The 144,179-nt window shown below is 34.7% G+C and overlaps 1 protein-coding gene across 3 annotated transcripts; it reads right to left on the bottom strand.

Annotated features, from left to right (window-relative positions):
* Positions 1-34,286: 34,286 nt before the first annotated feature.
* TRIQK (triple QxxK/R motif containing) lies at positions 34,287-120,500 on the bottom strand. Of its 3 annotated transcripts, XM_047783617.1 has the most exons (6): positions 120,367-120,500; positions 100,894-101,048; positions 66,772-66,829; positions 64,009-64,090; positions 42,031-42,116; positions 34,287-37,067 (listed from the first exon to the last, which is right to left on the bottom strand). In XM_047783617.1, the coding sequence occupies exons 4-6, from the start codon at positions 64,067-64,069 to the stop codon at positions 36,954-36,956; spliced, it is 261 nt and encodes an 86-aa protein (XP_047639573.1). In that variant the 5' UTR covers positions 64,070-64,090; positions 66,772-66,829; positions 100,894-101,048; positions 120,367-120,500; the 3' UTR covers positions 34,287-36,953. The 3 variants fall into 3 exon arrangements, with proteins under 3 accessions (XP_047639573.1, XP_047639570.1, XP_047639574.1); XM_047783614.1 differs by lacking the exon at positions 66,772-66,829; XM_047783618.1 differs by lacking the exon at positions 66,772-66,829 and having other exon boundaries at positions 64,009-64,087.
* Positions 120,501-144,179: the final 23,679 nt, after the last annotated feature.

Here is a 144,179-nt window from a genome sequence, read left to right as displayed (position 1 = left end):
AAAGCGATCACAAGTCTGTCAGTTTCTGAAACATCCTAATGAAGTCAAACTGTAACTTGTAGAGACACACTAGTTAGTTATGCTACTGGAACATCACCTGTTTTGCTTCCATAACAGAGCCAGTTCTGCCAGCTTCCATGCAGCCCCATGGCCTTTTATTGCAAATACCTGCATCTCTTTGCCTGCAGGCTTTCCCTGACCATGGGAGCACTCTCATATCATGGACAGGGCAGGTTGGAAGTACTGGGGTAACAATGATGGGGAGCAGTTGGAGAATGATACCCCCACTTTTTCAACCCTCAGATGGGGTAGCCCTGAGTGGTGCTCTGTGCTGTATTCCAGTTGTCCTTAGGAGGACTGGTCCCAGCTGCCCACAATGGTTCATGAACATCCTGTGTGGGCTGTAGTCTCTTTCCTGTCTCCTTGTTCATTCTAACAGAGCTCCCAATGGTTACCACCAAATAAACTGATTAACCAGTTTTGCTCAAATCCTTGTTTCAGAGTTTACTGCTGGGAAAGCCAACCAGTGAAAAATAGGAATTATGTGTATGTCGCTACTGTTTTCTTTCTCTTTTGGGTTTTTGTTTTGTTTTGTTTTGCTTTGCTTTGCTTTTTTGGCCATACCTGTGGCATATGGAAGTTCCTGGGCCAGGGACTGAATCCAAGCCAGAGCTGTGACCTATGCCACAAGCTGTGGCAATGCTGGATCCTAACCCACTGTGCCCAGCCAGGGATTGAATTGTCAATGCCACGGAGACAAGCCAGATCATTAACCCATTGTACCACAGCAGGAACTCTGATAACTGTTTTCTGATTGTAAAAATAATACTTGCCAACCAAAGGCAATTTGGAAAACATGAGTTACAAAGAAAAGCCAAGAACTGTCAGAACATGAATGTAGCAGATATTATTAAAATTGTTACTTTTTTAATGTATATAAATCCATATAAAGTATTTGAGTTGTTTTAACCATCCAAGTTTGTATCCTTACACTATCACAAAGATGTATGGCCTAGAAACAGAAAATTTGCTTTCCTAGTCTCAATTTTCTTATTGGTAAAATGTGCACACATGAGCAAAGACACACCCCTGAAACAGGATTGTTAAAAAGACTAAATGTAATAAAACAGGTCAAAATGGTTTTGTAAAGCAGGTGACTTAAATCCGCCATTACTGTTGTGCTCCATTTTAGGAATTTTCAGTGAAATAGACGGTCTACCTATTCTTCTCTCAACCTCCTTGGTAATCTTTTCTCAGACCCAAACTTTCTAATAGTTATATAAATATACAGGTCAGGAGTTCCCATTGTGACTAGCAGTATGAACCCAACTAGTATCCATGAGGATGTGGGTTTGATCCCTGGGCTTGCTCAGTGAGTGAAGGATCTGGTATTGCCATGAGCTGTAGTGTAGGGCACAGATGCACCTCGGATCCCACATTGCTGTGGCTGTTATATAGACTGTCTGCTGCAGCTTCAATTTGACCCCTAGCCTCGGAACCTTCATATACTGCAGGTTCAGCCGTATATATGCATCAGTGTTTCTCAAAATGGGGTTGAGAAATCATTAAGCATCAGAATTACCTAGGGAGCTTATGCAAGAGGGAAATTCCTAGAGTCTACTAAGTCAGTCTTTGAAGAAAGGCCCAGGAATATGCATTTCAATAAAGAATGAGAAGTGATTATTTAGGTGAAGCTAATAAAAATGTCATGGGAGGCCTGAGTCAGTGCTGTGGACTTTCCCCTTTGTAGGAGTCAAACACACTGGTGAGCAGACATGCACAGAGACTTGTACTCTGAAGATCCTGGCTATTGAGTGTCTGGGATTTGAGGTCAAAAAGACTTGAGAAGGTCTTACTCCTAGATCTTGAGAAGGTTACTTGGTTACCTTGAGCTTCAGTTTCTTCCCATGTAAAATATGGGTAATAATGTAACTGCCTCAGAGGGCTCGGAGGTTATTAAAGGTAATAATAATGCAGGTAAACTACAAAGCATAGCACCTGTCACAGAGGAAGTGCCCAGTGAATGAGTGCCATCTTCACAAGTTATCTGCTCCCAGGAAAGCACAAGAAGTACACAACTGATAAAACATTTTCTGAAAACTTCTGACAACTAAGCTGTGGAAGGATTGGTTCCTCAGTGGGACAATATAACTAGAAGATAATCTTTGACTTAAAATTGAGGTGCCATAAAATTAACTACCCAGCTGGGCCATTTTTGTCCAGAACAAATGATAGAACCAATTGAAAACCTAGAAAATAGCTGAATACTGGGAATCTGTCCAGGCAAATAAGTAGTTTTACCTTGCTTCTCATCCAACCCCTGTACTGAAAACAGCCTGTCCTTGGGATGGAAAATCCCCAATATTGCACAGAGATTGTCATTTTTTTTGGCTGTTACCTAAACTACCTAAATGTCCATCAACAGATGAATGTATTAAGAAGATGTGGTACATATACATGATGGAATACTACTCAGCCATTAAAAAACAATGAATAATGCCATTTACACCAACATGGATGCAACTAGAGATTCTCATACTAAATGAAGTACATTAGAAAGAGAAAGACAGGTAACGTATGATACCACTCATACATGGAATATAAAACATGGCACAAATGACCTATCTGCAAAATAGAAATGGACTTACAGACATACAGAACAGACTTGTGGTTGCCGTGGGGGAGGAGGGAGGGAGTGGGATAGACAGCGAATTTGGGATTGGCAGATGCAAACTATTACATTTAGAATGGATAAGCAATGAGTCATACTGTATAGCACAGGAAACTATACCCAATCTCTTGGGATTGAAAATGAGGGAAATTAGTATCAGAAAAATAATGTATATATATATATATGTGTGTGTGTGTGTGTGGTGTGTGTGTGTGTGTATATATATATATATATATATATATATATATATATATATAATTGGATCACTATGTTGTACGGCAGGAATTGGCAGCTATACTTTAATAAAATACATGCATACATAAAAATGTGATCCCTACATTCCAATTGTGAAATCAATCAGGACTAACACTATGCTTTCCAATTTCAGATAAAATAATTTCATTGATTAGCAGACTGTATTTCCCAGGAGGAGTTATTTTTAGGTTTGTCTCCTATGTATAACAAATAATGTAACAGACAAAATTATAAAACTCATTTGTCAGCAGGTCATAATTTAATTTCTGTGACAGGAGGGCAAGGTATGATGCAGTGGAGAACCATAGATGAAAATCTAGGATAGATAGCTAGATTATGCATGTTCTCATCCTGATGCCATCACTAGCTGGCTGTGTGATCACAGGGAAACTATAAACTCTGTTGTGTCACACAATTCCATCAGCTGCAAGATGAGAAACATGCCACCTGCCCTAAGTCCCTCAAAGATTAGTAATAAGATTGAATGAGATATCAGAGTAAGCGCTTTGAAAAAGTATGACAAAGGAGCCCTTATTTTTCAGTAAAGGATGGAGCCTTACTTCAACAGAAAGCACCCATATCTCCTTTTAAGCAACCAAATAGGATTGGAAGAGGCAAAGTATAATTATAAGAGAGTGCAAAGGATCTGGTCTCATGGGCCTCATCTTCTTTGCCCTCCTATTGTTGTGGCAGATGATTAATCATCAGGTTCTTGACTTCCCTCTTTGCTGACTGGCCACCCTAGGGTCATAGCTACTTTTCAAATCCATCTTTGGGCTTTGCAGCTATGCAGGGCAAATAGCCTTTCCTAGCGTTAGGGCATGCCAAAGCTGAACCCAGAACCCCCATTAGCCTAATTGACAGCATGACTTTCCCCTGAGGAGAAGAGTGATAATCTAGCTATTTATCTTGTCTGTGGGTTTATCACCACTGTGCTCAGGCAGAGATGTTTAAATATAAAAATGAGGTAAGGCACATTCTTGCCAGACTATATGCCATTAAAGCCAGATTGGGGGGTCAGGAGCATGAAAGGGGAGCATCTGGGATTGTGGTCCTCTCTGCTGCTGCTTAATGTCTCAAGTGGCCTTGGAGTAAGGGGCTGCTTATGAGGGCACTAAAGGACATCCCTTTGTAATTGGGAGCAGGCTGGAGCTGCGTGGCCACTGCTACCCACAGAGCAGCTGCCTGCAAGCAGCTAGACTGCTGCTTTTCTGCGAGGCAGGAGAGGCCCATTAGAAACATGGAGGGGCGGTTTAATTCTGCAACAAGATGTGTACAAATGTATGCCTCCTATTGAAACCCATGCAACAGCTTCCAAAGTTAATTAAAAGCTAATTTTCTAATGAGGTGGCAACACTGGCAACAACATGCTATCAGTATGAGAGCTGTAGCCAGCAGCCAGTGAGGGAACAGGCAACCTCCCTCTTACAGGATGGAGCATCCTACCTGTACCCATTAATTAGCCTCCAGCTGTATTGCTTTAATACTAGACACTGGGTATAGACTGTCATAAAAATCATAAATTTCTTTGGCATTGGCAAGATAATGTTGATACTTATTTTAGAGTAGGACTCTTTCCAACAGTAATATCACAGCAATGAAATCCATTCCTGGAAAATATTAAATCTAGGGGGCAGTGCCATAGACACTCTGTTATGTCAAGAGACATGGGAACTTTAATCCTTTGGGCAATTGTTAATTTTAAGCCAGACTTGCAATTAGCCTTAATAAATAGAGAGAAAGTGCCTTAAATTAACTGCACTTATGTTGGTTTTGCCTCTTGTTTTGATTTCAAACACATAGCAGAGCAAGATGACTTGTGGTCATTATCTTAATGATATGGGTCTCCTGGCCATAATCAGAATGTGCCAGACACCTGTGGCCATTTCTTGGCATTCTTCACAGGGATTGTATAATGATGTCAAGCAAATAGATGCTGAGAGCGACAACAAAAAAAACTAAATAAACTCCAGGATGTTGCATATTTAAGATGTAGTTTGTTGGTTAAATTCTATCAATAAATAATTTGAATACATAATTAGGGTCTCTAAGATAATCTAAGAAATTGAATAAAAGTTTATGATATATTCATTTAATGATAAGCAAGAGGTACAACATCCTGCTTCAGACTTAATGCTTCTGCATGAAGCTTCGTGCTGTCAGTTCTTGTAGGAGAGTAGTATTTTATTATCTGTTCATCCTCTTGAAAAATAGTATAACGTATCTCCAGGTAACTAGTTTTTGTGTACACACTTCTTTCTCTTATTCCTGGACTCATTTTCTCTCTCTCTCATAGTCTCTCTTTTAGCTTCTGTCTCATTTTCTCATCCCTTATTCTCTATGTCTTATATTTTCATTGTTTCTCTTACTCTCGCTCTCTTATATTCTTAGCAGATGGTATGTCCTTAGTAATTTTTTTTTAATTTAGAAATGAAATCATCACCAGGCAAGTCAAATATTGTATGCTTTATTGATTCTTTCAATAAATATTGATTTACTGAACTATGGCTATCACTATGTGCCAAGTACTGCTCTGAACCAGTGCTAAGGTACCACAAGTAACAAAACCAATGGCATTTCTGCTGTTGGGAAGCTGACATTCTCATCTAATTCTGACTGAAAAGCAAACACACAATCAGTGAAATAGATTTTAATCACATTTAGCCCATGGAAATATTACAGCTTAAACATATTAAATACCTTGATTAATGTTATATATCAAACCTTGTGTTTTTATATTATACACACTGTCTTAGTTGAATCAATAATACAAAATAGCTGTAGTAGAAAACGCAGGATGTAAGTAAAGTAAAGCCTATGAAGACGGTCATCAAAATCTTTAAAGATACATATGAATCCATGGTGTGACCCTAGAATAGTTAAAATTAAGTTATTTAAGAAGGACAAGTTACAACTGACACCACAGAGATATGGAAGATCATGAGATTACCTCAAACAACTACATACCAATAAAATGGACAACCTATAAAAAATGATCAATTGCTAGAAATGTACAATCTTCTAAGACTTATTCAGGAATAAATAGAAAATATGAACAGACTGATTACCAAAAATGAAATTGAATCAGTAATTTAAAAACTTCTAACGAAAATCTTGGATCAGACAGTTTTGCAGGGAAATTCTACAAAATATTTAGAGAATAGTTAATATCTATCCTTCTTATACTACACCAAAATATTGAGGAGGAAGGAACACTTCCTAATTTATCCTACAAGGTGAATATCACTCTGATACCAAATTCAGGCAAAGATATCACACACACACACACACAAATTAAAGGCCAACATCACTGCTGAACATGGATGAAAAAATCATTAGAAAATCATTAGAAAACTGAATTCAAAAATACTTTAAAAGAATAATACACCATAATTAAGTGGTATTTATCCCAGGGAAACAAGGATGATCCAATATCTGCAAATCAATCAATGAGATACACCACATTAAAATTTTGAAGAATAGAAATAGAAATGATTATCTCAATATATGTGAATAAAGCTTTTAACAAAATTCAACATCTGTGTATGACAAAAAGCCTCAACTAAGTGGGTATAGATGGAATATATCTCAAAATAATAAAGGCCATATATGACAACTTCACAGCTAACATCATACTCAATGGTGAGAAGCTGAAATCATTTCCTCTAAGATCAAGTATAAGACAAGGATGTCCACTCTTGCCACTTTTATTTATCACATCACTGGAAGTCCCAAGAATAGCAATCAGACAAAAAGAAAGAAAGGAAATAATTCCAAATTGGAAAATAAGAATTAAATACTTCACTCTTTGCAGATGACTTGATACTTTATATAGAAAAAAATCCTAAAGATACTTCCAAAAAACTATTAGAACTCTTCAATGAATTCAGGAAATGTTGCAGAATACAAAATTTATAGACATAAATTGTTGCATTTCTATACAGTAGCAGCACACTATTAGCTACATGTAAAAAAGGATCCAACTGGACTATACTTTCTCACATCATAAACAAAAATAAACTCAAAATGGATTAAAGACTCAAATGTAAGACTTGAAACCTTATGACTCCTAAAAGAAAGCATAGGTAGTATGCTCTTTGACATCTGCCTTCGTTGATGGGTCTATTTCCTCAGGCCAGGGAAATAAAGGCAAAACAAAACAAATGGGACTATATCAGACTAAAAGCTTTTGCACAGCAAAGAAAACTACCAACAAAACCAAAAGACCACCTATTGAATATGAAAAGATGTATGCAAATGATACATCTAATGCAGGGTTAACATTAAATTATACAAAGAATATGTATAACTCAATATGAAACAACTTGATTAAAAAATGGGTAGAAGACTTGAATAGATATTTTTCCCAAAGACATACAGATAGCCAACAGACACATGAAAAGATGCTCAACAGCCCAATCATTAGGGAAATATACTCAAAAACACTATAAGATATATGGAAGTTGTTAAGAGAGTGAATCTTGAGTTCTCATCACTAGAAAAACATTTTTGCTTTTTCTTTAATTTTATATCTGTATGAGATGATGTATATCCACTTAACTCGTGATAATCATTTCATGAAAATCAGCATGCTGTACACCTTAAATTTTTACAGTGCTGTATGTCAATTATATCTGAAAAAAATGAAAAGAGAAAAACATAGTAAAATTGTAATTGTGGGGGCAGAGAAAGATGGTGGAGGAGTAAGAGATCGCACACAACTTCTCCCACAAACACATCAAAAAAACACATTTACATGTAAAACTACTCACGCAGAACATCAATAGAATGCTGGCGGAAGAACTTAAACCTCCAAAAAGGGCAAGAAACTCTTTACATAACTGGGTAGAACAAATGAAAAGAGAGAGAGAGAAAAAAGCAATCAGGATGGGACTAACATTCCCTAAAGGGAGCTGTGAAGGAGAAAAGGAACCCACCTCCTGGGAAGCCACCTAACTGATGAAAGATTGGCTGAGTCAGCAGGACCTCAAAGTCACCGAGAAAAGCATAGCAACTGGACTGAGAACAGCAAAGCAGAGTGAGAGCCTCAGGACCTCAAAGTCACCAAGGAACTCAGCAGCGGGACTGAGAACAGCAAAGAAGAGTGAGAGCTACACAGACCATCTGAACCACTGGCCTGGACACCACAGCCTGAGACACTCAGGTGGGGGCTGGACACCGAAACTCAGGCTCTGGAGGTCAGTCCTGGGGAGAAAACTGGGGATGACATGAGGGGCTAAGGAGCAGTGTGCCACGGGCTAAGGAGGGGAACTCCATGGCAGAGGGAAACTGGGAGAAGATCTGGACTTGAAGGAGAGTCAAGGCACAATTGTTGGGGAGGAGAGAAGAGAAGGGGCAAGCCACCACTGGAAATTCCCTGCACCAGAGTATGTGCATGCCATCAGGTTTAGAAGATGGGGCTGCTCTGCAAAGGCTGCAGATGGCAAGAAGCCTTTGCTCATTTAGGGGGAATTAGGCAGTTGTTGTGCAGGCTTCCGGTGACCAGGCACCTATTGTGTGGGCTAAGGGCATAAGGGGGCTAAGTGTGATGTGATGCCTCTTGCACGATCTACAGGTGGCAGGGACAGACTGCGGTGGTCATCTCAGAGGCCAGAGGGAGGTGTGGCTTTCCAACACTGGGAGCCTGTAGTGGCCTCAACCATTGAACCCAGTCACCTCAGGGGTTGGCAAAAAAGAAAAAAAAGAGGGCATTGCAACCAAGCACCATACACTGTTGCTCTCAGTCCTATGGAAACACACCCACCCTGCAGCTGCTGCTGCCAAATGCTCTGGGCAGCACCCAAACACTTGGTCACAGTCCCTTCCCAAGATCCTACAACTAGGAGCAACTGGTTCAGCACCTCCTGTATGGGCTAAGTGGGACAGGGTGCTTCTTGGGTGGTCTGCAGGCAGTTATCCCTGATTCTAGAGGTGGGCATGGCCCATTTCCATTGGAGATACCTGAACAAAAATCACTTGCAGCACCATTAACCTAAAGGGCACCACAGAGGAGGGCATTGTGACCAAACACTACCTGTTGGTCTCTTGAACCCCTGAGAACATACCTTCCCTGATGCAGCCACTGCCAAATGTTCCAGGCAGTACCCACATGCCTGATCTCTGTCACTTCCCAGGATCCTGTAACTAGGAGCAGCCTGTAGAGCACCTCCTATATGGGCTAAGTGAGACAGGTTGCATCATGCATGGTCTAGAGGTGGTGGGGCAAACTACCACACTTATCACTGACTCTAGAGATGGTCATGGCCTGCTCCCACCAGGGCTCCCTGAACAGGCACCACCTGTGGTTCTAATCATCTCAGAGGAGGGCACTGTAATCCAACATAAATGTTGTTGCTCTCATGCCCCTGGGAACACACACACGCCCTGCTGCCAAATGATCTGGTCACCTTGAAGATCTACCTAGAGCTTATCGCCACTTCCCAGCGCCCTGCAACTACAAGTGGCCTGAACCACCTCCTGCAGTCCTTGCTGCTATTAAGAGCCCAATGACCAGGCACTGACTTCTGGCCCTACCCATTGCCTCCTTCTCCCTGAAGAAACACTGAGCATCCTGGGAATAACAGCCTGCTCACACTGAAGAAAGAGACAGCAAATAATCAAACTCTCACACCAAAAATAAAGAGTAACCCCAACAAAAATACAAAGGGGGATTCTTGCATAGAAGTGGCCTTACAAGGCTACAGTTTGGCTTCCCCAAACTCACAAAAAAAGAAAAACTCAAGCAAGATGAAGAAGCTCAGAAATCTTTCCCAGTTAAACCAACAGGAGAATTCACCTAAAGCAGGCAGCAATGAAACAGACCTCTGCAGCCTGACAGACAATGAGTTCAAGAGGAGGTATTGAAAATGCTGAAGGAATTAAGAGAGGATATGAACACTATGCAGATTCCTTTAGAAAGGAACTAGAAAATATAAGGTGGAGCCAGGAAAAACTAGAAAATTCATTTGCAGAGATACAAACTGAGCTTAAGGCAATAAAGACCAGAATGAATAATGCAGAGGAACAAATTAGTGACATGGGAGATAGAATAAAGGAAATCACCCAATCAGGACAGTGGACAGAAAACCAAACGAAAAAACATGAAAGCAATATAAGACACCTATGGGATAATATAAAGTGGGCCAATCTACACATAATAGGAATTCCAGAAGGAAAAGAAAAAGTGGATTGAAAATATATTTGAAGAAATTACGGCTGAAAACTTTCCAAATCTAAGGCATACTGATGTTGAGATACAGGAAACACAGAGGGCCCCAAACAAGCTGAACCCAAACAGCCCACACCAAGACACACTGGAATAAAAAATGGCAAAAGTTAAAGATAAAGAGAGGATTCTAAAGGCAGCAAGAGAAAAGCAAAGTGTTAATTATAAGGGAACCCCCACAAGGCTATCAGCTGATTTCTCTACAGAAACGCTACAGGCCAGAAGGGAGTGGCAAGATATATTTAAAGTTCTGAAGGAAGACATTTGCAGCCTGGATTGTGCTATCTATCAAGAATATCATTTAAAATAGAAGGGGAAATAAAGAATTTCTCCCACAAACAGAAGCTAAAAGAGTACAGCATTACTAAACCCATTCTAAAAGAAATAATGAAAGGGCTTCTCTAAATTACACCGAGAAAAAAAGAAAAATTAGGATGGAGGAAACCACAACTGGAAAGTAATCTCTTAAATAAGCCAGCATACAGATGTAAACATGAAGATGTTAAAAAAACAAAGACAAGAAATCGAAATCATATAATGTGGGGAAGGAAGACAAGAAAATACAGATTCTTTTTTTTTATTATTATTTTAATGATGTGTTTGAGCCTATATGACTATCAGGCAAAAGCAAGCAGATCGAAGGGGGTTAACGTACTTAAAAAACAGGGCAACCACAAATGAAAACCAAATATGACAGTCACAAAAACTGACAAGGACTCAAGCATAAAATAAACGGAAACCATCCAACCCAAAGAAGAAAAGAAGAAAAGAGAAACATTGAATCAACTGGAAAACAAGGTTTAAACTGGCAATAAATACTTATCTATCAATAATCACCTTCAATGTCAATGGACTGAAGGCTCCAATCAAAAGACACAGAGTGGCAGATTGGATAAAAAAGCAAAACCCCTCAATCTGCTGTCTACAAGAAACTCACCTTAGGGCAAAGGACACATATAGGTTGAAAGTGAGGAGATGGGAAAAGATATTTCATGCCAAAGGACAAGACAGGAAAGCAGGAGTTGCAATACTCATATCAGACAAAATAGACTTTAAAACGAAGGCCATTAACAAAGACAAAGAAGGACACTACTTAATGGTTAAAGGATCCATTCAAGAAGAGGATATTACAATTGCCAATATATATGCCCCTAATATAGGAGCACCCAGATACCTCCAACAAATACGAACAGATATAAAAGGAGAAATTGATGGGAAAACAATCATAGTAGGAGATTTTAACACCCCACTCACATCAACAGACAGATCCTCTACATAGAAAATCAATAAGGCAACAGAGATCCTAAAGGACACAATAGAAAAGTTAGAGTTAATCGACATTTTCAGGACATTACATCCAAAAAAGTCAGAGTATACATTCTTCTCAAGTGCACATGGAACATTCTCAAGAATTGACCACATACTGGGACGCAAAGCTAACTTCAACAAATTTAAGTGTATAGAAATTAATTCAAGTATCTTCTCTGACCACAATGGCATGAAACTAGAAATCAACCACAGGAAAAGAAATGAGAAAAACCTTACTACATGGAGACTAAACAACATGCTACTAAAAGTCCAGTGTGTTAAAGAGGAAATCAAGAAGGAAATTAAAAAAATACCTTGAGACAAATGATAATGAAGACACAACCACTCATAATTTGTGGAATGCCACAAATGCAGTGCTCAGAGGGAAATTCATAGTGATACAGGCCTTCCTCAAAGAAGGAGAAAAATCTCAAAATGACAACTTAACCCATCATCTAAATGAATTAGAAAAAGAAGAACAAACAAAACCTAAAGTCAAGAGAAGGAAGGAAATCATAAAGATCAGAGAGGAAATCAATAAAATACAGATTAAAAAAAAAAACAATAGAAAAAGTTGATAAAACCAAGAGCTGGTTCTTTGAGAAGGCAAAGATTACTGACAAACCTCTAGCTAGACTTACCATGAAGAGGAGAGGAAAAAAAACCCAATTAACAAAATAAGAAATGAAAAAGGAGAATTCACAATGGATACTACAGAAATACAAAAAAAACCATGAGAGAGAATACTATGAACAATGATATGCCCACATATTTGATAACCTAGAAGAAATGCACAACTTTCTAGAGACTTACAGCCTGCCAAAACTGAATCAAGAAGAAATTGTTCAACTGATCAGACTGATCAGTAGAAATGAAATTGAATATGTCATAAAAAACACTCTCTACAAACAAAAGTCCAGGACCAGAGGGCTTCACAGGCGAATTCTACCAAATATACAAAGAGGAACGTATATGCATCCTTCTTCAACTTTGTCAAAAGGTTGAAGAAGAAGGAACACTCTCAAACACAGTCTATGATGCCACCATCACCCTAATTCTAAATGAGACAAAGATACCATCAAAAAAGAAAACTATAGGTCAATATCTTTGATGAATATAGAAGCAAATATTCTCAATAAAATTTTAGCCACCCGAATCCAACATCATATCACAAAGATCGTACATGAAGACCAGATGGGATTCAATCCAGGTACACAAGGATGGTTCATCTTATCCAAATCCATCAACGTCATACACCACACTAACCAAGGAAAAGTCAAAAATCACATGATCATCTCAATAGATGTAGAAAAAGCATTTGTCAAAATCCAACATCCGTTCATGATCAAAACTCTTACCAAAATGGGTATAGAGGGAACATACCTGAACATAATCAAAGCCATTTATGACAAACCCACAGCAAATATAATCCTCAATGGGGAAAAACTGAAAGCTTTCCCACTAAATCTGGAACAAGACAAGGATGTCAACTCTCTCCACTGTTATGCAACATAATAATGGAAGTCCTAGTCACAGCAATCAGACAAACAATAGAAATAAAAAGCATCCAAATAGGAAGAGAAGAGGTAAAACAGTCACTGTATGCAGATGACATGATACTATATATAGAAGACCCTAAGGACACAACCCAAAAACTGCTTGAACAGATCAACAAATTGAGCAAAGTAGCAGGATGTAAGATGAACATTCAGAAATCAGTTGCATTTCTGGATACTAACAATGAAATATTAGAAAAGGAATACAAAAACACAATACCTTTCAAAATTGCACCCCCAAAATCAAATACCTCAGAATACACCTGACCAAGGAGGCAAAGGACCAATATGCCCAGAGGTATAACACATTAATCAAGGAAATTAAAGAGGATGTAAAGAAAGGAAAGATAGTCCATGTTCATGGATTGCAAAAATTAATATTGTAAAACTGGCCATACTACCCAAAGCAATCTACAGATTCAATGCAATCCCTATCAAATTACCCAGGAAATTTTTCACCCAAAGCAATCTACAGATTCAATGCAATCCCTATCAAATTACCCAGGAAATTTTTCACAGAACTAGAACAAACAATCCAAAGATGTATGTGGAACAACAAAAGACCCAAAATTGCCAAAGCAATCCTGAGGAAAAAAGATCAAGCAGGAGGCATAACTCTCCCAGACTTCAAAAAATATTACAAAGCCACAGTCATCAAGACAGTGTGGTACTGGTACCAAAACAGACAGACTGACAAATGGAACAGAATAGAGAACCCAGAAATAAACCCTGACACCTCTGGTCAATTAAACTGTGACAAAGGAGGCAAGAACATAACATGGGAAAAAGACAGTCTTTTCAGCAAGTATTGCTGGGAAACCTGGACAGCTGCATGCAAATCAATGAAACTAGAACACACTCTCACACCATGCACAAAAATAAACTCAAAGTGGCTGAAAGACTTAAGTATAAGACAAGATACCATCAAACTCTTGGAAAAGAACATAGGCAAAACACTCTCTGACATCAACATCATGAATATTTTCTCAGGTCAGTCTTCCAAAGCAACAGAATAAGAGCAAAAATAAACCGGTGGGACCTAATCAAACTGGCAAACTTTTGCACAGCAAAGGAAACCAAAAAGAAAATAAAAAGACAACTTACAGAATGGGAGAAAAGAGTTTCAAATGATGCAACGCATAAGGGCTTAATCTCCAGAATATACAAGCAACTTATACAACTCCATAGCAAAAAAGCCAACAACCCAAAGGAAAACGGGCAAAAGATCTGAGTAGACATTTCTCCAAGGAAGGTGTACAGATGGCCAACAAGCACATGAAAAAATGCTCAACATCCCAGATGATTAGAGAAATGCAAATCAAAACTACTATGAGATACCACCTTACACCAGCCAGAATGGCCATCATTAATAAGTCCACGAATAACAAGAGCTGGAGGGGTTGTGGAGAAAAGGGAACCCTCCTGCACTGCTGGTGATAATGTAAACTAATACACCCTCTTGGAGAACAGTATGCAGGTACCTTAGAAATCTATACATAGAACTTCCATATGACCCCGCAATCCTACTCTTGGGTTAATATCCTGACAAAAGTTTCCTTGAAAAAACACATGGACCTGCATGTTCATTACAGCCCTATTCATAATAGCCAAGACATAGAAACAACCCAAATGTCTATTGACAGATGATTGGATTAGGAAGAAGTGGTATATTTACACAGTGGAATACTACTCAGCCATAAAAAGGAACAAAATAATGCCATTTGCAGCAACATGGATGGAACTAGAGACTCTCATACTGAGTGAATGAAGTAAATCAGAAAGAGAAAGACTGATACCACATGATATCACTTGTATCTGGAATCTAATATAAGGCACAAATGAATTTTTCCACAGAAAGGAAAATCATGGACTTGGAGAATAGACTTGTGGTTGCCAAGGGGGAGGGGCAGGGGGTGGGGTGGTTGGGGAGCTTGGGGTTAATAGATGCAAACTATTGCCTTTGGAATGGACTAGCAGTGAGATCCTGCTGTGTAGCATGGGAACTATGTCTAGTCACTTATGATGGAGCATGATAATATGCAAAAATATAACATGAACATGTATGTGTAACTGGGTCACCATGCTGTACAGAAGAAAACAAATTTGGGGAAATAATAATTAAACAATAATAAAAATTTAAAAAATAAATAAATAAAATTGCAATTGCCTCCGTACAATTGTGATAATCCTAATGAAGATATATATGAGAAAGTCTTCAATAATGGTGGTTCTAATTAGGATTTTTTCCATTAGGGTCCATTAATGAAAGTCATTATTTTTATGAATTCCCGAACTTATATGAAATGAATGTATAGGTGAATTATTCAGGGTAGGGGGTGCCCTGAGCTTTTATCAGATTTCCAAAGTTTGCTCATTCAAATGGTCTAAATTCATCACTTTAGAAATTACACATATCCCTAAAGGGAACTTCCAATGGATTGCAATGTGAAAAGGTATACTGAAGAAGAAAAAAAAATACAAAAAATAGCAGAAACTTTAAAGAATACCATCAGGAAGTCTCGGCATCTAAATGAATTGAAGTGAGAAAGCTGTTTAGGACAAGTACAAAAAAAAAAAATAGTTTCACTTATATTCCAAAGAAGAACGGAAGCTCCAGGTTTTCCCATTGCTCAGATCCTATAATGCAGTACTGGCAGATGACAGGTAAAGAACAGCTCTGTTAAGGGATGATGCCTTTCACCTTGGTTGTCAAGGAAGAATAAACTTCAGATAGGAAAACTGGGGCAAACGCTGGCAAGAGGAAATGGAAGGCTGAAGTCCATAAGAAGACTGGAATAATGTATCTCAATTACATTTGTTTCTTAGCTTTCAAATATCATTTATTTAGAACTTTAAGGAAACTTAGCTCATCAGTCTAATTTGGATATCTTTTTAAATTTTTATTTTTTTTTTTTAGTTTTACTTATGTATAATTAATTTACAAGGCTGTGATAATTTCTGTTGTACAAAAAAGCAACCCGGTTATACATATACATGTATCCATTCTCTCTCAGATTCTTTTCCCACGAAGGTTATCACAGACTACTATTTAGTTTTCTGTGCTGTACTGCAGGTCCCTGATGGCCAATATATTGTTCCATATACTTCAGTGTGCATATGCCAATCCCAAACCCACAGTCAGTCCCTTTTACCCCCACCCCCAACTGTCTGCTTTGGTAACCATAAGTTTTTCAAAGTCTGTGAGACTCTTTCTGTTCTATAAATAAGTTCATCTGTATCCACTTTTTTTTTAATTCCACATATAGGTGATATCATATGATGTTTGTCTTTCACTGTCTGACTAACTTCACTTGGTATGATAGTTTCTAGGTCCATCCATGTTGCTGCAAATGGCATTATTTCAGTCTTTTTAATGACTGAGTGATATTCCATTTATATATGTACCTTGTCTTCTTTATTGATTCCTCTCTTGATGGACACAGGTTGCTTCCATGTCTTGGCTATTGTAAATAGTGCTTCAGTGAACACTGGGGTGCATGTATATTTTCTAATTATGGTTTTCTCTGCATAGATGCACAGGAGTGGGAATGCTAGATCGTATGGTAGTTCTAATTTTAGTTTTTAAATGAAGCTCCACAGTGGTTGCACCAATGCACATTCCCAGCAACAGTTAAAGAGCCCTCCTTTTCGTCCACACCCTCTCCAGCATTTATTATTTGTAGACTGTTTTTTTTTTGTCATTTTTGTCTTTTCTAGGGCTGCACCTTTGGCATATGGAGGTCCCCTGGCCAGGGATCTAATTGGAGTTGTAGTTGCTGGCCTATGCCAGAGCCACAGCAATGCCAGATCTGAGCTACATCTGTGACCTACACCACAGTTCATGGCAACACTGGATCATTAACCCACTGAGCGAGGCCAGGGATCGAACCTGCAACCTCATGGTTCCTAGTCATTAATCACTGCGCCATGATGGGAACTCCATATTTTTTTTTTGTCTTTTATTTGTAGACTTTTTGATGATGGGCATTCTGGCTGTTATAAGGTGGTACCTCATAGTAGTTTTGATTTGCATTTCTCTAAGAATTAGTGATGTTGAACATGTTTTCATGGGTTTGTTTGTTTTTTTTTTTTGGCCATCTGTATGCCTTGTCTATTTAGATTTTTTGCCCATTTTTTTATTGGGTTGTTTGTTTTGATACTGAACTGCAGGAGGTGTTTGTATATTTTGGAGATTAACCCCTTGTCAGTTGCTTCATTTGCAAATATTTTCTCCCATTGCATGGGTTGTCTCTTTGTTTTGTTTATGGTTTCCTTAACTATGCAAAACCATTTAAGTTTAATTAGGTCCTATTTATTTATTTATTTATTTATTTTTACTGTCATTACTCTAGCAGGTGGATCTGAGAAGATGTTGCTGCTGTTTATGTCAGAGAGTGTTCAGCCTATGAACATTCTTAGGGAAAATCCTCTAAGAGTTTTATAGTATCCAGCATTATATTTAGGTCTTTAATCTATTTTTAGCAAATGCATGATACTGGAGTTGCATTTGCAATTAAGAGACCAGCAACTTAAAAACAATATTTTACATATCAAAACCTTTTACATATCAAAAACCTGCAATAGGTACACTCATGCATAAGAAAAAGCAATACATACAGAAGTGTAAAGATTTCCATCAAGCCACAATAAAAAAAAGGGAGAGAAGAAGAGAAGGATGGAAGAAAAAAGATCCAGAAAAACAAATCCAAAACAATCAACAAAGTGTAAGAACTTACATATCAATAATAACCTTAAATGTAAATGGAATAAGTGCTCTAACCCAAAGACATAGACTAGCTGAATGGATACAAAAACAAGGCCCATATATAGGCTGTCTACAAGAGACCCACTTCAGCTCTAAGGACACATACAAATTGAAAGTGAGAGGATGGAAGAAAATATTCCATGCAAATGGAAATCAAAAGAAAACCAGAGTAGCTATACTCATATCAGACAAAATAGATTTAAAATAAAAGATATTACAAGCAACAAAGAAGGTAGTTACATAATGATCAAAGGATCGATCCAAGAAGATACAATTGTAAGTATATAAGCACTCAGCATAGGAGCACCCCAATATATAAGGCAACTGCTAGCAGCCTTAAAATTAGAGATCTATAATAACACAATAATAAGCAGGCACTTTAATACCCCACTTACAGCAATGGACAGATCATCCAGACAGAAAATCAACAAGGAAAGACAGGCCTTAAATGATACATTAGACCAGACAGACTTAATGGTTATTATTTTTTTAAAGTTTTGTAGCTGCACCTGTGTCATATGGAAGTTCCCAGGCCAAGGATCAGATATGAGTTGTATTTGCAACCTATTGTGCAGCTGTGGCACTTCTGGTTCCTTTAATGCACTATACCCAGCTGGGGATTGAATCCACACCTCAACATCAACCCAAGCTGCTGCAGTCAGATTCTTAACACACAGTGCCACAGTGGGAATTCCTAATTTAGATTTCTTTATGGAATCATGAAGATTTGAAATTTTGGAAGACTGGAGGTGGGCAAACTCAGCTCAGCTGTTCCAAAGCAGGCCAGAGAACTTGGCTCCAGACAGGAGTCTAAAATGTTTTGTTTAAAAACATATTCTGGTTGCACTTAAAATGAAGCCAGTATTGTGCAATAAGAACCTATCTTAGGTTCATTTTTTTAAGGTAGTGTTTCCAAAACAACATACTGCATTTATGGAAATGCAATAAACATACTGCATACCAGAGTGTGTTTAATAAGTTCCCTATCTGGGAACATTTGGTTTTTCCTAGGGCAAAGTACAACATGACCTTACAGGTATTAAATATGAAAATTGGCAAACTCAATAGGAGTGGTATTGTCTATATGTCTAAAGAGATTTAGAAACTAAATAAACATGGTTAAAAAAACTGGTTCTGAAAATAGACATTTTCATTTTGGAAATTTAGATCCATTATTTCTAGACTATGACATTGAAAAAAAATCCCTTCATTTTCTATACCTCAGTTTCAACGTAAAATGGTGGTAACAATATGATTTACCTTCTGGGGTTCCAAAAGAATTGAAGAAAATAATGTACATAAAGTGCTTACCAGGGGCCTACACTATTCAGTAAATGGTAGCTTTTGTTGCTACTATTATTACTAGCTAATAAAATGTAGTGGTTTTGGTAGTTGTAAGCCCAAAAAATGTTTAAGGAAAAGGGGCCAATATATTGACATGATAAATTTAAAAACTGTTAAAGAAATTATCATATGAGGAATATTAGTAATAAGTGTAATAAGCCCTAATCTTCTCACATGTTAATGTAATGCTCCATTAAATTGTTATTAATAATCATTAATGTTAATTTTATTTCAGAGTGAGCTCTGCCAAGGTACTCAGTGAACTGTGAAATCATAAAAATAAATGCCTAAAACATTGTAAAAACGTGAAATAACAGTATTGATGTACACATAAATGGTTCATTGAAAGTAGCTGAGGAAAAGATAACCACTATAATTTGCAAATTTGTAAACATGTTTCTATAATTTTGTGTCCAGTTATTCAGAACTCTGAAAAAGACATTTACTTCTTAGTGAATCTATGCCATGATCATCATGCACCGAGATGCTTTGTCAAGTAAATATTTTCAACAAGACAGGAATTAGTTTTCTCACTTCAGAGTGCACTAGGCAATTCAGGAAGTTGCTAGCTAAATGGCCTTTTCCTAGTGACCTATAACTATGTCATTGTAATATTAGGATATTATCATTTATTTATTCTTCATGCAGCCCACTTATTGAGTTTCAGCTATCCAAGATCAATGTAGGAAAAGGATGGATTAGATATGTGGCCAGTCCTGGGGGGTGGGGGGTGTGACAGGATGCTAATGCTTGATGGTCTATGTAAGTGTCTTGTTAAAGGCACAGATGAAGTGCTCTGGGGAAGAAGGGACAAGACTTTTTCAGTTGAGTCTTCAAGTACTGGTAGTACAGATCTGATAGTGAGTTGGTGGCAAAAGTAGGGAAAAGAATCTAGAAGGTAGAGTTAGTGTGACCAAAGAGCAGAGAAAGAGAACATGGACATTCATTGGGAATTGCTGAGTTTAATTCAATTTAATTAGATCGGAACAAGAGACTCATGTACAATAAAGACACTGGTGTGCTGAGAGGACAAAAGATTGAACTCTGAGGAACACTGAAACTTAAGGACCAGAGAGAGAACAAAGAAGCCTTAAAGAATCAGGAGAAGTGAAAAAGTAGGATACAATGCGGTATGAGAGAAGCCACCAGTAGAAAAGATGTCAAATGCCACAGATTGGCAAATAAAGAGCTGAAATGTCCACTGATGTGAACAGTTAGTGGTTATTAGCAATCCCAACAGAAGCAGATGTGGCGGAAAAGTAAGAACTTAAGTTAAAGGTGAGGAATGAAAGAGGGGTGAGTAGGAGAGTTAGCAAATGCAGATGAACCTTAAGAGAGATGGCTTTGATGATACATGGTTATGAAGAGAAGACAGAAAGGGCAATATTAAGGGCCTGAAAGAAGATACCCCCAGTAAGGAAGGAGCAGACAAGGTGTGAGTGAGCGCACAGAGGTGATGCGGGCAGGATGCAAAGCCAAGCCTGGTCCCTTGGCTGGAAGGGAGGGAAGAGGAACAGTGTAGAAGGGCAAAGTTTGTACAGAAAGATGTGCCACAAATAGGAAGCAGAGATCATTAGAGGCGGAAGAGAAATGAGAAAGCAGATGATGAGCCCTCTGAATGAGCTAGCTCAAACTGAGATCCCTTTGAGTGAATGAGCTCAAACAGAGATCCCTTTGAGTCTTTGTAAATGAGTGGATCTCTACTGTGAAGCTTGAATATCTTAAGACATTCAGAATGTTCGCTGTTCATTTACTGGGCCACCTTTCAGTTTATGTGCACATATTACATGAAGTTATTAATAAAAGTTAGAATATTTATAATACCTCATAATGAAATTGGAGGGATGATAAAACTTGTTTTCACTACTCAGAAATACAGAGTTTATCCTGCAGTATAGTACTTAGTGATACAATTACAAGATGTTGCATCTTTATCTTTTACAAATATTCAAAATTTGTTGACCTTTTCTTTACTGAAGCACTTTCTTCCCTCAGATGACAGGGGGCCATGCACAATTGGTTTTCCCCCTACCTTCCTACCCGCTTTTCTCCACCTTCCTCCCCGGAGCCCTCCCATCTTACTGATTTCTTAACATTGACATACCTAAAGATTTTTCCAAGGACCTCTTCTCTTCTTTATTGTTACTTATTCCCTAGAAGATCTCTTCCAATTTTATGACTTAAAATGTCACCCTATATGACCACCAAGTTTGTATTTCTAGCCTAGATTTTTCTCCGAAAACTTGAGTCTTAGTTATTCAACTACCTATTCAACATCTCCACTTTAATCATTCCACAGAGGTTTTTTTTGGAACACTTATTGTGTGCTAGCTACTAGCTTTAGCACTTGAAATACATTATGACCAAGCAAAAATCTCTACCCTTATGGATCTTACACTACAGAGGAGAGAGGACGAAAATTGACAAACTGAACAATAACTAAGTAAAATATGCACAATGTTCAAAAGTAGTAAGTCTTAAGCAGTGATGAAATAAGATAGGGTAAGTGGCCTAGGAGTGCTGGTGCAAGCAGAAGCATCAAGTTGCAAATATAAGTAGAATAGTTAAGACAGACCTCATTGAGAAGGTGTCCTTTGAGCAAAGATTAGAAACAGGTGAAAGGGTGAGTCATTACAGATGGATACACGGCAGCTGTGCAAAGGCCCTGAGGTTGAGGCATGTCTGGTCAAATCAACAACAGTCTGAATTGTGGCTCTGGTAGAGCAAGTGAGCTGAATGGGACACTCATTTTCCCCCTTACCTTCTTTTTCTCCATAGCACTTGTCAGCTGGCATATTATATTTATATGTTTGCATGTATTTTTTTATTTTATATGTCTACTCACCTATTCCTCCAGAATGAGCTCTCTGTGGACAAAGATTTTATTTTTGGTTTACTGCTCTGTTTCCACTTGCTTAAAAGTGCCTTGCTTCTAGTAGAAATGCAGGAAATATCTGTTGAGTGAATAAATAAGAATATGGCACTGTGGTAGGCTTGTATCTGCCTACATTCATGTATCTTTTGATTAAAGATAGCAAACATTGGGCTATTATTGTAGTCACAGGCTATTGAAGCCTGGGATCAAATCAATTACATATTTTTTAAATGATATGAAAGGATAAAGTCTAGAAGGCTAAGAGTAAATAATAAATCTATTAATATTATTAAGCAATATTTGTGGATATGATTATATGAAGAAACAAAATATATTTTTTTCTTGTTCATTTTTTTGTATTTTTTCTATAATTATTTTTCTCTGTATATATCCTAAACCTGTGACATTTGCTGAATTGACTTGAACTTTTGAAATAGAGAGAAGAGGTCAGTGTATATTAAAGCCTTGCTTTAGGATCTTATTAGAATTTTTGGTTCAACAGACTATAATTGTGGTATACCTCCACAAGCCACAATTTAATGAAACTGGAGCTTCATTTCTAGGACCAAAGAGGTTTGAGAAACCTGGAGCTAGATGATTCTGTTTTGTTTCATTAAATGTTCTCACTGTCTGTGTGGAAATAAATGTGACTTGTCCCTGACAGATGATAAAAGGCAGCAGACATCATTAGTGTCCATCACATGACTCCTGATACCTACTGGAGAGAGGGCTTCTGTTTGCTCATGATCAGAGGTAAAATCTTTCTACAGATTGATTTGAAATTACTTAATGTCAGCGTTCAGATCTAGCCATGAAGCTAAGAGTGGCTTCCTATTCCAACCTTAAAAACCTTCTTGTGAGGTTTTAAATCATTTCAGCTCTGTATTTCAGGATGTTTCAAGGGGCAACCATGCTCACAAAGGAAGAGGGCTCTGCGGAATGCTTTATTAGAATTTCAAAAAAGTGTCATCTCTTGAACTGCTCATTACTGGAACAACCTGATGCCAAGCAATTTATGATTATTAAAACATATAATTTGCATTTAAATTAAATGAATTAATAAATAGCAGAGACTACAATAATGTGTTATATTTTCTTATTGTTTGATGCTTTAATTTTTCCACATGCTAATATACAGAACAAAATTTATGGGTTTTCATTTGTTTTTTACAGGGAAATTATTGAGAAAAATAAGAATTGGAGAAATGACTTAGTCTCTATTATTTCCAGTTTTTTCATGAGAACATGTTCTCAGATTGGTGTTCCTCTTAAAACATGCCTTCTTTTTAAGAAATCAGACTACATTTTAATTGTTTGTGAAGATATTTCTCAACATTTATTTATGGAAGAAATTTTTAAGATATATAAATAACCCAACTATTTTGCTTACAATTTCTTACATAGAAGATTTTTTTATATTAATAAATGATAGTCTTAATAACCAGTAACTAATATGTATGAGAAACTATTCTGCATATGTTATTATACCAAGTACTATTGTGAGTATCAAAACTACAAGATCTCTCCCCTCAGAGTATGGAGTCCAATTAGAAATATACAAGCTGAAGATACAAATACATTTTAAAATTCAAATATAATAAAACCTATAGAAAACAAATCCAAGGTGACTTTATGCATTTAACCTAAAAAAGGATGAATTTCAAAATTCTATTTCCAAGGAAATTGTGGGAGTGGAGATAAGGATACCCTCCTGAACCTGAATCTCTCAAGTCCTCCACCCAATAATAATAGCCAAAAGAGAGGGCATATGCAATCACAAATGGCTCAAGCATTTAGCCTTACTAAGAAGTAGGAAATATCAAAATCAGATTTCCTATAAATAGAGATAAAAACACCACATTCCAACAGACATCCTTAAACTACCATAAGCCTATGCATGTCAAAACTAGGAAAGGGGAGCACAAAAGCCACCTACCCAACCTGTCTTGAAACATGGACTAAGGAGTCTAACCCATGCACAAGTCAGAGGTGTGCACAAAAGTAGGAAAGTGGAAGTTTAATGGGCACCATTAAAAAGTGGAGGATACAAATAAGTCATAGACCCCAGAAAAGGGAAATACAACACTAATGGCAAAATTTGAGGTCTGGTATTTGGCACTTCATAGTACTAGCTATACGAAAAAGTTTTGAAAATGAGTGATATTGAAAAAGTCAGAACCTTCAAAAAGCACTGCTTCCTAGAGAGAATGAAAAAAGTAGAGAAAAGATTATGCTGTTAAGGATGTAGCAGAAATGAGAAAGAGGGTAAGGGAAAAATTTAAGATCCTTCAAAATGAAAGAGAAACAAGGCATGCCAAGCCTTTGTGTTTCCCCTACCACTGAGAGCATTCATTAAAAAAACTGGTTTCGTTAGGCTGTTATAAGGAAAGACTCCTAGACTAGAGACTCAATCCTCAAAATGACTAGGAATAGGAAAAAAAATCAAGCCAACTACATACGAAATTAATGAAAGAAAAGAGCAGAAAATTCAAATCAAAATACTTCAGCTGATGAAATGCTCCCTACCAAAAACCAATAACATAAACAAAAAAAACTGAAAATCACAAACGAGAAGACTATTCTAACACAATTTTTAACTGAATTAAAAATCCTCAACAAGCATCTGGAAATTAGTTGTAGATATGTAGATAGAAACATAAAGGTAAATGTAGATACAGATATAAACTAGAAATAGAAAATTAAAACTAGATCATAGTAGGAAAAAAAAAACAGGTAGTAATATGGTAAGAGTTGATTGACCTCAGCAAAGAAACTGAAAGAAAAATCCTGGGAGTTCCTGTCGTGGCGCAGTGGTTAACGAATCCGACTAGGAACCATGAGGTTGTGGGTTCGATCCCTGCCCTTGCTCAGTGGGTTAAGGATCCGGCGTTGCCGTGAGCTGTGGTGTAGGTCGCAGATGCTGTGGCTCTGGCGTAGGCTGGCAACTACAGCTCCAATTAGACCCCTAGCCTGGGAGCCTCCCATATGCCGTGGGGGCAGCCCAAGAAATGGCAAAAAAAAGACAAAAAAAAAGAAAAGAAAAGAAAAGAAAAATGCAGTCCATCTCAGAAACAAAGAATGAAGTACCCAAGGTATCAAGGTATAATAGTTCTGATGAAATTTACTAAGAGACTTTGAAGAAAATCAGGAAAACAAACAAATGGATAAAAATGACATACAGTAGTCAATAAAAGGGTTTAAGAGAAAATGGTTAGATGGAAGACATGCAAGAGAGTTCAAAATACATGTAATTGAAGTCTCTGAAGAAAGACAAAACATACTATAACTGATATGTAAAACTATAATCAAGGAAAACTTCTCAGACCTAAGAAAAAACTATTTTTACATACTCAAAGGGCCCACTCTGTGCCTAGAAAACTCAGTAGTTAACTCTGGGACATGTCCTAGAAAAACAATTAGAATTTAAGGACAAAGAAAAATATTTAGGGTATACAGCAAAAAGTTCCAGTTACTTACGGGTAGGGGCAAGGCTTGGGAAAGGCTGGCATCAATGTTTTCAAGGGCAATAAATAAGACAAAGCAATAGTAGAGCAACATTTTGAAGAAGTTTAAGGGAAAAAAATTGCAAACCAATATTCTATAATCAGTCAAATATTCCTCAAGTGTCAAGGCAATAGAAAAAAACACTTTAAAGCTTCACGAATCCAGGGAATACTTTTCTCATGAGCCTTTCCTTAATTGGATAAGCCTAATTCAACTAGGAGAAAATATGGAAAATGTTGGCAAAAGAACTGGTGAAGAGCATTACATAGATTTAATTTTAGGGTTAAATTTAAGAGTTAAATACCTAAAAGAAGGCATGAATAGAAGAATATGCTCTAGGAAAGTAGAAAGAAAACAACCAGAAACAGAAGAAGGGAAAGACAAAGGAGAGAGCAGAATAAGCTTATTGCATGTTTTATAGGTAAGAGATGAAAGTTAAGGATATCTATTTACAGGTGACAGAATAGTGCAGTTGGAAAAGTTTAAAGAATCAATTGCAAAACTAAATTAAGCAATATCTAGGAATGAAAATTTGTAAATGAAATATTTTTAAATACTCTTCACAATGGCAAAAAATCGAAATATCCAGACAATACTAAATGTCAGTAAGCTAGGTAGTAGTTACACAGGTATTTATTTTATTACCATTCTTTCAACGACATACAAATACATACAGATGCTTTTTAAAAAAGGATGAGTTATTTCAGATTTAAAAATACAGAGAGATGGAGTTCCTATTGTGAACTGATACTAGTCAGTGAAAACAGATCTGACTAGTATCCATGAGGATGTGAGTTCGATCCCTGGCCTTGCTGCCGGGGACCTGGTATTGCTGTGAGCTGTGGTGTAGGCCACAGATGCGGCTCAGATCCTGAGTTGCTGTAGCTGTGGCATAGGACAGCAGCTATAGCTCCAATTCGACCCCTAGCCTGGGAACTCCCATGTGCCATGGATGCAGCCATAAAAAGCAAAAGAAAGGAAAAAAAAAAAGAAAAGAAAGAAAGAAAGAGAGAGAAAATAGGGATCAGTTGTGATCATTGCATCCATGAAAAAGAATCTATAAATTAATGTTTCAAAAAGCTAAGACATATCTTTGCCTAAGGCTGGTTATTTAGCTACCTATGTATAAAAATTTTCTGGCTGTACAGAAATATCTTTTGTTAATAAAAAATTAAAATGCAGAGGGCCACACTATTTAAAGAAAAACATTTTCCATTTTAGCATTATCTTAGAGTGCATGCAAGCTTTTTTGAAAAAAAAATGCTAGCTTATTTATCTGATAACATTGACATCTTAAAACTTCTATTCTTTTGAGAAAAGAAATAAAACAATATTGCAAGAACACAGGGATTTGTACAGCAGGTGGGGCAAGTTCAGACATCTCTTATCTTTACCTATGACCTCCCCACCCCAGAGTCTCCAATCCCCACCCTGCATCAGTTAGCATAGGATTTGAGTCCACAGTTAGTATAGGATTAGGAGTACTTGGACTTATGAAAATCTTTCTTATAAAAGACTTGAAGTAACTTGAAAGAAAATCTCATTCCACTCTTCCCAAATTCCACTTTATGCTCATCGAAATTGTGATTTTCATAGTCCGAGGGTAGTGGTTCTCAATGGTGCAATGGGAGTGGTTCAGATCTCAGGGGACATTTGGTGATATCTGGAGATATTTTTGTTTGTAGTAACTATTGGTTCAAAATCTGGGGAGCTTCTGGAGTGAAATCTGAAACTGGTCTCCACATAAGGAGGGCAAGAAGGGACTAAAGAAAGAGGCCGACTACCCCAGATTCATAGGTGGCAAGTTTCATAAGGGAACTTACATACGAAGCTTGCCTTGGGCAGCTGAGAGGTGAGATCTCTGCACCTGTCACCAGAATCTTACCATTCATATAGAGGCCTTAACAGGGTTCAATAATGTATATATGGTCCAGATTTCCATAACACATTGTCCGCTCAAGGCTGTGTCCTTGAAAAGGGTTCCCACTGGGGAAACTGTGGGCAGATTTTATATTCCAGAAACAGGGGAAGGGACAAGGAGGCTCCCATTGGCCTACACAAACTCATCTTCCTGATGACCTTCAACAGTAACTGGGGCAGAAGGAGAGCTCCTGGCATTTAGTTGCATACTAGCATCTACATACGTGGTTAAACATCCTCCTATGCCCAGGACAGCACCCCACAACAGAATCATCTGGCCCCAAATCTCAATAGTGTCAATGTTGAGAAACCCTGTTCTGAGAATGCGGTATAGTGCTTATGCATTCAAAATATTTACTGTGGCAAATACTATGGGTCTAGAGCAGTGCTTGGCATTTGAGATAAAGCGAAGAAACATGGCTTTCCTTCCTGTTGGACCTCAAAGTCCAGCTGGAGAATTATATAAATGAATAATTGTCATGGAATACATTCTTTCAATGACAGAAAACAATCACCTAAACTAGCCTTGGGTTGAAGAACTTGAGGGATTGAAAGGGGGAAGTCCAGGACAATCTTAAAGGACATCTACGTAGGCATTTTTCAGATTAAATATAAAGAGATGTTTTTAGGCAGAGGAAGGAAAGAAGGTGACAAGAAGCATAAAGGACGTTAACAAACAACCTTCCCACTCACTCCACCACATACACTGTATTCCAGCTACTCCTGGAACATGCTGGAACAGGCCAAGCACTAATATACCTTTGTAGGCTTTTATTGGTTTTCTCTCACCTTAGAATACCCTTTCACTCTCTTTTTCTGTTTGGTGAAACCATCACCATCTCTCAAGAACACATGTCAGGAGAGCAAGAGTATTGTTTTTCTTTTTAATGTTCACGGATATGTTGCAATCAGAAAAACAGTTCTGGCATGTTGCACATGTTTGATTAGTTGTTTTTTGAATGAACAAATGAAAAAACCCAAATATCAGTTATTTTCTGAAGGATTCTTCAATTTCTGACCACAAAAACAAACAAAAATGTCTTTTCTCATAATTCTTACATTGTATATGGATGGGGAATTGTCAAAGATGACTTATTCTACCGAATAGGTGCTTAATGTTTATTAACTGAATGAAAAATATAAAAACATAATGGAAAAAAGTAGACAGATCTGCCAGGTGTCTAGACTCATGATGTAGCTCAGTAAAACATTTCCCTTCTAGTTTTTCTTGAAGAACAGAGACTGAAAAATTCACTCAATATAAAGAAGTAAAAATCCATTACAATCTAATACAGAAAGATACTCTTTAAATCCCGATTATTTTTCCTACACACACATACAGACACATACATGTAAAACACACAGACATATATATTCAAACAAAACTGATTTGTATCACATGTAATACTTTACAATTGCTTTTTCATCTCTCCATGTCAGTTAAGTAGAAATATTTACTATTTTAATGAATCTATCACATTTTATTTTATAGATGTAATATGACTCATTTTAAAAAGATGCAGGAGTTCCCGGAGTGGCTCAGCAGTTAACGAACCTGACTAACATAGACGTGGGTTCAATCCCTGGCCTTGCTCAGTGGGTTAAGGATCTGGCATTGCTGTGAGCTGTGGTGTAGGTAGCAGATGTGGCTCAGATCCTGCGTTGTTGTGGCTGTGGTGTAGGCCGGTGGCTACAGCTCCACTGGACCCCTAGTCTGGGAACCTCCATATGCTGCAGGTGCAGCCCTAAAAAGACAAAAATGGAAAAAAAAAAAAAGGCTCAGATTGGACATTTACATTGCTTTTTTTTGATGTTATGAAGAAGGCTGTGGTTAACTTCTTTGGGTATTTTTTGCACACTACAGGCATTATTATCTTGAGATAAATTTCTAAAGTATATATTAAATTAAAGATTTTAATGTACACTGCAGAAAGTGTGTGAGATTATCATTCCTCCAAGCAGTATATGAAAGAGGGTGTTTCCTCACATCCTTAATTAATACTGGGTAATGGGTTGCATGTTAGGTTTTAATTTAATGTGTTATAATCCAACATCCCTTTATGGTTTCTGACTCATGAATCAATGCCTAGAAATAATTTCCCTACTAAAAGTTTCTAAAAATGTCTACAATTTCTTCTAATATTTTTTATGGTTTCATTTTTTTATAGAGAAATCAAATTCTACCAGAAATTAATCTTAAGTCATGGTATAGGCATGTTTTAACTTCCAAATGGTTACTCAGTTCTTTCCATACATTGAATAAATAATCTTTCCATCTTTATGACTTATAGGATATAGTAAATGGATATAGTAAATATATTTGAATATATTTCTGGACATTGTACTTTTTCTATCGGCTTGTCTACTCCTCCTTGACAAGAGTATTGAATGTGCTATAACTTTATAATACACTTTAATAGATGATGATTAAGGTTCTCTTTTCTATTTCCAGATTAGAAGAAAATTTATATTTGTACAATACTGAATGATCTCATTCAGGGAAACGGTCACTTTTTTATTAAAGCTTTATTATGTTACACTGTAAAGTTCTTTATTCCAGTGAAGACTGTTCAGATTTCTTGCTTTTTTAATAGGTAATTCAGAGTTTTGATTACAGTTGTAAAATACGTTTTTATGTTATCATACTTGTCTAATTGTTGTAGTTATTTTAAATTTAGATAAAGCTATTGATTTTCAGTTATTTTTCTAAAAGAGCTTGTTATATAAATCTCATTCAAGGAGTTCCCAGTGTGGCTTACTGTGGTTAAGGACCTAATGTAGTCTTCATGAGGATGTGGATTCAATCTCTGGCCTCACTCGGTGGGTTAAGGATCCAGCTTTGCCACAAGCTGTGCAGAAGGTCACAGAAGGAGCTGGGATCTGGTGGTTCCGTGGCTGTGGTGCAGGCTGCAGCTGCAGCTCAGATTTAACTTCTAGCCTGGGAATTTCCATATGCTGCAAGTGTGGCCATAAAAGAAAAAAAAATCTTACTTGATATTTTCTTAGTTTTCTAGTCAATCATAGAATATGCAAATATTAGATTTTTTTCCCCCATATTTACTACTCATTCTTTTATTTTAAAAATCTGTACTGGCTATCACTTTCAGAATAACTTAATATAAAACTTTCATGGGTTTAATAATATAAAGAATAATAATGAATTCTCATTTCATTACTGAAAAGAATGAGGACTACAATGGATTGAATCACATCCCATATATAAAATCTATGCTTTTATAACGATAATAAAAGAAACAACAGGAACAGCAATACCACATCTTCATTGGTCACAATGAGAAAGTACTAACCCATTACTTTGAAATTTGGATTTCAAGTATTTACTCTTCCTTTCTTGTTATGTGCTGTTTAAGCTAACCAAATATAGTTGATGAAATTATTTTTAATAATTCCACTTAATATAAGCTAAAAGAATGATAGAAAATCACCACTTTGCAATGCCTAATGAGATAATGAATCCCAGGAAACAATTATGAATAGATGCTAAAAGCCTTAGGTAAAATGTTGATATGAAATCTTATTTTAGAGGGAATTGGGTTACAAGCACATAAACCGACTGACATGTTTCAGCATCACCATCAGTGAGACAACCAGATATCATGTGTCTCATTAAGTGTTATGAAATACTCTTGCCTTGAAAACAAACAAATGAGAACAGCAAGAAGGTCTGGATCTAATCTAACTTAAAACCTAACTCCTAGCTTACAGAAAATAGGAAAAAATAGAGAAATAAAGTGAATAACAAAATGAAAAAGCCAAGCCTAGAATGCTGAATACCCCATATGATAAAGAACTTGGTTTCTTTAATAATCAATAGCATGAAGGAAAAAGACGTTTATTACAGAACACAGTTGACCCCTGAACAATATAAGTTTGAACTGCATGGGTCCAGTTATATATGGGGATATTTTTCAATAGTAAATACTACAGGTTCTACACAATCTGTGGTTGGTTGAATCTGCAAATGTAGAGAAACCACGAATCTCTGGAAGGCTGACAATGAGTGGCACACAGATTAACCTCTGTATTGTTCAAAGGTCAATTGTAAAAAAAAAAAATTAAGAGACATGCAACCAAATACAGTACAGATCTTGATTATAAACCTATTTTAAATAGACATTTTGAAGACAAGGACACTTGAGTACTGTGTTGGTATTAATTTATAATAAGAAATAACTCTTTAATTCCATTAGCTGTAATAGTACTCTTTAGTAATGCAAAAAAAAAAAAACCTAACAAATAACAAACACACACCAAAATTCTTGTCAGGGATGCATACTGAGATTTTTACAGGTAAAACATCAGCATTTTTGAGTTTTGCTTAAAAATACCTCAGGTTACAGAAATGGGTGAAGTATATAAGAGTGGCAAAATATTGGCACTTGTTTAAACTAGGTGAAGGGTAGATTGAGGTTCATTGCACTATTCTTTCCAGTTGTATGCAATGCGTGTGGTTAGTAATGTATAAGAAAGCAAGCTAGTGAGAGGAAGAGATAGTAGAAAAAAAGGTGAGGATCAATGATGATTCTAAGAGTAGGTAGAGGCAGTTAATATAGGTAAGCATATACTTAAAGTACAAGTAAGGTTCATACAAACAGGGAACGTGCAAGAGTTTTGAGAATTTAGAAATGAGGTAATAGGAGAGATGGTAAAGAGTGAGAGAAGTGAGCAAGAACACTCAAATAAGATGCCTACAAGGGCACTTGCCACCTAGATCACAGATGTTTAGGAACTAGCAGAATAAATATGTTTTTATGTCTGGGCTATTTCTCTTTGGTGCACCAACTTCTCCCACACTGCTGTTTTATGTAAAGCATCCTAATGAGGTCTGAGACTATGACCTCCATCTCATGGTCATTATAGCAAGAGCTATATTTGGCCATGTTTATTTATAAAACAGTCTTTACCAAAAACTGCTGCAATTTAAGAGACTTTAAAAAATGTCTTTAACCTCACTTTATAAATAGCAAAACAGGAAAAAAAAATCTCTGAATTGTGTGATGTACAGAGAAGGCAATCCACTGAAGACCTGCCTTGTCACATTCAATAGAGCAACTGCAGAAGCAATTTGTTACAAGCAGATGGATAGTTGAACACTGAAAAGGATGATAAACTAGAACAAAATTAGATATTGAAATCAATTTCTTTTAGGCTTACGATGAAACTTCAGATTTACACAAACAATTGTATTTGAAGAAGTCAGAAAAAAAATGCCATACCAAGATGGGTGCCCGTGAAAACAGAACTTTACACATGCTATAGCCTTTATAGCCGCCATGTACTTGGTTGGTCCAAATATTTATAGTTCATTGTTATGACTGCCAAAACTGGCAACCACAAGGATTGTTGTCTCAATTAGGACAGTAAACAGATTGTCTCTTTTTTTAATGAAAAAATCTAAAATGTAATGCTTCACAGTTTAACATGTTTATTCATCTAAACGAGCTAAAAAATAATGGTGCGACATCTGTTCGAGAGGCATTGGTACCTCAAATTTTGGCTGCCTCCCCACCAATTTGGTTGTTGTTTTAAAAAATGAAGAATAGGAGGGGGTACTGTCATCAAAAAAAAATCTTCTGGCATGTAAAGTATCTTATTTTTCTTGAAATAAGTATCTCATGTCTGTTGCTAGGGATAAAAAAAATGTTTAACAAGGAGGCACAATGCTGAATACGACAGCCGTTCAATTGTTTTAAATGCATTTACTGACCCACTATGGATATTTCCACAGTAGTACAGTTCTTTAAATGACTCTCCAAATTCCCGCTATACTTTTCTGTGGAGTTAAAACCTATACAAAAGAGTAAAGCATTTCTGTAGGCACTGAATTCATCTGTTACAGTTTTGTTTTTGTTTTTGTTTTTTTAACTGTGAGTTGCAGTGATTTTAAGTATGTTGTCAATGGAGCAAAATCTAGCAAATATTCTATCCACGCTGCACTGGAGGAATTCTAATAAAAGAAGGCAGTGCCGCTAAGGGGAGAGTGTAAGAATCTCCCCAGAGAAGACCCAGGTAAGTACAAAGAAACCTAATTGTTCATAAAGAGCAAAAAAAAAACTTAGTCTACAGCTCAACAACCTTATGTTATGAATAAGTACATTAAATTTTAAAATTTAAGTTTCATTTTCAGAAGTTTATCTAAAGCATAACTTGATCTACTGAATTATCAATGACTATATCATTTTAGAATCTGGAAAATAAAGCACTTTAGTGTTCATTATATAAGCACTATAATGAAACTTAGTTTTAGTTTCAATGGCAGTGAAGATGTAGACTAAGCTGAATGTAAAACAGAGTAAGATTTTTAATAATACTAAGAGCAAAACAGTATATTTGATTTCCTCAAAAAGAGCAATGTTTCTGTTATAAAGCAAATTTAACACTAGTTGTCTTGATCTCAAAGAGAACCACAATGAAATCTATCTATGTCTCAATACAACCAGACCATAAATACTAAATGCTGAATTAATCAATATTGTGATTTTTTTAAGTTTTATTTATTAAATGCAAACAATTTTTGATCATCTACTACATGCAAAAACTATGCCAGACTCTGAGAGAACTAAAAGGCATTAATTAAAATTTTAACATGCATTTATTAAATATGTGCAGATCACTACACTACAGGAATTGCAGAAATGAATAGTCTCAGGAGCTTGCAAGCATAGGTTGGGATGGGAATATTTCTCCTGCCTTATGAAAATTGAAAATATTAGAAAATCTTCAAGTATTTAGCCCCTTAAAATATCAACAAACCTCATACTGGCACTAAGACAGGGTTTTAGCACATTTGTTCTAAAAGAAATTATAGATGAGGTTATATTTTTATAACATCTCCACTCAAATGAATTTATATATTCTTTATTTTGCATGCAGGATAAAACCAGCAACGCTTCAGGCTTCATTCACAGTGTTTCATAGGCTCTATGTTAAGTCCAGCTGCATTAGTTGAAATTTATTCTGCAGAGAGTATGTTAACATTCTAACATATGACAAATTCTAACATACTGAAAGGTCATTATAATTTTTCTGTTTTTGTCTTCCGAATTACTCTGAGCAGTGAATTATTGCAGGGGGGAAACCCATGCCCAAAATTTGTCTGGTGCCAGTCTCAGATTTATGCCAAATACCACGCAGTATTCAAAAGTGTAGTCCTCTGAAACTGTAGGCCGGATATCACCTCCTCGTCTTCAAAGTTTCAATCCAGACTTCAACCTGGGATTTCTCTACAGAGGAGTGGCTGCTTCCCAGTTAATGTGAGTTTGAAAAATTTGCATTTCACAAAAACAGTGTTCTGTAAATATACATTGTTTCACTTTACCTTCTATTTATTAATATCAGAGTTCAGCTTTTAGGATTTATCATCAATCAATCAATCATATAAACGTATTAGCCATAGGCTCAGAGTATTGATAAAACTAAGTAGTCAAACTTGCTTAATAATTATACTATGCTTAGGCAAACATTCATTACTATCAGAAATAACATTTTTTTTTTTCTCCAAAAGAATACCTCAAGGGAGGAACAGGATAGTAAAGTTTTTTTTTTTTTTTTCTTCCTAGAGTAATGAATTTTTGACATTTCCAAGAGTATAATCATCTATTTTAAATACTGTAAATCCTGTTATATCTCACTTGGATAGGTATCTAAAAAACAATTATTACATTCCCTTGCATTTAAATTACCACTGAAATTGGAAATAATCTTTATTTAATATAACTGTATTTAACACCAGATGGGAGGGGAAATAACTAAATGAAAATTGTTCACGTAAATGTGATAGGAGTGGGGAAAGCAGTATTTCTTGACATGTGGCCTGTCACTCAGGAAAGAAAAGACCCATCATATCCAAAATGCCAGCTTGGATATTCCCTTGCCACCCACTTCACGAACAGACATACCACATGGCATTAAATGCTGCAACCTTTCCTAAAAATGCCACTTGGATTGGTCCACTGTGGTGAGTGTGTAGGAACTCTTGGTCTGTCTCTTAAGTTTGCAATTTTTTAGGGGAAGAATCCAGTAAGTAGCACTAGCTAAATTTTGCCCTCAGATATTTGGCATAAATGATCTGTGAGGATACTGGAACTTTTGGCTGTTTTCACACTGATGAAATAAATTATGCTACCTGAAAAAATTCTACAGAACATAGAGCTACACAGCCACATTCAATTTTCTGCAAAAGTACTTATCAAAACTTTCTTCTGTTGGTGAGTATGGAAACAATCTTAACATTTTATTTACTATTTGTAATTATAATGTATTAACCATAAAACACTATATGCACATGTTTCAAACTATTCATTTTCTGTACAGATTTAAATAAGATAGTAACTGTCAACCCTGCTGTGGACACATATTTTTCCATTTTCTAAGCTTATGTATTCATGCACTGTAAAAATATTTAAAAATTCCATTACTGGTAGAAAATATTGACTACATTGGTCTTTATACTCCAACAAATGTAAAACACCATGAAAAGTTATATAAACAGAAAACTACATATATGAGTGATATAAGACATCTATTTTCTTATATCACTTACTGTTCACGAAAGAGTTCTAATTGACTTAATTCTCCAGAGACAAAATATAATTTTATAAAACAAGTTTGTATTGTTCAGATATAAGAGACAACCCAAGAAAATGATTCTGAGTAGGTTGGACTTCTGCTATTACTGTTGTGTGAAAAAGACTGCACAAGTAGACGACAGATTGTTACATAGCTTCCTAACAAGAGGGGCAAACTGATACTGCAAGCAGCCAGAACGGCATAATTAAAATAGAATTCCAAGTTTATATTAATATAGTAATAAGTTAATTAAAATCAAGATCAACTGAACTTTCTATTTACACCAGTTCAGACAGCCCAAGAGGAAAGGAACTCTATTTTAGAGACATATGTGACTCTTTGAGCTTCTGTCATCCAGGTGCCATTTCTGATGGAGCACATGTGCACTGAACAGTTGGCAAAGGAGGAAAAAGATTACTGTAGATGTATGTGCAGATAGTTTCTCTAATGATATAAAATACGTCTGGAAGGAAAGCAGGGCTTCTTTGTAAAATGAAAAATTTCCCATGACTTTCCTTTCCTTCTTAGGCTCTGAATGTGACTAGAGAATGTTTCTGTAAATGAGGATATATACTTTTACTTATGATGTATATGGAACAAAAATAGATTTAAAATCTCTTATGGAGTTATACACATAAATTGGCTAAGACATTCAAAGAATTTAGGATCTGTTTTCCATTTTATCTAAATGCACCGTGAAAAGGTTACCTGTCAAAGTAGAAAGATTTATAAAAGTATCCGGTAGCACACATTACACTACATTGCTAGGTAAAGTTCTTTTCTTGATATCCTATGCAACTATCTAAAAAGATATTTTCTGCAAACTGAAAATACCAGCAGAAAGAATTCAAGACGTTGCTGTCTCAGTACTTCAGAAAGTATTGGTCCCAAGAGGTGCTTTTATAAAATTATTTCCTTCTCATGCATTCATTGCTGCTTAACTAATCTTCATCTGGTTCCAGATCAGGGTCAGCATCTGCAGACAGTCTGAGATAAAAGAAGGCATAGAAAGCCAGTAGGAGGGCCAATATAGCTGCAAGTACAAGGCCAACTTCCTGCAGAAGAAAAGCAGATTTGAAATTCATGAAATGAGATTGATTAATGTTATCAGATTCATGAGATAAACAAACTCACAGTCTAGAATGAATAATCACATTCTTTTTAATACTTTCTCTCATTAAGCAAAGAAACTTACTTTATACTTGACCATAACCATTATAATGGCAAGTATACTGGCGGGTGATTCATATCTATTATTATCTTTATTTAATTTCCTTGTATTTTTCTAATAATTAAATTAACATTTATAGGTTTAATATATATTTTCATAGTTTGGACATCAAAATGTTGGATGCAAGCGATGTTCAATGTAGTTTGTGCCTACACAGTTTATATTTCTCTGTTTGAGTATGTTTAACTTTATTTCTTATTTCTTATTAATTACAGCATCTGGACACAGTTCAAAGAAAAAAATCACTTTTTCTAGTGGGAAGAAACTATATAACCAGTTAGTAGATTATGTCTGTAAACATCTTTATTAAATATTCTTTTGTTAAAACTCTTGTTTTTAAATTCTAAATTCTATTGTTTACATTATGGCAGAACAAAACAGAGTACTCTTAGGTCATGAAGTATGATATAGTATTAATTATCACAGCTATGAAGGATGGTCCAGGATACTTCATTTGGTGATTCGATGTGGATTACACTAATCAATCATGTTGAAGTAATAGCCACATATAGAATGGAAAAAAATACATTATATTTCAAAAACTTTTTATATACATACATACAATGAAGGAACTTCCTCAATATTAACGTATCATTTTGCTAAACAGAAAAAAGAATAGTGCCAGTACAGTTTCCTAACAGGCCTAAATATTCCTTTCTAATTCTCCTTTTATAGCACACCTCTTCCTGATGTGATTTTATGGAGAAGCAATTTATTTGCATTTACACAAGGGTAGTTGACATTTCATAAGAATGCAAAATTAATAATTCAACATATGCTACCTAATAAACTTTAAAAAATTAAAATGAATTTGGTTTATAATCAACATGTAATTTTTGCCCAAATGTTGAAAGTAAAAATGGACAGTACATATGCATTTAGCTTTATAATTTCATTTTTTAGATTTCCAAACTATGAAAATAAATATTAATAAGAACCATGGGGTTGAAATGCTTAGTGTCATCTATTTTTGTAAGATCTGATTTCTCAATCTACTATATCAATATAATGTCAAATTAAAGTGAATTTTTCTCTGTTGCAGTTGAAACACTTTGGCATCTCAAAAGGGCATGGCAGCATCAGACAGGTTTCATTTATTTTCTTGTATCCACAGCTGTGGTCCCAGACCCATCTGGTTACACAGCTACTAATTTTAAGAGGATGTAATAAACAAGTGACACACAACTGCAAACTCCATCTGTTCTGTATAGTGGACAACAAAACTATTCAACAGCAGTCACCATTCACATCTTAACGTAAGAATAAAGTTTTTACTCTTGAGGGAGGCTATGATTCTCATCTCATTGATAATCATCTCTAATTGCTGCTTTTCAACTCCTCTTATCCTTCCAAACAATTCTGTATCATCTTCATTGTACATTTTCAGAATATCCAGAGGCATGAAAAAGGGGTTTAAGGATAGGAAGCAGAGAGCATTCATAGAATATGACATCAGAGGATCCATTAATTCAATTAAGTCTAATCAATATACTGTGGTGTGGGGTTGGGACCTAAGAAGGTACAGCAAATTATTTTTTTTTCAAAATGTCCCTATTCTGTTAAGGAGAAGAATATTGTAAAGGCTGCATGTTTGGGGGTAAATTTTAAAAATAATTCAGGATGGCGGTCATACTAATCATAACTTAGAGACTTACAGGTATTTACAACTCTCCCTGTCCTTGGCCATTTTTAGTTTCGGATGAGAAATAACAAAAAGAACAAAAATAATGCTTCCAGCTGGCTCATCCCAAGGGGTTGTCAGCAGGATCTGGTTGACATCTGAATATTTTATCTTTTGTAACAGATAAATCAAATTTTTGATCTTTATCTTTTATTATAAATTATACTTTTTAAATAAAAACAAACTAATTAACAAATACAAATTATCTTTTTCCTTCTAAATACTAAGAAATACAGGCATTTACACTCTAAAAATTGTTTTAGTGATGTTGCAATTCTTGAAAAATAATCTTCGAATTGAACAGCAACCAAATAGCAAGTATTAGTTGTGCAAATATTTTTTAGGTGGTACTCATTTCATTACTGGGTCATAAATTATGACATGTTTATATTGGTAAGAGACAGGAAATAAAAACAGCTTCTCAATAGAAATTCATTCTACATTTGAAGCAATCATATTCATGTCTTATTCTGAATCATTACTGTTCCCTGAAATCATTTTCTATCACTAAACATACATTTATAAAAACGTGCTAGAAGTCCCTGAGGGTAAAAGCCCTGTTGTATGATTTTTTTATAACTCATGATTTCTCAGTCAGTACTGTTGATTTTATATGGTAATGAAATCTGGAAGTGATTTCTTGTATAAATTCCTCCAAGACAACTATGTCTTATCTGTCATTTTATAACATTGTAAAACTCACAGCAATTTCTAAATAAATAACGGAGGACTAAGTCAGATTTATATAATCTATGTACAAGGTATATTAAAACTATGTAATGCTTTGAAAACTTTCAGCAATAATGTCCATAATACTATCTTCATAGCAAAACTAAGAACATTTAGTAATACGTAATATACTCATATGATGCAGACTTAGATGAAGTAGGAGATCTTCAGGCCAATAACAAGCATCCAGGGAAAGTCTTATGTATGTAAACCAATAATAGCTAACTCAAAGAAATATTTTCTCAATTAGCAAACAAGTCATAAAGGACTTTATATGCTAGGTTCAATGTTAAATGTTTTTGTTGTATTATTTCACTCTCCTGACCATACTGTGAGGTAAGTGGCATAAAATCCATTTTATAAATGTGCCAGCTTAGACTCAGGTAGATCATGGTAACAGTAAGAGGAAAGAGGTATGTCATTTTAGGCCTGTTTCTTTTGTGTTCAGTTTTATTATTGCTGTTATTTTTCTATTATATGCAGCTGTTCAGATTTTCTACAGATTTAAATTATTTTAAGAGCAGAGCTATGATTCTGAAAAATAAGTAGTAAAGTGATAAAATATTATAACATTATGGTCATCCTGTATTAACTAGATAAGAGTCAAATGTAGTTGATGTTCATTAGTTCTTTGTTGCTTCTCTGACATTATCAATATGGGTAAAATCACTCACTGGGGAAATTAAATAGCATTAAATGGCAATTGCTGAAAGAAACTTTGTTATTTAAAATATTCTATGCTAAAATGACAAGGCAATCAAAGTTTGACAGGGCAAACTAATTAGTATGCCAGATTTGAAATGTAAAACACTTACTTGGTTCTAACTCTAAAAAGTTTCATATCATTTTAATGGGCTCTTCACATAAAATTTAAGCAAGGTAAACAATGTTAAGATTTTTGTTTTTCATGGGTTTACAAATCAAAATGATATGATCAATTATTAAAAAGGAGCTGTGTTTTGCTGGCAGAAACTTTTTGGCACATACTTTAAATTGTAAATGAAATCTAAGAAAGATATTTTTCTCATAAAAGAGAAACCAATTCTACACTGTTTTTAAAAAGACATTAGATAATTGCAATGTAAGGTAGACTTATACTAGGAATATAAATATTTCCACAACTGAAAACAATAGCAAAAATTAAAAGAGCAAATGAAAAAGAGGATGCATACAAGAAAGTGGTATATAACAATAAATGCATGGCTGCATTATTTTTCAAATTCTAATTTATATAGCTGCTCATTCTATTGTGCCACAAGTGGAGTGTGCTACCTCAATATTTTTGTAACAAAACCATACAAAACAAAAGCAAAGCATTGTATTGTGAAAGATAAAAGTAAGTGACACACTGCTTTCCTGGAAGATGACAGACAATGCTCTCATTACAAGAGACAATCATCAGGTAACTAATTGCAAAATGAAAAACTAAGCCTTGGTTTTAGAAAGTTCGTGTCATGGAAATAATTTTGAAGATGAATGAAATTTCATATGAAATTAGAAGAAAACTTCAAAAGATTAATCATCTCTCTTTTAAACAAAAAGGCAATTCGCTTTTTTTTTCATTAAAATCTGACACACAGCATTAACTGAGGAGATTGTGTTATGAAAACATACCGCATCACACGGCAAAGCTTGATCAAAATCAGCAATCAAGAGTAAAAAGAAGGCAGTGTTTCGTGATCATAATAGCAAATTCTGGAAGACAACCAAATATATCATCTGGCAGTTCAACAGCTGTTACAGCTTGGTAGTAATACCTTGGCATTTGCTATAAGCTATAACTTAGAAAAATTGATTTTTCATCTGCCAGATAAGAACCAAAATCTCCTTTTAACATTTTAATATTTAAATAAAATATACATACTAGTCGCTTTAATTTTACTCATTTGACAGTACAGCCATCAAATTAATTTTTCTATTTATAGTTTAATTTGGCTCTAAATACTTGGCAAAGAGTTGACATGGGTAATAATGGAAATGTAGTTTTGCTGAACTTCTTGTGCTAACACATTGGATTAATATCTGCTAACATCGTTCTCAGTTGCTTTTATCCCTCTTAAGCAGTCAAAACACTGGTTTACTAAAAGAACAAGTTTGGGAGCATCATTAGAATTTCATCATAGAGCATACTGACAACAAAAATAATAAATGAGTAAAATTACATAATTAATGATCTAAGTGTATACAATTATAATGAGAACTTAACCATAAAATAAAACTTATTGCAAGTGAGAGAAGCTTTTGATCCAGGCCACAAATCTAAAACTTAGATTTTAAATTATCATAGAACATTTAAAATTCAACTTTTATGCAATCCAGTTTTAGAAAATGAAATGGCATGCATATATCAAATTTTAAATTTATTAAATGAAGGTACCTTTATGCCTATTGCTGTTTTCTTTGCTTCTGCTTTTAATTTGGTTGCTCGTAAAATAGGTTTGGTTTTTTTATAATCCTGTTTACCTAGAAAGACATAATTTCAGACAATGAGCTATAACTCAAGTTTAACAGCCATCTGAAATGTCAAAGGGCCTTTAAATAGAGTAAAACTGGGACACAAAGTTGAAAAGTACTTCCCAGCTATGGAAATCATAAATTTGTCACCCTAAGGTCAACTTTTCATCCTCTCTTACCTTTTCAGGAAGAAGATTTGACAGACATCTTGATTTGCTGTCAGTGAATACCACAAAAAGATAAAGATATTCTTTTAGAGAATAAGACGTTTAAAGTAAAGAGTAAATCTTTAGAAGCATTTGGAAACAAATGAGGTATTAAAGGAATATACATAAGATCCCATTAAGTAGGTAAAGTTAACTTGGTCTTCATAATTGAAGAATGACAGTTCACTAGAAATGTATTTTATTATGGATATATTATATATTCAATAATCACTTTGAGAAATATCTTCAAGTTTTCTCTAAGTAAGAAACTAAAGAAAGATCTGTAAATAATTAACTTTCAGCTGCTGAATTCATTAGAAAAAATATTTAACTTTGGTTTGCCCTCAATAGAGGACTGAATAAATATGGCTAGATAAATGATGTAGGATAGCTATATCTAGATATTAGTTTCAATCTTCTCTGCAACACAACAACCAAAACCGAACAAAACTGAGTTAGTGTCACCAAATTTGCATTTTTGTGTGGTACCATCTAGTAACCCCACTAATGAGTGAAAAAAGAGCTATTTCACAGCCTGTGAGGAAAATTGATTTAACAATAACAACAACAAAAGCCTAGAAAAATGTACTTTTTTGTTGACTAAACTCTTAGCTAGGAATTGAGTCAAATGAGTCTCAAGTATGAATAAGGATATATATATATATATATATATATATATATATATATATATATATGACATTGTGTATATACAAGTATATCCTTCTGTGTGGGGGTTAACATTTGACTGTATCATCTCTTTCGCTATTTTATATACTCCTATTTGGCCGGGTTATTTTCATCTTATTCCTTTTCTTTCAATGATCAGTTACTTTCCAAGACTTACCCTGTATTTTCTTTATCTAAATAATACAACTTATAACTTTAAATTCCACGTCTTCCTCACACTGAAGTAAATCTGAAAGCAGTTTATCTAAATTACATAATCAAAATTTAATGTGCAATATATTTCTTAATGTGTTTGCTAATGATTCAAAAGTACCTTTAGAATTCCATACAGATTTTTAGAATTAGAAATGGCAGGGAGACGTGAGTCAAATATATGGGAGTAATGAAGAAATGTTATATTTGTTTGGCTAAATAACTGCTTTTTTTTTTTTTTAAAGGAGTGTATGCCATTTCATTAACAGCAATACTGTAGCAGTCATTCTGGATCTATGAACATGCAAAAGCTTAATAAATATTATTTGATGATGGGGTTTAATGATCCAGAAATGAACCAATTGTAAAAATATATAGCAAAAGATCTAAATTTAAATTAAGAATGAACAAAATACAGAAAACTATTACTCTGACCCATTTTAAATTAGCAACATTTAATTTTGCTGAAAAAACCCTGACAAGTGTTCACTCTGATTTCACATCTCAACAGTCAAACTATTCATGTCATTAATCCTGCTGAGATATAAACAGTTCAGAACAATGAAACTGGTGACACATCAAATGTCTCCACTCAGGGCTACAAAGCAAATTTCTAATGAAAATCTAAAAATAAGGAGTTCCCGTCGTGGCACAGTGGTTAACGAATCCGACTAGGAACCATGAGGTTGCGGGTTCGGTCCCTGGCCTTGCTCAGTGGGTTAACGATCTGGCGTTGCCGTGAGCTGTGGTGTAGGTTGCAGACGCGGCTCGGATCACGCGTTGCTGTGGCTCTGGCGTAGGCCAGTGGCTACAGCTCCGATTTGACCCCTAGCCTGGGAACCTCCATATGCTGTGGGAGCGGCCCAAGAAATAGCAGCAACAACAACAACAACAACAACAACAACAGACAAAAAATAAATAAATAAATAAATAAATAAATAAATAAATAAATTATGGTTTTGAGGCCAAGAAGTAATTTCTTTTTCTTTTTTATTAGAGATGATTTACAGTGTTATGTCAGTTTCTCCTGTACAGCATGGTGACCCAGTCATACATATATATACATTATTGCTCTCATACTATTTTCTATCATGTTCTATCCCAAGAGATAGGATGTAGTTCCCTGTGATATACAGTAGGACTTCACTGCTAATCCATTCTAAATGTAATAGTGTGCAAAAAGTCATTTCTTATGTTATCTTATTTATGCCCTAAAATAAACTCTGGGTGCAATGGGGACAAAATAAACAAAAAAGGATTCTCTTAACTCATCTACTTGTTTCTTCTTCTTCTATTCCCAGGCAAGGGGTTGAACTGGAGCTGTAGCTGCTGGCATACACCACAGCCACAGCAATGCCAGATCCAAGCCATGTCTGTGACCTACACCACACTCACGGCAATGCCAGATCCTTAACCCACTGAGCGAGGCCTGCATCCTCATGGATATTAGTCAGGTTCATTAACACTGAGTCACAATGGGAACTCCTTAACTCATCTGCTTTTCATGGACATATGCAATATTCTGGATGATGTGTCTGTCATAAAACAGATTCAAATATACCTCAAAGAGTCAATATTAAAGTGAGATTTTTATCACTCTACTTCACTTGCCATTGGCTAATAATGTGTTCTATTTCAACTCCTATAAGCTCTTAGAGAATAATACTTCTAGATTTATATTAAGGTTGATATGAAATTTGAAGTAGTATTTATAATAAATAGTTGTTTTTTTTTTAAATTACTGTACACCTGGTGCTTCTCCAAATAGTGCATCTGTCATTAATTTAGCATTCTCCTTGCTGACTATGAGATCCAAAAGTATATATTGCAAAATGTGGTTTCAGTCTAGTAAGTAAAAACGTTTACGGGGCATCTGTTAAGTTCTTTATAAGTAAAACCAGATCTTTCCATTATACCTAAAGAGATTTTTAATATTTTAATTTTTTATGACTTCAAGAAAAATACCTATGACCACATGATTATAAAAAATATAAAATAAGAATCTCCTTACTTCTGGGTACTTATACCTAGGAAAAATACATTTATATAATCTAGAATTTATATGTAGATAGCTTCTTAAATAAAATTAGAACTGATTTTGTCTGTATCAATAATGCGATAACCAAGGTAGCTATTTAGAAATTGCTTATTATATTTTATATGAGAAATTCACCCAGATAATTCAAGCCTATAAAGCCAATATGAGGCCTCAAGCATCTAGTTTCTAGTTCTAGTTTCTAGTTAATCATATTTCTATATTTTCATTTCTTATGATAATTTAAGTAACAAAAATTTTCCCCCTACCTCCACAATTTCTGATGGACTGATTTATGCTTCTTCCCTGTAATATAATCCTATTATATTACTTTGTTATATTTTATTTTAAAATTATCACACAGTGAAGTCAACTTTTTTTACTTTTGGCTTACAGTTCTATGAATTTTAATGCTTATGTATGGATTCACATAATTACTACTATAATCAGCATACAGAAAAGTTATATCATTCCAAAAACTCTCTGGCACTATCCTTCTATACACACCCTTCCTCCCAGCCATAACTCCTGGCAACTGCTGATCTATTGTCCATTTCAATAGCTTTGTCTTTTCAATAATATGGCAATATGTGGCAAGGGTTTCTTTATTCAGCATTAAGGCCTTTAAATTTCACCCAATTTATATGTATCAGCAGTTCATTCTTCTCTACTGATTAGTATTCCATTATAGGAAGGTATGAGAGCTTGTTTATCTATTTGTTCACTGAAGCACATTTGGGTTATGTCCAGTGTTTAGTAGGTATGACAAAGAATACTATAAAAACAGGTATATAGATTTTTATGTGAACATAAGTTTTCATTTGTCTATGGTAGGATTGCTGAGTCATATGGTAAGTATATATTTAACTTTGTAAGACACTGACAACCATTTTCTGGAGTGACTATATCATTTTGTATTCCCATCAGTGATGAACAGGAGTTCTGGCAGCTTTATACCATCACTAGCATTTGGTATTGTTTCATGAGATTATCTAATTTTTTGGTGTACAATTGTTAAAAGTATTTCCTTATCCATTTTATATGTGTTAAGGTTAATAGAAGCGTACCTTGTCTCACTATTTGTATTAGTAATTTGTTCTTTATTTTTTTGTTAGATAGTTTAACTAAAGATTTTTCAATATTGTTGATCTTTCAAAATAAGAAACTTTGTGTTTTGTTGATTTTTTCCTACTGTTTTTCTTTTTTTGAGTTTTTTTTTTAATTTCCATTCTAATTTTTATTATTTTCTCCTTCAGGTTGCTTTGAATTTAGTTTGTTCTTCTTTTTCTAATTTGTTTAGATGGAAAATTAGGTTATTGATTTGAAATTATTCTTCTTTATTAATGTAATCATTAACAAGTATAAATTAAGTACTGCTTTATCAGCGTCTCATAAATCAGCAAGAAGAAAAATGTTATATACAAAAACACATGCAGGGAGTTCCTGTTGTGGTGCAGTGGTTAACGAATCTGACTAGGAATTATGAGGTTGCAGGTTCGATCCCTGGCCTTGCTCAGTGGGTTAAAGATCTGGTGTTGCCGTGAGCTGTGGTGTAGGTTGCAGACACGTCTTGGATCCCGTGTTGCTGTGGCTCTGGTGTAGGCCGGCAGCTGCAGCTCCACTTCAACCCCTAGCCTGGGAACCTCCATATGCAGCAGGAGTGGCCCTAGAAAAGGCAAAAAGACAAAAAAAAATGCAGATATTTATCTATGCAGTTGCTTTTTCTGTGTTAACTTACTTTTTCTGTTTGAGAATTCCAGTTACTGCCTTGTTTACATTCATTTCAGTATGAAGTAATTTCTTTATTGTCTCTTGTAGGGCAGGTGTGTTATTGACAAATTACCTGGTTTTGTTTATCCAGTACATCTCAATATCTCCCTTTTTTGAAGGGTAGTTTTCTGGCTATAGAATGCTTGGTCGACAGCCTTTTGCTTTCAGCATATAATATGTAATGAATTACTTTTTACTTGCTGCTCTCAAGATACACTTTTATGTTTGACTATGCTGTGACCATGGTTGGTTTTCTTTGAGTTTATCCTACTCAGAATTTTGTGAAGGTCTAGTACATACAAATTATACTTTTTCATCATACTAGAGAAAGTTTTAGACATTACCTTTTCAAGCATTCTTTCTTTCAAAGGGAATGCATATTCCTGGAGAAATTTCAGGAATATTTATCAAAAACTAAATATGCTGATTATTTTCAAAACCTATTTATTTCCTCACTGTGGCTAGTTGGTCTCGAAGACTAACAGAGTACTATTAAACTTGTGGTAGATCTTATAACTGTACTTATTGTAGCAGAATATAAATGTTCTTTACACATGGTCACAATCAGTTAATCTATCCAGTGCATTTTATCCTTAAACTCTGATCACAGATACTGCAAGAGACGACCTGCCTTTACTGGAAGGGATAGCAGTACACTTACAGACCTGCTTGTAAACTAAATCAACTCTCCATCTAGTGCTACAATCTAATTCCCAGAGACTAACTACCTCACCAACCTACAATATATCACAGCAACAGTATAGGACATAAGCCCTGGAGAAGACATAAAAATTACCTGAGATGCCTTATATGTATAAGATGGAGAAGAATGACACTGTTAAAATACAGGAGCTTGTCAACTAAATCTGATTCAGTGAAATCTACTGATTAAAAGCATGTTAAGATTATCTCCAAGAAGAAAAGATCAACTTGCAACACTTCACACTTTATCTACCATTAAGAAGGGAACACAGGTACAACTTCTTACAAAATTAGCATTATTTGATAATGTCACATATTCATGCCTATGATCCAGTATTTTTCTACTGGGTATATAAGGTAGAGATACTCTTTCTTATGCATGTGAGCCAAAGAAGAGACTTGTCTAAAAATATAGAATTCTCATAATAGAATTCAGAGGAAAATAAAACTTAGAATCATAATTGTCAAAACCAAGAGAATAGATAGAAAAATACTGATATAGTCATACAATAGCATACTGTAAAACATAGAAAATGAATGAGCTATATCAATATTCATCAATAAAGGAGTTCCCGTCGTGGCACAGCAGAAATGAATCCTGCTAGGAACCATGAGGTTGCGGGTTTGATCCCTGGGCTTACTCAGTGGGTTAAGGATCTGGCATTGCCATGAGCTGTGGTGTAGGTGGCTGACACGGCTCAGATCTGGCGTTTCTGTGGCTGTGGCGTAGGCTGGTGGCTACAACTCCGATTTGACCCCTAGCCTGGGAACCTCCAAATGCTGTGGGTGTGACCTTAAAAATTCATCAATAAGAATAAAACTTGAAAATATGATGTTCATTAAGAGCAAGTTACATAATAATATAGAATGATTTTATTTATATAAAGTTCAAAAATTTTTTTAAAATATATTGTTAGACACATATCTAGGTGGAAATTTCATACATGGAATTAATACAAAATCAAGATAGTGGTTATTTCTCAGAGGTACAAAAGCTTTTTACAATTGGGAAGAGGCATAAAGGGGTATCTAATGTACTGATATATGTCTAGCATTTAACCTACATTATGGATATATGCCTGTTCATGTTTGTTAGTGTTTTTTTTAAATATACATGCAGATTTTATATATGTAGGGAATCTGAAAAGCTGTTAGGACATGGGACAGTAAACAATTTTCCAGCAGATTGCTGTGCAAACTACTCTACATCTTAGAACTTATGACATGGCATAGACAATGGAGTCTAAAGTGCTTTTGGCTAACTAGGAAATAGAAACCAGCTTTTCACAGGTCCCAATTAAAAAGAAGCAGCAGTCTCTAGGGTTTTGGAACAATGTCATACATCCTTCAACAGGCAACAGCTGCTAAGAAACAACTCCTGGATTGCTACCAAGATGTGATGAAGACCAATTACCTGGTCATGACTCAGAGAATAGTCATGAATTGGAGGTTATCTAATTCAACAAATAATAAAATGCGTATACCCTTTTGGTAGTTAAAAAAATGTATGTGAATGGTTCTTCATAATATGCTTCACTAGCTGTAAGTAAACTGCTTCTTTGGAGAGGGCCTTAAAACATAATTCATAAGGGTAATCTTCTCAGTGGCTGAAGTTTAAGTAGTACATTTTGTTGTGCACTTTACCTGGAAAGAGAAATAACCTAAGAAAATACACAATGTTATTTTTCCTAAATTGGAAGCTGAGCCTGCAACCTAGTCAGTTTGGTTTCTTCATGTCTATGAACAAACAGGTAAAAGGGTACTCACAGTGTTGTCTGGGGTAACTGATAGTGGTTATCGAGGATAAAATCATTTGTTAACACATAGTGAAAGCCAAAAGGAATATAGAAAGATGTAGGAGTTCCCGTCGTGGCGCAATGGTTAACGAATCCGACTAGGAACCATGAGGTTGCGGGTTCAGTCCCTGCCCTTGCTCAGTGGGTTAACGATCTGGCGTTGCCGTGAGCTGTGGTGTAGGTTGCAGATGCGGCTCGGATCCCACGTTGCTGTGGCTCTGGCGTAGGCCAGTGGCTACAGCTCCGACTCGACGCCTAGCCTGGGAACCTCCATATGCCGTGGGAGCGGCCCAAAGAAATAGCAAAAAGACCAAAAAAAAGATGTAAAGGAACTCCTGGGGTAATCCCATGTGCTACCATGACCAATGGTAGAAGTTAATGAAATTTCAACAGTCAACTGTAATCTAGTGATGATTTAAGTATATAGCAGGATGTGTAGAGGTCATACATAAAAACAGGTGACCCCTGAATAATTCAGGGTTTGGGACATTGACCATCTGCACAGTCAAAACTCCATGTATAACTTTATAGTCAGTCCTCTGTATCCCCAGTTCCACATCCATGAATTTAGCCAATCTAGAATCATGTAGTACTCAAGTATACATTTATTGGAAAAAATATACATAAAAATGGATCTGAGGAGTTCAAAACTGATGTTGTTCAAGGGTCAATTATATTTCAACATTTTATTTATATATGGGACTTGAGTGTCTGAGAATTTTGGTATCCATGGAGGTCCTGGAACCTATCTTCCATGAATACCAAGGGCTGACTGTATGACTCTGTAACAAGAAGAATCACTTAGAACCTTTAGGAACGAAGATTTGGTTACCCACTAAAGGTAAAGGGGTCACGAAACTGAGATGCTGGCTAAGGAAAAGAAGATCTAGATCAAATATTGGAGATGAGAGGTCATAAATTGTAATTACTATGACCAGCTAGAACACTAACAATGATAACTGAACCTATAATTCTTTGCTCGCCCCTACAGTGTACTGCCCATACCCTTTACACAACCAATACGTCTGTAAAATCAGAATTATAAAAATTTAAATATTTCTTTCTCATCCTTTAGGCTGGATCACAATAGGAAAAAAAAAAAGAGAAGAAGAAAGTAAAAGACTAAATATCACTCCAGATCCTAAACTTAGTGAGTAACTGTCCGTGATGGTTGGAAAATATCTGGGTAGTTGCTGAGGATCTTTTTAGATACTCTTCAGGATTATTTTCATGATAAAGGAAAGAAACCCAATGTGAAATAAGAAGAAAATGAGAGTGAGGAAGAGAGAGCTTGATTGATTATTGATTGATTCCAGGATATAATAGAGGAAGGTGTTTATTTTTTGTCTCACTCTAAATTTATGTCTACTTCCTGCCCTGATTCACACTCTTAAAATTAAGAGCAGAGTTCCCGTCATGGTGCAATGGTTAACGAATCCGACTAGGAACCATGAGGTTGCAGGTTCGATCCCTGGCCTTGCTCAGTGGGTTAAGGATCGGGCTTGCCGTGAGCTGGGGTGTAGGTTGCAGATGCGGCTTGGATCCCGCCTTGCTGTGGCTCTGGCGTAGGCCAGTGGCTACAGCTCTGATTAGACCCCTAGCCTGGGAACCTCCATATGCTGCGGGAAGCAGCCCTAAAAAAGACAAAAAGACAAAAAAAAAATTAAAAAAATATAAATAAAACTAAGAGCAAAGTGGAATGGATATTTTTCCTTGGGATCACTTTTTTAATCATTCTTATGCCCCAAAAGATTAACTATCAACTAGAAAACTAATATATGTCTGGTTCCCAATTTCAGCAGCTTTATCAAAACAAACTAGTCTGTCTCTATTTCTCTTGTTAAATATAAACTGAAGAGTTCCCGACATGGTGCAGTGGAAACGAATCCGACTAGGAATCATGAGGTTATGGGTTCGATCCCTGGCCTTGCTCACTGGGTTAAGGATCTGGCGTTGCTGTGGCTCTGTTGTAGGCAACAGCTCTGATGAGACCTCTAGCCTTGGAATCCCCATATGCCGCGGGTGCAGCCCTCAAAAGACAAAAGATAAAAAATAAATAAATAAAAAGCAAATTAAAAAAATGTATATATAAATTGAAAACATACTTGAAAACTTACTGTACCTAGTCAACAGAATTTTCCTGCTTCAAGTCTTAAACAGAGACTGTAAGTATCAACTAAAAACAAAATAATAACTAAAAGAAAACATTGAGGCAAAAGAATTTTTGAATTATGCCAAAATATTTGATAGCAAAGATGATACCATACGTGTCCATAATTTTTATTTTTATCTACTTTGCAATCTGTGGTGTTTGCCTTTTAAAGATAATACTTTAAAAAGCCATTTTTATATATAATTTCTAATCAGTAGATATTATGTGTGTTAAAACTTCCTTTCTTATTCAGTATAATTAAAATATACTTAACTTTAACACGGGCACTGTTTCTATAAAGACAGACAAGTAGATATAAGAACATATATTTAATAAAAATCATAAATATTTTGGTACCTCAATATTATCATTTACCATTCTTCGTGTTCCATTAATTTAGGATAGAATAATTTATATATTCTTATTTAATTCAATATAAAAACCTACATTTATGCCATGAATTATTTTATATTTAAAGTGATAGTTACTTTTAGCTATGCCACAGTTTTACTGTCTTTTCCTTAGTTTAATGAAATAATAGATTACTTAACTGCTTTTGGCTTTTTGTTTTTCAATTCCTTAGCTTTGCCCAGAAACAAGACTGCATCTTTGCCCTTTGTTGTTACTGCTGCCTAAGCTCATTATCATGTGAATATCTGGTTATTGTTTTATAAATGTTCGTTTTTCAGAAGCTCACTGTTTTTTTTTTTTCTTTTGCAACAGTAGACGTTACACTAGCCACGCTCATTATCATCATGTGGCAGTACTGCTCTTCCTCTGCCTTTGCTGCTTTAAAAATTAATGCACTGTTATTTTCTGAATACTGCATAAGCTGCTTATGAGTACATTATGCTATCAAGCAAGCACATGCAGAAAAGCTTCCTAAACTGTTATTCTTTCAATGAAAATACAGCTGGTTCTGCTTCAAAGGCACATCTTTTCACCTGCAAATGGACTTGCTCCTATACTTATTCCTCAATTCATTGTCTTTTATTTGTGTCTGGAAATCTTTAATTGCCTTTAATTAGAAAAAAGGAAATTCACTGCTTTAATCTTGCAAATACATTCAATCATAATTCTGTCTGGGATGAATACCAAGTTCTATTCACTCTCTGATCTCTATAACAAAGATATATAATTTATTGTCCATTTATATAGACCACACCAATTAAGATACAATAGAAAAGCAAAGAGATAAGAGTCAAAATATTTGAAAAGAAAAATTTGCAATCTAAATTTAATTACTTGAATTATTGGAAGATGAGTTACTTACAGCATGCCAAAAATACTGACAAATAATAAAATTTCCTAATCAACAATAAAGACTTTTATATTTCCTTCAACATTTGTAAAACTAATTTCTCATCAACAGCTTCAAATCCCTCCCTTCCTCAAAGAGCAAAACACTATTTGGAATCTTCCTTTTTTTGTCTTACCAAAATTACATACAAAAGAACAATAAAATTTGTCACATAAAGTAATTTTCCAATGACTATATGAGCACAATTTTTAGTTACTGTATTACAAACTACAAAGAACTGTAGAAAACTCTTTGCAAAGACAAGAATCAATAGTCTTTCCTATGGAACTCTACAGCAAGCTGCAGTAGCTTTATTAGTAAATAAATGTGTACATTTTGATAGCTGCAAGGTGAATAAAATCACAAATAGCATGATTACAGGCAAAATATAATTAGTATGTTAATTAAGTTGATGAAAAGAAAATTATTACAAAACATGAAACAAAATGAAAAATACAGATATAATGGATTTTCATCAACATAGCACACTTTTATACTTAGCCAGCTACTCAAGATACTGCCACAAAGTTACTTAAAGAAAAAAGGAAATATAATCTACAAACTTAAAATTTGAAAAGGTTCTTTTCCTTAAATTACTGAGAGATATCTGGGTTAAAGAGAGGAAGCTGGTAAATTAATCCTCAAAAACAAAAATCTCATGCAAACTTTTAAAATTATGTTATAGAGGCAACACAAACAATGATAATTTTTCAATGACTGGACAGAATAACTTGATATTAATCATACTTGCAAAGGACACACCATCATTTAACAGCACATTAAGTACTAAGACACAACTACTTTACTCTGGGTTGTTACGAAGATAATGCAAGGTTCTCATGAGATATAAATTAACTTCCCAGAAAAATGTATTAAAAATGCTAACCAACCAACAACTTATACATGGAGGTGTTGGCGAGCAAAATTTGTCACCCCCAAATGTCTCATATTGTTTGGAGCTGAAAACCATTAAGGCGCAAAAAGACTCAGGAAGAAACTTTGACCTTCTCTTGTCTAAAATATTTAGATAGAGGTCTAGTTCCAAGAATATAGCTATCACCAGAGATATCTGCAAAGAATATATGGGCCAGGTGTGGTGGGTGAAACTTAGCAGGGTCTAGAGATCAGAGTGAGCTCTACCCCATTATCTCTTCATAGTCTAGTAAACATCTGTTTACCAAACATTAGCTCTTCCATCTTCATGTGAATTGCCTTCATTTCCTTTGAAATTCCAAACCACTACCCCCAGGAGTTTTCCTTTATCAGTTGAATATGGTATTTAAGGTGAGAGTTTCAGCTGCTTGGGGAGTTACTTTTCCCTGGGTCTCTCTCACTTATACATGTTATTAAACTTTTGTTTGATTTTCCCCTGTTAATCTATCTCATGACAATTTAATTTTTAGACTAGCCAGAAGAACTTTAGAAAGGGAAAGGAAAGTTTCTTCCTCCCCAACAGAGGGAAATGTAGTTAAGCAAAAGATATTATAAAATATATCAATCTTGAGTTTGTACTCCAAAAAGAAAAAAAATCAACAAACATTTTTTTTAAAGTAGCTGTGGATGTGCCAAGCATCCTTGTGGATACAGATGTAAAATTAAAGGAAAATGACAAAAAAAATCATACTCTAGAAAAGTTAAATAACAGCATATTTCAATAAGTTTTCAAGTAAAAGATATTGCTAATTATTTCAAGAGAGACAATAAAACATTAAAGACTAATATAAATAAAATAGGTTAAACAAACAGTATATAGAATTTTAATTGCCGGAGAATTAGGAACATTATTCTATTGATTATTTTAATAAATAATTATTAAGTACATTCTATCATTAGGGATTAATTAGCATTAGAGATGCAAAAATAGAATTAGATAGAGCTTCTGCCTGCAAAAATGTTTAAATCCTAGTAGGTATAAATAAAAATATAAATATTTAAAGCAAGGTAGCGGTCACCTTGCTGTACACTAGAAAACTGGTAGAATACTATAAACCAGCTATAATGGAAAAAATAAAAATCATTAAAATAAAAAAATAAATTAATTAAATAAAAATAAAACAAGGTAAAAAGAAAGTGGTATGTGCAATTAGCAAAGTTAAATATTAAAAGGACTTAAAATTCTGAAAACATGGTAGACCAGGCTGAGGTAGACCCTTCTCTGATATAAGTACACAGAAATAGTACAAAAAAATATATAAAACTGTTAATATTAGATGTATACATATCACATATATACATATATGCATCTATTTATAATAAAATATAGAAATAGAGGAAATATTCAAATGCCAGAAACAAGGGAAAAACTCAAAGCAAGACAGTTAGTTCCACCTGATGTCCTGGAAGCCCTGGGTGCAGAAGTGGGTGTGATGCCTGGTTTTAGATGTCAAGAGGTTTACACATTAGATTTTTAAGGCCCAGGCATCTATAACACCACTGTGAGAAAGGAGGTGAAATTGAGATGTATGGATAAAGTTGTGATCCTCAGAGGACTGACCAAAATATACAAAGAGGACAGAAAAATAATTTGTGCTTGTTTGGAGAAATAGCAAGAAATCTTTATGCTTCCTCTGAGTTCTGGGTGTGGAGGATAGATGTGCCTCCTGTGAGAAATACAAATTTTAATACTGTTAGACCCAAAATAAGGTGTGAGGTCCAAATTGTAAGAATCCTAGGCCAAGAAATAAGTCCAGAATAATGGTCCAAAATCTATAAAATCCCTACTTGTCAACAAATAAATAAAACTTTATTCTATAAGAATATTTCATAATTCATACTGCTAAGAAAATTTTATTGCAAAACCCACAGCATTGTGTAAGTTCCAGAACCTGGGACTGAATCTGAGCCATATCTCTGGCAGGTCTGGAAGGCCAGGGATGGAACCCTTGCCTCCACAGCAACCTAAGCCCCTGCAATCAGATCCTTAATCCACTATGCCACATAAGAACTCCTAAAGTATTTTCTTAAAAGTCAGAAATTTATATCTACTATCTGAAAAGCACAACATAAGATATGAAAAATAATAACAATGGAAATCAACTATACTTTAATAAAATTTTTAAAAATGAAATAAAATTGTAATTATACTTACTAGAAAATCATCTCTACAGAAAATCAAGATAAATTACAAGTTATTATAACTAATAAGAAAATGGAGTCAGGTTGTTTAATACAAGATTAATAATTAAAATTCAGTAGCATGTTTATATGACAGCAGGAACCAATTCCAAAATATAATTTTATAAGTTCAACTCGCAATAATTACAAAAAATTATGTATCCCTTTTAACTAAAAAATACTCATTAACTTTATAAAGAAAATAATACAAATGCATTGAGTATACAAGCCATATGATCATTTCAAAAGATAAAAGTGATATGAATTTTCACATATAATGACGTAAATTCTTCACAAAGTAATCTACAAATCCAGTAGAATTCAAATTTGACTACCAATGGCTTTTTTCATGACTATATAAAGTTAATTTTAAAATTCATATGATTCTAGATATAAGTGATATCATATAGTATTGGATTGGGAACTAGGGGTTAATAAATGCAGATTATTGCCTTTGGAATAGATAAGCAATGAGGTCATGCTGTGTAGCACTGGGAACTATATCTAGTCACTTATAATAATGCGAGAAAAAAGAATCTATACATGTCTGTGTAACTGGGTCACCATGCTATACAGTAGAAAATTGACAGAACACTGTAAACCAGCTATAGTGAAAAAAAGTATTATATAAAAAATAAAATAAAATTCATATGAGAGGATAGATGACCAAGAATGGTTGAGATAAGTTTTAAAAACAGCAGTTAGAGGAAAGGATTTGTCCTGCCATTTTAAAGACTTATTATAAAGCTATAGTAACTAAATAAGTAAGGAATTTCCAAAACAAGAAGGAACTTGGATAATGGAATAAAGTAACAGAGAATTATCGTATATAAAAAGTGAAACACTCCAATGAGAGGAAAATGAATCAATAGATTGCATTCAACTTTATCACAGAACATGTTACTCAAATTTGTTCAAGAAAATATAGACCTATGAACAGATAAAGAAAAAAAAGAAAGAAAGAGGGAGTTCTCTTGCAGTGCAGGGGGTTAAGGATGGGGTGTTGTCACCACAGTGGCTTGGGTCCATAAATTGAATCCCTGACATGTGAACTTGCACATGCCATGGGCACATCCAAAATGAGAAAGAAAAGAAGAGAAGAGAAGAGAAAACAAAAGAAAACGAAAGAAAGAATATTAGTTAAAAATCTATTCCCCCTCAAAAACAAAAGGAAAATGAGCAGCAATAGATTTGCCAAAGAAATCAAAAGGTCAGTAAATATATGAATGGTTAACCTTTGAAAGTAATAATGAAACCTAACATAAGAATGAATATAGTTTCATGAGCATGAGATTGGTTAAAAAATTTAAGTTTACGAAATAACAAAGAGATGTGAGAGACATAGAGAAATGGACACCTTTTACATTGCTTGTGTGACTATAAAATAGTAGATCAACTTTAGACAGTAATTTATCAGCATTTAGTAAAAGAGAAAATGCACGTTTTCTATTGTATAGCACTAGAAATCTAGTATTTTCCCAAAATGAAAGAAAAGGAATTAAACGGGTAATATTTTGAGGAAACGATGGAAAATAATTTTCAAGAACATGTTAAAAAAATGAATCTACAACAACAGGAAGCCTAGTAACCCCCTGTAGAATAAATGAAGCCAAATCTATAGTTAGACTCATCTTGGTGAAACTTCAGAAATCCAAAAACACAGGAGGGTTTAAAAAAAAAGGGATTGATTTTCAAAGAAACAACATTTACACTGACTTCTTTAGGAGCAAAAAGAACAGCCAAAATGCAGCAGAATGATATTTTCAAGTGTTGTTTGGACACATAATGAATTAAAAACAAAATCTGCCAAATGCAAATTCTATAATCAGAGAAAACGTATTTCTGAAATAATAGTATGTAAATATCACAAAAGAAAGAAGCTGAGAATTTGCCACAAGCAGGCATATATTCTAGGAAATTCTACAACAACGTCCACCAGGCACAAAGAAAAAGATTCTAGACAGAGAATTAGGATTAGAGGAAGTAGTAAATATGTATACAATTGTATGTGAGTTTTTACTGAAAAAGTATACGTAACAGGAGTTTTAAAAATATAGGGAGAATTAAGAAATACAAGACTCTATTTTGGCCTTTGTGTTTCTGAATTAGGAGCAGAGTTTCCTGAGATACAACAGCCATAGTGCTATTACACTGTCAATTCCTTGAGCTAAGATCTTGTGCCTTAATTATCTTTGCATCCACCAGTACCTAATATAGTTTTTGGTCCCAGGGAAGCAGTATAGTGAAGGGATTATATGGTCAGTTTCTTGGAATAGAGTCCTGGCTCTACCTCTTAGCAAATGTAGCACCTTGAGAAAATTCTCCAACCCATCTGTGCTGACCTTTCCTGATCTGTAATAAATGAAGCTAACAGAAGTTCCTATTTCATAGGGCTGCCATGAGTACAAAATAAGATGTGCTTGGCACAAGATGCCTAATAATATTTAGCTACTTTTATTATATAAGAAATAAGGATTTATAAGTAAAGTAGTTGTGATTTTTATATGATTTACTTGGCATGTATAAATATTATTTGGGCTTTTAAATTTAATAACATCTATTTATAAAACACCTTAATTGTGTCAGAAGTTTTAAATTCTATTCTTTTCCAATTTTGAAGTAATTTATGTGTAGAATAATACATATAATATTAGATAGTCTCACACCATCTATTTTTAAAACATTATTTCTGAAAAAATGATACAGCCCAAACCAATTTATTTCCCCCTAGTAGTCAGCAGTATTTCAGAATACTCAGTTTTTGTACATTGCCTTGAAAGTGAGAAGGTATTTCATCTCAGTTCATTACACATTTCAAAATCATGCTACAATATCCATGAGGATACAGGTTCAATCCCTGGCCTCGCTTCGTGGGTTAAGAATCCAGCATTGCTGTGAGCTGTGGTGTAGGTCACAGATGAGGCTTGGTCTCATGTTGCTGTGGCTGTGGTGTAGGCCAGCAGTTATAGCTCTGATTCAGCCCCTGGCCTGGGAACCTCCATAAGCTATGCATGCGGCCTAAAAAGACCAAAAAAAAGAAAGAAAAAAAAAATCATGCTACAGTAATTAACAGTGTCCATTCAATGTGAAGATTTTACATCTATAAGGTGTTTCTAGTCATAGTATCAGCCCATTTGATGCTTACCTGAGCAAAGACTATTGTAAAGAAGGCTTTTATGAAAGCCATTAATCACTGTCATTTACTATATAATTGAAAAGCCAAAACTTCCAGTGGAAGATAAATACTAAACAGTGATGCTGTTCAAAAATGGCACTGGTTTTGCCAGGTATAGTTACTGACCATATAGAAATTACATAAATTAGATTTATGTAATTTATGTACAAGGGAACACTGTACACATAAAATGCTACTCTTCTTTGTGAAAGTTTATTGGCAACCTAAATTAGCTTACTAACAACTTTAATTTTTAAAAAATACTCTAATTTTTTTCAGTTTATTTGCTATTTGCACTGCTTTTTTTTTTCTTTTTTTTTTTTTTTACTATCAATACCGAAATATTTTCCCAAGATAATTCTAGCTGCTTTATTCCCTTCTCACATTTTGGATCATATCTGGGTAACATCTACATAGACCACCATGTAAGAAAGACAGTGTTGGTGATAAATGGTCTATCACCATCAGTATGAGTTGAGGCTTGTGGTACTTTCTAATTCTGACACAGAAAATTAGACAAAAATCCTTCTTTGAGGAGTTCCTGTCATGGCTCAGTGGAAACAAATCTGACGAGGGTCCATGAGGACATGAGTTCGATCCCTAGCCTCACTCAGTGGGTTAAGGATCCGGCGTTGCCGTGAGCTGTGGTGTAGATCACAGACATGGCTCATATCCCATGTTGCTGTGGCTATAGTATAGGCCAGCAGCTACAGCTCCAATTTGATCCCTAGCCTGGGAAACCCCATTTGCCATGGGTGTGGCCCTGAAATAGACCCCAAAAAAATCCTTCTTTGAGAAAATCCTGAATTAGTTAATTATCTAACTAATATCTTTTCTTTTTTAACTCAATGAATTTTATTACAATTATGGGTGTACAATGATCATCACAACCCAATTTTATAGCATTTCCATCCCAAACCCCCAGTCCATGCCTCCACCTACAACCTGTATCCTTTGGAAACCATAAGTTTTTCAAAGTCTGTGAGTCAGTATCTGTTATGAAAAGAAGTTCATTGTGTCCTTTTTTAGATTCCACATGTAAGTGATAGCATATGATGTTGGTGTCTCACTGTCTGACTAACCTCACTTAGCATGATAATTTCTAGGTCCATCCATGCTGCTGCAAATGCCATTATTTCTTTCCTTCTAATGTCTGAGTAATATTCCACTGTGTATATGTACCACATCTTCTTTATCCACTCCTCTGTCGATGTTTAGGTTGTTTCCATGTCTTGGCTATTGTATATAGTGCTGCAATGGACATTGGAGTACATATATCTTTTCAAGTCATGGATTTCTCTGAATAGATGACCAGGAGTGGGATTACTGGATCAAATTGTAATTCTATGTTTAGTTTTCTGAGGAATCTCTATACTGTTTTCCACAGTGGTTGCACTAATTTACATTCCCACCAACAGTGTAATAGGGTTCCCTTTTCTCCACACCCTCTCCAAACATTTATTGTTTGTAGACTTTATGGTGATAGGCATTTTGTTATAAGGTGGTACCTTATAGTAGTTTTGATTTGCATTTCTTGAATAATTAATGATGTTGAACATCTTTTCATGTGTGTTTTGGCCATATATATGTGTTCTTTGGAGAACTGTCTGAATATCTTTTCTATTTAATTTTTCTCTAACTTCATAAAAACTTTATATTTTATTACTTTCAATATTATATAAAGTGAAAACTAAAGATGGCAGTGCATTATCCCTAAAAGAGAGTAAACAAAAATGTACCCTCATTATTTTAATTTTAACATATTTTGTGTAACCATGATCACTGTATATATATGTAAAGTACACCCAGGATAACTCATGTCCACGCAACACACATGTTTTCAAACTGCTCTAATGCATTTCATGGATCTCATAAGAAAATGTGAGACAAGTAGATCTTGTACCTGCTTATATTTTCATGAAAGCAAAACAGGAACATAAGCACCTTCAGAAAAAAATTAGTATAAAAAGAGGACAGAGGCTTTACAATTATGTTACTTTTTTTGTCTTATTCTTCCATGGCTCTTATAAATGTGAATACAACTAAATAAAAGGAAAGATATATAATGTTTGTAGAACAGAAGACTTCAGATTTTTAAAATGTCTATTCTCCAAAATTGATTATTAAAATTCAGTTTCAATAAAAATTTTAGCAAATGCTTTCCTTTTTTTAATAGGACAAACTTATCAATGATGATAGAAATAAGAACAGTGGTTGTATATGGTGGGGGTGGTGGGGAGGGACTGGCTAGAAGCAGATATGAGAAACAATCTGAGACGATGGGAATGTTCTATATTTTTATTGGCATATGTGCATATACAGGTATATACACTTGTCAAAATTCTAAGAATTATTTATTTAAGAGCCAGATGTGTATTGATGCCCAATATGGTTATTCTTTATTTATGTGGTTAACACATCCCATTTGATCAGACTTCAATCTAGTAAGTCAGTCCTTCTGTTTAAACACAAAAATAATATAACAACCTGAACTATTTATTACATAGCATCCTATAAGCAAGGGAAGGAAGGATATAGAAAAATCAAATATAAAAGTTTTCTTAATATAGTCAGATACACTTTTTTAATTTGCATATATCTATCATTTAGGTAAGTAAGATCTTTTCATAAGACTCTTTGATTTCATTTTTCATTGTAATAGTTGTTTACTTTGTTTTTGTTTATTTTGGGGTTTTTGCCTATTTTTATTTTTTCATTTTTTGTTAAAGTATAGTTGATATACAGTGTTGTGCCAATTTCTGCTATACATCAGTGTCACAGTCATACATTCTTTTTGTCATACTATCTTCTATCATGTTATATCACAAGAGATATATGCTGTACAGTAGGGCCTCATTGCTCATTCATTCCAAATGTAATAGCGTACATCTACAACCTCAAACTCCCAGTCGATCCTACTCCCTCCCCAGCCCGTGTCAACCATAAGTCTGTTCTCTATGTCTGCGAGTCTGTTTCTGGCTTGTAGATAGGTTCACTTGTGCCATATTTTATATTTCACATATAATCATATGATATTTCCAACTGACAAGGGCCTAATCTCCAAAATAAACAAATAATTCATACAACTCGATAACCAAAAAAAAAAAAGTAATAAAAAACAACTCAGTTGAAAAATGGGACAAAGACCTAAAAAGACATTTCTCTAAAGAAAACATATGGATAGCCAATAGGCACATGGAAAGATACCCAACATAACTAATTATTAGAGAAATGCAAATCAAAACTACTATGAGGTACCACCTGTCAGAATGGCCATCATTAACAAGTCTATAAATAACAAATGTTGGAGAGGGTGTAGAGAAAAGGGAACCCTCCTTTGCTATTGATGGAAATGCAAAATGGTACAACCACTATGGAAAATTGTATAGAGGTTCCTCAGAAAACTAAATATAGAACTACCATAGGATCCAGCAATCCCACTCCTGGTCATACATCTGGACAAAACTTTCATTTGAAAAGATGCATGCACCCCAATGTTCCCTGCAGCACTATTCATAATAGCCAAGACATGGAAACAACCTAAATGTCCATCAACAGATGAATGGATTAAGAAGATGTATATATACACAATGGAATACTACTCATCCATGAAAAAGAACAAAATAATGCCATTTGCAGCAACATGGATGGAACTAGAGACTCTCATACTAAGTGAAGTAAGAAAGAGAAAGAGAAGTATATGTTTTTGTACTTGTGTATTTATATTTTCTCTTTTATGAATTGTCTCCTTATATTTTTGCCCGTTTTACTATTGGGTTTCCAATGTTATTAATTTATAGTTGAGCTTTATTTTTCTACCTGTAAATTTTTAGTTGGTTATATATTTTAAATATTTTTAATTTTTTGCATTTCCTTTGTTTTACAAAAATATCTTTTCCTTTATGGAATGTACCTTATGTATCATATTTAGGAAATAGGTACATACTCTTTTGGTATGAATTATTTCTACCTATCTTCTGACTTGTTATATTTCTACTTATTTTCTGACTTGTTACTTATTTATCCTTTAGTTATTTAGGGGAGTTTTTAATTAATTAATTTTTATTTCAAAGTGACAGAAACAGTCACGAATGGGAAGGAACATAGCAAAAGAGAGGGTGGGGGTGGGGAAGGGGAAGTTAACATTTTTGCCTCTGAGTTCCAATTTACTACACTTTGTTCAAAGCTGTGGTTGCGGGATATCGATTCTTTAAAATTGATCTAGTATGTAGGTAGTTTTTTATAAATACTTCATGCATCCTTGAAAAGAGTAAGTCTAGTCTTGCATCTAGAGTATAGTCTAAAACAGAGAAGCTTCCTGTTATTTTCCTATGATGATGAGTGGACTTTTCCCTAGTCCACGATTTTACTAAGATAAAATTTTAATGGAGAATTTTGAGTTTATCAAATTAGTGACATAAGGAGTCAATAGTAATTAAAGATTTTACATGAATAAAAAGAAATAAGTGATAACATTAAAAATACTACCATATACAAGCAACTAGCCTTAAGGATAACTATAAAAGTATTTTTGCTTTTACCAAATAATAAAAAAAAGAACTCTGAAAAATCGCAAGTACAAAAGCGTATTTCTTCATAGGTAAAAAGACTGCACTTATTTTTGTTCCTTAAAAACTCTATGTAGCCCTTTGTTATTCATATTCTGTGTATCATATGTATTACAGAAAAGTTATTTTCTTAATATCACACATAATTGCTTATTTACTTCATCTTAATTCATAAGAATGTAGCCAAGGGAATTCATTGCTTACCAATTTGCTTTCTGTACTGATCAACAGGAAGTTTTATAGTGGAGGCATCTTTTTTACCCATCTTTGATCTCCAAAATGACTGCTGCAAAGAAAGAAAGTAATTATGATAAAGTTGTAAGAAATCAAAGGCCTATCTCTATATTTTAGGAATAATTTACTTTATAAAATTCATTTTTAAAGTAGTGTGTAAACATGCCTTTGACTTACTCCCATTAGATATCAGTAAAGAATACAAAATTCTTTCAAATAAATTATCAAGGATACAATTGCTGGCAATTAAACTTTCCAATTATTTGTCCTTGGTAATATTCATTTTTATCAAGTACTAACAATGCTCAATTAAACCCATGCTGTTACAGAGCCGAAGATGATATTTAAGGTAAGTGTTTTAACCATTTGGGTGAGTCATTCAGTTTTCCCAGATCTCTGCCATGTATACATGTTTATAAACTTTTGTTTGATTTTTCTCTTGTTAATCTGTCTTATGTCAGCTTAATTCTTAAATCAGCCAGAAGAACCTAGAGGGTAGAGGAAAATTTCTTCCTCTGCATACTACATTATATGCACTTTGATTTAATCCACATATATCTTTCAAAACTCATTATTTTTTATTGAATTTAAATATTGTAGCAGAGACTGAAACTTTCCAAAATCTATATTCTCCATTTCTTTCTGTAACCAAACTTCCTCACCTCAAATCAAACATTCAGTTGAATTCTTGTCAACAGTATATGAATGGAAGTGATGGCTACTACTTCCAGACCTGCATGTTAAAAATCTCCCTTGTTTGGAGTTCCCGTGTGGCTCAGTGGGTTAAGAATCCAACATAGTGTTGGGAGGGTGCAGGTTGGATCCTTGGCTTCACTCAGTGGGTTTAGGATCTGACATTGCTGCAAGCTGCATCATAGGTTGCAGATGAAACTTGGATCCAGCATTGCTGTGGCTGTGGTGTAGGCTAGCAGCTCCAGGTCTGATTTGATCCCCTGTTCGACCCTAGATATGCTGCAGATGTGGGCTTGAAAAAAAAAAATCTCCCTTGTTGGCTTAATTTTCAAAATATACAAAGAACTCATACAACAACAACAAAAGCCCAAACAACCCAGTTGAAAAGTCGGCAGAAAAACTAAATAGACAATTTTTAAAGAAGAAATACAAATGTTCAATAGGCACATGAAGAAATGCTCAACATTGCTAATTATTAGTGAAATGCAAATAAAAACAATGAGGTACCACCTCACACCAGTCAGAATGGCCATCATTAACAAGTCTATAAATAACAAATGCTGGAGATGGTATAAAGAAAAGGGATGCCTCTTACACTGTTGGTGGGAATGTAAATTGGTACAACCACTATGCAAAACAGTATGGAGGATTCCTAAGAAAACTAAATACAGAAATGCCATATGATTCAGCAATCCCACTCCTAGACATATATCCAGAAAAAACAAAATGAAACTATAATTCAAAAAAAAAATACACAGAGCCCTATGTTCATAGCAGAACTATCACAGTAGCAAAGAAATGGAAGCATTCTAAATGTCCATCAACAGATGAATTATTAAGAAGATGTGGTAGATATATACAATGGAATACTACTCAGCCATAAAAAAGAACAAAATACTGCCATTCGCAGCAACATGGATGCAACTAGACATGAACATCCTAAGTGAAGCATGTCAGAGAAAGACAAATACCATATGATATACTTATATATAGGATCTAAAATATGATGCAAATGAACCTATCTACAAAACAGAAACAGATTTATGGACCTAGAGAACAGACTTGTCACTGCCAAGTGGGAAGAGCTAGGGGAGGGTTGGAGTGGGAGGTTTGGGTTAGCAGATGTAAGCTATTATACACGGAGGGGATAAACAACAAGATCCTATAGTATAGCATAGAGAACTATTTTCAATGTCTATAATAAACCATAATGGAAAAGAATATTAAAAAATAGTGAATCACTTTGCTGTACAGAAGAAATTATCACATTCTAAATAAAATATGCTTTAATTAAAAAAAAAATCTCCTGTTGAATCAGTTGTTCCTTTTCCCCTTCCAATTGACATGAATGGAAATAATCCCCGGAGAAACCCTAAGAAACATAGAATCTTTGTCTGCTTGGAGTAGAGGAAGGTATTCTCTCTAACTTATTTACCATTAAATTTATTTACCATTATTTACCATTAGTACCATTCAGTACTCTACTGAAAAAGGAATGAAATTCTACTGTGATTGAATCATTTTCTGATGATGGGGTCTATATTTCTCAGAGTGGCGACTGGAAGTTGTTTCTCATTGCTTCTAGAAAGGAGCTACAATATAAAGATGAGGCCAGGCAAGAATTGGGTCAGTTCACAAGCAAAACTATCAGGGAATAGAGAGCCCAGTCATTTTGGAACAAGGGTGGAAGAGTCAACTTCTAAATGTCAAATAGCAGAAAATAAAATTTGAAAAGACTTTGAAGTACAAGTGCTCATTGGTATTTCAGTTTAAAAAAGAGAGGGGAGTTCCTGTTGTGGTTCAACAGGTTAAGAATCTGACAGTGTCTATGAGGATACAGGTTTGATCCCTGGCCTCGATCAGTGGGTTAAGGACCCGGCATTGCCACAAGCTGAGGCATAGGTCACAGATGCGGTTCAATGGTGGAGTCCCAGCAGCTACAGCTATGATCTGACCCCTAATCCGGGAACTTCCATATGCTGCAGTTTCAGTCTTTAAAAAAAAGGTGGGGAGAGCCGATCAAGAATGTTTCTCTCTCACCTGAACCTCCTGTTCCAGATCACCTGGAGGTGGCCACTATAGAAAGAGAGGCTGAGATCTAAAGTATAGAAAGAAAGCAAACATAAGAACGATGTCTAGGAGAGAAATCACAGTGTGATTACTGGCACATGGAACTAACTGGAAGTGGTAAAAATGTTACTGAAATATAAGGGAACTATATTTACAGGGAAACCAGAAACTTCGTTTAAAAAAGTCTGTGAATGAAAACCAATCCTTGAGCCTCTGCACTTAAACCAGCAGAGTTCAGCCTCCAAGGAAGGCAAACTCTGTAAATTTCTAGCATTCACTTCATTTGTGACTAGGAAGGAGAACCATCCAGAAAGCAGAGCCATGGCAAGGGAATTTCTCTAAATATACCATACTTAGGGCCTAAGCAAGAAAGTTCTATTGTGGATATAATGGGCCTTTTCAGTGGTGTCCTGCAGAGCAGGTTGCAACATCACAATGGATCTGTGACTCCCGTGTGTTTCCCATTCTTCCTTTTCTAAATTCGAGTGATTATTGAATATACAAAGAAGTAATCCTTTGCTTCACCATTATTTATTAGAGGCCTGGTGAGGCTGGGGATCAGTAGGTAAGTTTCATAGCTTATAACCCTCATGGAACCACATTCCAACTTGAGAGGGGGGGCTGTGCACTGGCTGGAGATCTTTGACTTCGTGCTGGATTCAGTAAGTAGGGAACTTTAGGGTCTACCTACTGGGGAGGCAGGAGAAAGGATATGCATGGCTATTTCAGGGCCAGAGAGGTAGAATATAGTAAACACTGTTTACTAAATTACATATTCTGCTTTTTTTTCTCCTGGTCACACTCGATTACATTTTCCAGCTTCCCTTGCTATTAGTTGTGGGCATGTGACTGAGTTTCAGCTAAGGGAATATGAATAAATTGATGTTTGCTACTTCAATATCTAACCTATAAAAACTTCCCATATGTACTCGTTTATCTGGCTGAAATGGAGATGACCTCCAGAGTGACCCTGGAAATAATGTTACGAAGACGGCTGAGCCCAGAACATCCTGGATCCTGAAACACTGCATGGAGGACAGCTATTCAGCCAATTTGTTTTCTCTTTCATACTGCTGTGAGAACAAATAATAAAGTTGTGGCATTTGAGCCTTTATATATTTTGCATCTATTTGTCACAGTAAGTAGTATAATCCTAATTGAGAAATATGTATAGATGTCTCCATATAAACTGATGCAATTATCAAACTCTAATTTTCCTAATAAGCATTATTAAAAAAATCAAATTTGAAATATAAATGCATTTAAAATATGTTCAGGTCAAACTGCATTATTTATATATATGGCCACACAGAGCAATGTTAACAGTGATCCTGCTTTATACAGTAAAAGGCATACACAAACTAATAATTTCTATTTATGTATAAAAAATTATAAATTCAGGAGTTCCCTTGTGGCACAGCAGGCTAAGGATCCGAATTGTCACTGCAACAGCTCAGATTGCTGCTGTGGCACAGGTTCAATCCCTGGCCTGCGTACTTCCTTATGTCGCATGTGTGGGGAAAAAAAAAAAAGAAAATTATAAATTCTGCTAAAAATATATTTTTATATTCATTATAAACTTCAGATTGAATATTACAGTAATATCTAGGAATGTAAGAAAGTAAGGCAAAAAGTCAAATAGTCTTCATCTCTCATAAACTATGTAGTTATTAAAATTTCAGAATTGAAACCAAGACATCCTCTAACCCTGCAATCTCACTTGTTATAATTCAGAACATTAAAAATATTCCAATAATATAAGCACCACAAATGATGTCAATAGATATATTAAAATTTATTCATATAGCAATTTAATTTGCATAGTATTTTGCATTTGTTAACTGTAGAGAGGAATCAGTTATTTTAATCTTAACTGTGTGAGGCTAGAAAAGATATCCCTACAGTTTAGGAGAAGTTAGTTTAAATGGATAAGTATATAAGATATTATTCTCTCTTCGATTTATTTTTTTACCTTTATGGAATAGCTTAAATGTTTACAAAAAGCAAGTTACTACAACTATCTACCAGAATGTTCACTTCACTACGCTTCCCCTAATTCCTTCCTGGTCATTTAAACAAACATCTGAACAGAGATGCCCAGGATTTTATTCATTCATTACCTGTAGTAAATAAAAAAAGAGACTTAGAGAATATCTTTTCACCAAATAAAGGACTTTATTTTAAAATGTACTTTAAATAAACACAAATTATACCAAAAAAAAAAAAAGCTAAAGAACCTAAAGTTTTATAGGACCTATATTCTATGAATGGCACATTTTATATGTATAATAACCTGTGAAAATAAAACCTTTAAGAGAATTTCAACCTAGGAGACACATTAAAGAGGAACTAGTTTTAAATGTTTGTCCCAATTATTTTGGTGATTGGTAATCCCTAGTCAAATTTTCAAAAATGTAAACTTTAGCCGTATTTGAGATTATTCTATTTTTTAAGCAAGATGACATTTTAACAAGTGTTGAAACAAAAAGAAAGGTCTAGAGAACGCGTGTATGCACGAATGACTCACATTTTATCCATTGCAAAAAACATAAGAAGGTGGAAAATATTTTACTTTCCTAATATATTGAGTCTATTTTAAATGACCTAAAGGGAAACCCATTCATGTGTATATTGCAAACTGTCAATGCCACAGATATCTAGAACCTCTAAAACACTCTGACTTTTCTTTGTTCTTCAAAGCCTTGCAGTAATCATCATTCATTTCTATTGCTTTGATGGTTAGATAGCAAACTCCCAAGAAATCCAGGGAGACATTAGCACATACAGCCGCAATTTCTAATAAGACAGCTATTTGCATACAAGATCAGCCACAATTTAAAATGTGTTGTGATAGATGCGAAAAGGGAATAACAGATTTATATTAGCATGTACAATACCAAGATTGTTTTCACAATTTAATTCCTTGGAGATTACATCTCATCACCTTCTTTTATAAAGAAGACTACATTCCCTGAGGAACTAACTTGCTCTGAGACCCAACTAAACTAAAATATGGATTAATAAGATAATATTTATTATTTATGAATTTTGCTGTAGGAATGATTTTGGATTAAATCATCAGAGAAGTTTTTAACATTCTTGAAACTTGATAACACATATTTGAGGAAGGAAAAAATGCTAATTTTATTTAATACCTCAATTGCATATTAAAATAATTCATAATTAATTTTTATTTGAATAAAACTGTACAATCTTTAGGACTTTTAAAATTAAAGAGAAGGCTTTTGTTTTTAATATTCTTTTTAACCTGAATTTCGCACAGCAACTTGCCACACATATTTTTAAGCATAATATGTGACCTTTAAAAAAAACAAAGGTAGGATTATATTCAATTACATTCCAACCAACTTATTTTATTGCTCATTTATACCTTTTTTATGAAATCCAGAAAGAACAAGTAAGGAAATAAGAAACCTGAAGCCTTCACATATGTCTCTGCTTCCAGAAAAAGCATTCAATCCAGACTGTGACATTTAAGTACAGATCGAAACAAAGGTTATTAAAAAAGTTCAACCCATGACCACACACACAAAAAAATAATAACCATCTCAGTTTTTAAGGCTAAAAAGATAGACATTTTTAAAAAACGCTTACTTAAGTATAAAGTTATAAATAAGCAAAAAAAGATGTTTGGTTATGGCTTGATCAGAATTGAGAACCAATTATGAAAATACAATCTTATGCTAGATGCTGGGATGAAGAAAGTAAATGAAGAAGATAAGTGTCCCTCATCTAACATTCCAGATTAATGTTTTAAAAACTCAAAGCTGATCATGTAATATACTTAAGTCATCCCAATGACAATCTTTTTCCTATATAAAGCAAAAATCCTTAGTACAAGGAACCATTAATGAGCCAAGTTTGACACGTGTTCTCTACTCATGTTCCAGTGCACTATCCAATTTGGCTTTTAGGTCCATGATTTTGACAACGTTATTTACTATGCAATTTACTTTAAATGTAACTTACATACCCCCCCATTTGTGGAATCTATATTTTAATATAGCAAGCAACATGATTCAGATCTCCAGAGAGAATTCTCCACACTTAAGGAAATGAAAAATAGGTAATTAAAAGACTACCAAAGTGCAACACAGTATCCAAATAGACAATGTATACCTTGACATAAATGTAATATTGAGATAAGCCATTACAAGGCAGAACAAATTATTACTGTATAAATCTGGAGAGCTAAACAGTGGCCTTCCTAATGTTTTCAGGGATCAAAAGTGACCACCTCATCTTTACTTTGTCAAATTAATTTCCTTTGTAGCTGCAGAAAGAGTATGTGAAAACTTGAATATACTCTTTGTAGCTGCAGAAAGAGTATGCGAAAACTTGAATATGTGAAAAGGTGACTTCTAAAATCCTGATCACTTTCCAACATTGATATAAAAATTCATAATAAAAATAACTATAGGACAGTTATTTATATGACTTGAAAAAGTCATGTTCCAAAGAAGGAATTCTCTACACTACAAAACTAAAATGAATACAGTATCAGTAAATAGTGCTGGAACTACAGTCTATCCTATAGGAGGAAAAAACTGGATCCCTATCTTTACCACACAGAAAAATAAACTGAAGATAGATGATAGACCTAAACAAAAGAGATCAACAATAAAACAATGAAGTTGCTAGGGGAAAAAAAGTTTATATTCATGACTTTGGGGTAGGCAACCATTTCTTAGAACGCAGGAAGTACACATCGTGGAAACAAACAAACAAAAAAAAGATGTACTGGACTTCATCAAGTAAAAATATAAACAGGCGAGTTGTACAAGAAGTAATACCCATAATACCTGTATCTGAAAGAAAAAAAAAAAAAAAGAACTTGCATCTGGAATGTACAAAGAACTACTCAATAATATGAAACACAGTATCTGACAAAAAAAATGGGTAAAAGACTTGAACAGAAACTTTACCAAAGATATAAAAATGAAAAAAAAAGCACATGGAAAAGTTTTAACACCATTAGTAATCAGCAAAAAGGAAATTAAAATTAGGATTGAGATATCACTATGCAGACACTAGAATGATTCAAATAAAGATTTACTCTACAAAATATTGGGAGGATATGGAGCAACTGAAACTCTGAGGATATGGTATGAGCGTAAAATCATACAATCACTTTGGAAAATTGTTTAGCAATTTCTTAACATAGTTAATTAACTACCAGCAATTCCACTCACATACTTCTTTTTTTAATTTCCCTTTATTTATTTATTTATTTATTTGTCTTTTTGCTATTTCTTGAGCCGCTCCCACAGCATATGGAGGTTCCCAGGCTAGGGGTCCAATCGGAGCTGTAGCCACCGGCCTACGCCAGAGCCGCAGCAATGCTGGATCTGAGCCGCATCTGCAACCTACACCACAGCTCACGGCAACGCCGGATCGTTAACCCACTGAGGAAGGGCAGGGACCGAACCCGCAACCTCATGGTTCCTAGTCGGATTCGTTAACCACTGCGCCACAACGGGAACTCCAACACATACATTTATTTAAGAGGGATAAATACATACGCCCACAAAAAGCTTTGTACAAGGATATTCACAGCATTTTTATTCATAATAGCCAAAAATTGGAAACAGCTCCAATGTTGATCAACAGAAAAAAATGATAAACTGTGGCTTATCCATATGATGAAATACAACCCAGCAAATAAACTATTGATAATATGCAATAATGGAAATAAATCTCAAAAATACTACGTTGAGCAGAAGAAGCAAGTGCTCCTTTGGACCTAAATGGAATGAGCATTCATCAGTTTGTTGTAGCCTTATAACATGACAATGATGGTCATTCCTGTTCCTTCTCTGGCACACACACTGAAAAATTTAATTCCTTTGGGCTAGTGAATACTCACAAGGTGAGAGAGCAGAGATGAAAAGCTTAGACAAGTCTATTACAAAATAACTAAAAGGAAGGAGAGAGACAGGACAGCAAGTAGAGAGGAACTGAGGTTGAAGGAAATTTTTTGTTTTTTGTTTTGTTTTGTTTTTTACTCTTGAGGGCATGTCTGTTTTTGAATACAAGTGAAAATTTGACATGGCCTAAATAGGAAGGGAGAGAATTCAGTGTACACTTGAAGGGATAATCATGCAGACTACCTATTTCACTTTAGCAAGAAAGAGGAAAGATGATGAGTAAAAACATGCATAATTTTTGAGGTTTAGCAGCTGAAAGTAGAGGTAGTTCTACTTGTACTATGAATTAGAAGGCAAGATTATCTCTTAAGAATGAAATAGAAGGTGAAAAGTTTGGAGATTTGAAGGTACAGAGGCTGGAATTTCTGCTGCAGAGAAATGGAGGGAAAAAGAGAATTGATGAGAAACACTAAGAGGCCACGTTAATTTGGTAACCACAAATCCATGGTAGCAGCAAACTATCTGATTGTAAATAATATATTTCTGAGTACCCAGCAGTTTATTGCTGACCTAGGGAAGGAGGGGGAGACAGGTAGATTAGGCAAAGTTTCTATTTCCCCAGACAGGCAAGATAGAAGGTCAAAAGGGCAAAGGAGATTGGGATGCTATAAAAAGTGGGTGAAATGATGGACCACAGAGTTTAAAGATAAAGAAGTGAAGACAACAAGGGTTGAAGAGTTAAGAGAACACAGATCAATTTTTGGACTTAAAGATTTGGATGAGGTCAAACAACCAAATTCTTCTTTTAATCCAGAAGAACTAAATGTTATTAATAGAAAGTGTGAGGTGACTGATGTTATTACTGAGATGGAGCAGGTTATACTGGAGGTTGACTATAAAGATAGAACAATATTATGGCAGATAGGTTAGGGAAATAGGAGACCAGGATAATACACACTTCAAACTTATGAATAGCGAGGGCACTCAGGAGGATGGGAAGAAAGAAAAAGTTAGGGAGACTGAGTGACCTGAATGTCCACATATAAGAGCAAATTAAAAGTAATAATAAATTTCTTGAGAATGGATGGGGTTCAAGAGGGATATAAAGAAAAACATAGGGAGATAGGGAGTAGCAAAAGATTAGTCCATGAAAAAACAAAAACAAATAAACCACAATAGAATAGGGTGTGTAAGTGTTAGGGGAGGACAAATGGTCAAATAGGTTCATCTTGGACACAGAATGCAGACAACAGGAACGTGCAGTATCTTGAATCAGCTTATTTCAGAACTGCATTGAGTACTGAGGCCTCTCAGGAGTCAGCTGTGGACTAGGTAAAATGAGGAGGCCATGTAGGAAGGGTCAGCTGCCTAGAACTGAGCATCTTGGTTCCAGAGGAAAAGGCTCAGGTCTTAAGAATCTACCTGGGGGAGTTCCCATCGTGGCGCAGTGGAAACGAATCCAACTAGCAACCATGAGGTTTCGGGTTTGATTCCTGGCCTCGCTCAGTGGGTTAAGTATCCAGTGTTGCCATGAGCTGTGGTATAGGATGCAGACATGGTTCGGATCTGGCATTGCTGTGGCTCTGGCGTAGGCCGGCAGCAACAGCTCCTATTAGACCTCTAGCCTGGGAACCTCCATATGCCACGGGCATGGCCCTAAGGATAAAAGACAAAAAAAAAAAAAAAAAGAATCTAGCTGAGCACATCAACTCAGCAGGAACACAACTAGACGCTCTAGGTCAGGATTTGCAAAAATGTGCTCCATCCATCACCAGCATCAGAGAGATCTGAGCTGCTCTTTAAAATAAAGATTCCTGGGCCCCACCACAGTCCCACTGAATCAGAATCTCAACAGCCAAGGTCCAGAAATATCCAGTTTTTCATTTTTTTGTTTTTGTTTTGGGCATTAATGTTTGAAAAACACTAGTGCTCTTTTTAACCAGCTCTTAGGTAATTCTTCAGTGTGAGTAACACTGCTAGAAATAGCTGTGAGGCCTGCATGAGGTCTGTGAGATCCTTCAGCCTCTTTGATGGAGGCTGAGTGGGGCAGTCTGACTGCACTGCAGAAACTTTTATTGATCAGCTGAAACCTCAGACTTTTGTGTGTATGTGTGTGTGTGCAGTGAGGTGACCAAACCAGACACTTTTTCAAAAAATGTAGTTATGTTCAAAGGCAATCTGCAAAGAACAGAGTGAGTAGAAAGGTAGTGCCATTTTGGTGTTTGACATTTTTAGAATTTCGGAACATTCTGGATGAGAATGAGGAAAAGTTAAGATGACTATGCTTTTAAACTAGAGTCATAATTAAAATACAAAGTCTCAGACCTCTTTCTGCAGAGATAATCCAGTCAGTGATGTTGGAGAGGGGCCAAGGTAGCTGCATTTTAAGCAAGCACCAGCTCCTTGACAGAATTTTCAGACTCACGTGGTTCATAGACCATACTTGGCAAAATAGAGACATGGCAATGTCACTGACAGAAATAGGTAATATAGGGGGATAAGTAGGTGTGGGGTAGGTGGTGAGGGTAGTATTACAAATCCACATTATAAAATGTTTAAAATTGCTAAAGAAAACAATGCACTTGTATATTCCTAAAACCTAATAGAACTAGTTAATCCAAACATTAAGTGTATCACAAATTCCCTGGTCTCCATCAAAAAATACCAACAAATATTTTACTTACTTTTATTTTAATGCCTTTTTAATGCACAGATTGTAGTGGCATCTGGACACATGACATACTTGAAAACAACACATTAAATTTATACTGCCCAGAATAGACAAAAAGCTGCCTTGCATGTACCATCAACAACACTCATCACTGGGGGGGGGAGGGGGAGGGGGAGTTGCACTAAATGGGTCCCATGGAATTATTTTTTTAAATTATGAACTTTGCATAGGTATCAAAGGAATAGGCACTTCAAATTTGAGAGGGAGAGGATTTCTATCTGGATTTCTACCTGGACCATGTTCTTAGACAGCAAAGTGATCATTTTGATTTACAGGTTTAATTGAGCGAAATGGGAAATGCACTTCAGTTAATTTCTCGAATTATACTTGCAAAAGGAGGTTACTTAAGCTAGGATTGGTCTGTAACTTTTAATAGTTAATAAAATGTCATGGGAAAATGATATAAATTGTACTTTCAAATAAATATGTTTTTAACATAAACTGTACTTGCCAAAGCTTCTGTAAATTACAATAACATGGTACCAAATAAATAAACCTGCAGACCCTGATTTTGCTATTACAAAGTGCTGATACAAGAAGAGATATATATCCAACCATGGAAAAAGAACAAAGACACCTACAATTCTACTATAAAACTAATAAGTCAGGCAGCATGTACACGCCATGCTAAAAGCTTAACTAACAAAGAGGAAAGAGAGGAAGCAAGGGCATGATTAGCTTCAGGGACTCTGAGGTAGAGACAAAGGTAGTTTCATGTCTTTGACCTGAACCAACACACCTTTAGACTGCTCTTCCTGATGAGACAAAGAGTAATTAAAAATAGGGTTCTAGCTCTAAAGGTCACAAACCTTGATTTTTCAACACATAATTCCTTTAAACTAGGTTAAGTTAAGGGAATTTTATGAAACCTAAGATTACTGCAATTATATCAATAATAATAAAAAAAAAACTTATTCCATCCATATGGTACCAAAAACTGGTTGCTAAAGGATGGGGGAAAACAATGAGCTCTAGAGGCAAACATCTCAGATGGCATCTACTCTTATTTATGGAATTCCTTAGTAAACAGATAAATATCTATTTTATCATAATTTCTCAATATGTATTCCTTTTTCTTGGTTCTGAAGTAATATTAGCAAATTCTTATTATTCAGAGCTTTCAATAAGTTACTTGAGACAAAAGTTTTTATATTTACCCCAAATGTTAACTGGGACCCAAATGTTAAATATGACTTGGAATTTCTAAATTATAGATTTGTACAGATGAAGTGTTCTGATTTACTCTAAATCTATAAAAGTCACTGTAACCAAGTTAGGCTTATTTCAAAGTTAAAATTTTTACTTTTTTAAATTTACACGTATATTACATTGAAGTAAACATAGAACCAAGTTCCCAAAGTGTAGGAGTTTTAGGACAATATTTTAATAATTTTGGGAAGTTCACTGAAAAGCTTTACCAAGTCTCTATATAAGCCTTGTCAACTTGTAAGAGAGGACTTGAAAATGTCATGTTTCCAATGTTACTTGTCCAAGTTTTCAAATTTTGAACATTATCATCCATAAAACCTGTTTCATGTAAAGTTTGGTGAAATAAAGAGATGATTGGAAAGCTGTTTTAGAAGAATTATAAGAGAATGGAATAAACATCTGATAAAATATCAAGAACTGGGTAAGAGACATGCTTATCTATCAGCTCCCAAGTTTCAGATGTGAAAGGGATATTCTGTCAAAAGAGATTTAGAATAGGGTGATTGTGGAGTTCCCATGTGGCTCAGTGGTTAACGAATCCAACTAGAAACCATAAGGTTGTAGGTTCAATCCCTGGTCTTGCTCAGTGAGTTAAGGATATGGCATTGCTGTCAGCTGTGGTGTAGGTTGCAGATATGGCTCTGATCCCACATTGCTGTGGCTCTGGCGTAGGCCAGCAGCTACAGCTCCAATTTGACCCCTACCCTGGGAACCTCCACATGCTGCAGGTGTGGCCGTAGAAAAGCAAAAAGACAAAAAAAAAAGAAAGAAAATAGGGTGATTGTATAATTTACCATCCAAACAAGGACACTTTTGAGAATGAAATGGGGCCTATGACACCAGGACAACAAGTAAAAACCAGGAATGACCAAGCCAAATATGAAACACATAAGGACAATTCACAACAAACTGTAGCTCAATTGGTTTCATCTTTCAGACAGTATTGCAGTATGAAGAAAATATGGCAAATCTTCTGATTTCAGGAAACATGATTATTTTAGACAAAATTTGTTGCAGATATGAGAATATCACAAGACCAGGTTGTGCCAGGAAACAAACTGTTCTTATTTGTGAAACCTCTCTGTTATATGTGGCATTACTGAGTAGAGATGGCCTTTGGTATCCCTAGGGATTAGTTCCAGGACCCCTCAAGAATACAAAAATGTTACAATGTTCAAGTCCCTTATATAAAATGGTATAGTATTTGTATATAACTTATGTACATCCTTCCATATACTTTAAGTCATTTCTAGATTATTTACAATGCCTAATACAAGTAAATGCTTGTAAATAATTGTCAGTACAAATTCAAGTCCTACTTTTTGGAACTTTCTGGAATATTTTCTTTTTTGATATTTTTGACTCATAGATATGAAAGGCTAACTCCCTTTGGTACTAAAATATGAAGCCATTGGTTTCCAAGTCAGTACTTCCTTGATTATCCTTCTTCTTCATCTTGACTTCTTCCTGACAGCCTTCATAAGTGCTCTTCCTCAGTCTGCCCATTATACACTGGTGCTTCCCATAGCTCATCCATTCCATATATGCTCTCCCAGAGATCTCTTAGATTCTCCTCAGTTCTTTTCATTATTTTTTCTTCGTTAAACATATCAACATTCATATCATAAAGGTTTCAGAAGGAGAAGAGAGAGAGAAAGGGCCAGAGAAAATATTCAAAGAGATATAGCCCGAAACTTCCCTAATGTGGGAAAGGAAACCTCAATTTGAGGAAGCAAAGAGAATCCCACACAGGATCAACCAAAAGAGAAACACAGTGAGGCACATACTAATCAAACTGACAAAAACTAAATACAAATAAAAAAATATTAAAAGCCTCAAGGGAAAAGCAAGAAATAACATACAAAGGAACCCCATAAGGATAACAGCTGATCTTTCAGCAGAGAGTTGGCAAGTTAAAAGAGAGTGGCAAGATATTTAAGGTGATGAAGGGGAGGAATCTAGAACCAAGAATACTATACCCAGCAAGGCTCTCATTCAGATTTGATGAAGAGATTAGAAGCTTTTCAGACAAGCAAAAGCTAAAAGAATTCAGTACTTCCAAACCAGCTCTACAACTACTACTAAAGGAATTTCTCTAAGCAGAAAAGGAAAAGCCACAATTACAAACAAGAAAATTTCAAATGAGGAAACTCACAGGTAAAGACAAATGTAGTATAAAGGTAGAAAATCATCCACTGACAAATATGTTATCAAAACTAGCAAGCATAAGAAGAGGAGAAGACAAATGCAGAACATTGAAAATGCATTTGAAAATAAGAGAATCACGACCCCAACCAATTCTGTAAGCACATAGATAGTCATATCCAAATATAATGGGGAACATAAACTAAAAAAAATAATAGACACACACATAAAAAGGAAAAAGCAATCCAAACACAACACTAAAGATAGTCTGACAATCACAAGAGCAGACAACAAAAGAAAGAATAAAAGAACCAAAGTAACAATTCAAAACAATTAACAAAATGGCAATAAATACATACTTATCCGTAACTACACTGAAAGTAAATGGATTAAATGTTCCAATGAAAAGACACAGACTGGCTGAGTGGATACAAAAACAAGACCCATATTTATGCTGTTTGCAAGAGACCCAATTCAGGCCTAAGGAAAAATACAAACTGAAAGGGAAGGGAAGGAAGAAGATATTACATGCAAAAGGAAATCAAAGGAAAGTAGGAGTAACAATACTCACATCAGACAAAATAGATCTTAAAGAAAATCACAAGAGACAAAGAAGGACACTACATAATGATCAAAGGATCAATCTAAGGAGATATAACAATTGTAAATATATATGCACTTAACATAGGAGCACCTCAATACATAAGGCAACTGCTGACAGCCATGAAAGGAGAAATAGACAGCAACACAATAATAGTGGGGAACTTTAACCCCCCACTGACAGCAAAGAACAGATCACCCAGACAGAAAATCAACAAGGAAACACAGGACTTAAATGACAACCTAGACCAGACAGACTTAACTGATATTTATAGAACATTCATCCCAAAGCAGTAGAATATAATTCAAGTGCACATGGACCATTCTCCAGGATATATCATGTCTTGGGCCACAGATCAAGCTTTGGTAAATTTTTAAAAAGTTAAAATTACCTCATGCATTTTCTCTGACCACAATGTTATGAGACTAGAAATCAACTACAAGGAAGAAAAAAAAAAACCAGCAAAAAACACAAACTCCTGGAAGCTACACAATATGATATTGAACAACCAATGGAATGGGTCACAGAAGAAATCAAAAAGGAAATCGAAAGATAATTAGAGACAAATAACAACAAAGACACAACAATCCTAAACCTATGGGACACAACAAAAGCAGTTCTGAAAGGGAACTTTGTAGCAGTACAATATTATCTCAGGAAAGAAGAAAAAACTCAAATAAACAATCTAACCTTACATCTAAAACAATTAGACTTCGAAGAATAGACAAAGCCCAAAATTAGTAGAAGGAAACAAATCATAAAGATCAGAGCAGTAAGAAATGAAATAGAGACAAAGAAAACAACAGAGAAGATCAATGAAACCAAAAGTTGGTTCTTTGAAAAGGTCCACAAAATTGATAAATCTTAGCCAGACTCATAAGGAAAGGGCCCAAATCAAATAATTTAGAAATGAAAAAGGAGAAATTGCAACTGACTCCACAAAAATACAACAGATCATTAAAAGACTACTATAAGCAACTATATGCCAATAAAATGGACAACCTATAAGAAATGGACAGATTCTTACAAAGGCACAACCTACAAAGACTGAACTAGGGAGAAATCAAAAATACGAAGAGACCAATCACAAATACCAAAATTGAAAATGTTATCAAAAAACTTCCAAAAAACAAAAGTCCAGGACCTGATAGCTACACAGGTAAATTCTATCAAAAATTCAGAGAAGAGTTAACACCTATTCTTCTAAAATTCTTCCAAAAATTAGCAGAGGAAGGAACACTCCCAAGAGCATTCAATGAGGCTACCATCACCCTGATACCAAAACCAGACAAGGATACCATATACAAAAAGGAATATTACAGGCCATACTTGCACTCCTTGCATGCCTCATTCCCTCAAAGGTGTATTTATATATCCCAAGGACCTATATCCCTAGCCCTGACTTCTTCAATCACACATCCAAGAATCATTCTAACCGATGGCCAGCCTGAATTTCTCATTTCTCCCTATGACTAGCTTGCTTTTACTGCTCATTTGTTTTCTAAGTAAATTCATAGTAATATCACAGAAGTAATGCTGTTTCTTCTCATTGCATGTTTTCCTCAAATGATGGTGCTAATTTTGATCATTTGATTTAGGTGATTCCTGCCTGATATCACCACTACAAATTCAGTCTTTATCCCTTTGTAATTAATTATTTGATGTGGGGGTAACTTGTAACTATTTAAACAGCCTGTTCATCATCAAATTTGCAACTACTAGTTTAGCATTTAATGATGTTTTATGCTGAATTAATTATACTCAGACAGTTGCTAAATGATGATTTTCTAATTGTATCATTTCTTCCACATTTAGTAGCTGGTATTCTACCGTGTGAGAAAGTGTTTTTTCCTCCACATTTATTTATTCATTTTTGTGTTTATAGCAGTATATACTCATAAATTGCCATTTCAATGGGTTAGAACCCATTTACATCATTTGTTTATTTTGAGGCTCAAATTGCCCTAGATTTAGCCAGTGGAAGGTCCTTCTTGTGTCCCTCTGACATATCACGATCATTTTTTAAGCACTGCCTTGTTTTCTGGCACAATAAAATATTCAAGGTTAACTTTTACTTTTTCTCCTGCCCTGGAATCTGCCATTTCTCCCAGGAGCTGAGTTTCCTTTCAGTGGGGAACTGTATTTAGAAATCAAGCTCTGGGGACAAGATATGCTTATGGATAATAGAATAATACTCTTCCCAAGTCTTCCCAGTGGACGGGGGTAGGGAATATATGTATTCATGTGAGGTCACTACTTCCAATTTCCAAACTAATGTCACACAATGCATTGAAATTTTAGCTTTTCCACATTTATATTTGTAAATTTCTTCTCTTCAGGTAAGAAACCTGTCAGATATTGTTAGAGATATAAATTTGTCATATTTAATTTTTTATATTTATTCATTTATTTTTGTCTTTTTGCTTTTTCTAGGGCCACTCCCACAGCATATGGAGGTTCCCAGGCTAGGGGTCTAACCGGAGCTGTAGCCACTGGCCTACACCAGCAACGCGGGATCCGAGCCACGTCTGCAACCCATACCACAGCTCAGGGCAACGCTGGATCCTTAACCCACTGAGCAAGGCCAGGGATCGAACCCGCAACCTCATGGTTCCTAGTCGGATTCGCTAACCACTGAACCACAACGGGAACTCCAATTTTTTATATTTAGTAATAAAAAGTTAATATCTTTTTTTAAAATATTTTTAGGGCCACACCCGAAGCATATGGAAGTTCCCAGGCTAGGTGTCAAATCAGAGTTGTAGTGGTGGCCTGCACCACAGCCACAGCAATGCCAGATCTGAGCTGCATCTGCAACCTACACCACAGCTCACAGCAATGCCAGAACTTAACCCACTGAGCTAGGCCAGGGATTGAACACACATCTTCATGGATACTAGTCGGGTTCACTAATGCTGAGTCAGGACAGGAACTCCCAATATGTAAGATTGCTTTAATTTGTAGATCACCTATGAAACAATAGACAAAGGTCCATTTGAACTAATTCTATCAAATAACCAAACTTTTGTGATATAGACCAACTTAAGATAATAGCAATATCAAATATTAAATAATCCCAGTATTTTACACTTTACAGACATCTGTCCCACTCTATAGCAAGGGAAAATGAGACTGCTCTTAAACCAAAGAGGCCTATCCCTAAAGCCTGGCATGGGGCCTATTTCCCCCAAGCACATGGCTATATATGGGAAGGGTAGATAACAGAATAAAATCAAGGCTCTTTGAAGGTAAGAGATAAATAAGGGATTTAAAACAGAAAATTAAAAGTATCATTGCCCTGTAGAGCCACATACTGCGTGTGTGTGTGTGTGATATATATATTGCATAAATCAAATTGCTAACATTCAAGATCTACATTATTAAATTATGTGTATTCATATTTATTCATCACAATCTAAGATTTAAAAATGATTATCACACTTCTTCCCACTACAAAATATATAGATATAATCACTGAACTTCCTGTATCTAGTTTAATGGCAAGCATCACTTATGCTAATTATTACTCATTTCAATGTATATTATCTATTTCAGATAATCCGGTTTCCAAATTCAACAAAAACATCCTAGGAAAAATCACTTAATTCTATCTAGAGAGTGCAAAATAACCTAGATTTGTCTTTCTTTCTTTCATTCTCTCTTTGGCTACTTCAGGAATAGTGAACTGAAAAATAAAGTTCTAGGAAGTTCTCCTGTGATGCAGTGGGTTAAGGATCAGCATTGCCACAGCTGTGCCACAGGTTGCAACTGAGGAGAGGGTTACATCCTTGGCCTGGGAACTTCCACATGCTACAGGTGTGGCAAAAAAACAAACAAAAGTAGTTTAAAAATATAGTTTTAGTTTGGCACCTGGATAGTTTCCAAGGAACATACAACATTTATCATCTGACAAAATATAAAAATTATAGGAAAATATACCAGATTAGAAGTAATAAATAGGTTAGCATGTCTTTCCAATAAAAGATTGGAGAGTCAATAAAAGTCATAGTGTTTTCTTTCTTATACGATCCTCAAATTTCCTTCAAATTTAAAAACGCAGAATACATGCGTATATATATCAGGTTAAGGGTAATTTTTTTTTCATTTTATTATAGTTGATTTACAATGTTATGTCAATTTTTTTCTATACAGAAAAGTGAGCCAGTTACACACACACATGCACGCACGCACACACATATACATATATTATTTTTCTCACATTATCCTCCATCATGTTCCATCACAGGTGATTAGATATGGTTCCCTGTGCTTTACAGTAGGATCTCACTGCTTATCCACTCCAAATGCAATAGTTTGTAACTACTAACCCCAAACTCCCAGTCCATTCCACTCCCTCCCTCTACCCCTTGGCAACCACAAGTCCTCCATGTCCACGACTTTGTTTCTTTTCTATGGAGAGGTTCATTTGTGCTGTATGTTAGGTTCCAAAATAAGTGATATCATATGGTATTTGTCTTTTTCTCTTTCTGACTTAGCTCACTTGGTATGAGAGTCTCTAGTTCCATCCATGTTGCTGCAACGGGCATTACTTGGTTCTTTTTCATGGCTGAGTAGCATTTTATTTGGGTATATGTACTACATTTTCTTAATCCATTCATCTGTTGAAAGACATTTAGGTTGTTTCCATGTCTTAGCTATTATGAATAGTGCTGCAATGAACACAGGGGTGCATGTATCTTTTTGAATGAAAGTTTTGTCCAGATGTATGACCAGGAGTGGGATTGCTGGATCATATGGTAGTTCTATATTTAATTTTTTGAGGTACCTCCACACTATTTTCCATAATGGTTTCATCCCTGGAAATGAATCCCTGTATATTAGGATAAGCCCAGTAATAACATTACATGCTTTTTAAACACTTCTTTTAAAACCAGTGAAAGATTTATTCACTGAGGTAAGCTTAATCTGAATACATAAGGAAATAAACAGCTTAAGACAACCATCAGAATGCCCTTTATGACTCCTTTGTCTAATAGTTTCATAATTGCATATAACTTTCAAAAAATAGCTTTATTAGCAAATAAATGTCAAAAGTGTAACAACTAGTTACACCCAATTTCATAGAAGTTGCAGTACATACACTCATACTGAAGTTCTATGTGATCATATCATTACAATTATTAATATAAGAATTTCTCAGACTCATAGTTTTCAAACAGATTGTTATTAAAATTTATATCTATAAATGATGATGTAAATTATATGTTATAAAACTATCAAATTATACTACTGGAGAATGCAATGAGTTTAAAAAATTGATAAAACAATGAAGAAAAAGGTTAATGGGGAGAAACAGGTTATTAGCCAATATAGCACTACCATGTAGAAATAAGTAAAAATATAGAAAAGTAGTACAATATAAAGAGTATATTTAAATGTTTCTGTAACAATAGCTTAGTAGAGACAAAGATATCCCAGATGTGAATTAAAAACACAAAAGAGAAAACCGTGAATTCCAGTTTTTAACAGGTTCTATCTCCCAACTCTTATTCCCTAATTCCTAGTCTATCAAATGTAGAATGTCTTTTATAAGGCATTTCATTATAAAAGATGTCAAAATACTGTTTGAGGAGTTCCCGCCATGGCGCAGTGGTTAACGAATCCGACTAGGAACCATGAGGTTGCAGATTCGGTCCCGGCCCTTGCTCAGTGGGTTAACGATCCGGCGTTGCCCTGAGCTGTGGTGTAGGTTGCAGACGCGGCTCGGATCCCGCGTTGCTGTGACTCTGGCATAGGCCGGTGGCTACAGCTCCGATTGGACCCCTAGCCTGGGAACCTCCATATGCCGCGGGAGCGGCCCAAGAAATAGCAACAACAACAACAACAACAAAAAAGACAAAAAGACAAAAAAAAAAAATACTGTTTGATAGCTGATATTTTAAGAGCATTTAGTGTCACAGAAATAAAGGAAAGCTACCAAATGAAAATATGGAAAATATAGATTTGAAATGAATAGTAAAAAGCAATAAAAGCCTTTTATTTCCATCAAGTTATGAACAACAGAGATTGAAAAACTTCAAATGAAAAATATCTAGAAATTATCAGAGTTCTAGTTACATAAGTTTTCATTTTGTGAAAATTTATAATCTATACTCTTGTGTTACATGCATGCTGCTGTGTATATATGTTATATTTCAACAAAAATTACAGATAATATAGGATTCAAAAAACATAATACTTAGAAAAAAGAAATTAGAATAAAGATAGAAGAAAAACTAAAAAGAAAATATTAGAAAAAGAATAGTAAAATCCCTCGAATTATAAGGAGCAATACAATAAACTAAGAGCAATAAATAAATAGAAAACAAAGATGCAAAAGAGATGAGATGATCAATATAGACAAAAGCTGACTATCTGAAAAATAATAAAATGGGACAAACTTTCAAGAAAAAAGATGCACAGTATTAGAAATGAAAAAGAGAGCATAGCTAAAGATTTAGTAGATATTAATATTCTTTAACAAGACGATACATGAAAAACTCCTGGTTAATAAATTTGAAAATTAAGATAAAATATACATTTCTTAGAAAAAAGCTTTACCAATACCAGCAAAATAAAGTTCAAATAGAATAAAGTTGAATAGAACAGTAGTCATTTTTAAAAAGTGATCGGTGTTTAAAAATCTACCCTTAAAAAATAAAATATCCACACAAAACAAAGGAAGCAAGACTAGAGTTACAGAGATAAGTTATATTAACTATTCAAGGAACAGATAATCCTTATTACAAGCTATATCATATATATAAAGTAATGAGCTATTTGTAAAAATATAAAGAGGCATAACACTTCTCAACTCATTTTATGAGGCTAACAAAACTTTGAAATTAAAATGAGGCAAGGACATTATGAGAACACAAAATCATAGGCCAATTTCAATCATGAAGAGAGATCTAAAATTCCTAAATAGTAGAAACTAAATCCAGTATGTAAAATCATAATTTTAAAATTCACCATGAATAAGCTGCTGAAATAAAAAAAAAATTGAAGGATAAGTTAATATTAGATAACACATTAATAATATTCCCTCTTAACTGTTTAAAGAAGAGAAAAAAAACTGATGTCCTCAATCAACAGACAGGAATAAAATTTACATACAAACCACTGATTCTTAGAGAGACAAAGAAAAAAACAAGGCTGGTGGAGGAAGGAAAGAAGGGAAGAAACAGGAACAGAACTTTCTCTGTTGACAAGCAGCCTTCTAAATATGTGATAGAATTCACCTGTGAAGCCATCCAGTCCTTGACTTTTGTTTGTTGGGAAGTTTTTTTTTACACTTTCATTATTTATTTATTTATTTTTTTATTTTATTTTCCCACTGTACAGCAAGGGGGTCAGGTTATCCTTACATGTATACATTACAATTACATTTTTCCCCCACCCTTTCTTCTGTTGCAACATGAGTTGGGAAGTTTTTAAATCACAGTTTCAATTTCAGTACTTGTGACTAGTCTGTTCATATTTTCTATTTTTTTCTGGTTCAGTCTTAGAAGATTATACCTTTCTAATAATTTGTCCATTTCTTTTTGGTTGTCCATTTTATTGGCATATAGGTGCTTGTAGTAGTTTCCTATGATCCTTTGTATTTCTGTGATGTCTGTTGTAACTTCTTTTTCATATCTAATTTTATTGATTTGAGCCCTCTCCCTTTTTCTCCTGATGGGTTTTTTTGTTTTGTTTTTATTTTTTTTGGTTTTTGTTTTGCTTTATTTGTTTTTATATATGAAAGTATTTACTTTGTGTTTCTAGGGGCACAACTCTTCCTGTGTTCTGGCCGGCATAGTTTTGATAAGCATTCTTCAAATTTATCTTTATTCTTTGCTTTATATTCCTCTCCTGTTCTGGCTAATCGAGAAGATTTTTTTTTAATCCTTGCTTTCAGCAATTTAATTTTGACATGTTTTCATGTCTGTTTATTTTTCTTCTGGGTTGGGTTCCTGAGTTCTTAAATCTGTGAGTTTCAAGTTTTCATCAAATTTGGAAAATTTTCTGACATGATTTCTTCAAATAATTTTCTGCCCCCCACTTTCTAGGACTTTAGCTACATATGTATTAGACCACTTTATATTGTCTAAGTCACTGAGGCTCTATTCTTTTTTTTTTTTTTTCTTTTTCTTAAACTAATCATCTTCTCTCTGAGTTCTATTTGTGGTTAATTTTATTACAATAAGTTCATGTTAACTTATCTTGTTTTTATTATTATACAGTAAAATTTTAAATTCAGAAAATATATTTTCCATCACTAGAACTTCCTTTGATTCTTTCTAATACCTTCTATTTCTCTATACTCACGTTTTCCTTCAAAACTTTAAAAATGTTTATAACAACTGATTAAAGTTCTTGTTTAGTAAGTCCACAAATCTATCATTTATGAATCTGTTTCTACTGAGTGCTTTTCTCCTGGTTATGGACCACATTTTCCTGCTCCTTGGCATGTTTAGTAATTTTTACTGGATGATAAACATTATAAAGATTACATTGGTGACTACCTGGATATCATTTCTTCCTTTGAAAATTTTGGGAGTTTGTGGGGGAGGATGGGGAGGCAGTTAATTTACAAATCTGTTTGATCAGGTTTTATTTAAATTTTTCTAGGTTGAGTCTGCACAGTCTTTACTCAGATCAGCCAGCCCTATTTCTAAGGCATTATAACTTCTGGGGTCTCCACTCAATGCCCTACTTGATCATGAGGTCATCACATTATGACTGGCCAAAGCTCTAATCTCCCCACTCTGTGTAAGCTCTCAGAATAGTTCAATTTAAAACTCCCTTCCTATGTTATGCCCTGCCATGTAGAAGTTATACACAACACATGCATGGCCTAGTACCCAATAAAGACTCAAGGGACTTACCTTTGCAGACTTCTGATATATTTTAGCTACATAGCTCTCTCCAGATCTCCACCTCATAATATACAGCCCACTCAGCTTCTGCAAACTCCAATCTCTATCAGCAAAATTCTGTGAGTTTGCTGGGCTCTGTTTGGGTTCCTCCTCTCTATACACACAATCAGGAAACTAATTCCAGGAGGAAAGCCACTGCTTACCTTGTCTCCCTTCTTTCAAGGATGACAATTATAGGCTGAATGTTGTCCCATGTTTAAAACTGTTAAAATGTATAAGTTTGTTATTGTTAGTTACTTAGTAGGCAAATTCCATCATTCCAGAAGAGGAAGCTGTCAATTCGTAACTTTATTTCCTAATCTTGGGTGTGATACATAGATGTTTATAACATTATTTTACCATATTTCATTTGATAATGAGAGATTTCATTATAAAACAGATAATATGCTTTTCATGTAAAATTGACACTGAAGGAGTTCCCGTAGTGGCACAGCGGAAATGAATCCGACTAGGAACCTTGAGGTTGTGGGTTCAAACCCTGGCCTCACTCAGTGGGTTAAAGATCTGGCATTGCCGTGAACTGTGGTGTAGATCATAGATGCGGCTTGGATATGGCATTGCTATGCCGCTGGTATAGGCCGGCAGCTGTAGCTCCAATTAGACCCCAAGCCTGGGAACATCCATATGCCATGGGTGCGGCCCTAAAAAGATTAAAAAAAAGAGACAAAAATAAATTAAATAAAATAAAAATAAAATTGATAATGAAAATTTACTTGAATTATACAGACTTAGTTTGGTTTGTTCATTCAATCAATCACAAAATTTAGATAGCTATTGCTTTCTTCATAGTTAGAATTTTTGAAAAGTAAATTAAAATATAGTCCCAGAGAATAAAATCTGAGGTAAGTTTGAAAGAAAAGAAATCTGGGACCATTTGGTGGTAGTTAATGCCATGGAACTTAAGTAAAAGATATATGAATATACCTAAATGTATGAATAATGATGGTAGTGTTACAGCTACGGAACTTACCTCAGATCTATAAAAGGAAGGATCTGAGTATAACTGGTTAGCACAACAGTTTATTTAGTATGACAGAATCACAAAATTCAAGAAACCTCAGAGATTAAGTAAATCTATTTGTTCTTAACCTTTATATCTTGGACAGTCCAACTGCCCTGTCAGAGAACTTGTGTTCAACGCTACCTTGATCCTACTAACAATGACAACAAAACAAATAATATCAAAATCTTTGTCTAAGAAGGCCAAATATATATCAATCTGAATTCTGTTGTTAGAGTTACTGTGTGAAAAGTAGACAATTGGCTTTTGCCTACACTGCTAAAAAATATTGGTCTGGTTGAAAATTCATATTTGAAAAGCAGCACATCCATAAGATCAATGCCTTTCCGTATAACTCTAGTACTCAACTAACAAGAGATATCTGAAGGAATGAAGCCTATTATTTTTCATATTAATTATACTTGCTACATTTCCCTACTTATTAAAAAAATCCTATCTAGATTTTGAAAAGACTATATAAGATGGAAGGAGACTATGTTATATAAAAATCAATCTTAACATTTTATGAGTTCTAACTGTGACCTAGGTACTATCAAAGGCATACTTACATATTATAAGGAATCTTTAAAGAAACTGGATGGATGCAATCATTACACATCATCTTATGTTAGACCTGATATATGTATTTCCCCAGATTCACTGCCTACTGGATCCTCAGTCACTTGCTTAATGAAGAACCATTACCCTCAACCAATCTTCTAATACCAATGGCTGGCTTGGCTTCCTCTGGGGGTTGAAGGTGAACTCCACTGCTATAGCCATATCTACACCTAAACCCATAGGAAGCCTGGGCCCTCTCCCACATACGAACCCCAATTAAGCCCCAAAGCCCAATCTGAGAAGTACAGGAAGAGTAACAAACCTATGAAGTGAGCTTTGATGAATGAAAAATAAGATATAGAAGATGCTGGCAGTTAAGTTTCTTTCTCTTTCTCAATCCAGCTAATTCATTCTATAGTCAGTCTGGAGTTGTCCCATGTGACTAATAAAAAGTGTACTTTTTCTCATGAAGTCGTGGCCAGCTGACTAAGTAACATATTTGTTTTTCTTCCTTATGTAAAGTTTTTCTTTTTCTTTTCTTTTTTTTTTTTTTAATGGCCTCACCTGCAGCATATGGAGGTTCCCAGGCTAGGGGTCAGCATCTTGCCTATGCCCCAGCCACAGCAACGCCAGGTCCTAGCCGCATCTGAGACCTGCTCCAGGACTCAGAGCAAAGCCGGATCCTTAACCCACTGAGTGAGGCCAGGGATCAAACCTGTGTCCTCATGGATGCTAGTCAGATTTGCTTCCACTGAACCATAGTGAGAACTCCCTAAAATATTTCTTTCTTCCATTTTTCACTCACTCTTGTCACCCTCGTACTGCACCCAAGTTTAAGCTGTGCCTCAGAGTCTATTGACTGGGGAATCTGAGATAATATAATTAATTATTCTACTTCTGCCCCCTCAGTTCCTAAATATAATATAGCTTTTTGCAATTAAGTGGGATACTCTGTGTTTTCTCAAAACAGTTTTGAATATCCAATGGAGACCCAGAATAACTTTCCCAAGGAATTCAATCACTGCTTTTAAAAAGTAGAAATCTCAATACATGGGTTCTTATGTCTCACCTGTTGTTCTAAATCCAGACAGGAAGAAAATTATGAAAATAGCAGCAGAGATGTAGGAATTAGAATACGTAAATAAAAAAAAAATGTTAAGTGGGTAAAGAAAGACTTGGCATTAAATAGAAAAATAATGAGGCAATCCTAGAGCACATGGTCAATTAAAAGTTATGCATATATGCATACTGATAAAAAATAACTATAGCAAATGTGGTTGGTATAATTCTAAGATGACATGAAATTTTTTTTTGGACATGAAATATTTTTGTCTTTGCAAATCCACCCTTGAATGTGGGTAGAATCTTGTGAAATATGATAAAATATAACTCCTATGCTTATGTTACATTAATAGCAAAGGTATTTCACATAATTAATGTTCTATATCAGTTACCTTAAAATAGGGATATTATTCAAGTGGGACTAATCTAATCACTTTAAATCTTGGTCTAGAGGTCAAAGCCAGATAAATTAGAGAAATTCAAAGTCAAAGGAATTTTATGTAGGAGAAATTCTCCAGTGATGGATGGGCTATGTGACAAGAAGTATGGGTGACATGAAGAAGGTTGGTCTGCTAAGGGGAAAATGAGGACCTCAGTCCTTCAACCACAAAAAACTAAATCTGGCGGATAACCTTAGAAATGCATTCTTTCACAGAGCCTTGAATAGCCTGGTGGGCATCAGATTTCAGGTTTATAAGAGCTGAGCAGAAACCCATTCAGGCCATGTTGGACTTCTGACTCACAAAGCTGTGAGCTAATAAATGGTTGTTGTTGTAAGACATTAAGTTTATGGTAATTTGTTATGCATCAATAGAAAACTAATACATACCTGGAAATGAATTATTTTAAATCTAGTTTATTGAGTTAAACATAGCCATATTATTACAGTAATTATTTTAAAGACAAAAAAAGTGTAAATTTTGTTAGCTCTTAACCAAACTACAACCTTATTAGGAAATTAAATTGTCATTGTACTTTAATATATGTTTTAATAGTTTCTATTTTAACTCAATTTTTATTTACTATAAAATGTCATTAGTACTCTGCAAGTGTACTCTCTTTCCCATTGGTCAATTTTAAGAGTCTTAATTAAATCCTCCTTCAGATAAGGTAACAGTTTACCTCTGAATCAGGTCCTCTAGAAGGATATTTCCGAAAAAAAAGAAGATGATTATTGTCAGTGGCTCGCTATTTTCCCCATAAACTAATAGAATAATGATGTTCAAAATGAAAGGCTGAAAGCCTGGGAAATATATAAATGCTTTCTGAATTAAAAATTCAATTATTTTAATATCATTTATAAATATATTTTATTTCACTTGTCTTTTATACACTGTCTATATTTATATGACTAAACATGACATCTTCTTCAGCCATATCACACAATAACAGAGTGGATTTTATTTCTCCCCTAGCGCTTTGTATTTGAACTTATGTGGCATTCAGATGTAGAAGGTACTGATTGGAAGAACATGCTTTCATTTTTATTTTTTCAAAAAATGTGTAAAACACATACTTTGGATTTCCTAGCTAAAGAAGTAGCAAATGGATATAGACCATCCCAGGTCACATGGTCCTTAAATGCTCACTCATCTAGGTATCCACTGAGAACATGCAGTAATAACAGCAACAGGGATAGTGAGTCACAAAGCCTTTGTTTGCAGGGTTTCCTACCTTTTGTAGAATCACTTTATTACACGGTGAGAGCCCAGAATAATAGAATGCTAGCAGCTTTCACTAAGCATTTCCTGTCAATTTGTTTATTTTGAAAATTCTATGTAAATATTTACTAAACACACATTAGGGAAACATCCACAAAAGGATAAAACAGCATTTGTACAATGAACTAATACTCTAGAGTTAAGCATTCCTTACGAAAAGATAGAGCTGATACACCAACGAAGATTTCACATATTCCTCACCTAACAATTTTAACTGATTATCATTATAAAGAATAAGGAAGATAAAAGACAGTAAAATAAACTGAATTGATAAAATCTACTAAAGTTACTAATGTTCTATGTGACTAAAGAGAGTGATTATTTTATGAATCAAAGATTGGAGTTTAAAGCGTTTATTCAGAGAACAGCTTGAAACGCTCTAGAAATAATTACATTGTTTGCTACTAGTAATGGTTGGTTTAGTAAATTTAAGCAATATGCTGGTCTTCATGACATGAAATTAGATAGTTTAATTGTGAGTGCTGATAGAAAATAAAAACTTTTAAATAAAAGTTTCAATTTTAATTATTAAAAAGGAAAAGTATATATCTGACATAATCATAATTTGCATAATATTTCATATTCAGGAAGGTAATCTCTACGTAAATAGGGAGTCTTGCTCTAATTTGACAAGCAAGCTATGTAAGTTATTGCCGCTTAAATTAATAATCACTTTATTCACAATAAATCCATATATCTGTTACCAAAATACCCATATTTATGGAAACTTCTTTACATATGGGTACATAATCAGAACATAGATAATACGTGTGTATTAATTTTAGGGTATAAAATACAACTAATTTTCAATTTAATTATGAAAGAAAGGTTTTAAATGTTTGAGAGAAAAATAGCAGTATTTATAATTGAAAATTGAAGTGAATAGAAAATTAGAAAAAAAAATACTTTCTAGAAAATAACTATCAAAAAACAGAAAAATCTTATTTCTCAGTGAAAACTATACTCACTCTGGGAAGAAAGAAAATACCTAAAATATCAAAATGGAAAGTTCAAAAATAGTTTTTTAATAATAAAGATAACTCAGTGAAAATCTACTACACTTCCTAGAATACTTTGATGATAGAAAAATGATGAGTAAATTATTTCTCAAGTGTGATGTATCTAGGAAATAGATCACTGAAACAAAAAATATAATATCATCACAGCATACAAACAGAAAATTCACATATAGAAGCAGAAAATCACAGTTTACATTGCATTCACGTTTTACATCTAACATCACTTTTTCACATTCTGAAGATTGCTCCCCCTCCCCAAATATGGAAAGGAAAACAAGCCAGGGTTTTAATATAATATTTTGTCCAACCTGGAACAGCTGTAAAAAACAAATCTTGCTGGAGATAAGCTTGGTTATAAATATCAACATTCCCTTTAAATAAGGGAGTCCAGTTTTCATACCATCTGCCTCTTTCTAAAAGGAAAAAACAAAAACAAAACATGAAAATCATAAACCAGGACATTCTCCTTCAAATAAGGCACTTAGAAATGAATGCAGTAAAAAGGCTGTGAACTATTCTGAATCCCTGCCTTCAAACTTGCCCTGTTTAGTTCAGATTAGAAAATGGGATTTTATGAAAGTAAACAACTCTTAGTCCATGAATAAACTGCATGAGGCAATTAATAAAGGAAAACATACTGTTGCCTAACTTTTTCACGTTTTGACTATAATTACAATCTCTTGGTCCAAGTTTCTACTTAATAAATCACATTCCTAACTGTATTCTTTTTAACTACAGTTATCACTTTTGTTACCTTTACTTTTTCCAAAACTTTTTTTATAGCCTGTTCCAAAGACTTTCATATTATCTCTTTCAGTACAAAAGTCTAGTTACTAAAAGAACTGAACTTTCCTTTTAATACAAATTCTATCCTCTGCAAAAATCTTCCCTATGCCTCTCTCAATACAGTAGTCTTTTCATATTTGAGTTTTGATTTTATCTTAAAACCTTCTTTCATCTTTTGCCCTTAATTATTTTTCATTCTTTGTTAATGACCTTGTGATTGAACATTATAATTTTTCACTGTACCACATCAGTCCTACTTCAATAATGAAGTTCATAAACCATATCCATTTTTTAACTCCTTAAAGCATTCACAAGAAAGAATAAATGCAAGATGGCCTACCAAGTAGAAGTTCAAAGTGGTATACTAGCGACAGCTACATAAAGGAATAGCCAGTATAGTAGTACTGAGATCACTTGAGAGGAAATAGAGGAAACACAGGACACAGAAAATGGCGCCCTCTATGTTAACAATATATGTAAAAGTTTAGTCAATTCCCTGAATTACAGTGGTAGGATTCTGAAAAGCTACTAAAACAAAAGTACCTAGGGAACCTTGACCTAATTCACTCTCAATCGTGTTTATTTTCTGCATCCCTCTTTTTCTCACACTCATACAAACACACACCTATATACTGCAAAACAAAAAGAATGACTGAATCTTTAATTATGAACATTTGCAATTATTTCAGTGCTGAGAATATAATTAAATGTTTATTTCATAGGAAAAATATGTCCTAAGACTTTTCATTTTCATTCTGTTTTAGCTATGGACCACCTAGGTCTGTAATTATAGAAAATAGAGTTTTTGTACAAATGACATTTAATTGCTTTCTTGGAATGCTGCATTTTCAGTGTGGGAGAGATTTCTTCAAAGTAATGGTCAGTAATATTTAAAATAAATAACCATATTATAGCAATCACTATTTCATCTTTTTCATGATTTGATGTGGGCACTACAAAATGATATGAACAATTTAGATGATCAGTGGTGCAGCATAAAAATTATTTTATCTTAGGCCTATCAACTATTAGTTTAAAAATGTTAAAAATCTTTTATGATATTAATTTAGTTTATTGCTTATTCTCCAACTTGCTTCCAATAGAATGTAATACCACAAGTATTTGTACATTAATCTCAAACAATTAGAATAATATGGACATAATAGACACTCAGGACATTTTCGAGGAGATATTTTCTAGAAGACTATTCTTTTAACTTCAAACATCTACATTTTATGCTTAATTACCATAATTTAAAATTTTTGAGTTTTAAAATATTACTATACGTTCTTTATCTTTATTAAAAAAAGGAGCCTGATAAAGTGTGGGTTAATGTTTCCCTACTTTAACTCATTTCTTTTCTAGTTCTGTCACTTTTTAGTTGTGTACCATGCTAAGTTCACTTTTAAAATCAGTATAGTAAGAACTCCTATCCATGCGGCTGCTGTAAACACTAAATTAAATAACTAGTCATTTAAGGTACTTAACATGGTGCTTCTCACATAGTGCGTCCTCAATAAATGTTAGTATCATTACTTCATGCTGGCTTAATCAGTTATACACTGTTGAGGCACCACACAGTCCAAATAGCTTTTCAGACAAAAAATAACCTGAACTTGATGACTTCATATTCACTTAAAAAGCCAATGAGATCCAAAGAAAAAGGAGAGTGGTTTCATAATATTTAACCTATTTATAACTTGGGTTATTATATATGCTATCTTATTGTTAATAAGTGCTGGAAACTGTGGATAAATAGTTATTACATGCTTATAGTACATGTACATAATTAGTATTCTAAAGTACTTACTTTCTAAAATAGAAGTCTTAATGAACATCAAAAGATTAAACACCAGTCCCCAGTTTTAGAACTAAGAACAGAATCTCTAATTCTTTGTCAGAAGAATCAAATTATCTTCCAGTCTATAAAAGGAATTTTCTCAGGTTAACACTTCCACCAATTCTTTGTTATTCTCTTCTTAGGAGTTAAAGAGTTGTAAATCTTTTTTGTTGTTGTTTTGGTTTTTTTTGTTTTTTTAGGGCCCCACCCACAGCATATGAAGGTTCCCAGGCTAGGGGTTAAACCTGAGCTTTAGCCAGTGGCCTACACCACAATCACAGCAACACCAGATCTCTTGTGGCAAGGTTGGATCCTTAACTCACTGAGTGTGGCCACGGATTGACCTCACATCTTCATGGATACTAGTCCAGTTCTTAGCCTGCAGAGCCACAATGGGAATTCCTAGGAGTTGTAATTCTTGATGTCATTTCTACTAAGTCTGTATGTTAAAAGTTCTCTTATATATCAACAACATGCATTGAATGTAGGTTCTTTCTATTAGAGCTTTAGTCTGACATTAGATAAAACTGGTTCAATGAATAACCAAAACTTCAATCTGAAGAAATAAATTTAGCATGCCAAATATTTTAAATGACCATGAATCTAACACAGAATGGCAAACAAGAAATAAATTTTAGAATATCCTTTAAATTATAGTACATTCTAATGTCTTCTAAAAGCCTCTAAGAAAAATATCGTAAGTACTCCAATCACTTCTCTTCTATTTTTAAAAATCAAATTTCACTATAACATTATACTATTTTATTTTAAAGTCTGTCATAAAAAATATTTTATAATAACACTGGAAAACACAATGGAATATTACCCAGCCATTAAAAAGAATGAAATACAACCATTTGCAGCAACATGGAAGGACCTAGAGATTCTCGTATTAAGAGAAGTAAGTTAGACACAGAAAGAAAAATATCATATGAGATCACATATAGGTGAAATATAAAAAAATAACACAAATGAGCTTATTTACAAAATAGAAATACACTCATGGGCTTTGAAAACAAATTATGGTTATCAAAGGGGAAACATTGGGGGAGGAATAAAATAGGAGTTTGGGATTAACATATATACACTACTCTGTATAAACTAGATAATACACAAGGACATACCATATAGTACCATATATCATATAGGGAACTCTACTTGATATTTTGTAATAACTTATATGGGAAAAGAATCTGAAAACGAATGATATACATATATATGCATAACTGATTCATTTTGCTCTACATCTGAAACTAACTCAACACTGTAAATAAATTATACTCCAATAGTAAAATAAAAATTAAATTAAAAAATAAAAGCACTAGATAACTACCTCACTAGTTTTAGAAAATTTTCCTCTGTTATGAAATGATTGGGTCTGTATTTACCATATTAACCAAAATTTGGGAGCTGGGGATAGATTATATACCACGGGCGCCTCTCATGGAAATGGCATACACAAAATTCATTTAAAGTATTTGTTTTCAGATTATTACTGAACTCTAAATAATTTAAAGAAAAAAGTAAAAGAACTTACCAAAGCAATTTTTGCAGTAAAATGTATTATCTGATTTTTTACAAGTGTACAGAACAGTGCCCAACAACCTCTCAGCCCCAAGTTGATCCCATTTCCCATTTGACTCAGTAGCCATCCCAGCTTGCAGGGCTCTCCTGAAACCTATCAACATTTTAATCAGGGCATATGAGCTTATTTCCCAAATCACAAAGAAAATACAGATCTTTAGGCATGACTCACTCACTTTGCAAACTCACTCTCACTCTCTCAGATACACCAATACACATATATATACACACACCAAATAGAAATAAATCTAAATACACACGCTCAGGCACAAACCCTGCTCGTGTCAGTATTTTGATCTCAGTGTAAGAAGTGTCCTGCTTCCTCTGTGCCCTGGAGTCCACCTCATAAACACTCTTTCTGCCTTTTTATCTTTTATTTCCCTCCTTTTCATCTCCTCTGCATTGTCTTTATCTGTGGCCTCACCAGCACTACTGCATTAGTATCATAATTGGTCTTACTCTCTCCATTTTTTCCTCCCCTCAAAGCTACCCCACACACTGCTTCTAGAATAAGGTCACTCTCTTCTCACACAAAAAGTCTAATTTGAAAAGATCCAAGTACCCCAATGTTCAGAGCAGCACCATTTCCATTTGCCAAGACAGGGAAGCAACCTAAATATCCATCAACAGAGGAATGAGTTAAAGAAGATGTGGTATACACACACATGGAATATTACTCAGTCATAAAAAGAATGAAATAATGTCATTTGCAGTAATATGGATAGACCTAGTGATTATCACACTAAACAAAGGAAATCAAAAAGAAAAAGATAAATATCATATACCACTTATATGTGCTATATAAAAAAATGATACAAAACAGAAATAGACTCACTGACATAGAAAACAAACTTATGGTTACAAAAAGGGAAAGAGAGGGTAGGAATAAACTAGGAGTTTGAGATTAACAAGTAAACACTACTATATAAAAATAGATAAACAACAAGAACATAATTACAGCACAGGGAATTATATTTGTTATAATAACCTTTAATGGAAAAGATTCTGAAAAAATATACATATATATGCACGTGTGTGCTTCAATGAAAAAAATCCACAAAAACAAAAATAACAAAAAAATAATAATCTCTTACAAATTAAATTTAATCAAGAAACTCCCCTGAAGTATGTCATCACGGTCCCCCTATTCCTTTAGGAGAGAGTTCTAATTGCACAATATGGTATAATCTAACCCCTGTTTTCTCTCTAATCTCTTTACCTGTCTTTATCCCTCATATACTACATATATCCACACACAGAGTAGCTCCATAGTCTTTTACTTACATGCAGTTTTCTGAAATGATCATACTATGTAATAGCTTACTGGTTCTGCCCATACTCTTCCCTTCTCTGAAAATGCTTTCAAATACTTCTTTCCCTAAATATCTTATACTCCTTTAAAACAGTAAAAAGATATCATGGTCATTAATTCTATTCACCTATCTTCCAATTTTCCTTTCCCTAAGGGTAGAAGTCAGTATTGCACTTCACAATCCCCCATTTTAAATAAAGCAATTTGCTTTGACTAATGAAAATCTACATGCCAGTTCACTAGCATGACAACTAGACACTCCCTCTCCCCACTTCTGCAGTGATTGTGGAAGTTCATTCAGACAAAATCTTTAATACCTGTGGTCACTGAGAGTTCCTACCAACCCATTCTGGACACACAGTCTGTGTGGGAAAGAAATATTTGTTATGTTAACACACTGAGATTTGGGCTTGTTTGTTCCTACATCATAAAATAGACTGAGCGATAGAAAGGGTTAGCTTTTTCAGTAAGACTTTCATGAGCCCAACAGTCTTATTAAATGCTGTTTCCCCAAGTGATGATAACATACTATTCGTACTGTTGTAATTATCCACCTCCCTTCAAACTGTACTTCTGAGGGCAGGAACTGTGTATTTCATTCCTACATCCTCATCAACTAGCACAGCTCATGGTAGGTCCTTAAAAAATATTTGCTAAATCAAGCATTGACTCATTCATTCATTCATTCACTCATCGAAACCCTTGCCCTCACAGAAGGAAATAATATTCTTGTGAAAAACAACAGCAATAAGCAAGACAAATAAGTACAAAATACATAGTTTATTAGATAAAATAAATGTTAATTAGTGAATACAGAGCAGAGATATTTGGATGGTGAACCATAAGACCTCATTTAATAAGTGACCTTTTAATAAAAACCCAAAGGAAAGTAAATAATTTGTCATGCAGATAACTGGGAATTCATCAGAGAAATAACAGGAAAAAAAAAAAAAAACCCTGAGATGGGAACATGCCTGGCATGTTCAAAGAACAAGGGTGACAGTATGGCTGAGCAAGTGAATAGTCGGAGATATGAGATTAGAGCAGTAACAAAGGGCAAGGTCTTGCAGAGACATGGAGGTGAGTTTCAAAGCTTTAGCTTTTATTTTGAGTGAAATGGGAGCCATGGAAGAATTCTAAGTAGGATGTGGGTTGAAGAGGACAGCAGAAGATAAGTTCACAGATATAATGAGGGCCCATTTTCTTCTACTGTATGACATATTTCCTCTTCCCACAAAATATGTGAAACATGGACATACCAATTAATCAAGGAAGATTTCAAAATAATGTTGCATAATAGATCTTAGTTTTTATGCTCTTAATTTGATCATTACTTACTATGCAGGGGCATTGATTTTAACTGATCTATAATTATCAAAATAACCTAGCAAGTATCACAGTATATCAGATATCAAGACAGACCACTTCATTAATGCTGTGACAAATCCTTGTACATAATTAATACTAAATGATTTGACAAATTAATCAGATATAGATTTATAGTTCTTCATTTATTAGAATTTGCCCAAATATTACAAAATACATCCAAGTAAAAACATTTCCCTATTGTAATTCAGCCTTCTATAAGAAACAACTATATTTTGATCTCAAGTTCATAGCCCCAAACAAACCAAAACAAGAAAAACAAAGTGAAAGAAAACAAACCACAAGTCAAAACACCTTTTGCCAAATGCTAAATCAAATAAACACACCTTGTGTTGTGTCCTTGAAGCTGCCAAGTCTGAACTCTGGAGAGCTGCCAAGGGGTAAGATGTTTCCAAAGGCAAGATCTTCACAGAGGAAGCTGTGCTCACATTCCTGGCAAATTCAATTCCAGATACAATAAACTCTTGGTTTCTTTTTCTTACTGGAATTCAAAATAGAGTATATGGAAATATTAAATTGATGATCTCCAGTTCCCTAATGTCCAGAAATCAAAATCACTACAGTGGCATTTTCCATATACGGTTCATGGTTTGTTAATTCTGTTGTATGGTTACTTTGATTAAGTTTCTATGGCCATTTATACCTGAAAAACATTGCATACTATTCCCCCCTTTACATAAGGTACACTTTTTTAAAAAGGCTCTGAGAAGTCCTGTAATAGAAAAGCCTATTTAAATTGACTCCATCTAATATGTTCCAAATTTATTTAAGTAAAGACCACCTTTCACGGTAATAAATAGTGACAGGCTTTCTGCAAATCACACTTGAAGAACAGTTCACTGTATAGTGACTACCTGAAAAGTAGTAAGAGATGTTTCCACTATATTTTAGACTTGAATATGAATGTGGAGACTGCTTTGAAATTATTTTCTGTTATTGCAATTTGTAGAGTTGGCCTATAAACATAATTGGATTTATTCAACCATAAATTGTTAAGTATATGTTACTTTCTAAACCAAATGCCCATTTTAAAAGCAACAAGAAGAAAAATCAAATAATGTATGGTTTATTCATTTTTGTTCAATGAATATTTACCATGTGTCAGACACTGAACTTATCTTTAGTTTTATACTGCAATAGCTCTCACATAGAAAAGGCTATCAAATTTAAGTGGTTCCAAATTGCTCTCTAACAGTAATAATATCAACTCAAAATTTAAGCCCAAGTATTTGAGAATACTAGTTTTATTAATTCAAATCATATTAAAAATATCTTGCAGAGGTAGCCAAGTCGGTGGAGTGGGAAGACTCTGAACTCACCTCCTACTAACAGACACTCCAAAATTATAACTACTTACTGAGCAACTGTCTATGAGCACAACATGAAGACTAGCATAAAGGATTTTCCACAACTAAACACAGAAAGAATCACAACAAAATGAATAGGAGAGGCAGAGATGAGGTACAGTCAGAATCCATATCTCTGAGTTGTCAATCCACAAATGAAAAGAATATCAAAATCTTAGAGGTCCTCCCCAAAAAATAAGGATACTGAGCCCCACATCCAGCTCCCAGCCTGGTGTCCTATACCACGAATACAAACCATTAGAATGACTGACTTTGAAAACCAACAATGCTTATGTTTAGGAGAGCTAGAGAGCAATAGAAAATTGGCACTCTGCTCTCAAAGGGCATGTGCAAAATCTCACATGCTCTTAGTCCTTGCTCAGAGGCAGTAGTTTGAGAGGACCTGTGTCAGACTCAGAGAGCCTCCCAGAGAGCCAGGAGGCAAGTGGAACTGCCCCTGGGAATAGAAAAGCTAGCAACAACAATTTCTGAGAGCTCATTCTACAGCAATAACAATGTTGTGGTCAATCCCCAGTTTGGAACCCTCCCTCAAGCCTATTAGTCTCCATAAGTGGGACAGTAACAGGCCCAAACTTCCCTTGGCCATGCGGACAGCCACCCAGAGACTTGGCCTTGTGCTCTAGAAGATTGGTACCATCCCAGTGCCCACTTGGTCAGAAAGCCATGCTAGGATCCAGCCAGGCTCACCAACAGACCAGCAGCAGTGCTATGTCCTCCAGGCTGTACAACCACCTGCATAAAAAGCTCATTCCACCTTTAAGCAGGCCTGCAGCTACCATACAACACATGACCACACAGCTGACACAGTGATAATTTCAACAAAGAGCTTGAAAATAAAAAGAACCAAATAGGGCTGAAAAATACAATAACTATCCTAATTAAAAAAAATACACTAGAAGGCATCAAGAAGAGATTAGATACAGAGGAATGGATCAACAATCTCGAGGACAATCTAGTAAAAATCACCCAAGCTTAATAGAAAAAAAGAATTTTTAAAAACAGGATAGTTTAACAGATCTCTCAGACAATGTCAAGGAAACTGACTATCATATTATAGGGATCCCAAAAGAAAAACATAGAGAAAGGAGGAGAGAACTTATTCAAAAGAAATAATAGCTGAAAATGTTCCTAACCTGGGGGAAGACATCCAAGTCCAGGGAGCACAGAGATTTCAAAACAAGATAAACACAAAGAGGTCCATGCCAAGGCACCTTATAAATAAAATGGCAAAAATTAAAGACAAAGAGAAAATATTAAAAGCAACAAGGTAAAAGCAACAAGTTATGTGTAAAGAAACTCCCATCAGGCTATCAGCTGACTTTTAGCAGAAACTCTGAAGTCCAGAAGGTAGTGGCACAATATATTTAAAATGATGAAAGAAAAAAAAAATAACCAAAATATTCTAATGGTATGGCTTTCATTCAGATTTTTTAGAGAGATCAAACGTTTTACACAGACAAGCAAAAGCTAAAATAGTTCAGGACCACCAAGATCTAATAGATATGTTATAGGGACTCCTCTAAGCAGAAAAGGCCATGACTAGAAATATGACAATTATAAAAGTAAAAATCTCACTGACAAAGGTAAACATACAATAAAGGTAGTAAGTAGATCAACCACTTATGAAACTAGTAGGAAGATTAAAAACAAAAGTAGTAAACTCATCTCTATCCAAAATAAGTAGTTAAGGGATACAAAAACAAAAGTATAATGTCCAAAACACTGAAAATGGTGGGACATGGGGGAGTACAAATATAAGGTGGTTGGAGTGCCTTCAAACTTAAGAGATCATCAACTTAAAATAATCACACACAAATATATACTACACATATACATATGTGTGTATATGTATACAAGTTGTATATCTGAACCAACATGGTAAACATAAACTAAAAACCTAAAATAGATATATGCACAAAAAAGGAGAAAGGAATCTAAGCATAACACTAAGATAACCATTAAATCAAAAGGGAATAAAGCAAAAGAAGGAAAAAAAAAAGCTATAGAAACAATCAAAAAACAATTAATAAAATGGCAAAAATTACATACTATCAATAATTACTTTAAAGATACATCTGAAATTAACACATTATAAATCAACTATACTTAAATTAAAAAAAAATAAATGAGTTTATTGGTTACCAATAAAAATAAATAAATAAATAAGACTTTAGAGTTTAATAGACTTAAAGCTCCAATCAAAAGACACAGAATAATTTTTTAAAAATTAAGATACAAATTCACATATATATTTATATATTGACTACAAGAGATTTGTTACAAATCTAAAGACACACACAGACTGAAATGAGAAAATGGAAAAAAATACTCTGAAAATTGAAAGAAAAAAGGCTGGGGTAGCAATTTGACAACAGATAAAATAGATTTTAACAACAACTGTAACAAGAGACAAATAAGACATGACATAATGATAATGGTATCAAAATAACAAGAAGATATAAAAATTGTAAACATAAATGCATGCAATATGAAGCACCTAAATAAGTAAAGCAAATATTACCTCCTATAAAGGAAGAAACTGCTAGTAATACAGTAACAATGGATGCCTTTAACACCTTACTTAAGGCAATCATCCCAATAGGGAAGCACTGGCCTTAAATGACACATTAGAACAGACAGAATTAATAGATACACATAGGAGCTCCCATTGTGATACACACACACACAGTGGAATACTATTCAACCATTGTAAAAAGGAAATCTTGCCAAAGCCAACAAAATAAGTGAAACAAATCAGATGAAGGAAAAGATCAATACTGAATGATCTCACTTATAGTGGAATCTAAAACAACAAATGAAACAAAATTAAAAGAGACTCATAGATACAGAGAACAAATGAATGGATATCAGAAGAGAGGGAGGTGAAGATGTGGGTGAAATAGGTAAAGGGGATTAAGAGATATAAGCTCCAGTTATATAATAAATAAGTCACAGAAATGTAATGTACAGCATAAGAACTACGGTCAATAATTTTGAATGGGGACAGATGATTACTAGAATTATTGTGGTGATATTTTCATAATGTATGCAAATGTCAAATCACTATATGGTATACCTAAAGCTGATATAATATGTCAACTATATTTCAATAAAAATAGCTTGCAATTTTAGGCTATTTTAAAATAATAATGATAATTCAGGTCAAGATTCACAATATGAAAGCATAGACTTTTAAAAAAATGTAACTGCAGTTCCCATAGTGGCTCAGCAGTAATGAAACCAACTAGTATGCATGAGGACACAGGTTCCATCCCCGGTCTCTCTCAGTGGATTAAGGATAGGCATTGCTGTGAGCTGTGGTGTAGGTTGCAGATGGGGCTCGGATCTGGCGTTGCTGTGGCTGTGGCAAAGGCTGGAGGCTGCAGTTCCAATTCGACTCCTAGCCTAGGAACTTACATATGCCGTGGATGTGGCCCTAAAAAGACAAAAAAAAAAAAAATAGTACTGCAAAAGAATAAAGTTGAACTCCTATTTCAAACGATACACAAAAATTAATTGAAAGTGAATCATAAACCTAGATGCAAAGGCTGAAATTATAAAACGCTTAGAAGAAAATATAGGAGTAAAACTTCATAACCTTGGGGTTGGCAACAGTTTCTTAGACACATACAAAAAAGCACAAGCAACAAAATAAAAAATAAAACCACTTTTGTGTTCCAAAATACATGATCAAAAACTGAAATGACAACCAACAGAATGGGAGAAAATATTTGCAAATCATATACACAGAATAGATGAAGAACACTTACAAAAATAAAAATACAAATAACCCAGTCTAAACTGGGCAAATGATTTGAATAGATATGTCTTGAATAAATAAATACAAATTTCCAATAAGCACATGAAAAGACATCCAACATCATTTGTCATTAGGGAAATTCAAATCAAAAACCACAATGAGTTAACACCTCATACTCACTAGGCTGGATATACCAAAAGACAGACAATAAGAAGTATTGATGATGGAGTTCCCGTCGTGGCGCAATAGTTAACGAATCCGACTAGGAACCATGAGGTTGCGGGTTTGATCCCTGGCCTCGCTCAGTGGGTTAAGGATCTGGCATTGCCATGAGCTGTGGTATAGGTCGCAGACACAGCTCAGATCCTGCGCTGCTGTGACTGTGGCGTAGGCTGGTGGTTACAGCTCCGATTAGACCCCGAGCCTGGGAATATCCATGATTAGACCCCTAGCCTGGGAATATCTGTGGGAGTGGCCCTAGAAAGGCAAAAAGACAAAAAAAAAAGGTATTGATGTTTATTTACATAGAGAAACTGGAACTTTCTTATATTGCTGGTGGGAATGAAAAACACTAGTCATTCTGGAAAACACTTTGGCAGTTTCTCAAAAAACAAAACACAGAATGACCATATGACCAAGTAATTCCACTCCTAGGTATATACACAAGAGAAATGAAAATATTTATTCATATAAAAGCATATACACAAATGTAAATAGCAGCATTATCCTTATTTGGCCAAAAAGTGAAAACAATCCATGGTGAATAAACAAAATGATTCCATATAATAAATATCATTCCAACATTAAAAGGAATAAGATACTGATACACAGTACAACACACATAAACTTTAAAAACATTATTCTAAGTAAAAACAGCCTTTCATAAAGGTCCAAATAATCCACAGTTCCTATTTGTTCTCTTTATATGAAATGTTCAGAATGAGAATATCTATAGAAAAAGAAAATAGATTAATGGTTACTTAAGGCTGGAGGTGAGAGCAGAAGATATGGGCAGTGACCAACATTGGATATTTTTGAGGTGATGAAAATATTCTAAAATTAGTGGTGATGATTGCATAACTCTGTGAATATGCTCAAACCACTGAATTATACATTTAAAAATGATAAATTTTATGAATGTTAATTATATCTCAATGAAGCTGTTTTTAAAATAAAAGAATAATAATAATATCAATCAGAAGTCCTTATTTAAAATGTTTGGGCCAGATGTGTCTTGGAGATGTATCTTGAAGAATACAGAAAGGTATTATGTCCCATACCTACCATAACTACATAACACTCCTAGAGGAATATGGGGGCAACACATCAACACTTCAGAGCAAAATCTTATCAATATTGATACAGACTGGAAAAATAAATACTACATTAAGGAACCACCTGTCATTTCAACTCTACTATGCCTCAAATTAGCTTGTGGAAAATATGGAAAAAAATTAATTTTCCAAAACTTTCAGCTTTTGAAAATGAACAGTGGGTGTTGGACCCTTATTAATGATAATGATTAACAATAGTAACAATATCAGTAGTTTCCTTTTACTGTGTTAAGCATGTCACATATATTGAAGGATTCTCAAACATTCCTACATAAGTACATTTAACCTCATCTAGGAAAGCTGGGTTTTCTAATGATTAGGTGACTTTTCCAAGTATGCACCATTAAGAAAAAAGGCAGCGATTCGAACTCAAGTCAATCTAATCACAGAGCACACTCAACGTTCCTCTATAGGAAAGAACGTATTCAGATTATTCATCTAAGATATAGACTTTACATCTGTAAAATGGAGAGAAGAAGCCTTTTACATATATCACAGAAATTACTAAAAGGATGAAATGAGATCATTTCTATGAAAATAATCTGTCAAATATAAACGTGTATGTAAATATTATCTAGGGAGTTCCCGTTGTGGCGCAGTGGTTACTGAATCTGTCTAGGAACCATGAGGTGCAGGTTCGATCCCTGGCCTTGCTCAGTGGGTTAAGAATCTGGCGTTGCCGTGAGCGTGGTGTAGGTTGCAAGACGCGGCTCGGTCCCACGTAGCTGTGGCTCTGGCATAGGCTGGTGGCTACAGCTCTGATTCGACCCCTAGCCTGGGAACCTCCATGTGCCGCAGGTGCGGTCCTAGAAAAGGCAAAAAGACAAATAAATCAATAAATAAATATTATCTGGAAAACTATTTGCATAATATATTTAAATTAAGCCCTAAAATGGTACAGTTTTTTGATATTTGGTTTTCTTCGCTTGAGGTTCCCAGGTTAGGGGTCGAATTGGAGCTACAACTGCCTGCGTATGCCACAGCCACAGCCACACCAGATCCGAGCCGCATGTGTGACCTACACCACAGCTCAGGGCAACACTAGTTCCTTAACCCACTGAGAGAGGCCAAGGATCGAAACTGCAACCTCATGGTTCCTAGTCGGATTTGTGTCTGCTGTGTCATGACAGAAACTCCATAAAATGGGATAGTTTTAATCAAATTCTATACAGGTATTCAAAATAAATGTTAATAAATGTAATAAAATAAATCATATTGGAAGACATGCTGAGGATTAATATAAACATTGTTTTTTAAATATCCTAGAAAATTTCAATACATTCAAGTGATCCATAACTGAATTTATATCATCTCAAGTTTTGATAAAGTTTATATACATATAAAAGTGGCACCAGTGTTCATATATACCACATACACATTATGTTTGGTCTTAAAGCAGGTCTATGTACCCTGGAAAAGCCAGACATTATTTTAATTTACAGGTAACTTTCTAATCTCTTGAAAATTTAAAATGATTTCAGTGTAGTTAAAAACTTGCTCACAAAAGTTTACATACCATATATATTTCTAGGATAATTAGGGGATTGTTTACACGTCCTCCTTCAAGGAAAACTTGTTATAAAAATATAACATGAATGGGGATATCCTGGCAACTTTTGTTTCATGAGGATTTAAGTCACAGCATGAAAGAGTTTTAGGTGTGTTCCCCTTGTGGCTCAGTGGTTAGCAAACCCGACTAGCATCCATAAGGATGCAGGTTTGATACCTGGCCTCTCTCAGTGGGTTAAGGATCCGGCGTTGCCATGAGCTGTGGTGTAGGTCACAGATGCAGCTTGGATCCTGTGTTGCTGAGGCTCTGGTGTAGGCCAGGGGCTACAGCTTTGATTAGACCCCCTAGTCTGGGTACAGCCCTAAAAAGACCAAAAAAAAAAAAAAGAATTTTAGGGAGTACTGTTTTGAAAAATTTAAGACTGGAGTTCTCACTTGATGCTGTGGGTTAAGAATCTGACTGGATGGCTAAGGTTGCTGCAGAGGGGCAAGTTCAAGCCCTGATCCAGCACGTGGGTTAAAGGATCCGGCATTGCCACTGCTGTGATGTAGGTCACAGCTGCAACTCAGATTCACTTCCTGGCCTGGGAACTTCCATATGCTGTGGGTGTGGCCATCAAAAAAAATTTTAAGAACTATCATTTTAAATGTTAATCTGATTGTATCTAAATAATCATGCTGCTCTCTAGTTTCAAAATCTGAAATGGATCCTCCTTCCACATGAGATGAAAATTGTTCTGCTTGACATACAATAGCCTTCTCGGACTGGACTAGTGGGTCTTTATAGCCTCAACTTCAGCCACGTTTTCCAAACTTTGTTCCAGCTACTGAATTTCTTTCATTTCCCAATCACAGGACCCTGCTGACAGCTTTGTGGCTTTACCAATCTTGATCTCTTTGTCTCCATGTTACCTTAGCCCTAGCCTAATCTACCTTGAATTTACAGGATCCTTTAAAACCTCATTTCAATGCCACTTTCTCTGTACTAAGACACCTGTGCTTGCCAAATATTTGATGATTAAATGATTAACACATAACTCATTTATTAAATGTACTACATGCTTATCTCTATGCGCACACAGAATTTTGGCATCCATTAGTAAAGTGGTCATTATTCCTTACAGTACTAAAGTATTAACTGATTTTACTCTTTGTAAATGATATTCTAAAACCTTTACATGAATTTTGTTTCATTTAAACCAAAAAGATTAAAAGAGAAAATCTAGATTATAACATATAAAGTATAATAGATTCTTGATTTTTAACCCCAGTCCACATAAGACCAAAGATATGCTAGGGCAAGTAGAACACTGAAGAGCCATAATTGAATAAATTTAGGTCTCCTGAATAGAGAAGAAAGTTTCAGTCATACACATTAAAGTTCATATAATGTTTAGGTCAGGAGATGCAACCCTTTTCTGTAAAGGGTCAGATCATTAACATTTTAGGCTCTAGAGGTCAAGAGGCAAAATCAAGTTATAACTCCCATTTTGTCACTGTGATTTGTTGTGCTGAGAAGCAATGCAAACAATGAGACCACCACATTTACATCTGTTACAATTTCTCAAAAATGATGTTTTAATGCAAAAGCTTCTATAGATAATATGTAAACAAATGAGTGTAACTGTGTCCAAAAAATCTTTATTTATAAACAATTAAAGTTGGAATTTCATATAATTTTCACTTGGAAAATATCATTGTTTTGATATTTTTCAGCCATTTAAAAACAGAAACTTTTGTTGGTTCATGGGTCCTACAAAAAGAAGTTAAATGTGGGTGGATCCCAGCTCAGTTTGCTGGGCAGTGGTTTAGGTACATTTTTTAATCTATTCATACTCTTCAATTACCAGACTTCAACTCTGGCAAAATAAATCAGAAGATCACAAAGTTTTATTTAAATCTAGATTGTTATTACTGGATTAATTTTTACATTGTATATTTTCGCATGCAGTTTTTTAAACATTTGCCATCAATTTTTAACAAGATTTAATACAATTATTTAAAGATTTAAAGCCACCTCTATATTCTAGGACTCTAAATATACCAATATATCATCCATTTTGCTTTTTATATACTATGTCTTTTGTATTTATATTGTATCAGCTCCATATAAATTATTGCATGTCTTTTTTTTCCACCAAAAGCAAAAAAAGATGTAGAGTTCCTTACATACTTACAAGTGGTTTTCTGTTGCTGTCACATGAGAAAGACGAACTGCATGAAAAAAAAAATTTTAACTCTAAAAATGTTGCTCCGTTGTCATCTGGTACTTAACACCACAGAAAAGAAGACTGAGACCAGCTTAAATTTTGTTTCCTGATGCTAATATGCTATTTCTCTCTTTCTAGATATATGAAGACTATTTCCTTTATCATTATAATTTGGCATATTTTTATAGTGTGTCTCTCTGAGTTGTCACAACTATATAAGAAAAAGTCTGCCATACATAGGTATTTTTCAGGTGAGAAAAGTTTTATTTCCTGTTATCTTTTTATTACTTTTAAAAATATGTTCTGTTCTCTTCTTTATAAACATTATCTACCTTTTTGTCTCTGCTCCAGAAACTCCAAATGTTCATATAGTGGACTTCATTCTTTTTTCTCTATATACAATCATCTTTTCATGCATTCGGTATTTTAGTTCAGATTACATTTCAAGTCTATTCTCCACACATTCAATTTTCCACATTAAAATCAATTCTGTTCTTTACTGCCTCAAATATGGACTTATGTTATTGTGGTAGACAGAGTAATATTCCCCCTCAAAAATATCCAAGTCCTAATTCCTAAAATTTGTGAATATGTTATCAAACATTGCAAAAGGAAATTTGCAGATGTGATTAAAAGAAGAACCTCCTGAATTATCCAACTGGATTACTTTATGTTAAGTTTTCCTAGCTGTGGTTTTAAGTGTACTTGACACAGAATAGTAAGAGAGATGCGGATGTTTCTGGCTTTGAAGATGGAGGAAGGTAGCCGTAAACCAAGGAATATGAGCAGCGTTCAGAAGCTGGGAAAGGTGCCAAGAGCCCCCGGAAATGAATGCATCCCTGCCAATACCTTCATTTCAGTCCAGTAAAACCTATATCAAGCTTCTGAAAAGTATAAGATCCTGAACTTTTAAGTCACAAGTTTGTGGTAGTTTGTTACAGTAGGAATATAAAACTAATATAGTTTTACTCTTTTTCGTTTCTTTGTCCTCTTTTTGCTCTACCATATTCTCGCTCTTTTTGTTTGTTTTTTGTTTGTTTGTTTAATAGTTGCACCTGTGGTATATGGAAGTTCCCAGGCCAGGGACTGAATCTGAGCTGCAGCTGTGCCCTATGCTACAGATGTGTCAATGCTGGATCCTTCAATCCACTGTGGCAGGCCAGGGATCGAACCTACAGGTCCACACAATCTAAACAGTGCTGTCAGATTCTTTACCAACTGCACCATAGTGGAACTGCCCTTATTCTCTGAATCATTGTTCTTTTCATATGGAATTCTATCCATTGAGTCCATGTATTCCTGCATGTGTTAGATGTCAAAGAATCTTCTCAAATATTCTTCCTTAAAATTCTTCTCAGATTTTCACAGGTATGCCTATGAATATTCTGCCAATTTCCTTTTCCTTGGTTTTATGGTATTTTTGTTCTGCTTTATTTATTTCAAATGCTCAATTCATCCAGAAAATTCTGGCACTGAAAGAGACCCCATAGATCATTTCTATAAAGCCCAAGCTTTTGTAAATATGTATATGTTGGAAGATGAGGGGAATGCTGAAGAGAGGAGAGGAGGGAGTTCCTCTCATGACTCAGGGGTTAATGATCCCGACCAGGATATATGAGGATGTGGTTCGATCCCTGTCCTCTCTCAGTGGGTTAAGGATCCAGCATTGCCACGAGCTGTGGTGTAGGTCGCGGACTCAGCTCGGATCCTGCGTTGCTGTGGCTGTGGTGTAGGCTGGCTCCAATTCGATTCACCCCTGCCTGGGAACTTATATATGCCATGGGTGTGGCCTTAAAAAGCAAAAAAAAAAAAAAAGGAAAGAAAGAGAGGAGAGGAGAAAAAGAATAGACTTTTATGAACAGACAAAATGCAAAATGGAATCAGGAACTGGGAGATTCTTTTTAAAATTATACCTAAAAAAAAAAATTTCATATACGCCTGTCCAGAAAGATTCAGTGCTACAGTAAATTGCTACACATATTGGGAATTCTTATAATACTCAAGCGTATTTTTCAGAAAAAAAAATGGTAGAAAACCTTAAATCTTGAAACCTTTCTATTCACAGATAAGGAACTTGATGCCACAAAACATCATAAAACCCAAAAAATGATGTATCTACTGCTAAAGCCAAGTCTAAAACTTTCAGTCTAGTGTACCTTCTACCCGGTATAGGTTATAAACTGTCATTTACAATTGGGATTTTTGTCTCAGTTATCCATATAATTTCCTATTCTACATCTTGCAATACTTGAATTTTTTAAATTCAAGTTATGTAAAAATGCTTTTTAGGTTAAATGATCATCCTTTTGTCTTGGTCAAAATTTTAAACTGCTCAATCTAATTGGTCTTTAATTTTTGCAACTATGTCATGCATAATACTACTATAGAAGAGGCAAGCTACTATATTCCTGCTGTCATTCTCCATGTTCAATGGCTTGAAAAACATGAAACTGACAAGGTCCTCTCAATTATGGATCTGTTTCTACGCTTTGATTCAACAAAACAGTTTGTTAAACTGCTGAGTACTGAGTATCTTTCTATTGTTGTTGTTTAACATTTCGAAACTAAAAAGTCATCTTTTCCTTTTCATGAAAATATATACCTATCTTACTCTATTGTTGCAAAGATACTTAACCAGTTCTACCACACAGAAAGAATTAAATGTGCAAAATATATGTGAAAATATTTAGCTCCAAGATTCTATGATTCTTTACATGTTCAGCATGTTCAGTAAGGATATGTTATATCTTAAGGAAATCAAATATGATAAACTATGTATCACCATTTTCCATTAATATCATTTTAGTCATTCTGAGAGAATACCAAAAATAACTATTGTCTAAGCAGAATTTTTTAAGACCTTCACATTTAGAGCCAAATCTATTGATAACAAAAACATGGTACATATTCAACAGATGAATGGATAAAGAAGATGTGATATATATATATATATGTATATATATATATATGTATATATATATATATATATATGTATACACACATACACACACACACAGTGGAATATTAGCCATAAAAAGAATGAAATCTTTCCATTTGCAACAGCATGAATGGGCTTAGAAGGTATTATGCTTAGTGAAATAAGTCATAAGAATACTGTATATTATCACTTATATGTGGAATTAAAAAATAAAACAAATGAATGAATATAACAAAATAGAAACAGATTCACAACAGTGAATAAGCCAGTGGTTACCAGTGGGGAAATAGAAGAGGGGAGGGGCAAGATGGGGATAGGAGATTATGTGGTACAAACTTTACACAACAGAAGGAATATAGCTAATATTCTACAATAACTTTAAATGGAGTATAATCATTATGCTGTACAACTAAAACTAATATAATATTGCAAATCAACTACACTTCAATTTAAAAAATAAATGGGAGTTCCCATTCTGGCTCAGCGGAAACAAACTTGACTAGTGCCTATAAGGATGAAAGTTCAATCCCTAGCCTCTCTCAGTGGGTTAAGGATCCATCGTTGCTGCAAACTGTGGTGCAGGTTGTAGACACAGCTTGGATCCCATGTTGCTGTGGCTGTGGCATAGGCCAGCAGCTGCAGCTCCAAGTCAACCCCTAGCCTGGGAACTTAAAAAATAATAATAAAAAAAAGTACAAATAAAGAGAAGAGAGTACAAATATAGTACATATGAACAAAGACTGAGGGAAATCTGTCCTAGTCCCTAGTCCCATGTTTCTACATATAGGAACTTCCAATAGAATAGTCTGCAGATGATCTTGGCATTAGAGTAAGGGAAGGAAATTTTTCATGAAGTTGGCGGACCTCTACGTCATACAGTATTTAGCACCTTTAAACTTCAGGGTTCTAAAAGCAAGCAGCTTTCCAAAACTAGACTAAGATACCAGGAAAAAAGAAAATTACAGGCCAATTTCACTGATGAACATTGATGCAAAAATCCTCAACGAAATACCAGCAAACCACATCCAACAACACATTAAAAGGATTGTACATCATGATCAAGTGGGATTCATCCCAGGGGTGCAAGGATTCTTCAATATCTGCAAATCAATCAGTGTGATACACCACATTAACAAACTGAACAATAAAAACCATATGATCCTCTCAATAGACGCAGAAAAAGCCTTTGACAAAATCCAATACCCATTTCTGATAAAAACCCTTCAGAAAGTGGGCATAGAGGAAAACTACCTCCACATCATAAAGGCCATATATGACAAACCCACAGCTAACATCATTCTCAATGGTGAAAAGCTGAAAGAATTCCTGCCAAGATCAGGAACAAGACAAGGATGTCCACTCTCACCACTACTCTTCAACATAGTTGTGGCAGTCCTAACCACAGTAATCAGAGAGGTAAAAGAAATAAAAGGAATCAAAATTGGAAAGGAAGAAGTAAGACTATATTTGCAGATGACATAATACTATACCTAGAGAATCCTAAAGACTCTACCAGATAATTGTTAGGGCTCATCCATGAATTTGGCAAAGTCACAGGATACAAAGCTAATACACAGAAATCGACAGCATTTCTATACACTAACAATGAAATATCAGAAAGAAAAATTAGGGAAGCAATCCCATTTACCATCGCATCCGAAAGAATAAAATACCTAGGAGTAAACCTACCTAAAGAGACAAAAGACCTGTACTCTGAAAACTATAAGACACTGATGAAAGAAATCAAAGATGACAAAATAGATGGAAAGATATACCATGCTCGTGGATTGGAAGAGTTAATATTATCAAAATGACCATATTACCTAAGGCAATCCACAGATTCAAGGCAATCCCTATAAAATTACCATGAACATTTTTCACAGAACTTGAACAAAATATTTTAAAGTTTGTTTGGAAGCACAAAAGACCCAGACTAGCCAAAGACATCCTGAAAAAGAAAAATGGAGCTGGAGGAATCAGGCTCCCGGACTTCAGACTATACCACAAAGCAACAATCATCAAAACCGTATGGTACTGGCACAAAGACAGAAATAGAGATCAGTGGAACAGGATAGAAAGCCTAGAATTAAACCCACCCACCTACAGCCAACTAATCTATCACAAAGGAAGCACGAATATACAATGGAGACAAGGCAGCCTGTTCAATAAATGCTGCTGGGAAAACTGGACAGCCACATGGAAAAGAATGAAATGACAACACTCCCTAACACCATACACAAAAAATAAACTCCAAATGGATTAAAGACCTAGATATAAGACCAGACACTATCAAACTCTTAGAGGAAAACATAGGCCAAGCACTCTCTGACATAAAAAACAGCAACATCTTCTCAGATCCACCTCTTAAAGACAATAAAAACAAAAATAAACAAATGGGACCTAATCAAACTTAAATGTTTCTGCACAGCAAAAGAAACCCTAAACGAAACAAAAAGACAACCCATAGAATGGGAGAAGATCTTTGCAAATGAATCAACTGACAAGGGATTCATCTCCAAAATTTATAAACACCTTCTACAGTTCCATACCAAAAAACCAAACAATCCCATCCAAAAATGGGCAGAAGATCTAAACAGACAGTTCTCCAAAGAAGACATACAGGTGGCCAAAAAACACATGAAAAGATGGTCAACATCACTCATTCTTAGAGAAATACACATCAAAACCACTCTGAGGTACCACCTTATACCAGCCAGAATGGCCATCATCCAAAAGTCTACAAACAAGAAGTGCTGGCGAGGCTGTGGAAAAAAAGGAACCCTAGCACACTGTTGGTGGGATTGTAAATTGGTGCAACCACTGTGGAAAACAGTATGGTGATGCCTCAGAAAACTAAAACTAGAAGTACCATTTCATCCAGCAACCCCACTCCTGGGCATCTATCCAGAGAAAACCACGACTCTCAAAGACACATGTACTCCAGTGTTCATTGCAGCATTCTTTTCAATAGCCAAGACATGGAAGCAACCTAAATGTCCATCGACAGAGGAGTGGATCCAAAAGATGTGGTACATATACACAATGGAATATTACTCAGCCATTAAAAGGAATGAAATACTGTCATTTTTAGCAACATGGATGGACCTAGAAATTATCATGCTAAGTGAAGTCATCCATACAATGAGACTCCAATATCAAATGCTTTCACTGACGTATGGAATCTGAAAAAAGGACAGACTGAACTTTGCAGAACAGATGCTGAGTCACAGACATTGAAAAACTTTTGGTCTCCAGAGGAGACAGTTTGGGGGGTGGGGGGATGTGCTTGAGTTGTGGGATGGAAATCCTATGAAATTGGATTGTGATGATCATTATACAACTACAGATGTGATAAATTCATTGAGTAATAAAAAAATAAAATAGAAGCAAGCAGCTTTTAATGACATTGTAATAATTTAAGAATACCCCTACATATTTAAAATAGCCCACCATTTGATAGATTTGAGGCATTACCCAGGCTGAAAAACCCATGCACTAGATTAGCAGTCCTGGCCTCAGATCCGACTCTGTATTCACAGCTTCTCAACAGGGGAGTTATTTGATGCATAGCTGAAATCCAATGGTCCATTTTATTCCAATAGGTAGAAATAACCTATTATAAACCTGTAAACATTAGAGGTTTGCCTTCTTTTACTTCCCTCTTTGCCCTGAATCATGCAGACCAGCAGTACTTGTATCCACTCTGCAAACTGACATTTTCTTTCACTGGACTAGGTTCTGTGAAAGGGAAGTACTAATAGTCATTTTCTGGTGTCTTGCCCAAAGAACAATGTCCAATCAGTTCTGTAGCAACAAAGCTGATAGTGCAAACTCCACCTGTGTGATTACAAAGTTTAGAGAAGAAAAGAGGTAGTATTTTTTGAGCCCCTAAAACTCTAAATCCATTAGAATTCTCTTTCTAATCAATTTGTCTTTATTCTAGTTTCTTCACTAGAAGTACAATGAGTTAAAAAAAGATCAAATACCAAACAACACTTTGAATAAAATTCTAAGTGCTAAGAAACAACAGGTGCTCCTAAATACATTTAGGTTTATTACAAAAGTATTATATTTTTCACTTTTCAATATATTCTCTATCCAGTGATAATATCTACTATAGATGCTCACTTTTATTGACAAAGCTAGATAAATACAGATTAGCAAATAAAAGAACTCTATTTACAGCCTTCCTTTTTTTTTCTTTTCCTTTTTCTTTCTTTTTTTTTTTTGGCTTTTTGGCTTTTTGTCTCTTTAGGGCTGCACCCGCAGCATATGGAAGTTCCCAGGCTAGGGGTCTAATCAGAGCTGTAGCCACCGGCCTACGCCACAGCCACAGCAACATAGGATCCGAGCCCCGTCTGCGACCTACACCACAGTTCAAGGCAACGCCGGAGCCTTAACCCACTGAGCGAGGCCAAGGATTGAACCTGCAATCTCACGGTTCCTAGTCAGATTCGTGTCTGCCGTGCCACAACAGGAACTCCCAGCCTCCCATTTTTAATACAGAAATCAAGAGAAGAGCCAAAGTGGAACCAAACACAATATTTTTTTTGGCCATGGGAAATTAAAATGATATAAAAGGTCATCCACTTAAGTAAAGAAAAGAGTTCTAGGAGTAGGTAATGATATTTCAGTGGCACATACTAAAAGTAATCAGCTTTTCTTTGTCCCAAATGGACTTTAATAGAAGAGAAGGTTTATGTACTTAATGTTTACCTCAAAAATGCAATTTAATATTTTTCCCAAAATATTTGACAATTTCTCTTTTTGTTTGCTTAAATATAAAATATTATTTCAGATAATGATCAAAGGGTGTCTGAAATAAAATACAGTTTACATGGTTTTGACAAATGGCAACAATTATTGAGCATTAAAAAATACTAACAAAAAAAAAAAAAAAGGCATGGGAATTGACTAAAGACCCTAACCTAAGGGAAACTATGGTAAGGTGCACTATGGAAAAAAGGAAAGAGACCCAACTTTGCTCCCAGCCAAGTATTTTGGATATAAATTACTCAGTCACTCTTTAGAGGCCAGGTAGGAGGGTAATTTCCTTAAAGCTCAAGAAGCTGATCAAAAACAGATGTTCTTTACCCAGGGTCCACTTATGCTTCTAATTTTTCCCTTAGAAAAAGGGGAGAGTCATTAGCTTCCCTTGGCTTCTCAAAGTGGTATATGACACCAAAAAGATCATTCATGGTTGAATTAGAAGGTAATCTTTCCCAATTCTTTCAGTTCTTTTAGGCTATGTTTATATTTGAAAAACTAGTGATACCAAAAAAGAAATATCATGCAAGACTTCTCAGGTACTACCTAACCAAAGACAGAATCAACAAGAGATCATATAGACAAAAAGAAACTGTAATCTGTAACAGTTTACATCTCTGTAGATCATTACTTTAATAACACTTTTCCAATCAATTATTCCTCCTTACTGTTTTTTTAAACAAAGGATATCTAAGTATCTCCACTTTACAGATGAGAAAACAGTTATGAGGGCTATTGCCCACGGAGAAGTATTTCCTAACTCTGCCAGATGCTGACTCCTAGGCTAATCTTCTTCCCAGTGACAACAAGCAGGACAAGATTCCTTCTCGGGAGATTTACACAGTGAACCTAGCAGAAGGAAGTAAAAGCAGACATTTAGCTCCTTTTTGTTTTTTTCCTCTGGAATGTTTGTTCTGCTGAATCATTTGGGGCTAAAAGATCCGGGCAAAGAAGAGATTTGAAAGGGCTATCTGTGGTTACTATCTCATAGTTAATCATTAAATGTGAGCCAGCGAAGCAAAAGAGGGCTTTATAGGCCTAGTACCATCCCTCTCCACAACAGGGACTGAAAGGGAAATCACAATTTAGTACCTGCACAATAATGAACTGCCTCAACTTCCTGAGAAGCTCATTGATTGGGCTCAGACAAGCAGCAGCTATTAAAAAGAATTCCAGGTGGAAGAAATCAGATCTCCTATCCCCCTTTTCCTAATCATCCATGTGGACACCAACATCCTGTTGGTTCAGGGATTCACCAAGCTCTTTTCCTAAAGACACATCCCAACCCCCACACTCCTGGCAATAAAGCCACCTCATGCTGCTTGAAGCCCTTCTCTGCACATGTTTTGGTCTGCAGATACTTGTTCATTTTAGAAGCGGAGGCAGAGGAAAGTGTTGAGAGGAGTTATCTGGTAGAGGGAAGGCCTGAGAGCTAAAGACGCAAAGAGCAGCTCAGTGAAATTAGCAGATGCGAATTAACTGACAGCACTAGGCAGCCAACCTCTAGCCTAGAGGAAGGCCTCGGGAGTGGGTGGGACTAAGGTTTCTAGGGCCCAGCAGACCGCGACAGACACGCTGGCAGGGCGGGAATCGAGCGTGTCTTAGCAACCGCAGCAGCCACTCCCACCCACTGCCTGTATCCCGAGCCCGCCGTCCCCAGCCCCACCAAAAAATTCCTGCTCTTCGGGATGGGGTCCTTAAGTAATTACCGTACCTAGGGGTTTACCATGTACCGGGTTACTCCTCTTCCAGAATCCCCCCCTCCACCAAGCCCGCCCAAGTGCCGCTCCCAGAGGCGGATCGAATGTATCCTAAAACACATTGGGGCCCACTAAGGAAGTGCGCCCGCTTTCGGTTCCGGACCCCGATCTTCCCTGGCAGGACCTCCCCAGTCCCCTCGCCGGACACACACACCTCAGCTCAGCCAACGCAAGGGCCAACAAACTACGAGTCCACCTGGAAATGTTGCGATCGACGGTCCTGTCACTCAGAGGAAAGGGGCGGGAGGAGCCTGCTGCACACCCCTACTCCCAGAGGGCGGTATGGAAAAAGAGGCGGGGCTCGACGGAGAGAGGCTGGACCAGCTTTAACTTGCGCTCCGATTGGTCGGTCTCTCTGCGCGGGTCCTGGAAGGAAAAGCGAGGGCTCTGTGGCATTCCTTCCTTTTGACGAGATTGCCAAGCTTTGATACCTGTCTCACTAAATGACTGCAGTAACTGAAAATAAGGACTGCAGCTTACTTTATAAATATAAAATACAGAAATACGTGATTTTGATTACTGATCTTATCTCACCTGATGGACATACACACACACACGCACTTCCTATCCACACTCTCTTGGGAGCATCCCTAGATAGAGGGATAAACCCTCTCTGAAAACAATGTTGTTTGCAAATTCAAGCTTTTAACAGACTGATCAGTTTAGTAAAGGTGATTCCTGAAGCCTGACCAACAACTAAGTTTTGGAGGTTTGTCCAGGTATTCAGTTTTCACACCTAAAAAATGGGAATGAAATATTGTTATTAGTTATTATTTGGAAAGCATTTGACAATTAAATGATTTATACCTTATATAAACCTCACAACACCCAATGAGAGATATTGTCTTCAGCCTATAAAAGAGGAAACTGGGGATGAGAATTATATTGATTTGGTCGTTCTGCAGTCATTATTTTTATACTGTGGTTAAATGAATTTAAATTTCTTAAAAAATATATGCGACTTCCAATTTATTTTTTTCTGTGCTGATATGTAAGCCACTTTCCTCTAGGCCAGGCCGTCATATCTTTAAAAACAAACACACAAACAAATGAAAACCTTGAGAAAGGAAACAGCATACAAAAAAAGAGGAAACAAGTATTATAGACTTAACTAGAAGGGTCTCTGAAATCTTCCAAGGTATCAGGGCCTGGAATTGAGTCTAAAATGTAATTTTATTTCTGTCCTTCTAAATCTTTTGTTGGACTCCAGTTTCTCTTCCAGAAATAAAGGTAGTGTTAAATGAGATTATCTTAATACTCTTAACCAGAATTGCATGAGTAGCTTTAAAATAATAAAAATCCTTTTACTTTATTCCAATAGAGTACCAATAGTTAGTATATTATACAATAGAGTGTTTAATTCTATATTATAGCAGAAGTGTTTATCTTGTCAGATATAGTAGTAGGAAACGAAATTTTTAAAACTAAAACAATGCCTCTGGACAAGTGCTTTGAGATTCAATGAAAATGGCCACTATACTATGACGAAATTATTAGAATTAAAAAAACACATCCCAACTGCAAATCATTTTATCCTCTTCTCCTGGTGAATTTCCAAGTTCTGAAAGTTTGCTGGCTATGAATTCCTCAGTACAAAAATGTTGATTTGTGGAGTTCCCGTCATGGTTCAGTGGTTAATGAACCCAACTAATATCCATGAGAGCGTGGGTTTGATCCCTGGCCTCGCTCAGTGGGTTAAGGATCTGGCGTTGCCTTGAGCTGTCGTGTAGATTACAGATGTGGCTCTGATCCCACATTGCTGTAGCTGTGGTATAGGCTGGCTGCTACAGCTCCAATTTGACCTCTAGCCTGGGAACCTCCATATGCCTTGGATGCAGCCATCAAAAGACAAAAAAAAAAAGTCGATTTGTATGACTCATGATTCCCATTGTTTCTTTAATCTTTTAAAAATATTTGGTTTCACACTAAAAAGAATGTTATCTGATTATATATTAATAAGTACATTATATAAATAAATACTGTAATATTTAAATAAAAATGGTGAATTATTTACTTGAATCCATTTTCAATTGCATATCATGTAAGTATAGCAAATGTGTTAGTTTGAATATTCTCATATATATGAGCTTATACATTTAAATAAATGTATTGTATCCATGTAAATGTGTAATCATTGAAATAAACACAGCTGTATATTCCCCATAAGTAGAGTTCCAGATGTTTGGACCATATATATTCAAGTTTCTGGAACTCTACACCTTGGTGTCTATTTAAACATCTAGTGGAAAACAGTGTGCTACGTATACATAGGAATAAATTTTCAAACTGTATCAACAGTGAGGTAATAAATTTAGAATAGTGAGTAAGGAGTCTGCCAATGAACTTTTTATCTTGAACATATTCTTATGAGAGATCTTGTCCTTGCAAATTGTCAGCAAGTGGTTTACTGATCTATAAAGTAGGCACTAGCCAAATTACCCTGCATGAATATACTACTGCAAGTGTCTTGCAAGCAGCTTTCAAAATAATTAAAGTCCAAAAACTGTTTCAAATTAAACTTTAATAGTCTCCACTTTCGGTGTAGGACATTATCATGTTTTCCATGTCTCAATTATTTATTTTTCAGTTCATGATTCTACACCAATATTTGGAACACATATAATCTAAAATTCCCTCATAGGCATAAATATATATTAGAAGAAATTATGACAAATATACTAACCAAATACCAAATAAAATACATATAGGGACAATGAGCAAGAAATAAATGGCTTCACAGAAAATTAAAACTTCCAAAAAATGTTATGTATATGCTTATTCTTTATCATATAATGACAGATTTTTCATTTAGTTAAATTTATGGTAAAAGAAATGTAAACTAGAATCTAATAATTGCATGTGCTAACATCTTTGGTCTAGATGAATGTGCATATAGATTGAAATTTGAAAGAATCATTTTGGATCAATTTGCAGGTTCTATAATATTGTCAAAATGTATTAAATTCATTGACTACATTAAATTAAGAAATATAACATCAAATTACTTAATCTTGTTCAGCTGTCTTAAAGTTTGCCTTAAATTTTAAAAGTTGGATTATCCAAATTTACTTTCTCAGTTGCTGGAACTGGCTGCCTGGAATTAGTCAAACACATATATCACTATTCCCATGGGAACAGTCAGGAGGAGATTTGGGTGAATTTCATTTAAAAATTTTAAGAAATGATTTTTCATGTAAGTTTGTTTAAGAAATGACTATGATCTCCAAAGTCTATACTTGAAAGTCTTAGTTTTAATCTATCGTACTCTATTTAAATCACTTAATAAAACCTGGGAAATAGATGGGATTTCTTAAAGAAAACTTTCCTTTTCAAAACTCAGAACATTAATAAACTTTAAAAATATTTTGTCAATTTGTATAATATTTGAAATTACAGTTATTAGCCATATGTAGAATGTAGAAAGTAGTCTATGAAAATAACTGACCTACATTATTAAATACATATTTCAATTTTTGTTTGCTTTTTGAATAGTAAAATGCAGTATCATCTCTGAAATTTAGAAAAAAGACCTCAAAATATTCTTCAGATGATACAATAACATATGCAATTATTTTGTAAACACAGAAAAATGTGGGTCACATATTTCAAATATTTTGAGGATTTAATTTCAAACGTACAGTTGCCAGATATTTCTTTAACGGGCAAATGACATATACATAAAAAGCACACTTGCAGCCAGTTAAAAATATTCACATTTACTTTTTTTCTCACTTTATTGAGCATTTAACCCAATATACCAATGACATACTTCATGAACATTTCTGAAATCTGGATGCAGCTTATAATTCACTGATAGATTTTCTCCTTAGTGATACAGATAATAATATGCAGCCCTTGTGTATTACTGCCCCAGTTTCTCCAACTCCAGTATTCCAGAGTCCCCTTACTATGCTTCAGTTATTTCTTTGTTCATAGTCACTCACCACTTTTTAGTGTAATTTATACATAATTTACTTATTTACTATGTGAATTGTTTATTATCTTTCTTCACCTCGGAATGTAAGTTGCTTGAGGGTAGAGATCCATTTTGTCAGTTTTATTAATTGCTCCCTAGTGCCTGAATCAGTGCCTAGCTTCTAATAGGCACTCAACCAATTCTTTAATTAAATTAAGTGTTGTGCATCGCTATAATTGATTTAATTTCTTAATCTAGTCTAACGCATAAATATGCCACAATTCCTGCATCTATTGTCCTATGATAGTGCTTTGAGACTGATTCTAGGTGTGTTCAATAATGAATAGTTTTATATGAGTTTCCTGGTGTACATTTGCAAGAGTTTCTCTTTGATTTGTAATCTGGAGTAAAACCACAAATTTGTAGAATGCATGAACATTCTAAATAAAAATATAATACCAAATTGTTTTTCCAAGGTATTGTATTTTGCCCTCCTGACAGAAATATTTCTGCAATTTAAATGTTTTCCTTTTCAGAAAACCAAATTTTGGCTTTGTTAATTTTCTCTAAAATTTATTTACTATTTCATTGATTTCTGCTTTGTTATTTCTTTTTTTCTACTTAATTTTCTTATTTTTCTATGTCCTTATGGGTGTAAACTTTAAAAATTAAGTTAAACTTTTATTCATTAATAATACAAACATTTAAAACCAGAAAATTATCTCTAACAAGCATTTTAGTAATACCCCATAAATTTTGATATGTTGTGTTAATATAAGTCATTTGGAAGTTAGAATTTTTTTTTTCATACACCTGTGACATATGGAAGGTCCTGGTCCAGGGATCAAATCTGAGCTGCAGCTGTGACCTACACCATAGCTGTGGCAATGCAGGATCCTTAACCCACAGCACTGGGCTGGGAGTCAAACTTGTGCCTCAGCAGCAACCCTAGCCACTGCAGAGACAATGCCAGATCCTTAACCTGCTCTGCCACAGTAGGAACTCTCTAGAAATATTTTTAAATTTCCCTTTCTGTGAGTTTTTCTTTTATCACCGTTATTTGTTTAGAATTCTGTTGTTTAGTTTTCAAGTATTTGAGTAAATATCTCATAAATACGTTGTTACTGACTTTTAATTTCACTACATTTTGTTAAAGAAAATACCTATAAGATTTCCAACTTTTGAACATTACTAATACTTATTTTACAGCCTAGCATATGGTTTATTTCAGTGATTACTCTTAGTGTACTTAAAAAAGAATATGGGAGTTCCAACTGTGGCTCAGCAGGTTAAGAACCTGATGTGGTATCTGTGAGTATGTGGGTTGAATCCCTGGCCTTGCTCAGTGAGTTAAGGATCCAGCGTTGCTGCAAACTGTGTTATTGGTTGCAGATGTGGCTGGGATCTGGCATTGCTGTGGCTGTGGTGTAGGTTGGAAGCTGCAGCTCTGATTCGACCCTAACCTGGGAACTTCCATATGCCACAAGTGTAACTGTAAAAAAAAAAAAAAAAAAAAAAAAAAAGAATGTGTTTTCTGCAATTGTTGGAGGTAGTTTTCTATAATTCTAGGATTAATAGTATGTATCCTTAAATGATTGCTAAGATTCGTCAATATTATATCCATTAATATTGTGTATTTAACAGTGATTTCCCCTATTCCCCTTTCTTCTTCCTTCACACTACCCTCAGTTTTCTCCCCAGCTCCAGCGTTTGAGAGCTGGAGCTCACAGTTTCACATTTCACACATAATACCTCACACTGCCCATTCAGAAAAGACACTTCACAAATGTGAGAAACTTGTAACAATGTAATTCTATTTATTGGCTGGCTCCCTCAAACCACCTTTTGTCTTATTGTCAGAAATGTTTCTTTTAAATGAATTATAAAACTTCAACTTTAAATGTAATTACTTTTGACTTAGCTTTTTTGTTTTTGTTTTTTTTTGCCTTTTCTTGGGCTGCTCCCACAGCATATGGAGGTTTCTAGGCTAGGGGTCGAATCTGAACTGTAGCCACCGGCCTACGCCAGAGCCACAGCAATGCAGGATCCAAGCCGCGTCTTCGAGCCACACCACAGCTCAAGGCAACGCCGGATCCTTAACCCACTGAGCAAGGGCAGGATGGAACCTGCAACCTTATGGTTCCCAGTCAGATTCATTAACCACTGCGCCACGACGGGAACTCCCCGACTTAACTTTTTTTAAGGAAATTAAGGAATTATCTTTTTATATTTATTCATAAATGTATCATCAGTTCTGGTACATTTTGTTCTTCCTAACATTTTCAATGGCAACAATTTCCTTCATATTACAAAATCAGCAACACCAAGTATGTCGATGTTACTTCCTCTCAGCTTTCATTTGTCTTCCTTTCCTCCGGTTGTTGCCTTTTTTTTTTTTTTTTTTTCCCCTTTTCTTTTTGGCCATACTCTGGATCAATTCAACTGTCTTCTTGCCTCTATGTTTCTGATGTGGGCTTTGCCATTGCTTATTTAACTACTTCTCTGCTGCAGACATTTTTTTTCCAACCTCCAGTGGCTTTCAAGATGTTATCTTTGGTTTTCAGTAGTGTGACTGTCACATATCTAGGTGTGTAAGTGTGCTTCTCTTTGTATTTTTCCTACTTTGATTTTATTGAACTTCTTGGATTTATAAGCCAACACTTTGTTTCAATTGGAAATCTTTGGCCATATTTTTAAAAACAATTTTTTGGGGTCATCATAATACTCTCATTTTGGGATACCAATTACATGAGTGATAATTTTTTCACCCCAAATCCCTGAGGCTCTGTTAGTTTTCAAGTTTTTATTCACTGTTCTTCAGATTGGATTTCCACTTCACTGTTTTCATTCTTCCCTGAAACTTATTCATTAATTGTTTAAAGTCGTTTACTGTAGACTTCCTAAATCTCCATTTCAGTGTTATATTTCTATTTCACTAATGAGATTCCTCAATTCTCTACTCATTAAGGCTATGTTTCCCATTAAGTCCTTGAACATATTTATAATAATTGATTTAAACCCTTCACCTAGCGATTAAACATCTAGGTCTTCTCAACATCTGTTTCTATTGACAGCTTTTTTTCTTTATCATCATTCATATTTTCCTGTTTCTTTACCCATACAGTAACCTTTTATTGTAAACTGGTCATTTTGGATGAGGTACTATAGAGATACTGAATTGTGTTATAGTCCTCTGAAAAGTGGTGCTGTTTTTAATTTTTTTTTTCTTGCAGCCAGTTCACCTATATATAATCATGTTACATTTGTGTAGGCTTGTTTCTATACTCTGTTAAGGTGGATCAGTGGAAATCCCAAGGCATTTTTTAAGACCCTCTATACTGGCTGTCCTCAAATTCCAAATTCTATTTTCCCTCCTGTTCTTGTCCAGAATTGGTTTTGACCTTTGTTAATGTAGGCCTACAGTAAGCTTTAGCAGTCTTGGCACCTAAGCTATGGACTTTCTGGTGTCTCAGTTTTATCCTTAAGTGTTTCTGAGGCTTATTCACTCTACTGGGTGGAAATTTCATTTCTAGCTCTGGCCAACCTCTTAATGTCTTTATTCTTCTCTCAATCTCATAGTAACTAGTCTTTACTAAGCCTTGCAAAGTCTTTCATTGTATATGCATAGCCTAATGCTTGGACAGAGATTTACAGGGAACCCCCAAACAGACTTCTGCTTTCCTCTTATGTCTTCTTTCCAGCAGCCTGACCTGCAGAGTCCAGCTATTTTTAAAGACCCGAACTCAGAAATTTGCCTCCACAGATCAGTGGAACTGACATGTTGTTTTTTTTCCAACTCCTTATGCTGTGATCAGAAAAATTGACCTCGAATGGAGAGCTGCAGCAAACATGGGACTTTATGCCAACTGTTTCCCTTCTTTAGGGATTAGTTATATGCTGACCCATGCCCAATACCTGCAATGTTGCCTCACATATCTTGTCCAGTTGTTTAAATAGAAAGGCTAGTCTAGTATGAAGCATAAGTCTACATTGACATTTGAATTATTTTGTGTTTTGCAATTCTGCTCAACTTCTCTTTAAATTATCTGCATAATTTTTTCAACATAATTCTGTCATTTCTAAGTAATGACTATTTAACTTTTCCTTTTGAACACTTTTATTTCTTTTTCATGCTAAAATGTTGAATAGAAGTAATGATTGCAGCATTCTTATGTTTTCTGTATTCTCAAAAGCAAAGGTTTAAATATTTTATCGTTAAGGGCTTATTGGCTGTGAATTTTTGAAATTCTTTACTAGTTTAAGGAAGTTCCCCTTTATATCTAGTTTTCAAAGATTTTTTTCAAAGCAATCATTAAGAGATGTTTATTTTATCAAATCTTTTTTGGCTCCTTTTTAAATGATCATGTTTTTCAACCTTTCCTATTGGTGTGAGGAATTAAATTAATACTTTTCAATATCAAATTTAACCCCAGTGGCTCCCCCATCAACCTATCATATGCAGCTGAAGCCTTGGATGGTGGCCCAGGTGAGCAGCTGCTTATACACAGGGCTTAAATGGGTCATTGAGAACTTTCTACATCTTTTGGCATCATGTTACATGGGGTAACAAAACTAGGAAGGTGAAAACACTATCTTCTGTACCTGGGCTAAAGAGTCAGGGAAGTGAACAAACAGGTAGTAAAGCCAATCCCACCAAGTGGAAAGCCAACTGGTACTCAGCGTGTAATATAAACTAAGACTTTCACTTGGTCTTTACTGATCCAGGTTGTATTGCTCAGGGCCAGCTTTTTGGCATGAGAACTGTGCAGGCACACAGAACCTGCAGAAGAACCCCAAGTTTGGTTAATGCTCTCCTCTTGCCATCATGATATTCTTAATAATTTTATCTTTGGATTTATCTTTTGTAAAGGAGGTCTAATTGGATACTGGAGCATGTGCATAAGCAAAGGAGATATGCATAGTATGCACGTTTGGCATCATTCCTGGGCATCCCATGTGCATATGGAGTTCTGGATGCTCCAGAGGCACAGAATTCTAGTGGATTCAAGATATGTGAGAGTTCAGCAAAACTCAGAATACAAACTTGAATGTTGGTAGGCTATACGTATATGGATATGCATATATAAAGGAATGAAGTAAGAACAGTTGAGTTAGTTTTGTGCAGTGTTTCCAGTATTTCAGAAAGAGCCAAATATATATATATACAAGAGCCTTGTATAGCTGTAAATGTTCTTATATTTTCATTTAAAAAGAGAATTATACAATACAAAGGTGAATGGTAATATTCATGCTAATTATTTAAAATTTTAATTTTTATTTACTTAGAATGGCATTAAATAGCAAATGTAAAATACCATGGTAAGTTGATAGAGAAACTTTGGAGGAGGGGAAAAAATCTTATATTTTAGTATCTGTAATGACATTCTTTTATGTGTTTTAAACTGTGGACCACACATTATCATTTTACCCTGAGCCTTACAAGTTGTGTAGCTTGCCCTGATAACAACCATTTCTGTCCTATAAAATCTGCATGATCTAGTCCAACAACCTCATTTCAGCAGAGTCACAGTTAAGTGAGGGTAATACTTTTGCTGCAAGAGGATATGTGATGTATAAGATGCATTGTACATTATTTTATGACCTCCTCTGGTAAGAAATGAGTGATACTATATCATTTCACATATAGTAAAAGAACTTTAAATCAGTGTTATTTCTTCAGTTTTTGTGATATTGCAGTTTGTTTATTTGTTATAAACTCAATAATGTGTATTATTATTTCTTTTAACAATTCAGTTTTTCTTTATAAAGATTTTGAAAATATGAAATGATCTTTTTTTATTCACCCACGTATTTATCATTTGCAATGTTTTTTATTCCTTTACGTAGGTGTATGTTTCAATACGGTATTATTTTCTATCTGCTTGAAGGACTTCTCTGAGCATTACTTATGGTGCTAGTGATGATTATTTTACCTTCTGCATGCCTGAATAAGTTTCTATGTTGCCTTCATTTTTAAAAGGTATTATTTCTGGGCGTAGAATTCCAGGTTGGCAGTTTTCATTTCAGTATTTTAAAGTTTTACCTCATTTTTCTCTGCTTTGCATCAATTCCAGCAAGAAGTCTTCTATCTGCAGTTACCTTATGTTTGTTCTTCTTTAAGTAAATATTATTTTACCTTTGGCTGCTTTAAAAAATTTTCCTATATCGGTAACTTTAATAAATTTAATTTTGTGTCATGATATAGACTTCATGTTTCTTCTGTTCAGAATGTGTTAAGCTTCTTGGAGCCATGGCTTTATAATTTTTTTCAGATTTGTAAAATTGTTAGTCACTATTGCTCCAAATATTTTTTCTATCCCCCACTCTTCCATCTCCTTCAATTACTCCAGGGACATACACTGGGCCACTTGATATGTTCATATTTTTTTAATTAGAGTATTAGTTGATTTACAGTTTTGTGTCAATTTTTGCTATACAGCATAGTGACCCATGTGTGTGTGTGTGTATAAAGTATATATATTCTTTTTCTCATACCATCTTCCATTATGTTCTACCCCAAGAGATTGGACATAGTTCCCTGTGCTGTACAGTACGACCCCATAGCTTACCCATTCATTACTTACCCATACCCAATGTAATAGTGTGCATTTACCAACCCCAAACTCCCTATCCATCCCATTTCCAATCCTGGCAAACACAAATCTGCTCTCCCTGTCCATGATCTGTTTCTGGTTTGTAGATAGGATCATTTGTGCCATTGTTCATATTTTTAAACACTTTTTTCTCTTTGTATAATTTGGATTTTTTGTTGTTTTGGATGCTTTTATTGTTTACTGCTTTATATTTAAAGTTCACTTATATTGTCTGCTGTGAATCCCATCCTGTGAATTTTTATATCAGACTATTTTTATATATCCGGAAGTTCAATTTGATAATTTTTAATATCGTTCATGACTTTTCTTAATATATTTATTCTTATCCCTGCCTTCTTGCACATCTGGAAGATAATTAAAATAACTTTTAGAATCCTTGTCTACTAATTCTATCATCTGGGTCACTTCTGAGTCTGCTGTTTTTGATTGAATATTTTTTTCATTACATGGGTGATTTCTTTTTTATTGAATATCAGACATTCTGAACTTTACCTTGCTGGATTCTAGATATTTTTGTGTTCCTAAAATATACTTGAGTTTTGTTGTGGAATGCAGTTGATACTAGAAACAATTAAATCCTCTTTAGTGTTGTTTTAAGCTTTGTAGGCAGGAGCAGAGCAGCCTTCAGTCTATTAATCTTTCCCCATACTGATCTAATACACTTGCATTTATTCTAAGAGCCAATGTATTTCCACATTGGCTGATAAGAACAGAAACTATTCCTGAAGCTGTATTAGCCCTGTAGATTATTTTCTTTGCTTCTTCCAAGTTGAATTTTTTCTAAAAAATTCAGGTTGTCTCCTTATATGCACTCACTGATCAGTATTCAGTTGAAATTCAAGAAGTAACCTCTGTATCTATGCCGAGGTCTCACTCTGTTGTACCCTCCTCTCTGATAGTCGCCATCATGAACTGGAGCGTCCTTTGCCTTGCGCATTCCCAACTTCATCACTTCAACTGAAAGACACCACCAGGCTCCACCTAGGTTCCCTCTCCCTGCACTATGGCCTGGAAACTCTGTCCAGGGTGTAAGTAAGTACGGCAGTCATAGCCCTCACTTAATATTTTTTCCTCCCTCAGGATTTACTGTTCTGCTGCTTAATGTCCAATGTTTAAAACTATTGAGATGTCCCATTTTTTAGTTGTTTTAGGTGAAAGATCTGATCTTTATTACTTAATCATAGCTTGGAACGGAAGTTTTGTGCTGTTCCATTTTATTTGGAAATTAATTATTAGAATTTTGGGGGTGTAAGGGGAAATCTTCCACACAAGATTTGTATTCCCTTTATAAGTACATTAGGGCATCACAAATGTAGAATAATTTAAAACTTAATTGAAGCATAAGAACCTCAATTTTTGCAAATATTTGCAAGTATATACAAAGTTGACCCTGTGGGTACAGTGTCTCAGGGATTTTATTTCTTTCCTTTTTTCTGCTCAGAATCAGCACAACCATTGTCCTTTGAGGATAGGGGCATGAGTATATTTATATTCTTCGTGCTTACACTGAGGTTCCCAACTCAGAGTTTGAGAGTTTCTTATTGGAGTTCCTGCTTTGGATGGGCCCTGACTTATGAAGGCTGTGAAAACCACTGAAATTTCCAGCTTCAGCATACACATTCATGGCAAAAGTAGTTTCAGTATTCCTGCTACTTGCTGAAATACAGCTGTTTCAATTAACTGTTATTGCAAGACATACCACCAAAAATCTAGTGGTATAAAACAGCAATAATTTTCTTATGATTAAATATCCTATGGGTCAGGAATTTGGACAGGACTCAACAGGAAGTGTTTGTTCCATAATGTCTGGGGTCTCAGCAGGGGAGCTAAACTGCAGGGGAATGACTCAAATGGCTGGCAGTAGAAATCAATCATCTTTAAGCTCCTCTACACAAAATTAGGTTTAGGATGTCTCAAAAGTTGGATTGCTCTTAGCTGGGACTGTTGACAAGAGGACCTGAATATAGCCTTTCAGCATGGCTTGGAATTCTCTTAGCATGTTGAGGTCACCTTACAGTGAGATGAAAGAAATTATTGTGGTCATCTTTAAAGAGTGTAATTGCCACATCTCTTTTTTGTGATTAAAAAATGTTTTAATCTTACTAGCTCTTTGGAGATATGTCTCTATCTGTGTCTATATATCTATGTGTATATCTATATCTATACCTATATCTATATCTTTACCTTTATCTATATCTATATCTAAATCCTCAGCATGTATATTTGCTTTCAGCATGAGAAATTCCAGAGGTCAATCTGGCTATTTAGTTTCAATAATGGCACTAGATATGGAACTCTCAACTTTCATATATATTTGAGAATTTTTCAAATTCCACAAAAATATTATTGGTATTTTGATAGTTATTTTATTGACATTCATTACAGGCATACCTTGGAGATATCATGGGTTTGGTTCCAGTCCACTGCAATAAAGTACGTATCACAGTAAAATGAGTCACACAGATTTTATGGTTTCTCAGTGAATTAAAAAAAAAAAAATGTTTACACTCTACTATAGTTTCTTGAGTGTGCAGTAACATTATGTCTAAAGTGACAATGTACATACCTTACTTTAAAAATACTCTATTGCCCCCGTACTAATCATCATCTGAGCCTTTAGCAAGTTATAATCATTTTGCTGGTGGAGGGTCTGCCTTGATATTGATGGCTGATAACTGATCAGGGTGGTGGTGGTGAAGCCTGGAGAGGCTCCAGCAATTTTTTTTTTTTTTTTTTTTTGGTTTTTAGGACCACACCTATGGCATATGGAGAGTCCCAGGCTAGGGGGTTTAATCGGAGCTATAGCTGCCAGCCTACACCACAGCCACAGCAACGCAGGATCCAAGCCACGTCTGAGACCTACAACACAGTTCATGGCAACACCGGATCCTTAACCTACTGAGCGAGGCTAAGAATCAAACCTTCAAACTCACGGTTTCTAGTCAGATTCATTTCCACTGTGCCACAATGGGATTTCCAAGCAATTTTTTAAAATGAGACATTAATGAAGTTTTCTGCATCAATTGACTCTTCCTTTCATGAATGATTTCTCTGTAGCATGTCATGCATTTTTTATGGCATTTTACCCAGAGTAGAACTTCTTTCAAAACTGTAGTCAACTCTCTCAAATCCTGCCTCTATCATCTAAGTTAATGTAATATTCTAAATCCTTTGTTATCATTTCAACGATTTTTACATCTTGACCAAGAGTAGATTTCATCCCAACAAAACACTTTTTTGCTCATCCGCAAGAAGCAACACCTCGTTTGTTAAAGTTTTATCATGGAATTGCAGCAAATCCTCAGGCTTCACTTCTGATTCTAGTTCTCTTGCTACTTCCATCACATTTGTTGTTATAACAGTCACATCAAAGTAATTGATGCCAGATCATAACAAATATAATAATCATAAAGTTTGAGATATTTCAAGAATTGTCAAACTGTGACATGGGGCAAAATGCTATTGGAAAAATGGTGTCAGTAGACTTGCTCAGTGCCAGGTTGCTACAAATCTTAAATTTGTAAAAAAAAAAAAAATCTGTAAAGTAAAATAAAGTGAAGTGCAATAAAACAAGATAGCCTGTATTGATTTTTAGATGCCTTTGTAATATTGAGTGTTCTTATTCTTGAGCATACATAGTATATCTTTTCTGTATTTCATTAACTGAAGTTACATAACTTTTTCAGGTCATATGCACATTGTTAAGTTTGTTTTTTGAAATAGTGTAGTTTTTGTGGTTTTATGAATTGCATTTACTACATGAACTATACTTTCTAATTGCTTACTACTGGTTTTTTGGGAAAACGCTCAATTTTCACAAACTTAAAATATATACAGCCATTCAAATTGGTCTAATTTCTCAGCTGCTACAGAAATTTGTCTGTTGTCTTGAAATATAGAATCATGTGCAAGTAATGGTAGACTGTCTTTGAATTTGGAATCATGTGTAGAGTTGTTTCTCCCTTTTCAATGTATATGCCACTTTATTTGTATTATTCCATTAACTATGATTTCCAATACAATGTTGAAGAATAGCAATGATAAAGAGAATCTTCATTTTGGTATTAACTCTACTGTGATTCATGTTTCACCATTGTGATATGACAATCTCACAAGTCACTGATAATTTATTCAGTTAAAGATGCTTTAGTCTACATTTATTTTGTTAATTATTTTTATTATGACTAAATATTTGCTTCTACTTAATGTTTGTCATTACTCATTGAAATGAACAATAGCATTTCTAAAGTTTGTCACTATGATTGTGGATTTATTATGTTTTGGTATATTTGTCAGTTTCATTTTATATATTTTGTAACTATGTTGATTGGTGCATAAAGAACCATTACCACTATATACTGCTAAAATTCCTACATTATGTTTAATCTGTATGAAACATTCCTTTCACTTCATTTAATGCTCCTTACCTTAAATTCTATTTGGTCTAATATTAATATTGCTATTCTTTTATTTTTCTTGAGTTTTGGGCTTATCTGTTTTTATTTCTTTTTATTACAGTAGTTCTGTACTATTTTGTTTCAGGTGAGGTTTTCTACCTCCATTGAATTCAGGAAGAGTATTTTAAATTTCCAATAGTTTCTGGACAAGAACAGGTAAAAGTTTTTATTTTCTGGTAAAATAATGAATATGTTAAGATATTTTTACTATCAAATCTAATAAATTGAAATAGAGGGAGAAGATGTAGCATTTACTTACTTGCGTTATTTTGATCTTAGTGAATTATAGTATTTTTAAGTTCTACAGCTTATCATGACATTTTAAGAGCATTATTTTCCCTTAGGCAAATAATAACTTTTATTGTACTTTTTAGAACACACAATAAAGCCTCACTTTCAAGATATCAAGAAACAAATACATAACATTTTCTATTTTTGTAAGAATCTTAGAAAAATAATTAAATGGAGACAAAATAGAAATACTTAAAATTAGCAATTGATAGTAAAAAAATATTATTATGTTATAGAAATTTGGCAGCCCTTGGCTGCTTTTTTTTGAAATCTGTTAAATTAGCAATTGCATCATTTACAAAAAATGTAATTCACCTTATGTGAATTTTTTTATGAAAAATAATTTTGTGTTTTAATTAGAGTTAAATAAGGAGAACATAGACAGTTGGTATACTGTTAATTTCAGTCATGTGTACTCTCTGGATATTAACACAAAGTTTTTATGTATGATATATGTATTATGGAATATTAAAATATATCTGCCCTCTTCAAATTCAGTAAAGTTTTTTGGTTTGTCTTGCTTTGATTTTTTGTCATTCAGCCAAATGCATGTATATCAGACCAAAAAAAAAAAAATTCCTTCAGCAACCTGACATTCATTGAATTATGCATATATTCTTCACCTATGGGAAATATGCAAGGTGAAGGATGGATCACGATTGACTTCTTTCTGGGCAATTTTCTTATGCTGTAATATCCACAAGAACTGATGAAAAACATCATAAAGAAGTATTTTTTATTGCTTAAGTAGTTGAATATATTAAACATATATTGTTCTTTTAATTGTTCCTGTAGAATCAGATGCCCCCAAATTAATGCGACCTATTATATACCCTTTTTCGTACAGCCTTCTTTATTGTGTTTTTCATAGTCTTCTGTTATACTTCCTGAAAAGGGTCACATTATAAGCCCAGAAGTAGGATGATGTTGTGATGTGATATTGAGGCTATTTGTCCTCCTCATAGAGGTTGTGGTGCCTTAATACTAAAAGAAGTATTATGGGAAATGTGGACCCCACTGCAATCCATTCTGAAGACATTAGGGCCTTTCAGAATTGAACTTAAATGCTAGGTCTATCCCATCTATATGTGACAAATTGGGCAAGCTATTTAATGTCTCTATGCCTTAGATTCTCATCCACAAAATTAGAATAATAATATCCAGTTCACAGTGCTGCTGTAAGAATTATATAAGGTAATGTTTGAAAGATTATAAATACAATGAGTGATATGAATGATATGGTTTCCAAATTTAAACTCAGAGTAAATTACTTTTATTTGCTCTAGAAATATTGAACAAAGTAGAAGAGCAGGGCTGCTATCTGTCCCATCAGGAGGCCACTAGTCCTATCTGACAGCTCCCTTGGAAGAAATGCCACTGGAGACACAAAGAAGCAGACTAGAGATGAAAGAACTTAACTTCAGTTCAAGTCAAGGCAAAATATTTTGTACTTATTTATAAACACGGAGTAGATTAATTGATATAAGAAACAAGTGCCAAATTCCAGTAATTTAACGTAGTAAATTTTATTTCTTGCTGACTTTGCAATTGATATAGGAAGACAGTGAGGCTTCTGCTCCATGAGGTCATCCAGGGAATGAGGCTTCTTTCATCTAGAAGGTCCACTACTCCTAGGGTCTTGAAGATCACATGTGAATCTACTGCATCTGGCAAGCAGAAATAAATGAGACTAAGAATAGAGAATAATATGGGTGTATCTTTAGGGACCATGCATAGACGCAGTATGTACCTAAGTTTTTCCTGTTGCACTTACTATAACTTAGTCACATGTTCCTATCTATTATGAGAAGGTGGGCTTATAGATATAATCTGTGTGGTCAGGTCAGAAAGAAAATAAAGTTTGGTAAATATGTACTATTATTTATGCTGGAGATGTCTTTTGGTCAGATGCCAGAATAAGGGCAGGGAATCCACTGAATTTTTCTTTTTAATTATCTCACCTAAGTTTTACACATTATTTTTGAATAGTTTTCATTGTTTAAACTGAAGAATAAATGCAACTTTAGCTTATGATTTGCTAATCAGTTCATTGCAGCAGATCTCAATTCAGTGCTGGTTTCTTATGCCTAGGTCTTTGTAAATTTCAAGTCACACAATACCTTAAAGTTTCAGGTATCTGAAAAATATTTAAATCACAGAAATGGAAAGTTAAATTGAGATGATACACACAAAAAAAAGTGTTTATAAATTAGGAAGCATGAGGCATTACTTTTTACTAATGAAAGTATGGTTGAAAAGTTACTGTAATGATGATTTGGCATTCTATTACCACTCTGTCCTGTCTTCATCAAGTCCATTAGCATCCCTGTGCGAATCATGCTGTTTAAATGTCAGATGTATATTTGAATTCCATGTGTGTTGTACAGCTGGAATCTATGTCTAGTTAACACTTTCTTATACTGACAGTGTTTGAATAAACTATGATATAAAAAATAATGAAGTCATCCCAGAGAACATATGAGGTACCATTATATATATATAGGCGGCAAGGATTTGGAAGACAAGGAGTCAGAAGAAGTAAAGAAAGAAAGGAGCTCTTAAAGACTGGGTTGGGCTGGGATCTGAAATGTGCAGAATTTGGTTTGTTATCAGTGCTATAGCAGATATTGGAATGATGAAGAAACCTAAGTAGGGTTGGTTTTGTTTTGAGTGTTGGTTTTTGTTTTTTTTAACTTCCTGAAATTATCTTCTAATTTTGTCTTATTTTTATTGAGCTAATATTATGAAAGTTTGATGCATATATTATATTTCTACTTTCATATACACTGCAGCATGCTCACCAGAAAAAATTTAAGCTAATTCTTCATCAGAGATTTGTAAAGAGGAAGTAATTCTTGTTTCCCTTTTATTCTATTACAGACCGTAGTCTACCTTTAAAAACACATTTTCATTGCAATGTCTTTGCTTATTTAACATTCACAATCCTGTCCTTAATCATATAAATCAAAACTTAAGACCAAGTAATTTTTTCATGCAGATTAGAAGATGTGCCAGTTCTATGAAGGCTCACATTATAATATTTAGGTAGACTAAAAAACGATTCTTTCTTCTTTCCTCTCTTACCTTCCATTTTTTTCCTTTTCCTCTCTTTTTCCTACATTTTTCCATGTTTTCTTGATTTTGTATATATGTATATATTTTATGTCATTATTCTATAAAATCTGAAAATTATGAAAGGATGTTTAACTGTTATGTATAATGCATCACTTGTTCCCTCTAACAAGATAAATTCCACATAAGAAAAATTAGGTCTCCCATTCCTAAGGTTGTCTTTTAGTTTTTGTCGTAGTTTTTTTTTTTCTGTGTAAAATCTTCTAAGTTTAATTAGGTCCCATTTGTTTATTTTTGTTTTATTTCTATTGCCTTGGGAGACTCACTTAAGAAAACATTTGTACAGATTATGTCAGAGAATGTTTTGCCTATGTTCTCTTCTAGGAGTTTTATGGTATCATGTCTTATGTTTAAGTCTTTAAGCTATTTTGTTTATTTTTGGGAATGGTATAATTGTGTTGTCTAATTTCATTAATTAAGGGCTTTATCGCCAAAATATCCAAACAAGTCATATAACTCAACAACAAAAAACAAACAACCCAATTGAAAAATGGGCAGAAGATCTAAATAGACATTTTTCAAAGAATACATATGGATGGCCAATAGGCGCATTGCTGATTATTATAGAAATGTAAATCAAAACTACAATGAGGTACCACCTCACACCAGTCAGAATGGCCATCATTAATAAGTCCACAGATAACAAATGCTAGAGAGGGTGTGGAGAAAAGAGAAACCTCTTACAATGCTGGTGGGAATGTAAATTGGTACAACCACTATGGAGGCTCCTCTGAAAACTAAATATAGAACTACCATATGATCCACCAATCCCATTCTTGGGCATATATCCAGACAAAACTTTCATTCAAAAATATACAGGCACACCAATATTCATTGCATTCACTATAACCAAGACATGGAAACAATCTATATGTCCATTTACAGAGGAATGGATTAAGAAGATGTGCTACATATATACAATGGAATACTACTCAGTCATTAAAAAGAACAACATAATGCCATTTGCAGCAACACGGATACAACTAGAGATTATCATACTAAGCAAAGTAAGTCAGAAAGAGAAAGACAAATACTATATGATATAACATATGTGAAATCTAAAATATGTCACAAATGAACCTATCTGCAAAACAGAAACAGACTCACAAACATAGAGAACAGATTGTGCTGCCAAGAGGAAGAGAGAAGGAATGGTATGGACTGGGAGTTTGGGGTTAGCAAATGGAAAGTATTACATTTAGAAAGGATAAACACTAAAATCCTACCATATAGCACAGGGTACTATACTCAGTTTCTTGGGATAGACCATGATAGAAAGTAATATAAATAAAATAACGTATGTATATGTATGACTGAGTCATTTTGCTGTAGAGAAGAAATGGGCACAACATTATATACCATATATACTTTAAAGGGAAGTAAACAGGAAAAAAAAAAAAAGAATAGATTAGTTCCATGTCAATTGTCATGAAAAATACCTTTCAATCTATCATGTGTCCAAAGTTAGTATATACATTGCCTTAATTTCTTTCTTAGACTAAAGTCAAATACTACAATATATTTGTTTCATTTTGGTTTTCTTTTTCAAATTGACTGACACTGTAATTAACTCTGAATGACTTCTACTGATCTCCAAACTTGTATGAGGTCATTTCTTAAACAGGTAGCATTTTTTTCTCTTAAATGCAAGTTGAAATGTGTTTGTACCTGTGTGTGCAAAAGTGAGAAGGGATGTCTGTATAGTAAAATATCATTGCAAATTTTACTAAGGACCATGAAATCTCCATTCCTTGTCACCATAGCTTCTAGACTCCATCCCCTATGTTTTTTCCCACTTTTCTTCTTGATTTCCTACCAACTCCCATCATATAATAAGTGGAAGGGAAATTAATGTACCTATCTATTCCTACAAAAATAAGGGACTAGCTTAATTTAGAGACATTAGATGAGATCTGGCTTCACTCTATTTCAGTTTCCATATACTGTGGGAAGCCAAAGACGAACATTTAATATCATGTATTGCTGTTTGTCCATGTCTGCCGTGTCCTAAAGGCCTCCAAGGTTTCCTTAGGCTCAGCTGTCACAAAAGTCAGACAAACTTAGCCAAAAGCATTTGTTAACTGAGGAAAATGTAAAGTGCGTTTGTTTTATTATTGTTAAGAAACTGCATTACATATTCCATGTCTAAGCTCTGGCCATTAAGAATACATATAAGGTGGTCATTAGCACAATCAAGTTTCTATCCTTCACATTTACAGTCTAAGAACCTTGATTTGTCAGTTCACCAAAATTATCTATAGTAATTTTAATACAAAGATCTTTGTAATATGTTCATATTCTAGTATTATATGTACCTATTAAAATTGTTTTTGAAGAATATTTAAAAACATGGGTATAACTTCTCAGGTGAAAAATCAGTATATTTACAATGATCTAAATATTGATATAGATAGATATATAGGTAAAAATATACAGACAGACACAGACATATATACAGATATAGATATGTTATTTAGTTCTCAGGATTATCTTTGAATGATACACTTATGGTGATTTTTATTGTTACCTCATACTTATTTATATTTTCTCAAATTATTATACCCCCCCAAAGTGAATTCATTTTCTTTACATTTTTCATTCCCTTTATTGGCACAAAAGGAAGGAGAGAGGAAGAAATGTGTGTGTTTGTATAAGTACATGGGTATTTAAGTTCCATGCCACCTTTTCTGGCATCTAAGTCAAAAAGGGCTCTAGATTGGGGGGATTCTTTACATTTTACTTTCATGCCAGAAATTTACCAAAGTAAATTTTAGTTTCAGGTGTTATAATGTGTCAAGTAATTTAACTCCTCTAAAATTATTCTATTTCAGATTGTCTCTGTTTTACTTAATCTCCAACATTTACTAGGGTAAAATTTGCCCTTAATAAATTGGTCATCTCAAACATCATCTGTTCCCAGAAGCTTTCCAAGATTCCCAGTTTGGCTCATATATAAGTTCTCTGCGTTCTCATTACACCAGAAGACTCTTCTCTGAACACTTAACAAATTTTATTGACCGTAAGTTTCTTAGAGTCAGGGGTTATACTTTACTAAACTCTTATACCTCGGAATATTTATGAATATAAGTTGAAGTTAATATTATACAGAGATTGGCGTTCCCGTCATGGAGCAGCGGAAACAAATCCGACTAGGAACCATGATGTTGTGGGTTCAATTCCTGGCCTCGCTCAGTGGGTTAAGGATCCAGTGTTGCCATGAGCTGTGCTGTAGGTCACAGATGTGGCTCTGATCCCGCGTTGCTGTGGCTGTGGTATAGCCGGCAGCTATACTCTGATTCAACCCCTAGCCTGGCAACCTCCAAATGCCACAAGTGTGGCCCTACAAAGCCTATATATATATATAAAAATATACAGAGATCTACCCCTTTTCCCATTTTGTACTTTTAGTTCCATTCCAACAGCATTTTTGGAAGTGGACATGCAAAAACAATTTTAAATTTTAATTGGAAAAGTAACGTTTAAGAAGAGCTAAGAAAATGAGTGCATTACAGATGCAAAAACACATGGACAAAACAGTAAAAAATAACAGATAATTCATAAAAAATCTTTTTAGTAATGAGGATTTAATTTAATATGTGATAAATATAATATTTGATAATATTATGTCAGGAATGAAAATATTAGTAAGTAAAAGGGGTTTCTATTTTACTTTACTTTTTAAGTGCAGTTTTTTTTTCCTTTTTTTGGCCACCCTGTTGCATATGTGGTTCCCAGGCCAGGGATCAGATCCCAGCTGCACTTGTGACCTGTGCCACTAATTAGGCAACAATGGTTCCTTTAACCCACTGTGCTTCCTGGAGCTGCAGAGATGGCACTGATTACGTTGCACCACAGCGGAAACTCCAGTTCCTATTTTATTTTATTATTTATTTATTTATTTTGTATCTTGTCTTTTTAGGGCTGCACCCATGGCATATAGAGGTTCCCAGGCTAGGAATCCGATTGGAGCTGTAGCTGCTGGCTTACACCACAGCCACAGCAATGTGGGATCCCTGCCATGTCTGTGATCTACACCACAGCTCACGGCAATGCCGAATCCTTAACCCATTGAGCAAGGCCAGGGACTGAACCCACATCCTCATGGATACTACTCAGGTTCATTAACCGCTGAGCCATGACAGGAACTCCATTGTTTCTATTTTGAGATAATAAATTTAGAGCTATAAGGCATCCAAAAACAGAAATTAATTCCAAGTATATAAAAAGTTAACAATAAAATGTGGAAGAAATTATAACTATAATAAAACCTGGCATGATACCTAGAAAATCAGAAACATTTAAGTATAAAAGTAAGTGAACAAATCATATTTAAATGCATTTGGCTATGTAAAAACATTTTTTAAAAACTCTTATTTGTTAAAAATAGAGACTTAAAAGCAAACAATAAATAATGGAAATATTGCCACAAGTTTTAACAACATTAATAAAGAATTTGTAATATTTTAAAAATACTAATACCTCAATAATTAAAGTCATAAGAATATATTACAAATGTAATATTTCTATAACAATATTGGTCAGAATGTGATAAGATTGAAACATAATACTGTAATCAAGAAAGAAAATGTGTATTATGCTTTTTACATTGCTTATAAAAACAGTAAAAGGAAGGAATATGTTTCATAAAGATTTTCTCTAGTCCTGGGGGTTTCTTTTTTATTTGTCAATTAATAAGAAAATTAAACTGACTAGAGCATCTGCTCCTCTAATAATTTCAGTCAACTTGGTACTAATATTGATGCTGTTTTCGCTGTGATGATCCTTCTCTTTTATTTCCTTTGTGCTCTTTTTTGATTTCTCTTTGGGCTTTCTCTGTATTTTTTTATTAGACTCATCAAAGATCTGTTTATATTATTTTCATTAAGTTTAAGTAAAACATAACAATCAAGTTTCACTTATTATATCATTTGGTGCAACCAGGTAGGATTATTGATATCAAGTGACAGAAACTGGCCTTGATTAACTTGAGCCAGAAAAAAATCAAATTTATTGCTGGGTCATAGAATTGAGAAACACAAATTAGAGGAGCTTCAGAGATGTCAGGAGCAAGGGCCCATGAACTGTATTTTAGGTTGCTATTAACAGAGTGACTCAACTGGGGATACCACTAACTTCGTGGAAATTTAAATTTCAGTCCAGAATTAAATTTCTGGAAGAAAGAATGAAATTCCTACCAAATACTTCATTATTTCTGGTAGTTTTAAAATGTTTAATTTGTGTCTTTAGTTTTTGTTTATGCATGCAACTGTCAAAACGAAGAAGTAATTTTGTCTTTTTTAACCCAATTTTCTTATTGCAGTAGTTATTATCCCCAAAGTAAAATGGAATAAATTAATTTATTTAATTATTCTTTTAATTTAATTCTTATGCCAGGCACTGTTAAAGGTTCAAAGGATACAGCAAAGAAGAAAACAGACAAAAACGCTGTCCTCATGGAGTTTACATTATCAAGGTCAATGTGATACAGAGAATAAACCACAAAAATAGCCAAATGCACAGTATGTTTATGTAATTTTAAGTATTGATGATAAAAATA

Source organism: Phacochoerus africanus, chromosome 6 (assembly GCF_016906955.1).
Source record: "Phacochoerus africanus isolate WHEZ1 chromosome 6, ROS_Pafr_v1, whole genome shotgun sequence".
Classification (NCBI taxonomy): Eukaryota; Metazoa; Chordata; class Mammalia; order Artiodactyla; family Suidae; genus Phacochoerus; species Phacochoerus africanus.
Note: the sequence above shows the minus strand (reverse complement) of the source record. Positions and strands in the feature narration are given on the sequence as shown.

Bases quoted from the DNA above. Each gene is read 5' to 3' on its own strand.
- TRIQK (XM_047783617.1), bottom strand. From the start codon at position 64,069: ATGGGTAAAAAAGATGCCTCCACTATAAAACTTCCTGTTGATCAGTAC. The intron at 42,117-64,008 runs GTAAGCAATGAA...ATGTCTTTCTAG, and splicing joins TCAGTACAGAAAGCAAATTG to GTAAACAGGATTATAAAAAA. The intron at 37,068-42,030 runs GTACCTTCATTT...TTTCTTCTGCAG, and splicing joins AAACAGCAATAGGCATAAAG to GAAGTTGGCCTTGTACTTGC.